Source organism: Carica papaya, chromosome 5, assembly GCF_054855325.1.
Source record: "Carica papaya isolate Zhongbai chromosome 5, ASM5485532v1, whole genome shotgun sequence".
In the NCBI taxonomy this organism is placed as follows: Eukaryota; Viridiplantae; Streptophyta; class Magnoliopsida; order Brassicales; family Caricaceae; genus Carica; species Carica papaya.
The window spans coordinates 41,749,726-41,876,161 of NC_142313.1; the positions used below are offsets into that span (position 1 = coordinate 41,749,726).

The 126,436-nt window shown below is 36.4% G+C and overlaps 10 protein-coding genes, 1 long non-coding RNA gene and 4 pseudogenes across 17 annotated transcripts; 7 read left to right on the plus strand and 8 right to left on the minus strand.

The window, feature by feature from the left end:
• The first annotated feature begins 4,079 nt into the window (after positions 1 to 4,079).
• On the plus strand, positions 4,080 to 4,912 carry LOC110821160 (2S seed storage protein 5 pseudogene; annotated as a pseudogene).
• A 688-nt stretch (positions 4,913 to 5,600) lies between these two features.
• LOC110821192 (Putative thiol-disulfide oxidoreductase DCC) lies at positions 5,601 to 9,861 on the plus strand. Of its 4 annotated transcripts, none has more exons than XM_022050931.2 (6): positions 5,601 to 5,844; positions 5,987 to 6,044; positions 6,190 to 6,297; positions 6,586 to 6,678; positions 6,772 to 6,881; positions 9,562 to 9,861. In XM_022050931.2, exons 1-5 carry the CDS (start codon positions 5,652 to 5,654, stop codon positions 6,851 to 6,853), a joined length of 534 nt encoding a protein of 177 aa, XP_021906623.1. In that variant the 5' UTR covers positions 5,601 to 5,651; the 3' UTR covers positions 6,854 to 6,881; positions 9,562 to 9,861. The 4 variants fall into 4 exon arrangements, with proteins under 4 accessions (XP_021906623.1, XP_021906624.1, XP_021906621.1 ...); XM_022050932.2 differs by having other exon boundaries at positions 9,600 to 9,861; XM_022050929.2 differs by lacking the exon at positions 9,562 to 9,861 and adding an exon at positions 6,951 to 7,119.
• Positions 6,996 to 9,273, minus strand: RBL5 (RHOMBOID-like protein 5). 3 transcript variants are annotated; one of them, XR_002541013.2, is made up of 6 exons: positions 8,860 to 9,273; positions 8,260 to 8,420; positions 8,001 to 8,173; positions 7,659 to 7,918; positions 7,449 to 7,572; positions 6,996 to 7,292 (listed from the first exon to the last, which is right to left on the minus strand). XR_002541013.2 is itself a non-coding variant. In XM_022050928.2 (5 exons), the coding sequence occupies exons 1-5, from the start codon at positions 9,135 to 9,137 to the stop codon at positions 7,506 to 7,508; spliced, it is 939 nt and encodes a 312-aa protein (XP_021906620.1). In that variant the 5' UTR covers positions 9,138 to 9,273; the 3' UTR covers positions 6,996 to 7,505. The 3 variants fall into 3 exon arrangements, 1 of the variants encoding a protein (XP_021906620.1); XR_015819476.1 differs by having other exon boundaries at positions 7,417 to 7,572; XM_022050928.2 differs by having other exon boundaries at positions 6,996 to 7,572.
• On the minus strand, positions 9,207 to 12,010 carry LOC110821161 (putative polygalacturonase At3g15720). Its single transcript, XM_088220552.1, has 9 exons — positions 11,858 to 12,010; positions 11,477 to 11,617; positions 10,990 to 11,157; positions 10,629 to 10,836; positions 10,421 to 10,502; positions 10,228 to 10,336; positions 9,977 to 10,096; positions 9,570 to 9,871; positions 9,207 to 9,219 (listed from the first exon to the last, which is right to left on the minus strand). The coding sequence occupies exons 1-9, from the start codon at positions 12,008 to 12,010 to the stop codon at positions 9,207 to 9,209; spliced, it is 1,296 nt and encodes a 431-aa protein (XP_088076678.1).
• Positions 12,011 to 15,277: 3,267 nt separating this feature from the next.
• On the minus strand, positions 15,278 to 16,080 carry LOC110821185 (2S seed storage protein 2 pseudogene; annotated as a pseudogene).
• Positions 16,081 to 17,561: 1,481 nt separating this feature from the next.
• Positions 17,562 to 18,341, minus strand: LOC110821163 (sweet protein mabinlin-4-like). Its single transcript, XM_022050892.2, has one exon. It carries the CDS (start codon positions 18,286 to 18,288, stop codon positions 17,800 to 17,802), a length of 489 nt encoding a protein of 162 aa, XP_021906584.2. The 5' UTR covers positions 18,289 to 18,341; the 3' UTR covers positions 17,562 to 17,799.
• Positions 18,342 to 19,621: 1,280 nt separating this feature from the next.
• LOC148266115 (uncharacterized) lies at positions 19,622 to 19,963 on the plus strand. The gene has a single exon (XM_088220553.1). It carries the CDS (start codon positions 19,622 to 19,624, stop codon positions 19,961 to 19,963), a length of 342 nt encoding a protein of 113 aa, XP_088076679.1.
• A 13,795-nt stretch (positions 19,964 to 33,758) lies between these two features.
• On the minus strand, positions 33,759 to 34,556 carry LOC110821164 (2S seed storage protein 5-like). Its single transcript, XM_022050893.2, has one exon. It carries the CDS (start codon positions 34,495 to 34,497, stop codon positions 34,006 to 34,008), a length of 492 nt encoding a protein of 163 aa, XP_021906585.1. The 5' UTR covers positions 34,498 to 34,556; the 3' UTR covers positions 33,759 to 34,005.
• A 6,715-nt stretch (positions 34,557 to 41,271) lies between these two features.
• LOC110821165 (putative polygalacturonase At3g15720) lies at positions 41,272 to 52,235 on the plus strand. Its single transcript, XM_088220554.1, has 10 exons — positions 41,272 to 41,429; positions 41,642 to 41,909; positions 48,050 to 48,166; positions 48,750 to 48,884; positions 50,255 to 50,407; positions 50,654 to 50,861; positions 50,961 to 51,042; positions 51,262 to 51,370; positions 51,570 to 51,683; positions 51,830 to 52,235. Exons 1-10 carry the CDS (start codon positions 41,272 to 41,274, stop codon positions 52,052 to 52,054), a joined length of 1,569 nt encoding a protein of 522 aa, XP_088076680.1. The 3' UTR covers positions 52,055 to 52,235.
• Positions 52,236 to 53,964: 1,729 nt separating this feature from the next.
• On the minus strand, positions 53,965 to 54,787 carry LOC110821166 (2S seed storage protein 5 pseudogene; annotated as a pseudogene).
• Positions 54,788 to 54,904: 117 nt separating this feature from the next.
• LOC110821167 (putative polygalacturonase At3g15720) lies at positions 54,905 to 61,020 on the plus strand. Its single transcript, XM_088220555.1, has 10 exons — positions 54,905 to 54,949; positions 56,206 to 56,322; positions 57,426 to 57,560; positions 59,253 to 59,405; positions 59,495 to 59,518; positions 59,635 to 59,842; positions 59,976 to 60,057; positions 60,215 to 60,323; positions 60,522 to 60,635; positions 60,796 to 61,020. The coding sequence occupies exons 1-10, from the start codon at positions 54,905 to 54,907 to the stop codon at positions 61,018 to 61,020; spliced, it is 1,212 nt and encodes a 403-aa protein (XP_088076681.1).
• Positions 61,021 to 67,102: 6,082 nt separating this feature from the next.
• LOC148266116 (secreted RxLR effector protein 161 pseudogene) lies at positions 67,103 to 67,768 on the plus strand (annotated as a pseudogene).
• A 4,556-nt stretch (positions 67,769 to 72,324) lies between these two features.
• Positions 72,325 to 77,200, minus strand: LOC110821078 (SPX domain-containing protein 1-like). Of its 2 annotated transcripts, XM_022050796.2 has the most exons (5): positions 76,860 to 77,200; positions 75,969 to 76,749; positions 75,348 to 75,633; positions 72,775 to 72,898; positions 72,325 to 72,642 (listed from the first exon to the last, which is right to left on the minus strand). In XM_022050796.2, exons 3-5 carry the CDS (start codon positions 75,621 to 75,623, stop codon positions 72,473 to 72,475), a joined length of 570 nt encoding a protein of 189 aa, XP_021906488.1. In that variant the 5' UTR covers positions 75,624 to 75,633; positions 75,969 to 76,749; positions 76,860 to 77,200; the 3' UTR covers positions 72,325 to 72,472. The 2 variants fall into 2 exon arrangements, with proteins under 2 accessions (XP_021906488.1, XP_021906489.1); XM_022050797.2 differs by lacking the exons at positions 75,969 to 76,749; positions 76,860 to 77,200 and adding an exon at positions 75,846 to 75,951.
• Positions 76,984 to 77,343, plus strand: LOC148266117 (uncharacterized). Its single transcript, XR_015819477.1, has 2 exons — positions 76,984 to 77,124; positions 77,195 to 77,343. It is a non-coding gene; the product is annotated as an uncharacterized LOC148266117 (long non-coding RNA).
• A 1,921-nt stretch (positions 77,344 to 79,264) lies between these two features.
• Positions 79,265 to 80,512, minus strand: LOC110821116 (ethylene-responsive transcription factor WIN1-like). Its single transcript, XM_022050845.2, has 2 exons — positions 80,168 to 80,512; positions 79,265 to 80,044 (listed from the first exon to the last, which is right to left on the minus strand). Exons 1-2 carry the CDS (start codon positions 80,245 to 80,247, stop codon positions 79,534 to 79,536), a joined length of 591 nt encoding a protein of 196 aa, XP_021906537.1. The 5' UTR covers positions 80,248 to 80,512; the 3' UTR covers positions 79,265 to 79,533.
• Positions 80,513 to 126,436: the final 45,924 nt, after the last annotated feature.

The window sequence follows — 126,436 nt, forward strand, 5'->3', positions numbered from 1 at the left end:
TCAGTAGGTTTGACAATGGGAAAAAATTAAATCCCCAGTTTATTAGGTCATTCGAAATCTTAGACGAAATTGGCACCGTCACTTACAAACTGGCATTGCCTCCAGAACTATCAAGGTCCATAATGTGTTCTATGTGTCCATGCTACGCAGTACAACCGGGACCCCTTTCACATCCTGACCCACGAGCCCTTTTTGCTCAAGTAGGATCTGTCCTACGAGAAGATACCGGTGGGTATTGTGGACCGAAAGAATTAGAGTACTTCACAACTGGAAATTTTTTTTCGTTAAGGTCCTATGACAGAATCACACATAAGGAGAGGCCACATGGGAGCTAGAAGCAGATTTCAGAGCCTGGTATCCCCAACTATTTGATTGAATGGGAGAGAGACAAATTTGAGGGATCAAATTTCTTTTAAGGGGAGAAGAGTTGTAATACCCGAAATTAATTTGTAAAATTCAAAATTTATGTACAAAATTTAATTTTTTATTTTATAAATTATTATTTAATGTAAAATTAGGAAAAAAATAGGTGGAAGATGAAATTGAAAATAATTTTGAGAGAAAGGGGGTCAAAATTAGGGTTCTGGGAGTATTTTTGAAAGAAAAATCGAAAACAGAAGTCAAAACACAATTTAAGAAAAATGTATCACGCAGGACGCCCATTCAGCAACCACGACGAATCGGAGCGCACCGCGTGGCAAGGCACGCTGACGCGGTACCACGCAGGAGGCTACGTTGGCGATCCGCGTGCCCGCGATCGGATGGTCCAGATTTGTTCCTGCACGCGAGGATGGTCTGGATCTATTCCCTCCTCAGATGCGATCGGACAATCGCGATTAAACGCGATGAACGGTCCGAATACACTTCCTATTTAAACGCAATCAGACGGCCTATATCAAATTGCGATGAACGGTTCAGATTCACTTCCTACTTAAACGCGATCGAACAGTTCAGATAAAATGCGGTAGACGATCCAGATTAAAAAGAGATAAATATAAATACCCCTTTCCACACTAAATCCTAACTGTAGCCGCTAGACCCCCATGTTGGAGAAGAAGAGCTAGTCATCGGGAAGGGAATCGATCGCCGTTCGCCGCCGCACCGGAGCCACTTCCGACCACCAAAAGAGGTAAAAAAAATTTAATTCGCTTAAAATTTAATTTTGAACACCCCCATGGCCAAATCAGAACAAAAAGATTGGTGGATGAGACGAAAACTGCCGGTAAAGCCCGGTGGTGCCGCCGTAGGAAAAAGCAAAAACCACCTCCGATGAGGCCCTTCCTGATTCCCGTTTCGTATAATTCTTTCACCATTGTAATTATCATTCCTTTTTCTACAAGTTGACCGAAGCAAATACCCAACAGTGAAGGTGAGTCGGCGGAGCCACTGCACTGGAAAATTTTGCCACCGGTAAGCTTTGGTTTTTTGACTTTTTTCGGCCAACTGAGACCCCTTAACTTGTTTTTTCGCATGGATGGGTACAAAATCAGCCAAAACTAATCGAAAACGGCCAACCCAAGGCAAACTGCCACCGGGGGCAGTGATGTCGTCGCCGGAGCACGGCAGAGTCGCCGTGTCGGAATTTTAAAATTGGCCAAAAGAGGTTTCTAACACTAATTTTGGGTTTTTTGGGGATATTTTTAAGTACTTAAGATGTGTTTTAATGCTCGAAGAAAAATTTAGGAAACTCGGGGATAGTAGTAGACGTAGCTGAAAGTTTAGCATTTCAGACATTAATTTGAGTAAGAATGCACCACTTTATTCCCTGTTATGAAATTGAAGTTTTATTATAAATAATATGGTAATTTGCGTAATTCAGAAATATCGATAATTAAATGGTACTAATGGAGCCGGAACCGGTTATTTATTACTGTTTGCCATGTTTCATTGATTGATTGATTTTACAATTTTGAATGCATGATAATACATTAGAATTGGTATGATAATTCGATTGTATTTCCTTGATGCATGAATTGTTTGTTTTATATGATTTATAGTTAATTGGAAAACTGAATATTAAAGGTAAAGGAGAAATTATTTGATTAAGTGAATGGATGAATGGTAGCCTTACTAGATATATTGGGAGATGGTGGACGGACCGAATAAATAGAAAATTCTGCCATGAACGTTGCCTTATACCAGATAAGGTATTGAGGATTGGTAATTTGACGCTCATACTGGACGGGATTTGGAGACGGTACGTTTCACCCTCATACCGGACGGGGTATTGAGGGATAGTATTTTTTGGCGCTCATACCGGACGGGGTATAGGAACGACTCGTTTCATCCTCATACCGAACGGGGTATTGAAGGATGATATTTCTTGACGCTTATACCGGACGGGGTATGGGGACGACTCGTTAGTTGAAAATGTTGAAAAAAGGTTAACGCGTAATAAGAATATCCCTATGAACCCTTATGGATACCAGTGGGCTGATAAATGAGAAAGTGGTTGTTCCGACTAATTGAATATAAAATTATGATATTCTTTATGTTATTGACTTTATAGGTCGGTTTTGGAAATCTCATTACGGTAAGCATGCGGTAAATGATTTTATTTATGATAAATGAATTTTACTTAAATTGAGAGCTCCATTAGTTGTTTTTATGATTTCTACCAACCTTAATTTCTGTGTCGGTGAGTAGCGTGATATTCTTACTGAACTAGTGTAGCTCACTCTTTTATTAACCATTTCAGATCAAGAGTACCAATATCTAGAGATCGATCCACAAGAAGTTGCGAGTAGAACGTTCAGTTTATTTACTTTTCATTTATTTGTTTAATTATTAGTTGTTCCTCTAGAAATGTCATTCTCGTAGTCTTATTGGGTATCCCGAATTATTGTGTAAGGAATATAAACCTTAATTTATTATTTTAATTCCGCATTCAATTCATAATTTATTTCTTTTCAAGTTCACGGATCGTTTCAGTATTTTTTGATGTCTTTAGATCCATTGAGGTGATCCCCACGCTATTTTGTAACGTAGTGGATCACTGCCCTTATTCGTTTTTCATCCATATCTCATCTCAAATCCTTCATTTTTCACCTTCACAACCCAATCCATGCTAATTTCTTTAGCTAAACTCTTAACTTGATGAGTTGAATTGGTCAAAATTTGATAACTAAGTTGTTGGCAAGTGATGAAGGCGTCTTATATTTAAATTTGTAAAGGGTTGAGATAACGAGTAAATAAATAAATAAATAAATAAATTCTATTAATTTAACATAATACCTCAACTATATCGTATTCTGTTTTTAATTTAATTTTAATAATATAGAATATATTTGAGTAATAATTTTATATATGTATAAGGATAGAAAAATGAAATCAACAAATATTGATAATAAAAGAATTATTTATTGAATTTAAATCGAATTTAAAGCATAAATTAATTTATTCTGGGAAAGTTTAATATTCAAAGTTGAACTTGAATAAGTTAAAAATATATAAGATTTTAGCTCGATAAATTCAATAAATAATTTCTTTTTTTAACATAGTATTTATTTAATTTTACTTAATTTTTTTTTTTTATAAATATATCTAATAAACATTAATTAAAACTAACTACATGTTTAAAGAGATTATACATTTTAATAAAATCTAAAAATTTAATTTATTAATAAGTAAGAACACTTTTTGAGCTTTCAAATTAATATTAATTTAGCATTAAAAAAGTAGGCAAGAACGGTAGAAATTAACATGCTAATGAAGGAATTAATCATGGCCGTATCTGACAGGAACTAGTTTTAGTTCATTTTACGGCAATTATTAACTCATTAAATATATATATGTATATATTTTTATTAAAGTTAAATAATATTTTTAATAAATAATGTTTTATTTAACGTGAATAAGTTGGAATTTTCCCTCACTTCGCAGCGTGCAGACAACTCCATGCACAGATCTCCAAGGTGGAACCAGTAAAGAAAAGAAGCAGAAGCTGAAAGCCATTTTTGGGTTGGAGTATTTGCATGGTGTAAAGCTACGTGTGAGTTTATGTCACCAAGCATCACCACCTCATCTAACACGTTCTCGCCATGCAAACCCTCCAAACCTTCTTTAAATACCCATCCATTCCCCCACTTCATTTCCATCCATCCATCAATTATATACAAATCAATCATCATCATCATCATCACCACCATCATCAATGGCGTCGAAACTCACTCTCCTCTTCGCCACCTTCGCTCTCTTCATGCTCCTCGCCAAAGCCTCCTCATTCGACCTCCAATACGAGTTTGAGGAGGATGAGGAGAACCAACGACGACCGCAACAACAGAGATGCCAACAGGAGTTCGTGAGGCACCAACGACTCAGAGCTTGCCAGCGTTTCATCAGGAGACAAACCTCGAGAGGACCTCGCCTGGAAGATGAATTAGTAGTCGATGATGAAGATGAGGAGAATCAGCAGCAGCAGCGTGGTCAGCAAGACTTCCAGATATGCTGCCAACAGCTGAGAAACATTGACCCACAATGCAGGTGCCCGGTGCTGAGACGCGCAGTGAGGATTCAACAACAGAGAACACAGGGACAACAGGGACGACCGGGACAACAGGTACAGCAGCAGGTGAGGAGGATGCACCGTATCGCCAGCAACATACCCAACATGTGCCAGTTGCAGCCTAGCGTCACTTGTCCCTTTGGCCAGCAATTGGTGTAAACCTCTCCGTCTCTCTCTCTCTATATATATATGTATATGTATATATATGCAGAGGACGGCCATGTATGCAGAGGATCCATGTATGTATAAGCACGAAAGAAATAAAGAAGTTGAGTCCTTGTTCTTGCGGTTTAGCCGCAGAGATTAGGGGGGAGAGAAGATAGTGGGTGTAAAAGCACATTATCGTGTGTGTATGGTTTGCTGCATGCATTTATATAATAAAAGCCCCCTGCATTTATCTTCTTATTACATTATAACCTTAAAATGACCTGATCATTTGCAGAGTTACCATTGGCAAAAAAACATATGCTTAATTGTAAAAATGGTTTTCTGATTTTTTACTTTCCTAATTTGGTATTTTGAATTTTATTTCTTGTAATTAATTAGTAGGATTTTTTAGAATTAACAACAATTTATATTATTATTTTATAATTATCACGAGACTGGTATTTTTAATTTAAAAATATTAAAATGCTTTAAAAATTAAAAGAGGACCTATTGAAGGTCATCATTTCTAGCTATGCTTTTTCTACATTTCGACTCAAATAATGTAAATATATATTTTATTTAATTATTATAAATTTAATTCATATGATCGTTATTTTTTTTTGAAAATATGTATTTTATAAAATTTTAGAAAATTTATAGTAAAGATATATTTCTAGAAGAAAATAGTATTAATAAAAAAAAATAATAAAAGAAATGAGAGCCACCCCGATATTTTCAGATCAAGGGCGGGGCTAGTGATATATTTAGTAACCACGTGGCGATTTTCTACTAGAGCCACGTAAGCAGGAAAAAGCAACTGCCCTTGACCGAGAGTTATCTTTTATTACCAAAACACCACACTCGTCTTCATGAAATTAATCAACTAACAGATGGACATTTCTGTAATTTCATATACCAAACTCGTTTACCATTTTGAACGATTGGCGCTTATGCTTCCTCACTTCTCAGTTGTCATCGTTCCGGTGGCGGGTTGAAATTCATGGCGGTGGCGCCGCTTCTCGCTCCACCTGTGCGCGCGCGATTAGTAGTATCGAAACCGCCCACAGCACGAGTTAGAAAGAGAATTTCGACGTTAGCTACTCTTTCCCCTCCTCAACGCAGTACGGTGGATTGGGTGAAAGAAACTGCAAGCTTTTTCGAGAAAGATTCCAGGCCTATCATGCTATTCGATGGTAAAATTTACTTCACAAATAATTTATTTGACAATTGAATATATATGTAGAGAAAAGTTTTATGAATTTGTGGATTGATTATACTTAGTGCTAAATGCTTCCTTGGAACTTTGATGAATTTGTGGGAGTATTGATTTGACAGGCGTTTGCAACTTATGTAATGGAGGTGTGACGTTCGTGCGTGATAATGATCGTAATAGGTCTGTGATTTCTCGGTTTCTCTCTTTCTGTTCTCTCTCTTTTATTTTTTGTTTTTAACTTTTGAATCTTTTGGTGGGTCATCATGGATCTGTGATGTTGGACATTAAATATTGTGAAAAATCCTCATTGTGTAACTGTTCACAGGAGAATAAGGTTTGAAGCTCTCCAGAGTGAAGCAGGCAAGAAATTATTGAGGAGATCAGGTAGAGCTCCTGATGATATTTCCAGTGTTGTACTTGTTGAAAAGGATAGGTGTGTTTCTTCTGATTTCTTTGCCCTACTGGTCTTGGCTTTAGCTACTGCTCCAGCTTGATTTCAAAGTGATGTTGAAAGAACATGAATACTGAATTAATCATCTGAAATTTATTGCCTTCTTTCTCTGTTTCCCGAAGAGTTAAAATTGATCTCTACAATTTTTATAAGAACAATAAAGGTTTTATTCTATTGTATATATCTCTCTCTATGTGTTCATCATATGATATTTCCCATGTAAGTGAATGAGCTTGCAAAAAGAAACTAATACTACCTGGTGGATTTCAGATCTTATATCAAGTCAGAGGCTGTCCTGAAAATAATGGAATACATCAACTTACCATTTCCCCAACTTGCATTCTTTCTACAGTTCGTTCCTCTGTAAGTTGTTTCTGTACCTTCTCCTTTTTAACCAACGTCCACAGCCCATTAACATGGGTTTGACATAGTGATTCTTCTTTCAATTTGATGCAGGTTTATGAGAGATTTTGTATATGACAATGTTGCAAATAATCGTTATGCTATGTTTGGTCGATCAGACTCTTGCGAGCTATGAATCTCTTACACATTATAAAATACTCAAGGTAAACCTTCTGTAATTTATTGATATGAGAGGATATAGAAACTGAATTCACCATCTTCACTGTGGTCAGTTACCCAGATATCTTGACAGAAGTATGCTGTAATACATATAAAACAGAGCAAACACAAATCAATTTCCGTATCTTCTGCAAACAATCCTGTGATGATGCAACTTTACAACTCTTGCCTTTTGTAAAAGATGGGAGGAGAAGTTTAAATAAAATAACAGCTGTAGTTTAACACCGTTTTCTATGTTTCTTTAGATAGTGCTACTAGAGGATAAATATTAATCTTAGCAAGTTAAAACATATTCCTGTCTATAGATGCTTTTGCCATTCAGGTTTCTGTTTCTGTATTCCCGCACTAGAGCAGCAGTTACATGACTTGGAAGGGAGAATAGACCAGAAAAATTTCTGAAATAAAGAATATATCCATTAGCTTACATCTAGCATCTAGTTATTTGCAAAATTAAAAACCTGCATCCATATCGAATTAGCACATATAACTGATTAGATATAAGTATAATGAGATGCATACTATGGATTATGATGATCTGGTGTTACCCTTACTTTTCATGAAGATGAGGGCAGTCAAACGGATATGAACAGTCTTCTAATTGAAGTTCTTTAAAAGTATGATACAATTTTTACAGTTTCATGGGAATGGAGTGCGCGCTGTAATCCAAGTGCAAACCTGCCAAATTGCAGAAGTTGGGTAAACTTGTAAGAATTAGTATTACCACGAAGTTTTTGCAGGTGGTAAAAGAGCAAGAATAGTACCCTATAATTAAGATTACGAGAGCGGTAACACACAATATGTGCTGATAACACTTGTACTTGGATTTCTTGCGCTTGACTTCATACCCAGCGGGAATCTGCTTGCGGCTTACATACCCATATTGAGGACGGACTAGAAGGACAAATCCAAGAAGAAATCCTGTGAGGAATCCGCCAATATGTGCCGAATTATCAACATGTGGGACGAAACCAACAGCCAAATTTAGGCCGATAATCAAAATAAGGGTGGTAAGTGCTGCACACTGAATAGACTATAACAATTAGGAAGCCTCTTATACCAGAAAGAGAATAGATATTTATTTTAACATTTATGGAATTAGATACCTTGTTTTCGTAGATAGTCCAGTTTGTGATGAGCTCAGATAGCATAGCTCCTAGCAGACCAAATAGTGCACCAGATGCTCCAACTGATATGGTTGTTCTTTCCCTTTTTTGGTTAAGACAAGACATCAAACTTCCACCAAAGCCAGAAATCACATACAAAAGTCCAATTCTCACTGTCAAAATTGAGATACAAAGGAGTTTGAGGATCAGCCCGTACTAATGTTGATTTTTTACTTACATAACTAGAAGAAGTTCTTACAAAATCCGAATTCTTGCTCAAGCCGGATTCCGATGAATAGGAGGCTCAACATATTTGCAAGCAAATGAATAAGTCCGGCATGGAGCCAAATGCAAGACAAAAGACGCCATGCTTGACCTGATTGTACAAGTCCCTGGTCAAGTGCTCCTAGATCTCTCAGCCTGACAAACATCAACATATACCACCAACTTACTGACTACTACAATATTTGCAGCATATTTTTGTTTAATTTAGGTTGAGGCTTTTATTATTTTCTACTCTGTTCTTTCTGGCTCTTCCTACCTACCATTTGGATTGTTCTTGCAAATTCGAAACGGATAATCAAGAATTCCAAAAGCCCATTCACTTTTGATGGAATGCATAGAGAATAAGTAAAACTTCAGGAAACGTACATCTAACATTTTTCAGCTACGAGTTAAATAGATTTTATACAATTTGAACCCATAAGAAATTATAAATTTCCCCATTTTAAGACTAACATGAAAACATTGGTTATTATGTTAGATTTAATTTAATTTTTGAGAGAATGGAATTATTAAAAGAAAAGGGCGTCGTTTAGATCCTCAAGAAACAGAAAATATGAAGAAGAAGAAATCATACGTAGACATTGAAGGTCCAAAAAGAGGATTTTCCTTGAAGGGTTGGAAGGAAAACCTGCCGAGAAAATCGTAGAGAAGGCATTTGTGAGGTACGTGCACAGAAGGACAATTGTCTATGTACAATGAATAAGCAAAGACGACGAGATTAGCGAGGAAGATGAGGGGGACAAGCCACGGCATCCAGGGCTCCGGAGCCGGAGGCAACGGTGGCGGAGGTGGTCGTGGCGGTCGCGACTTTTGGGGACCCGCCTCCACGTCGAACGGCGGTCTCTTCCCCATGCAGAGGAAGAGTAGTGGGTGGTCTGGCCGACGCAGACGGTTTTTCCGATGGCGTGAAATAAGAGACAATTACCGAGAAAATCTGAGAATTGTCGGGTGGCAAAAGACAAACAGTGTGTGTTTTTGGAAAGGTAAGGTCAGGTCACGCTGATTTGATAAATTTAGCTTATTTTTCAGCTAACTAATTATTATTTAATAATTAAAATATATAATTTTTTAATTAAAAACTATATAATTTTATATGTTAATAATAGTATAAATTATGTAAAGAATAAATAAAATTTATAATATTAACAAATTAATTTACGACAAAATAATTTTTTTAAAATAAACTAGTAGCAACAAATATAATAAAAAATATAAGTTACAATTAAATAAGATAGGATCGGAAGTGAAAAATTGACGCCTGAATAATTGTAATCAGGTTGAAACCCAATCATCGGCGGTGGTTGGGCTGTGCAGGCTGTGGTCTGCGAACGAGCGTTGTTAGTGGTAGCATCGAGCGGCGTAAGACATGCGACCAGCGGGGTAGAGAGGGCGGTGGTGGTGCCATGGGCGTTGAAGCAGGAAGCAGTAGTGGGTGTGGCAGAGTCAAGTGAGGCTAAATTGATGTTAATGAGTTGAATGTTGGAACAGCCTATACTTTGGCTGCATCTTAATACAATTGCCTCCTTTGTGCTCGATGTACCATGTATGCCGTTGTATAATATATCACTCACTTTCACTGCTGATTTCTATATATATGTATATATATATATATATACGTATCATATTTGATCAATTAATAATTTCTTTAAAAATTAATGAAAATATTTAATAAAAATTTGAAATGAATTGACCTGATTTTTGCATGGAACTGGTTGATTAGGGCAATAATATTGATCAATGAGGATTGGGTTGGCAACTCCATCCATTTGGATGTCTTCAAAAGAAATCTTCCTTGCATATCCAGACCCTCCCTATTTGAATACATACATATATATATATATATATAAATATATAGATCATTAAGATATGGGTTTCTTATATATGTGTGTGGGTGTGTTTATGTGTATATTATGAGGTAAAAAGTGAATATATATGTATGGACCTGCCATGTTTTGATCCTTGCTCCATTTGAAGTTCCTTGAAGCGTACAATTACAGACGTGTACTTCTTCCACCTTGTCATTCTCGCCGTTTACTCCTAAGCTTCCAATACTGTACTTATTTGAATGTTTACTTGATAAAAATTCATATATTGTTTACTAATAACAGTGAAAGTAATTGAGAAGAACTAGTTACCTTATACCATGGCCTGGTCCACAAGTAATGCCAGAAATGGTGATGAAGGAAGAGCCATCACCAATGGCAATACAATCGTCGCCTGTAAAACCATTTTAGTAAATGAATTAGTATTTAATTAAAACTACTGGTAATAAGATTTTCATCATTACTATTATTATTATTGCGTAATGAATACAAATTTTATAAAAAGATTGAATGAAATTACCAGTTTGAATGAGAGAATTAGCGATATAAACGTGAGTGGAGAAGCCGATGTCAATGCCGTCGGTGTTAGGGCTTGAGCCAGGAGCTGAGATGTGTGTATCAGAGATGATGACACCGTTGCAGCCACCTATGTGCATGTGGCTGGATGCACTGTTCACATTTTTTAATCCTCTTATTTCCACATTGTTGCAACTTTTTATCGCCAATGCCTGCAATTTATTTTATACTATAGTTTCATTGATTATATAAATTTTTTTATATAAAATTATAGTTTCATTTAATTAAAACTATATCATTAACTAATGTTCAAATTTTAATTGCTAATAACTGCCGTGTAAAGAGTGGGGGAAAGAAAAGCATACAATAGGTCTGGTTCTCTGAGGATTGAGCCACCAATGAGAACCCTGGCCATCAATGACTCCACTTCCACTGAGAAGAAGTCCATTCACATCTGAGAATTCCAGCCAGTGCTGAACATCTCTCCCCTCCCATTCTCCAGGGTTTCTGGGAGCAACTATATTCCCTTCTATCTGTTTATAATATTATCAATATATATAACTTATACACATATATATACATACCTCATTCAACAATTATTCATGCTTTTTGCTAACTAATTCAAGAAATTGATCATCCCCACAATTACTCTGGCTTGATCAATCAAATTTACCAATCAGTTTTTAACAATTGTATATTTAAATTAAAATTATTTGAAAGAATATGAACGATTAATGTAATTAAATTCGAAAAAAAATGAATTAAGCCCATTTAGATTTTCGACCAATTCAAATAAACAGGTTTAGTATAAAGTACTGAAATCCTTGGATTAAGTAGTTTAGTATAAAGTACCTGAACATTAATGGAGGGTGGTTTGCATGGACCTTGAAAATCCACTGGTTTCAACAAGAATGTTCTGCCTGCTGGTACTACCATGATTGGAGCTTCGCCGTTTCGACAGTGACAAATAGCTGTCCAGGCCCTGAGAAAAGCCTTTACATATATTTCACGTCAATACTTCAGATATATACATATTCACACATATATATATATATATATATATATACACGCACGAGTTCATTCACTCCATCTACACACACATACATATATCTAGAATAATGTCAAAGTGTGTCAAAAGCAAAACTAAAACTTCATGCTTGCATGACCCAAAATAGAAAAGGTTAAATACATACATATATGCATATGGTAGTAATATATACGTATATTACTTACTTGGGAATCATCTGTATCTCCATCTCCTACAGCTCCGTATTGAGTGACATCTACAGAAGCAGGGCAGGAAGGTAAACGATGACTTGCTGCTTTAATTGTTGCCAAGCTTAAAATCAACACTAATATTATATTTACATGAACTTGCTGAAACATTGTTTCTACTCTTAATATTTTTTGGTAAAATTCAACAAAGTAAATCATTTGAGCATTTATATAAAGTTACACTAGGTATATACATAATACAGAAAAAGAAAATAATTCAAAAGAGAAATACTAAGTATAACGTTATAGAGGAAAGTTAAGTATAGTGGAAATTAACTGTATGTATAGGAAAATATTTTCTTGACAAATAGATTTCCTTTCCCTATTTTTTCCTGTTTCCTTACGTGTCTTTCTTCTGCCTAAGTCAATAACTTTTTATATATATATATATATATATATGTGTGTGTGTGTGTTATATTGAACGTGGGAGGAAGACAAAAAATTATATTCCCTCCTCTTCTCTGTCGCGGTTGATGCCCGGAGAAGACAAAGAGTATCTTCCCTAAAACGGTGTCGTTTGAGGGAAGAAAACTGAGCTATTGGGTCACGGAGTGGGCTCAGGTTATGGGTTCTATTCTCTGGATGGGTTGGGTTCATTGATTTGGGCCAAATGGGCTCATTTGAATAAATTTGGACTTGTAGACTGATCTGGTTTGGGTCTTTGAGTTTACGTTTAGGCTAGACTAATCTATTTTCTTTTCATACAAATAGATTTAGTGATGCCAGTAAATTTGAGTTTCTAATGTTGCCTTCTCTCACATTGTAGCTATGTCATTTTTTAAGGTTTCCCCTCACGGCAGCCTATGTTTGTAGCACCCGGAAAGGAGGAGGAAAAAAAAAAAAAAAAAAAAAAAGAGAGAGAGAGCCACGTCAGTAGGCCCGGTCAGCAGTCCCGGCCAACCGGGGCCTGCCACGTGGCAAGACCACGTCGCTCCGAAAAGGAGCCACGTTGGCGATCCGCGTGGGTGCGATCCAACGGCCCAGATCAATCGCGCGATCGGACGGCCCAGATTCAATCGCACGGACGGCCCAGATTCAATCAAAAACGAACGGCCCAGATTAAAACGAAATGGACGGCTGAGATCAAAAGGCAAGGGGTTATAAATAGAACCCCCACACCAGACCACAAACCCTAGCCGCCTGCCGCTCGCCGGAGAAGACGAACCAGAAGCCGGCCGCCGCCACCCGCCGCCGTACCGGAGGAACTTCCGACCGCCGATCGAGGTAAATTTCGTACCCCCGACTCGTTTTTCTACGCTGATTCCTCCTGTGGCCAAATCGGAGCCAAAATCCCGGCCAAACGGCCGGAATACGCGGCCGAAGCCCAGTGGCGCCGCCGTGCTCCTTCTCGGTTTTTGCCTCCGATGAGGCCCTTCCCGGCCTCCGTTTGATGCAATTTTTATATCACCGTGATCACCATTTTTTTCTCTACAGGTTGACCGGAGCCGAATCACCAAAACATGAACCTCGTCGGAGAGCCGCCGCACCCGAGAGCGCCGCCGCCGGTAAGCTCCGTTTTTCTGTGATTTTTTGGCCCCCCGAGGGCCCTAGGGTTGTTTTCTCACAGGGACTGATGGGAGTGTGGCCGAATTCGGCCGAAAACAGCCAACCCGAGGCGACTCGCCGCCGCCAGCGGCGGCGCCGTCGCCGGAGCACGGCGGAGCCGCCGTGCCGGAGTTACGATTTGGGCCGAAAGAGGCCCTGGGCCTAATTTGGGTTTTTTTGGAACACGTGCAGGTACCAGTAGTGCGTTTCAGTTCCCCGAGGAAAATTCAGGGAAAATTAGGGACAGTCTGCAAGCGCACTGTGAAGCCGTGTTCGGACCCCGAAACGAGTAAGGACCCCTCACCCTATTTCCTATCACGGTATTAAAGTTCAAAATGATAAAACGGTATTCCTTGAATTAACGAATGTGTGAAATTGTTTAACGTGGCTAATGGAGCCCGAGTCTAGTGTGATTGGTGATTTACTGTTATTTGGCATGTTTACAGCTTTAAATACAAAATGAGGTTTGATGTGTTCATTTTACAGATTTGTGTGCATATACTACGTTTTTATTAATCATGGGTTGAATGACTGAAAAACTGATACTGTATGTTGTCTGTTTGGCATGAATTACGATTTGCTTGTTTAAATGTGAATTGATGGTGCTGACTGAGGAAAAGGAAAATGAAAGATTGTGTAGACTGATAATTGTATTATGGGGGTCAGCCTGACTAGATATTCTGGGAGATGGTGGACGGACCGGGTCCGTAGGGAACTCTACCGGGATTGTGGTCTCATATGCCGGACGGGGTATGGAGATCTTATGGTTTTGGTGCCCATACCGGACGGGGTATGGGGACGGCCCGTTTCACCCTCATACCGGACGAGGTATTGAGGTTTATGGTTTTGGCGCCCATACCAGACGGGGTATGGGGACGGCCCTGGAAACTGATTATGAATGTTAAAGGTTAACGGGTAGCGGAACCCCTATGGACCCCCACGGATACTAGTAGGCTGGTAAATGAGAAAAAGATATGTTGTACAATGATTGAATTACAAGAGGCGTGATAAGTGTTATGTTTTACAACTTATATTATTCCATGATTATGATAATATTATTGTTTTCTTATATTGTTTTCATAAATTCCACCGAGGTAAGTGGATGGAAAAGGTTTTTATGTTAATAAGCGAGTTTGTTGTAAATTATGCTCCATTGATCTTTTTGTGTTTTCTACCCACCTTTACCTCCGTGACGGTGAGATATCGTGATGTTCTTACTGGATTAGTGTAGCTCACTCCTTATTTAACCATTTCAGATTAGGAAGACATGGTTCCCGAGCCCGTTCCGCAGGAGGACGACGAAGGGGATGCCTAGAGACTCTGTAGTCATGCTCATAGCTTTGTTTTTCAAGTTTCTTTTTTAGTTAGTTTAACCTTTTATAATTTAAGTACGTTTTTAGTTTTCGTATAAGGGATGTTAACTGAAATTTTGACCTCGCTTCCGCATTTGATATATTTAAATACTCATTTCATTTTAATATTTCTGAAGCCGTTACAATGTTCATCTTGTTAACAATATAACGAGAGTGGTAACTCTACTTCTTTCATCCTCAAGACGCATACGAGCTTATCACTGGAATAAGAAATGGTTCAAGTGTTGACCCACTGTAACTTTTAGAATCATGGAGAAGAGGAGAGTTGCGCCAATTGAACAGGTGAAGCTTGTCAATTTTTAGATGTTACTGCTGAAAACTTTTAATGATTATTAGTAGTCAACATACATGTTAAGAGAAACATTATTGAACTATTATCTGCTTCTGTCGGTTTCCCATTTTACCATTTTGATATATATATATATATATGGGAGTATCTGCGTATTTGTGGAGTTCAAAGTTAGAAAAGGGTGGCTTTTATTATAGACAAAGTACAGTGGGAAAAAAACACACACACACAAACACACACGATAATGTGCTAAGCCTTTGCATCTGGCCACTAGCTTGTCTCCCGCCTAATCTCTGCGGCTAAACCGCAAGAACAAGGACTCTTAACTTTTTTTATTTCTTTCATTCTTATACATAGATGGATCGTCTGCATACATGGCCGCCCTCTACATGTATATACATATATATATATATAGAGAGAGTGGTCTACTCCCAAATTTGCTGGCCAAAGGGACAAGTGACGCTAGGCTGCAACTGGCACATGTTCGGAATGTTGCTGGCGACGCGGTACATCCTCCTCACCTGCTTCTGTCCCTGTTGTCCCTGTTGTCCCTGCGTTCTCTGTTGCTGAATTCTCACTGCGCGTCTCAGCACCGGGCACCTGCATTGTGGGTCAATGTTTCTCAGCTGTTGGCAGCATATCTGGAAGTCTTGTTGACCACGCTGCTGCTGCTGATTCTCCTCATCTTCATCATCGAGTAGCAATTCATCGTCCAGGCGAGGTCCCCTCGTGGTTTGTCTCCTGATGAATCGCTGGCAAGCTCTGAGTTGTTGGTGCCTCGCGAACTCCCGTTGGCATCTCTGTTGTTGTTGCTGTTGTTGATTCTCCTCATCCTCCTCGAAGTCGTATTGCAGGTCGAATCTCGATGCTTTGGCGAGGAGCAAGAAGAGAGCGAAGGTGGCGAAGAGAAGAGTGAGCTTCGACGCCATTGATGATGATTGATTTGTATTATAACTGATGGAGGGGTGAACTGGAGCGAGGGGAGTTGATGGGTATTTAAAGAAGATTGGGAGGGTTTGCATGGCGAGAACGTGTTAGATGAGGTGGTGATATTTGGTGAGATAAACTCACACGTAGCTTTACGCCATGCAAATACGCCAACTCAAAAATGGCTTTTGTCTTCTGCTTCTTTTTTCTACTGGTTTCACCTTGGAGATCCGTGCACACACCATTTTTTTTTTTGGGTGGAATATTAATATTATTTAACTTCTATAAAATATATACATATATATATATATATTTAGTGAGTTAATAATATAGCAATTGTTAATTCTTTCATTTGCATGTTAATTTTCTTGGGTTTTGCCTGCTTTTTAAATGCTAAATCAACATTACATAAGAAAAACTTTGATTTATTTTAATAAATCAAATTTTTAGATTTTATTAAAATATATAATCTGTTCAACTATGTATATTAGATATACTTATAAAATTTTACTTCAAAATTTTTATATCTCTTGAGCTTACTTTTGAATATTCAAATTTTATCTGGACAAATTTATTTGGGCTTTAAATTTAATTTTTAAATTTAGATATTTAAATATTCAACTCATTCTTCTCCTTGTCAGCAAACTTACTTGTTATCTTCACCTCCTATAAATCCTAATACAAACGAAACAACCAAACCACCATTGTCATCGCCCTCATCACATTTTTTATAATGGCATCAGGACATGCCCTCCCAAGCCTTGTCCACAAGATTCACCATTCATGTCTTCTCAATTCAGTAGATTCAAATTCACATGTCGGATACCTTCTTCGATTGCCAACAACTTAGTTATCGATTTTCGACCAATTCAAATAAATAGGTTAAGGGTTGAATCCAAAAATTAACACGAATTAGTTTGTGGAAGCAGTAAAAGAAAGATTTGAGATGAAGTATGGATGAAAAAGGAAAGAGGATACCGATCCACGAAGTTATCGAAAGTGTGTGTGGGGATCGTCTCAATGAATTTAAAAACATCAATGTTTAATTATTTTTTTATTTTAAATTTATTCTCGGTAGATTATCTTATACTTATTTTCGTTAGCAGTAAATAATTCGAAATTTAACATTTGGCCTAAAATTCTTTTTTTTTTTTATTTTACAGCTATTTTTCTACTATTGTTTTAGTTGTTTGTGCGTTAATTAACTTGATATTATTAATATTACTTTACGTAAATAAATTTTACAATTATTAATTATATTTCTTGTTCGAGATCCAACAATTTTTTTAGGGTTCATCTTAGTACGGAGATTTTGTATTTTGGCTACATTTGAGTGATGCTTAACTTGAATTCGGGTTTCATAGATGCCTTTGTTGGTATTCTACGTTTAAATACTGGGTAGTTTCTTGGTGTTATATTTGTTTTTGTCATATTATTTGCTTAATCACAGCGTAAAATTAGCAATTTAGCAAGGCCTCATTTTATCTAAAAAATTTAAAGGTTTGTTTTCAGAGGAACACAACATGGATTATCACGGCAAAAACATTAGTTGGGATTAATTTTATTCAAGTGAAAATCACACAGTGAGAAAGAACCACTAATGTGCTTTTACACCCACTATCTTCTCTCCCGCCTAATCTCTGAGGTTAAACCGCAAGAACAAGGACTGAACTTCTTTATTTCATTCATGCTTATACATACATGGCCGCCCTCTACATACATATCCATATATATATATAGAGAGAGAGAGAGAGAGACGGAGAGGTTTACACCAATTGCTGGCCAAAGGGACAAGTGAAGCTAGGCTGCAACTGGCACATGTTGGGAATGTTGCTGGCGATACGGTGCATCCTCCTCACCTGCTGCTGTCCCTGTTGTCCCTGTACTCTCTGTTGCTGAATTCTCACCGCGCGTCTCAGCACCGGGCACCTGCATTGTGGGTCAATGTTCCTCAGCTGTTGGCAGCATATCCGGAAGTCTTGTCGACCACGCTGCTGCTGATTCTCCTCATCTTCATCATCGAGTGCTAATTCATCTTCGAGGCGAGGTCCCTGCGAGGTTTGTCTCCTGATGAATCGCTGGCAAGCTCTGAGTTGTTGGTGCCTCATGAACTCTCGCTGGCATCTCTGCGGTCGTGGTTGTTGTTGGTTCTCGTCATCCTCCTCAAAGTCGTATTGGAGGTCGAATGTGGAGGCTTTGGCGAGAAGCAGGAAGAGAGCGAAGGTGGCAAAGAGGAGAGTGTGCTTCGGCGCCATTGAAGATGGTGACGATGATGATTGATTTGTATATTAACTGATGGATGGGCGGAAATGGAGTGGTGGGGGGGGTACTGATGGGTATATAAAGAAGATTTGAAGGGCTTGCATGGCGAGAGCGTGCTAGATGAGGTGGCGATGTTTGATGAGATGAACTCACACGTAGCTTTAAGCCATGGAAATACTCGAAGCCAGGAATGGCTTTTTGCCTTCTGCTTCTTTTCTCTACTGAGATCCGTGCATGGAATCGTCTGTTAGCTGCAAAATGAGGGAAAATTCCAACTTATTCACGTTAGATAAGACATTATTTATTAAAAATGCTTCTGAAATTAATTAGGTTAATTAATGGTCGATGAAAATGAAAACAATTTTTTCTTTCTTTCGTGAGGGATTTAGAAGAAGAACGAGTTTTAACCAATATACATACATCCATACATACATACATATATATATATATATTAATTAACTTTGATATATATATATATATATACATATACACAAACACACATATATTCAGTTCCACTTCTAAGAATTCAAATTTTATTTTCTGAACAAACTAAGTTGTGCTTTAAATTCGATTTAAAATTTAATTTGAATTCTTCTCTGATACAAATGGAGAACTTAAATTTAAATATTCAACTCAAACTTGAATTATTGAATGCATATTTTCTTTTGTCATAATAAATAGTTATTTTCTTTTTAATTTTATTTAAAATTAGTTTTTATAATATTTTTAGTATTTAAATTGAATGAAAATTTTCAACAACTGTTCAAGTCCCTTCATTCACTTTTCTTAAATGCCACTTATCTCAAATTTATAAACATAGTACAAGATAGTTGAAGTATTCTATTGAATTGTTAGGGCTTTATATATGTATATATATACTCGAGATCCTAATCCCGTACAAACTCCACTAAAAGCAATCAAACCACACCATTATCATCCTCCTCATCACATTTTTGATAGTGACATCAGGACATGCCCTCCCAAGCCTGGCCCACCATTGTCGATTTAATACATCAGAATTCAAATATGGGATACCTTCATCACTTGCATATTAAGATTAATTAGAAGATATTAAGATTAGTTTGTGTTAAGCTGAAATTAGTTTGTTATTTGTAATGTAACCGTTTTTGTTTTCTTCTGCCATTTGTTGTACAATGGTAGTATATATTCCATTAGGCTGTAAAAGTGAACTCAGAGAGTATTTTTTTCTTCATCATGCTGCTCTCTCTTTTGCCCTCTCTTCTCTTTTTCTAACATGGTATCAGAGCGGATTAATTAATCAAACATCCTTAGCTCAGTGATTGAGCTTCAAACATTTAATCTTCAATGGCTAGAGAGCAATCAGATGACCCCCAAAACCCGTTCTTCCTTCACAGTGTCGACCATCCCAGTTTAGTCTTGGTATCCAATCTTCTCAATGGCAACAATTACAACACATGGGAGAGAGCAGTCAGAATAGCACTGAACGCCAAAAATAAATTGGGTTTCATAGATGGAACCTACGATCAACCGAGCAACACCGACTCCACTGCTGCAGCTTGGTCACGTTGTAATAGCATGGTAACTTCTTGGCTGCTGAATGCTGTAACAAAGGAGATAGCCGATAGCTTGTTATACCATGAAAGTGCACGATCCATCTGGACCGATTTGCGACTTCGTTATCAGTAGAGCAATGCGCCGCTTATCTACCAACTGAAACAGAGCATGAACAACCTTGCTCAAGAGTCACTCAGCATCAACGCATATTATACGCAGATGAAAACAATCTGGGACGAAATCAAAACTTATCAACCAGCTCCAACCTATCATTGTGGAAACATGAAGGCGTGGAATGATTATCAGGAGCAAGAGTTTGTCATGACCTTTTTAATGGGATTGAATCCTTCCTATGCTGCTGTTAAGGCCCAAATTCTGATGATGGAATGTTCCCCATCCATTTTGAAGGCCTTCTCGCTGGTGGTGCAAGAAGAGCGGCACCGTGCAATCGACTTCGACGCATACACAGAAACGGCTCAAGGGTCTGGTTCTTCCATTGCCCTAACTCAAGATAGGAGAAGACCCACTTGTTCACATTGTGGACTTGTGGGCCACACTGTGGACAGGTGTTACCGTCTGCATGGCTACCCACCGGGCCTCAAACCCAAGCCTAAAATACACTCACCTATTTTTAATGATGGATATGTCCAAACACAAGCCCAAGCCCGCAACGCCTCAGCTCAGTCTCGGCCCACTCCTGGAACCAGATCATTTAATTCAACTGGCCCTCAATCCAGGCCCAGTTTTTTTTTTGCCCACCAAGCCTTGGCCCACGAAGAGTTTTTTCCAGAACACAGGTCTTCTTCCTCCTCGGGCACACACCCGATTGCGTGACCAGCGCAGAATTTCATTGCCTCCGTCGATGCCTGCTTACCGGCACTTAATTCCGCTGCACTTCTCGATGATTTAAGCACATCGCAAATTCAGAACATTATTTCCCACCTAAGTGCACGTCTCCACCACTCGAGCTCCACCATCTCACCGAACAGCCTCTCTAACCCCACCAATCACACTACTTCTGATCTTCATGCGGCAGGTATATCCTCCACACCCTTCTGCCTTTCAAATTTCACACACACTTACCTCTAAATATTGGATCATTGACTCTGGAGCCACACATCACATATGTTGTACACCCACCCTTTTCACAAATCTTAAACATGTTGCACCCATCCCAGTCACTTTACCAAATAGTAGTTTAGTGCTAGTCAATCAACTTGGAAATGTACTCCTCACCGACAACTGTACGGTTAATTTTTCTCTTAATTCTTGTGTCATCCAGGACCGCACTCGGGACTTGTTGATTGGGAAGGGTAGACGCATTGGCAACCTCTACTACTTAATTACTATATATTTTCCTTTTCTCGCTGTTAATTATATTTTCACTAACTCTAAAAGTAGCCTATGACACTTTAGAATGTGTCATCCTTCCTATGTAAAACTTCAGTATATTAATAAAGATTTACAGATTTCGAATATTTCTCATTGCTAAATTTGTCATTTGGCTAAACAACGTAAATTGTCTTTTATTTCTAAAAATAAATTATCTGACCATCCATCTGATTTAATCCACGTCGACATTCGGGGTCCCTTTTCTACACCCACTATCGAGGGATATAAATATTTTCTTACAATTATTGATGATTGCACTCAAACTACTTAGGTGTATCTCCTTCGTCAAAAGTCCGAAATTCTTACCGTTTTTCCTGACTTTTATACTCTCATCCTTACACAATATAAAACTCCCATTAAATATGTGAGATCTGACAATGTGCATGAGTTGAATTTTCATTTATTTTTCGTGTCAAAAGGCATTGTTTCTTATCATTCATGTGTTGAGGCTCCCCAACAAAACTCTGTTGTCGAACGCAAATATCAACACATTTTAAATGTGGCACGTGCCTTACTGTTTCAATCCATGTTCCCATTGTCTATTGAGGCGATTGCATCTTGACTGCTGCTTACATAATCAACCGTACACCTTTCCCCTTGTTGTCTAATAAAACTCCATTTGAACTATTAACTCACAAAAAACCATCTTATAATCATTTGCGTACCTTTGGTTGTCTATGCTACTGCTCTACTCTCGATAGTCATCGTCATAAATTTTCACATCGTTCTAAGGCTTGTATCTTCCTCGGTTATCCTTCGGGTTACAAAGGATACAAACTTCTCGACATCGAGAGCAATCAAATCATCATCTCTTGTAACATCATTTTTCATGAATATATCTTTCCGTTTCTTTCATCCCACTCACCTAGTCCTATTCACAATGACCTTTTTCAAGACCGTGTTTTATCTCTTCCTCTCCATACACCTACACAATCATCAGTTTCTCTTCATACACTGCATGAGTCTTCCCAAACACTATCATCTCGCCCTCTGCGTGGAACACGACCACCTTCTTATTTGTCTGACTATCACTGCTACCATACAGATACATATGCACTTTATCCCATTTCCTCATTCCTTACTTATACAAAACTTACACCTCAATATCAAAACTTTATTTGTGCCATTTCCTCCCACACTGAGCTTACCAATTTTTCTGAGGCTATCTAGTCTGATGTTTGGATGAATGCTATGAATGTGGAGCTATGTGCCTTAGAGAACAATAACACTTGGTCTATTGTTTCACTCTCACTTGAGAAGAAAACTGTTGATTGTAAGTGAGTTTATAAAATTAAATAACAAGCCGATGGGACTGTAGAAAGATACAAAGCCTATCGGGTTACTAAGGGCTACACACAACAATTTGGCATTGATTTCATTGACACTTTCTCTCCTGTTGTAAAATTGGTTACTATCAAAATTTTACTTTCACTGGCTGTTATTCATGGTTGGAGTCTGACTCAGTTGGACGTCACCAATGCTTTCCTTCATGGTGACCTTCACGAAAAAATTTATATGACTATTCCTCTAGGCTATTCTCCTCGAAAGGGGGAGACTCTTCCACATCAACCCATTTGCCGACTACACAAGTCAATCTATGGGTTGAGACAGGCTTCCCGACAGTGGTTTCATAAGTTCTCACAAGTATTACTTCAAGAAGGTTTCTATCAGTCACAATGTGACCACTCCTTATTTGTCAAGCAGCAGGGTAATGTTTTTCTAGCATTGTTGGTGTATGTTGATGATATTGTTATTGCTGGTAATGATGATCAGGCTGTCGAAGAACTCAAAGTTACACTCAAACAAAAATTTAAAATGAAAGATCTGGGGACTCTCCAATATTTTCTTGGACTTGAAATTACAAGAAATGACACATGAATCACCTTATACCAAAAAAAATATGCGTTGGATTTGTTAACTGAAACTGGATATCTTGGTTGTAAACCCTCATCTACTCCCATGGAACCCAATATTAAGATGTCTAAAGATGACAGAGAACTTCTGAGTGATATCACAAGTTATCGGCGACTGATTGGAAAATTGTTGTACTTAACCATCTCTCGCCCTGACATATGCTATTATGTCAATAGACTTAGTCAGTTTCTTGCTGCTCCCAGGACCAGTCACCTTCAAGCTGCTTTGCGGATTCTCCAGTATATCAAGAGGACACCTGTACAAGGTCTCTTCTTTCCTTCATCATCTGCCATTCAGATTAAGGCCTTTTTTGATGTTGATTGGGGCACATGTCCTAATACTAAAAGATCTCTAACTGGTTATTGTGTTTTTCTTGGGTCTTCATTAGTCTCATGGAAATCAAAGAAACAGCAAATTGTATCTCGATCATCTGCAAAAGCCGAGTATCGTTCCATAGCCAACACTACTTGCGAAATAGTATGGATTCTGAAATTGTTACGAGATTTAAGGGTGTAACATCAAGGTCCTGCATTACTTTACTGTGATAATCAGACAGCTCTACACATTGTTTCAAATTCAGTATATCATGAGAGAACAAAACATATTGAACTTGACTGCCATTTTGTTTGTGAAAGGATTCAAGATGGTACCTTGAAGACGATGCATATATCCACTCAGAATCAACTGGCAGATTTAATGACAAAGGCACTTCATCCTACGCAGTTCGAAAATTTATTGAACAAGATGAGAACAATAAATTTGTACTCTCCATCTTGAGGGGGAGTATTAAGATTAATTAGAAAATATTAAGATTAGTTTGTGTTAAGGTGAAATTAGTTTGTTGTTTGTAATGTAACCGTTTTTGTTTTCTTCTATCATTTGTTGTACAATGGCAGTGTATATTCCATTAGGCTGTAAAAGTGAACTCAGAGAGTATTTTTTTCTTCATCATGCTGCTCTCTCTTTTGCCCTCTCATCTCTTTTTCTAATATGCCAACAACCTAATTATGAACTTTCGACCAGTTAAACTCAACTGATTAAGAGTTAAGCCCAAAAATTAGCATAGATTGAAAAAGGAACAAGGGTAATGATCCACTAAGTTCTGGAAGCATGTCAGGATCGTGTCAAGAGATCTAAATACATCAAAGGATAAATGGAGATAAATGGAGTCTCAACAGGTTAGTGATGTTTGAATCTGTCAACATAATTAGCTATAATTTTGGTGATGTTAATTCCATGATTTTAGCCTATTATGTTCCTTAATAAGCTTCTATAATCATGTATTTGTATATTTCCTACTTAGTCTCTTTTTCCTCCTTATATATAAAGAGATTTTGTATCAGTAAAGTTGTTCAATTTGTTTTTTTTATTATCATTGTAAAGTTGTGATAATCAGAAATTTTTTTTTGTCATAAATATTTTTTTGGTTTGGCTTCTTGGCTATTGCATGCAATCATATAGTGTTCTTCGGTGCTTGTCTTTTACTTCCAACTATTTTTCATATGCACTTTATACTTTATCTCTTGTCATCTCCTACATTTTAAAGAATATGATATTATTTCTATTAAGTTTAATGAAAAAAACTATTCTTTTTAGAAGTTTCGTTTTCGAATGATCATAGAAGGAAAAGAATTATTTAGAATTTTAGAGGGATCATTGACAGAACCTTTTGACAATAAAGAAAAAGCAAAATAGAAGGCAAATAATACTAGAATTATTAATTGGATTTTGAATTATGTTGAGAAAGATATTGCTTCAAGTTTAAGATCTTTTTGTATTGCTAGTTCAATATGGGATCGCCTTAAGAAAGTGTACTCCCAAAGAAACAAAGCTAGACAATTTAAAATTGAATATGCTATTGCTAAACTTAATCAAAATGATCAGGATATAAGAAATTTTTATGCTGAATTGTTGGAATTATGGACTGAGTTAGTTATAACTTTGTTGAAAAGTCAGCCTACTAAGAGCTAAAAAAAGAAAGAGATAAGAGTAGAGTACTACAGTTTCTCTAGGAGTTCTACACTTTTGTTGATAAATTAATTGTCATGTCAGCATGTATTTGCATCACCGTGTTGATATGTTGCAAAAACATGCAAAAAAAGGATTAGTCTTTTAGCTGCAGCATATTGACAAGGATATGTTGGAGACTCTATTAATTTTTGAAAAAATTATCTAGATTACCTTACGAGTAGCCTCAAGGAGACTTCTATTAGATCTGGTGCGTCTGATAGACTCTTCGAAAGCTTCTTTTTTTGGATTTCATAGCCTCCTCCATAGCTTGCTCGAGTTCGTAGAAATGATCGTCACCACCTCCTTCCTGCAAAATTTTGGACACCATGCAGGACATAGACAAAATATTTAAATTTCTTAAGAAAATAAAAGATCCAGAAAAAAGCCACAGCAAGAAATTTTGAAAAACGGCTTTCTCGGTACTCTGAATAATTTTAAAATTTATGACATGTATCGACTGAATATATACCAGAGTACTAGATGAATGTAAAAGATGATATTCGGATATAGGCAGAATATTCATTCACTCCTGTGAGAAAAACAGAGCCCAACTAAAGATCAAGAAATAGAATATCTTAAGTTAGAAAAATAACATGAAGACACGAGACAGAAAAAGGAAATTAAGAAACAAAAAATTCTTTCTGAAAAGCACTCCAGCTACAATCAGCAGCCTATAAATCTCTCAACCATCAAATACACAGGCAAAAACATATTTACCATGTATGGATAAGATGCCCTCTACAGATAAACCAAAATTGACAAAATGGATGCCCATTTTGGAGTCTGATGTTGTCAAATTTCACTGATCCATTGACCTGAACAAGATCCGCACTCCAATATCCTCTCCACATCATGCAAATACTTTATTGTTGAGATCCATGGTATGGAATAGAAATAAAACAAGTAAATAAATGCAATGATTTTCAAGTTAAATGAAAATCATTTCCTAATTCATTTGTACACTGAATAGTGCTTATTGGCTGCTGCTCCCATCACAAACTTCTTCGCACTATGCTGATAAATAAGTTCCACAATCCCCTCTCCAACAACATCCATCTCAATAAGAAGTTTTTTCGCATTCACCTGAAGAAGAAGACATGAATGCCAGATTAAGCGAAAGTACAAGCAGACCGCCTATTTTTAAAGACCGCTATTCTTTGTTGATTTCACGACCACTTACAGATCAAACTGAAGTTGACCTGAAAAGATTAACACTTCAGTTGTAGTTTACCTAGCAGGAAAATTAACCATTGGAAACAAAAAGTGCAGATTTAAAAAAGTACCCTTCAGAGAGCAAATACACTGAAAATGACTTAGGCATTGGAAAATACTCACAGACCAACCAGTGCTATTTTGCAAGTTGAGGGCCAAGAAACTTGTTAAACGTGTTATTTTAGAGGTTTTTCTGAAGTCACTATATATATATACATATTTGCTCCCGGAACCGCATTATTTAGAATTTTGTGAGAATTGGAACATTGAGGACTAGGTTTGAGAAAGAGAAGGCATATTCTTGTCAAGTTCAATTTTCTAGCTCACTAACTGTTCAATGATTTACCTATTTGCATAACAAAACTCCAACACAACAACAAATTGAAAACAAAGTCTTCTTAAAAAAAATATGCACTGCTGTCTTCAGAATTCACTTGTTGAAATAAGGTTCATGACAAGCCACCTTTTAGAAATAACATTGTAAATCTTCACAATTAGGGGGAAAGAGGGAGGCAGGAGAACAAATCAATACATATAGTTCATAGATTGGGAAAAGAAAAGTACCCCTGCTTGGCGACAAATGTCAAGGTAATCGTCCAGGATCCTATACATGATTTTTCTCTCCACTTCTTTGATTGTCCTGAGTTCATATTCTCCAAGTTCGTCCACCAGAAAATTCTCATTAACTACCACAATCGCAAGAGCTACCCGATTCCTGGTTACAAAGTTGTTGCAACTAGCCATTGTGAGGAATTCAATTCTTACAGGTAAATGCTCAATACCCAAGTCAGCTTACAAAGTTGATCATGATTTCGTGCTTTCTGGGTCGTCTCAGACCTTGCGATTCACTCTTAATTTCCAAAATAAAAATATATTGAGATTTTTCACATACAAAGGGTTTACTTGTTACTAATATAGTTTAGCCTCGACTTTTTTTTAGATCCCGTGTTTCACTCTGATAGTATTATAAATCGGGTCGATGCAGAGGAAATGAACGCATTTACAACTATTAATTATTCTATTAAATAAGTAAAACATAGCTAAAAACATAATCTGAATTATGATTATGCCACATCACTTATTCTATTGGATCTTACGGAGCCTGCTCATGCACGACATGACATCGTCGAGTCTGATCATAGAAAAGATTCTCTTCAAGTAAACCAGCCTATCCTCTGTACGGGGCTTACACGGCGGTTGGAACAAAGACACATTTGATTGTGAATTCCAATGTAGCAGATAAAAACATATTTCTGCACGGCCCAATCAATAATTGTAGGAGTGAAATCTTGATATAATTCAAAAAAGCAAGGAGCAAGTCCCAGTCCATAAAATAAGAAAAAAAAAAACGTAATTTTCAAATTTATAGGATTAAACAAAAGGATTCGCAGATAAAAGCGCTAATGCTACAACCAGCCCATAAATTGTTAAAGCTTCCATAAAAGCTAGACTTAACAATAAAGTACCTCGTATTTTTCCTTCCGCCTCAGGTTGTCTCGCGATACCTTCGACAGCTTGGCCCGCAGCAGTACCTTGACCAACTCTAGGTCCAATAGAAGCAAGACCAACGGCCAACCCAACAGCAATAACAGAAGCGGCAAAAATCAGTGGATTCATGATAAGTTCCTCACACCAAAATAAAGAAATGGTTAATGATATAATCATCCAATGAATTATGACTTCATTATTTCATGGCTAATATTTATCTAGCCAAAGTAACTTGTTCCGACCTAGGATAATAAGTTCATGGGCGCAGTGTCAAACCAAAATACCCAACAAGCATTAGCTCTCCCTGAAAAGGAGGTGATCCAGCCGCATCTTCTCTGTAGTCTCAATAGGATCAATTATAACAAGTCACACACTCATATTCCGGAAATACAATACAGAAGAAAGAAATTTCACAGTCGAACTACCAAAACAGAATAGGCTAAAAATCCGAGATCTAAATGCTTCACTTCACTTTTTGTATTGAAAAGGCTAGGACTTCGTGGTTCTTGTGAGTATAATTCATTGAAATTCCGTCAAGTAAAACGGAAGAATTATAAATCTCCAAAATAAGAAGTCTTCGTATCTTAATGCATGTATTTAATTTATTCGGGGCTATTAGAGCGGGATCTACTTTTTTGAGAATATGAGTCGAAGCAATAACAAGAATATTTCTAGTGGAATATCTTTCACAATCCCTGTAGAGAGAGTTCACTAATAGACCGAGGGATAAGTAATTCGACTCATTCACATCCAGATCATGAATGCTTGGAATCCATATTATGCAAGGAGACATTGCTTTTGTTAATTCGAATTGAAGGGTGATATAAAATCGGTCTATTTCCGACATCATATCCATAGTTAGCGCATTCATCATAGTTAGAAGCTCTAGTTCCGTATCAAGTTCACGATCAATATCGTCACTATCATCAATATCGTTCCTAACATCAATATCGTCACTAGCATAAATATCGTCACTAGCATCAATATCGATATCATCAATAAAAAAACCTTTAGGCTTGTTATCCAGGAAGTTGTTCAGAAATACTATAATGAAAGGAACATAGGAGTTTGTCGCTAGATATTTGACCAAATAGGAACCTATAGAACCTATCACTAAAATACCCCTAGAGGGGGATAGGGCTAAGCGGAGCGAAAAGGGTTTTCTATGAGACGGAAAATGAAAACTATTAGCACCACACGAAGTTTGTGAATAAGTGATTGTCTGATAATGAGCAAGGAATATCTGTCTTTCTACTAAACAGGATGTATTGAACTCATAATTCATTAGATACTTTTTACGAATATCAACCAAGTATCGTAAGAGGAAAAGCAAATCAAATTAACAGCATTTTATAGAATTTCTCTTTCTCATTACTCTAAAAAAAAAGCGGATTACAATATCAAATGTTGACGCAACTCATGAAATCTCTGTAAAACTTCTCATTCAAATAAAAAATACAGGGAAATAAAAATCTACACTGACATCGAGATTACCCACTTATATATTTGCATATAAACCCTGGAAGTATTATTTGTAGAGAAACTTACAGATCATCTGAGCAGGCTAATGAACATGAAGAATACAAATATTCTTAGTTTGGAGACTCTCCAGTGCCCATAACAGAGTCAACTTGCTTTCTTCGACATCTTTCCCTACAGCAACGCACAATGTACCATCATGAACCATACGTGCCATTTTTCCCTGCACCTGTTCAAATTACCGAGAGTTGTCTATATGGAAGAGAAGTGGAAACAAGGATATAAGCTATAAGAATCGGAGTGCTCAAGTACCTGCTAATTTCCTTGTTTACGGGAAGGAGTTTCCAAGTCAAGTCAAGCCAAGTCAATAATGGCGATAGCCGGTAGGAACTATAGGAGGAAGAAAAAAGGTTTTATGTCGAAAATGGTACACTTCATTATTTTGAATTCATAGAGATGGGCGTAAAATAGTTTCTGAAAATGCCGTAATTAATGTAGTAAGATGAGCCTAAGTCTGGGCCTGGGTCTGGGCTTGAGTTTGGGCCTAGACTTGGGCCAGATATTGGGCATGGTCTGGTCATGGTCCTGGGTCTGGGCCTGAGTCTGGGCCTAGATCTGGTAATGGGCCTTGGTAGGGTATGTGTATGGGCCTGAGAAGGTCTAGGCCTGATTTGGGAATGAGTATAGACCTATTTGGGCCTTTGGTATGGGCTCACGCCTTGGTATGGGCCTGGGTCATAGGCTTGGATCGGGGTATGGGACTGGGTCTTGTTCTGGACTTGGGTCATGGGTCTGGGCCTGGATTTGGGTTTGGGCTTGGGTCTGGGATATGGGCCTGGGCCTGTGACTGGGTCTGGTCCTGGGTCTGATAATTGTTGAAACCCAACATTAAAAAAAAAACTATTTTAGTTAAATTTTGTATAACATTATAAATCTTTTAACTCCCGAGTCAAAATCCGTTTTCTTTTAAATAAATTAATAAATCTTTCAAGCCATGTTCATATAGAATTTCTCTACCTCTATTTTGTGTGTTGTACATTACGTTATTTCTATACATGTTTCTTTATTGTGTATTTTCGTAGTTATTTATTTTTTACCCTTCAAAAATAATAAACTAAATTCTTATAACTATAGGACGTAGTATATGTATATAGAAACCGAATTATTGTTTATTAAGTTTTAATTTTTTTAGTCACTAATTTTATTTTTATTATTTTATTATATTAAATTATTTTTTAATTGTTGTTTATTTGGTTATCAGAGTGAGAGAGTAAAATAATTATTTTGTTTTCAAAAATTGTTATTTTATACGTAAATTATCTTTCTTTTTAAATTAGACAATAAATATTTTATTTTTATAAACCATTATACATTTTGTTCTCTCATTGTTTACTCTATTTAAACACTTTTTTTTTTAAAAAAAAAAAACTTTCTTTTCAATTCGAATTACGTGCACATATTTTTTGAAATAAAATTAAAAAGACTATATGTTAAATTATTTATTTTTTAAGGAAAAAGAAAAAAAAAACAAGAAAATTAAGAGAAAAAATGTAGCGGGGCGGTGCCTGACGATGCCAAGACACAGCGTTGGTTTCCATTGGTTGTGTCTTGGTAGAACTTTATGTTGCCTGAGTTGACGCAAGAACTTCCTTCTCGCACTAAAGTGGTTGTTGAAGCATGCCTATCTATACAAAGACTGGTACAAGTATTGAACTCTCTCTTCTGTCTCTCAACTATCCTTTCACCAATCCTTTTTTATCTACAAATTAAAGATGATGTTTAAAAGAAAAAAGTTCTGAACATTTTTACATCATTACTTAAAATGGAATCTCCATATTTCTCAGCAACAGTGAAATCATCTTATTTGTTTATTACGCCCCAGGAATAGAGTACTATAGTTTCTCATGAAATTCAAACATGAATATGAGAATATTCGAGCCAACATAATAAATTACGAAATAACAGATATTGATTCAATTTTAGGTGATCTTCTTCATGAGGAAACCAGGCTATGCACTCAAGCTGTTTTGGATACTAAAACTAATTTTGTTGATATTATTTTTTTAGTTTCTTGTGGCATGCATCAAATAAAGCAATCAAGTGGAGATTATAGCAAAGTTCAATGTTGATTTTGTAATAGCATTGGACATATACAATGTCATCGTAAAAAGAGGAATGAATATAACTATTGTAAGAAGAAGCGACATGTGATTTTTGATTGTTGATTCTCGCAAAAGAACAAACAAAATCAATCTGCATTTTTCACCAACAGTTTGAGTGAAGAACATGATAAGGCTGGTGGTTCCTCTAGTAGCAACTTGAACATCAATGAAGAACTCATACAACAGATGATTCAAACTACCTTACAAACAGCTTTACCAAGTGTTATTTCCTCTGCCCTTTCTGCTTGCTGTTTTATCAGGTAAAATCAATCATTCATCTCCTTGGTTCCTTGGTTCTGCAGACTTTAACCAAATATCCAACCATAAACACAATATTTCAAAAATTCAATCTTATCCACCAAATTAATTTATTATTGCTGCTAATGGAGAAAAATTACCTATCAAGTCCATAGGAACACTTTCACTAAATAAATCCATTCCACTTTCTAATTCTCTTTATGTCCCAAATTTAACTGCAAACTTAATTTCTATTAGTCAATTAGTTGATAAAAAATATTCAGTTAATTTTTCTACTATTAGTTATTCTATATAGGACCTTTAAAATGGGAAGGTGATCAGGAAAGGGCATAAACAAGGACAATTATTTCACTTGAACATGGATAATCAATCTTCTCGAGATCATGCATCTTCTTCTTTTTGTTGTTATGTTTCTGCTTCAAATAATGGTAATAAAAAGTAGTATCATGCAAGTAGATTTAAATATATGTTTGATTCTGATGTTCTTTATATTCTTTTAAAAATTGACAGTAATTTTTTAAATTTAATTGTGACAGTTGTTCTCATGCTAAAGCTACAAAGTTATTTTTTGCTCCTAGTTTTTCTAATGTTGATGTACCATTTGATCTTTGTCCATATTGATTTATGGGAACCATCATCATCTTTGTCTAGGTTGGATTATAAATATTTTTTTAATTATTTATTGACCATTACACACGTTTTACTTGAATATTTTTCTTACGTGCTAAATTTGATTTTACAATTATAGCAAAAACTTTTGTCAATATAATTGAAACACAATTTGATAAGCTTATTAAGTCTTTTTATGTTTGACTTTGGAAGAAAATTTTGTTATTCACAATTTATTATTTTTTTTAAAAAATAAATTTTTACGTCAACTATATTGTCCCCAAACTTTAGAATATAACAAAATAGTTAAATGAAAATACCAACATGTTGAAATTGTTTGTACTCTCTTACTCTAATTCTCATGTCCTATAGAATTTTTAGGTGGAAACTGTTCATATAATTGTTTTTCTTATTAATCGACAACTTACACCTGTACTTAAAAATAAAATATTTTAATTTTATTTTTAAAATAAAGTACTTAAGTACTCATATTTTAGAATCTTTGATTATATTTACTTTGTCTTAATGCCTCAATGCCTCATGCATGAACGAATAATTTCTCCAAGTCTGTTAAATGTATGTTTCTTGATTATAGTGACAAATATAAATGCTATCTATATAAATACTAAACCTTATTCCATGTATTTACATGAGATTTCTCTTTCTTATTCTTAAACAATTCTTTGAGAAGACTTAGTTGATCCATGATTTATATTTCATGTTTCTATATAAATGCTATCTTTGTTATGATTTTATAGCAATAAATAGGATGTTATGATTTTATAGCAAAAAAAAAAAAAGAGTATATATGGTATCTTTTTTGAAAATATGTATTATTTTTCTTCTCTTCTTCTACAACTTCTGATAATAAATCAGAGCAATTTAGAAACTAATTCATCCGAGACAAATGAAAATTCTTTAATGCCTCTGACTTGATCATCCTCAATCTCCAGCATCACCTTCTCCTACTTCACCTCATCAACCACGTCGGTCATCTCGTTCTAATTTTGGGAAACCTCCAAATCGATAAGGTTATTCTCCATAAAGGTATGATCCTTTCATTGCCTATCTTATTACTCTTTATTCAATTTTCATACCTTCTACTTATAAGCACTGCTGCAAAAACTGCATGTTGGAAAATTGTCATGGATGAGGAAATGTGTATAAACTTGTGATAAATTTTTCAGGACCGAATTTGGAAAAGGAGAAACTAAAAATCCTGCTAATTAATTACAACAATTAAAATTCAAAAGACCAAATTTGAAAAGAAAATAAAAATCAGATCAGAAACAATTTTTACAATTAAGCATACATTTTTGCCTCTGCTAAATCTTGGAATGATCAGGTCATTTGAAGGTTATAATTTAATGAGAAAGTTAGCAAGTTATTATAAAACAAATAAATTAAGAAGAACAATGCAGGGGGCTTTTATTATATAAATGCATGCAGCAAACCATACACACACGATAATGTGCTTTTACACCCACTATCTTCTCTCCCCCCCAATCTCTGCGGCTAAACCGCAAGAACAAGGACTCAACTTCTTTATTTCTTTCGTGCTTACACATACATGGATCCTCTGCATACATGGCCGTCCTCTGCATATATATACATATACATATATATAGAGAGAGAGAGAGACGGAGAGGTTTACACCAATTGCTGGCCAAAGGGACAAGTGACGCTAGGCTGCAACTGGCACATGTTGGGTATGTTGCTGGCGATACGGTGCATCCTCCTCACCTGCTGCTGTCCCTGTTGTCCCTGTGTTCTCTGTTGCTGAATCCTCACTGCGCGTCTCAGCACCGGGCACCTGCATTGTGGGTCAATGTTTCTCAGCTGTTGGCAGCATATCTGGAAGTCTTGCTGACCACGCTGCTGCTGCTGATTCTCCTCATCTTCATCATCGACTTCTAGTTCATCTTCCAGGCGAGGTCCTCTCGAGGTTTGTCTCCTGATGAAACGCTGGCAAGCTCTGAGTCGTTGGTGCCTCACGAACTCCTGTTGGCATCTCTGTTGTTGCGGTCGTTGTTGGTTCTCCTCATCCTCCTCAAACTCGTATTGGAGGTCGAATGTGGAGGCTTTGGCGAGGAGCATGAAGAGAGCGAAGGTGGCGAAGAGGAGAGTGAGTTTCGACGCCATTGATGATGATGATGATGGGGATGATTGATTTGTATATAATTGATGGATGGATGGAAATAAAGTGGGGGAATTGATGTGCATTTAAAGAAGCTTTGGAGGGTTTGCATGGCGAGAACGTGTTAGATGAGGTGGTGAAGTTTGGTGACATAAACTCACACGTAGCTTTACTCCATGCAAATACTCCAACCCAAAAATGGCTTTTGGCTTCTGCTTCTCCTTCTTCTCTACTGAGATCCGTGCATGGAGTTGTCTGTATTCTACGAAATGAGGGAAAATTCCACCTTATTCACGTTACATAAAACATTATTTATTAAAATATATTATTTAACTTCAATAAAATATATATTTAATTTATTTCATTAGTTTTTAATTAAATAACCACTTTTAATGAGTTAATAACTGTCGTAAAAATTAACTTTTAGTTAAGATAAATTTTTTTAAAAATTGAAAGATAATAATATATACACTAAAAATAAAAAGTAATATATATGTAACGAACTCGGAAATTCAAAGTAAATAGATAATAATTTAAGTGCGGAAGCGAAATAAAATGGTTAAGATTTATATTTCTTACACAATAACTTAAAAATATTAAACAGCGTTATAAAATTCACCATTTTGAAAGAAACAAAAGAAATAAGGAAATAAATGGAAAAGATAAAATATCTAGTATCTACTCGCAATCTTCTTGCGGATCGGGCTCTGAAACCTAGTTCTCTTGATCTGAAATGGTTAAATAAGGAATGAACTACACTAGCTGAGTAAGGATATTACACTATATCACCAACACAGAAATAAAAGTGGGTATAAAAATAAAAATAACAGATGGAGCACTAAATTTAATAAATCTATTTATCAATTATAAAATTATTTACCGTTCACTTACCACAGTGGAATTTATGAAAACAACTTATGCAGACAATAATATCATACAGATAATAATTTTATGTAAGAGCAGCAACATAACACATATCATAAACATATACACATCGTCAAATAACCAAACAATAACTGTCATCTTTTCACCAGTCTACTAAGTATCCATAGGGATTCATAGGGATGTTCTCGCTATACGTGATCCCTTTCCTTTAACAATCTCAATTACGGGCTATCTCCATACCCCGTCCGTTATAAGCACTAAATTACCAAGTCTCCATACCCTGTCCAGTATGAGACAACATTCACAGTATCCGGTCCGTCCACCATCTCCCAAGATATCTAGTAGGCCTGTCGTTTTATCTGTTTATTTAATCACACAACTTTTTCATTTTTTTAGTCTCTATTTTCTAAATCAACCATGATCACATAAGCAAACAAACATGCATCAGGGAATGCAATCACATCTCAATTTTTCAATCAAACATTAGTCATGTAAGACAACAATTCATGCATTCAAACCATAAAATTGATAAACTAGATATCATCATACTTTTAAACTGTAAAATAAATCAATAGAAATTAACAAAGAATAATTTTCGGTTCGGGCTCCATTAGTAATTCGTAATTAATTATGTATATTTATTTAAATTCGCACAAAATGCTATATTATTATTTATTTAAACTTCAATTCTATGATGAGGAATAAGGTGAAGGATCCTTACTTGATTTGACGCCCGAAAAGCTAAACTGTTTACTGCGCCTATGGGCGGTTATTGGATTCCCTGAATTTTTTTTTTTCGGGAATCAAAACATACTAATAGTACCTACAAATATTTCAAACAAACCCAAAATCAGTCCCAGGGCCCACTTGGCCAATTTCAAAATTCTAACACAGCGGCTCCGCTGTGCTCCAACGACAGTGTCGTTGCAGCCGGCGGTGGTCTGCCTTAGATCGGATGTTTTCGATTGAGTTCGGCCGATTTTGCATCGATCCCTATGAGAAAATATGTTAAAGGACCTCGGTTGGCCGAAAAAATATGAAAAACCGAAACTCATCGGTGGCGGGGCTCTCCAATCCGACGGCTCCTCGGCTCATGTTGCGGTTGGGTATTTTACTATGGCAAACCTGTAGAAAAGGACACGGTGATCACAATAGTGAAAAAATTACACAGAACGAGAATCGAAAAGGGCCTCATTGGAGGCATTTTATGAAATTTTTTGCGGCGGCAGCGCTAGGCTTCGCCGACATTTTTCGGCCAATTAGCCGGTCTTTTTGCTCCAATTTGACTACGGGTGACCTTAAAATTGAATTTCGTGCAAAAAAATTTTTTTTACCTTTATTGGCGGTCGGAAAGGGTTCCGGTGCGGCAGCAGGTGGCAGCAGTCTGCTCCCCGGCGGCTAGTTCGTCTTCTCCGGTGAGGGGGTCTGGTGCTAGGGTTAGGGTTTGGTGTGGATGTGAGTTATTTATATCCGTTCGCTTTTGATCAGGACAATCTATCGTGTTTGATCTGGACCGTCCGATCGCGATAAAATAGGGAATAAATCTGGACCGTTCATCAAGATCCAGTCTAGACTGTCCATTGTGATTTACTATGGACTGTTCAATCATTTTTGGGAGGGAGCGTATCTAGACTGTCTGTGTGTGCGGGAACAGACTTGTGTCATTCGATCACAGGCACGCGGATCGCCCCTGTGGCACTGCGTCAGCGCCCGTTGCCACGTGGCACATCCTAATTTATCGGGACTGCTGACTTGGAATCCCACGTGACAGAACTTCTCTAAATTGCACTTTGACCCTTTATTTTTAATTTTTATTTCAAAAATACCCCCAGAACCTAAATTTTTATCCATTTTCTCCAAAATTGTTTACAATTTCATCCTCATTCAATTTTTACTTCATTTTTATCCCAAATAAAATAAAATAAAATAAATTAATAAAAAAGTATATTTGTTAATTATTTAATTATACACAAATTTTTATTTTTTTATTTTCTTTTTGTGGGCGTTACAACTCTTCCCCCCTTAAAAAAAATTTGGTCCATCAAATTTGTCTCTCACTCTCAATCAAACAGATAGGGATATTGGACTCTAAAGTCTGATTCTAACTCTCATGTGGCCTCTCTCGATGTGTGGTTCTACCATATGATCTTTACAAAGAGAATTTCTCAATTGCAGAGTAATCTACTTTTTCAATCCACAATGTCGACCGGTACTTCCTCGTAGGACAGATCCTCCTGAAGTGGAAGAGCTTCGTGGGCCAAGACATGATAGGGGTCCGGGTTGTACTCACATAGCATGGACATATGAATCACATTATAGACCCTGTAAAGTTCTAGAGGCAATGTCAATCTATAGTTGGCGGTACCAATTCTGTCTAATATTTCAAATGGTTTAATAAATTGGGAATTCAGTTTCTCCATCTTGTCGAACTTACTGATTTCTTTGAAGAGAGTGACTTTGAGGAAAACCCGATCGCCTTTCTTAAATTCCAAACCTTCCTCTAGGTGTCCGCATAGCTCTTCTGCCTACTCTGAGCCATTTGAATGTTTTTCCTAATTTTAACTATTTGGGATGTAGTCTCCTCTACCTGATTTGGCCCGAATAGTATTCTATCGCCCACTTCTTCTCAACAAATTGGTGATATACATGGGTGCCCATATAACGTCTCATATGAAACCATGCCAATACTCACTTGGTAGCTGTTGTTGTAAGCGAACTCTATAAGGGGTAGATGGTCATCCCAATGGCCCTCGGAATCAAGGACACAAGCTCGGAGCATATCCTCAAGTGTGAGGATTGTCCTTTCTTACTGTTCATCGGTCTGAGGGTGGAATACAGTACTAAGGGACAGGTTCGTTCACATGGTTTGCTGAAAGCTATACTAAAACCGAGAAGTGAATCTATGGTCCTGTCGGACACTACAGTTACTGGTACTCCATGTAATCTGACTATTTTTTGGATATACATTCTTGTTAACTTATCCAAGGGATCGGTCATCTTGATGGCCAAGAAGTGAGAAGACTTGGTAAGCCGGTCAACAATTATTCAGATGACATCTTGTCTTGAACAAGCCTTAGGTAATCCTGTTATGAAGTCCATGGTGATATGTTCCCACTTCTATTACAGGATCGGTAATGGCTGAAGTAGCTCGCTTAGACGTTGATGCTCTGTTTTGACCTGCTGACATACTAAACACTTAGAAACAAAGTCAGCTATATCTCTTTTCATCCCGTTCCACCAAAATCGGAGTTGCATACTTTGGTAAATTATAGTACTTTCGGGATGCATGATAAACTTTGAGTTATGGGTCTCTATTATTATGTCCCTCTTTAACTCACTGTCATCTGGAACACACACCCTGTCCTGGAATCTGAGCAATCCATCAGCGGAGACTCAAAATTTTAAGCTAACTCCCTATTTTGCATCTCTCTTGAGGGCTATTAGGGTAAAATCGGCGGACTGAGCTTCCCTTATTCTCTTGATTAACTCAGGCTGAATGGTCAGATAATCCAAACATGTGATTCTCCTCAAGTCCTGAAGCCGTACCTGTTGTGTGGTCCCAATCTATCTACATTATGAGACCATCAAATGGGATAATGTACCTGCACTTTTTCTGCTTAGTGCATCAACTACCACGTTATCCTTACCGAGGTGATACAAAATGTCGCAATCATAGTCCTTAAGAAGTTCTATCCACCTTCTCTAACGCATGTTGAGATCGTTTTGAGTGAATATGTATTTCAAACTCTTATGATCAGTATAGATCTGAAAGGTCTCCCTATACAAATAATGATGACAAGTCTTCAAGGCATTTATGATTGCGGCAAACTCTAAATCATGGGTGGGATAGTTTTCTTATAACTCTTCAACTGTCTGGACCCATAGGCTATGACATTCCCATGCTGCATCAAAACACAACTTAGGCCTAGGTAGGAGGCATCACTGTAAACTGTATATCCCCCCGATCCACTTGGCAATGCCAACACAAGTGCAGTAGTCACCCGCTTCTTTAGCTCTAAAAAACTTCTTTCACAATACTCATTCCACTCAAACTTGATATTCTTCTTTGTGAGCCGAGTCAAGGAAGCAGCTAGACTAGAAAATCCTTCCACAAACCTACGGTAATAACCTGCCATCCCCATAAAGCTACGGATCTCCTAAATTGATGTCAATTTTTTCCAGCCGAGCACTGCTTCAACCTTTTTTGGGTCCATTGAAGACTTAATTGACGTCTCCTTAATTGACGTGTCCTAGGAAGGTGGTATGCTCAAGCCAGAATCCACACTTACTCAGTTTTGCATACAGGTTCTTCTCTCTGAGAACTTGCAAAACTTGAGTAAGATGATAAGTATGTTCCTCTCTACTTTTTGAATAAACTAGAATGTTGTCGATGAACATAATAACAAACTAATATAGGAATTGTCTGAAAATCTTATTCATCAAGTTCATGAAGATGACTGGGGCATTGGTTAGTCCAAATGGCATGACCAGGAACTCATAATGTCCGTACCTAGTTCAAAAAGCTGTTTTGGGGATGTCTTCTGCCCTTATTTTTACTTGATGGTAACCTGAACGTATATCTATTTGAGAGAAGACCTGTGCACGCTATAACTAATCGAAGAGGTCATCAATCCTGGGGAGGGAATACTTGTTCTTGATTGTGACTCTGTTCAGACCTCTGTAATCAATACATAACATCAACGTTCCATCTCCCTTTCTAGCAAATGTGACTCTGGTGCCCCAAAGGGACACACTATGTCAGATAAATCCACTGTCATGCAATTCAATGATCTGTTTTCTCAGTTCTTCCATCTCAACACAGCTCATGCGGTAAGGAGCGACTGAAATGAGTTGGGTGTCTGGCTGAAGGTCTATGGTGAATTCGGTTTCTCTATCCACTGCCAGTCCGGGTAATTCATTCGAAAATACATCTGAAAAGTCTCGGACAACCGGAATTCCTTGAATACAAATCTCTTTCTTGAGTTTGCCTACTTAAAGAAAACAGCAGGATTAAAATACTTGATAATAAAAAAATTTTCCATGAGGGAAAGATGCCAAACGATTTTATTAATTTATAAATGACTCATCATTAAGAGGATTGAATACAACCTTCTTACTAAAACAATCTACAGTGGTATGATACGCTGATAGCTAATTCATTTCTAAAATTATATCAAAGTCTCATGTGTCTAATTCTATTAGGTCCACACTCAATTTCCTATCTGTTATATCTATGACACAGGCTCTATATACAGCTTCTTCCAATAGTGTCATACTCTCAACAGTAGACACAAACAGTACGGAATCAAGTTTATCAGGTAATATATTAAATTTTGATGTAAAAATAGGTCAAACAAATGAATTTGATACACTAGTATCAATCAAAATATGAGCAAGATAGTTACAGATAGTGTACATACTTTGTACCACATCCGGGTTGGCTTCTGCATCCTACTGGGTGAGATTGTAAGCTCTGCCATCGATAGGAGGTTTGCCTTGAGTCTGGTTCCTTAGGCACTCCCTCGCATAATGTTGGGTACTACCACATATGCGACATGTATTGTTGAGGCGATAGCAGAGTTGGTCCCTATGATCCCTGCCACAATGCTGACAGATCTTACCGCATCCTGCCACTGGAGCCTGAGGGGGAGCTTGGATCACTGGCCTGAGCCTCTTATTCTGTTGAACAAGCATAGAAGGTGATGGTCTGCGGGGTGTAGCTGAGGGTCTGAGGTTCCCTACTGCTTGAGAGAAGGTGCAGAAGCTCCTCTCCACTAGTTGTGCCTTGGCCAGAACGGCCGAATAAGTCCTGAGCTCCAGCACAAACAAATGTTGTCTGATCTCTAGCCGGAGACCCCACTCGAACCTTCTAGTCTTCCTGCCTTCATCCAATAATGTCTCAGGGGCATATCGATCCAACTCTAGAAACTTGCGAGCATATTTTGACACAGTCATGTTCCCTTAGACCAACTGTACAAACTCCATCTCCTTTAGATGTCAGAGATGCTCTGAAAGGTATTCTATACGAAAAGCCACCAGGAACTGTTCCTAAGTAACTGGAACAGACAGGGTGGTCTGTTTGAGTTCCTACCAGCAGTCTGCTTCTCCCACTAGCATGTAGGTAGCAAGGGTGACTTTCTGTTCAGGAGTCCCCCAAGGGTCTTGAAGGCCTTTTCAGTCTCTGCTAACTAGTACTTGACATCTTCAAAAGAGGATCTACCTGCAAAAGTAGATAAGTTTAATCTTTTATACCTTTCTATGTAGCCTGGGTCCATCATGGGAGGAGCTGGATCCCGCAGAAGAGGGACTGAGTCATGCTGAGGATGGACTGGATGGCCCTACGGTGTTACTTGCTGATACGACAGGGGTACCAGATTGTACTGGGGTGGTGCCGGGTGGTACTGTGGCTGAAGTATCGGATCATACTGGGGTGGTGCTGGGTGGTACTGTGGAAGAGCATAGTCATACTGAGGTGGCTCGGGATCCTCTTGCTGTAGGGGTGGCTAAACCTGTGGCAGCGGGGGAGGGTCAGGTAGCTCCCTCATTTTCCCTCGGGCCTGTTGGGTAGTAATGAGTCTCTCTAGCATATCAAATATCCGGTCAACATCTTCTCTGAGTGAACCATCCCGGGCTGCTCGGTTTAGTGGGGGTCTTCCTCTCCTCATCTCTCTGTACCTACATTTCATAAGGAATGGTTGAGTGATAATTCATTGTTTTGGTGTTCCTTAAGATTATTGTGTAAGGAATGGGTTCGAGGAACGCGGCTCTGATACCAACTATAACGACCCTGAAAATCTAAAAGAAATAGATGATAACTTAAGTGCGGAAGCAAAATAAAAGTACTAAACAGCGTTATGGAATTCACTCTTTTGAAATAAACATAAGAAATAAGGAAATAAATGGAAAAGAGAAAATATCTAGCATCTACTCGCAATCTTCTTGCGGATCGGACTCTGGAACCTGGTTTTCTTGATATGAAATGGTTAAATAAGGAATGAACTACACTAGCCCAATAAAGATATCACACGATATCACCGACACAGAAATAAAGATGGGTATAAAAACAAAAATAAAAATAACTAAAAGCACACTAAATTTAGCAAATCCATTTATCAATCATACAATCATTTACCGTTCACTTACCACAGTAGAATTTTTGAAAACAACCTATGCAGACAATAATATCATACGGATTATAATTTTATATAAGATCAGTAACATAGCACATATCATAAATCTATATACATCATCAACTAACCAAACAATAACTGTCACCTTTTCACCAGCCTACTAGTATCCATGGGGGTTCATAGGGATGTCCCTGCTACACGTGACCCCTTTCCTTTAACAATCTCAATTATGGGCTGTCCCCATACCTCGTCCAGTATGAGCACCAAATTATTAAATCTCAATACCCCGTCCAGTAGGAAGATGAAGTGGGCCGTCCCCATACCCCGTCCGGTATGAGCACTAAATTACCAAGTCTCTATACCCCGTCCGGTATGAGACAACGTTCACGATAGGGTTCCCTATGTACCTAGTCTGTCCACCATCTCTCAGGATATTTAGTAAGGTTGCCATTTCATCTGCTTATTTAATCACACAACTTTTTCGTTTTTCTTTAGTCTCTATTTTCCAAATCAACCATGATCACATAAGCAAACAAACATACATCAGGGAATACAATCACATCTCAATTTTTCAATCAAACAGTAGTCACGTAAGGCAACAATTCATGCATTCAAACCATAAAATTGATAAACCAGATACCATCATACTTTTAGACTATAAAATAAATTAACAGAAATTAACAGAGAATAATTTTCGGTTCGAGCTCCATTAGTAATTCATAATTAATTATGTACATTTATTTAAATTCGTACAAAATAATATATTATTATTTATTTAAACTTCAATTTTATAATAGGAAATAGGGTGAGAGATCCCCTGTAACACCCTGGTTTTTTTTTTCTCCTTCTTTTCACTTTTAGGGCGTAATCAACCAAACAACCAATTCCATAATCAATCGGTCATGCACAAGGAAACACTATCACGATCCCTTATTCAATGATCCAGATAAACCTACTATCATGCACAAGGTATCTCATACAATACAACCGTACTCAATATCTATGCTACCATCAATTGTTACACATTCTATTATGTCAAAAGAACAAAAATCTTTATCCTGTTATACTACACACTAGGTTCGGACGCCAGCAACTTCGATCCGGACTCCGTTCCTACATCATCTGTAAAGAATAAAGAGTGAGTCCATCTAACTCAGTACAGTAAATATTAAAACACAGGTGTGAGATGCAACAATATAAGACCCCATGCCTCTACCACCGGTTCACTACTTAACCCAAGTACCCCCCCTGTATCCCACAGTCCTACATACCCAGGGTTTCCGTCCCCCAACGCCACCCCAGGTGTACTAGCGATGCCCCCCACCACCAAGATCAGCGACCATTAACCACTTATCGACCCCCACTGGGCCACGCACGCACACTATTTTCATTCACTTTCGTCACCAATATCGGCAACCATCATTCACCTACCGATCCCTATTGGGCCACACACACACACCCCGATCATTCTCCCCCGTCATCAACATCGGTGACCATTAACCACCTCTCGACCCCCATTGGGCCACGCACGCACACTATTTTCATTCGCTTTTGTCACCAGCATCGGCGACCATTATCCACCTACCGACCCCTATCGAGCCACACACACACACTCCGATCATCCTCTCCCGTCACCAACATCGGCGACCATTAACCACCTCTCGACCCCTACCAGGCCACACACACACACACTTTGATCATTCTCTCCCGTCACCAACATCGACGACTATCAGCTACCTCTTGACCTCTACCAGGCCACACACACACACCATTTTCATTCACTTTTGTCACCAACCTCGGTGACCATTATCCCCATACCGACCCCTAACGGGCCACACACACACACGCTGATCATTCTCTCCCACTGCTCCTCTTTGCCCCCTACCTGCGACATACTCTAGGAGTGCCCACTCACACCGTCTTTTCCCTACCGCCACGGACTCTACTTATGCTGCCTACACCCCAAGGCTCCAGCAATCCCACTCCACTCCCTCATGTACCTCACTCACGCTGCGGATCCTTCCCTCCCCTAGCTTTCGCTCACTTTACCTCCCTACCTCTCTCTTGGACTTCATCCTCACAGCCACTACATATTTCTCTCTCCTTCCACGTTGCTCACACAATCCAGCTCCCTCTCACATAACTCACTAACATCAAACATCTTCTCTCTCCGGGCCTCCACTCACTCCACACCCCTACTTCTCTCTCGGCCTCCACTCGCACCGCCAACCTTTCTCTCTATCCCGGCCTCCACTCACTCCACATCCTTACCTCACTCTTGGACTCCACTCACACCTCCAACCTCTCTCTCTCTCTCGGCCTCCACTCACTCCACATCCTTACCTCACTCTCGGACTGTACTCACACCACCAACCTCTCTCTATCTCTTGGCCTCCACTCACTCCCCACCCTTACCTCTCTCTCGGACTCCACTCACACCGCCAACCTCTCTCCCCCAGCCTCCTCTCACTCCACACTCCTACATCTCTCTCGGACCTCCCCCGCACCGTCACCTTCTTTCTCTCTCCTCCCACGGTTCTCATGTGGCCAACTTCCTTCCACATGTCTTATCGCCCACACTCACCCTACACGGCCTCTTCCGTACACTGCCACCTCTGTAAGCATTCACAAACACACACTACACCTCCAAATTTCTCATCCATATTTCAAATCTCAAATCAACACACGTATTTGAAATATATTACCGTACCTCCCATTTCCGTCTTCCTTTTTCCTGCCGATCGCGCTATCACCTTCTGCGGTCTCCTCTTTTCTTCGCTCCCTTCCCTTCTCTCTCATTCTGGAACCTTCCTTACTCTCCTCTTTATCTTTCCTGCTCCCTTCTTCTTCTGTTCTTTCTTTTTTTCTCTTTTTCTTTCCTTTTTTTCCTTCATTCCTCGCCCCCTATTTATATCCCACCAGTTTCCTCAAAATGGCGTCGTTTTTTCCCTTGTATAACGACGTCGTTTTTTTCTTTTTCAAAACGACGTCGTTTTCTTCTCTCTGCAAAATGATATCGTTTTTTTCTCTTTAAAACGATGTCGTTTGCCTTCCCTTTTCCTCTTTTTTTTCAGTTATTACATTCTCACTCGATTTGACGCCTGAAAAGCTAAACTGGTTACTGCGCCTATGGGCGGTCCCTAGGTTCCTTGAATTTTTATTCGAGAATCGAAACGTGCTAATAGTACCTAAAAATATTCCAAACGAACCCAAAATCAGTCCCATATCCCCAATTTTGAAATTCCGGCACGGCAGCTCCGCCGTGTTCCAACGACGGCACCACCGTGCTCCGACGACGGCGCAGCCGCTCGCGACGGTGGTCCGCCTCGGGTTGGCCACTTTCGACCAAATTTGACCGATTTTGCATTGATCCATAAGAAAAAAAATACGTTAAAGGATCTCGGTTGGCCAAAAAAATAAGAAAAATTGAAACTCACCAGGGGCTGGGCTCTCCGGTGCGGCGGCTCCTCCGGCTCACGTTGTAGTTGGGTGTTTTGCTCCGGTCAACCTATAGAGAAGGACACGGTGATCACAACGGTAGAAAAATTATACAAAACAGGAATCGAAAAGGGTCTCATCGGAGGTGTTTTGTAAAATTTTTCGCGGCGGCGCCGCCAAACTTCATCGGCACTTTTCAGCCAATTGGCCAGTCTTTTTGCTCTGGTTTTGCCATGGATGAGCTTAAAATTGAATTTCGTGCAAAATGAGAAGTTTTTACCTTTTTTGGTGGTCAGAGAGGATTCCGGTGCAGCGGCGGGTGGCGGTGGTCTGCCCCTAGCGGTTGGGTTGTCTGCTCTGGCGAGGGGATTTGATGGCTAGGGTTAGGGTTTAGTGCGGATGGGGGTTATTTATATCTGTCCGCTTTTGATCTGAGTCATCCATCGCGTTTGATCTGGACTGTCCGATCATAATTAAATAAGGAGTGAATTTAGACCATTCATCATGATAAAATATGGACCGTCCATTGCGATCCACTCTGGACCATCCGATCGCATTTGAATCTGGCCGTTCGATCACGTTTGGGAGGGAGCGCATCCAGGCCGTCCGTACGCGCAGGAACGGACCTGGGTCGTTCAATCGCGGGTACGCGGATCGCCCACGTGGCGTGTCCTAGTTCGTTGGGGCTGCTGACCGGACGTTCCACGTGTTAGAACTTCTCCAAATTGCAGTTTGATCATTGGTTTCCGATTTTTCTTTTAAAAATACTCTTAAAATCCAAATTTTTACCAATTTTTTCAAAAATTATTTGTAATTTCATACTCATTCAATTTTTACTTCATTTTTACCTCAAATTACATAAAATAAAATACAACAAAATAAAATAAAATAATAAAAAATTTTATTAATTACTTAATTATACACAAATTTTTATTTATTTTATTTTATTATTTTCTTTTTTTGTGTGGGTGTTACAATATAAACATTAATTGTAATACACTAAAAATAAAAATAATTTTTAAATAAATTCAAAAAATACAATTCGAATTTTTATTTTTTTATTAAATAAATTGATGTAATAATTATTGTGATATGTCATATATATATATATATATATACGCATATAAAATTTTTATAAATAATTATTTAATTTGACATTTTTGGTAATTTTGATCCATTGATTATAGTAATCAAAATCTCGCAATAAGAAACCAAAACACTACAAAATTGGTTAATATTGATCGCAAATTACCCAATTCACTAGCAATTAATTAATTATTTCCAAAATATTTTAGAGTAGAAATGTTTGGAAAATTGCAATTATCTTTTTCAAAATTTTAAGTTTAACGAAAGGAAAGTTATCTCCTTTGTAATTATAATTATCTATTTTAATTATAAAAAAAAATCTAATCATCATAAAATATTTTTTTATATAAAAAAATCACGTAAATTCTATTTTAATTTGATTATATAATTTCACAATTAGACTAATAAACTAATTACTTAAACGTCAAATTTTAATATTTATTTCAAAGCTAGAGCTTATCTTGACAATTATCTTACATATTAATTAAATTGGTTTTTCATATTAATTAACAAAAGAACTCACGATCTTATGATGAAATTTAATCACCTCATTTATCTTTTTGCCATGTCTATATAATATTTTAATATTTATAATTAATTAATATATCGTTAGATTTATAAAATAAAAAAACAAAAAACCAAAATAGATCAAATTTTAGAAACTCATCAAATATATATCGCGTCAAAAAAGGAAAGATCACGAGGTTATTGACCCTATCAATTATTGCCAAGATAAGAAGATATATAATTTGGGTTAATTATAAAATTTAATATTTTGAATTAGTTATAATTTGGGATTATGCAATTAATCCATGTTTTATAACTTTCGAAATAAGAATATAAATAGATCACTGTCTGCCAACTTCCATGGATCGATCATTATCAAGATATTACACAAAAAAAAAAGAAAAATGAAAATGGCAAGAATTTTTTCTTACTTTCCTCCTGTTAGTTTTAATTTCTATGGCTACGTCCCAAATTTTCTAGTCATCTAATCTTTTGAAGTTTGAGTTTACAGGAGCTTGTCAGTCTCTGTTCAGTAATCATGTTTGTAGTAGTTTCAACGAGTCATGCTCAGACTTTTAACGTAATGGATTTTGGAGCTAAAGGAGACGGAAAGACAGATGATTCTCGAGTATGTATTCACGTATATAAACATTCTCATGTATGTATTTACTCTTATTTCTAACGAAGCTTTTACTTAAACAAAAGAAAAAAAAGGAAGAATCAAAATTTTCTCCATACTGATTCCTTATGTGTACGCATTTACATACATGGATACATACGGATTCCTTCTCGATATTGATACACGTACACATATATGTATATATATACACATCCCATCCTTCTAATTAGTCCTTTACTTATATTTCCTTAAAAACTTATATCCATATATATATATATTAAATTTGGAAGCAACATTATTGGTAAGATCAAGTTATTCAGTAATTAATATTCAAATATTTTACTACGTATACAAATAAAAGTTATACGTCAATAAATAATTTAATAAAGTTTATTTGTACCTTTCTATATATATATAAATGTATATATACGACACGCATATAAATGTAGATTTATAGACATAATAAGCTGATTACTTGTGCGAAAAAAATGTCTTTTAATTATTTTAATTGTTTTTTTTTCAGCAATTAAGAAGAATATCTTATTTAATTATCGTTAATTAATATTTGATTTGAATTTATTAAAATGTAAAGGCTTTTAGCAAGGCATGGGCAGCAACATGTGGAGCATCGTCAAGTCTAAAAAAACTCGTCATTCCCCCAGGAAAAGCATTCTTGTTGAAGCCAATGAAATTCAGTGGCCCCTGCAAATCCAGAATTCTGGTTTATGTAAGTCTTTTCCCTTTTAAAAATTTAAGTTTCATATATATAAATAGAATAATAACAAACAAATTAAAACACATCAAATCTTCCTAATTATCCTTTTCACTCAATCTAATACGCCTTTGTACAATTGTACTTCCCAAATTACAATTTCTATTTCATCATATCCATCCATCGAGGTTAAACTAGTGTCGCTCGTAATATTGGCAAAGACATTCGGAATTGCTTTGATGGTCAAGTTATTAGGTTTCTGTCAAATAAAGACGTACTGCAAATCTTGTAAATATATAAAGATTTTTTGTAGATTTTATAGTAGGGTTTTACGGTACTTTCGTTTTTGAACATGAACTGAACTATATTTTAAAATTTGGTGGTTGTTTCGCAATGATATTCAAAATTAGAAATTGAATAAGTGTGTATGGTTGAATTGAAGTAAAAAAAATAAGAAATTTAAGGTTTTGAAATAATTTTAGAAATAAAACTTCTGCCATACAATAAGTTTACTGATTGTTTTATAATTTAGGGTTTTGAGATGGTTTTTATAGGGAAGAAGGTAAATAATTGAAAGATTAAGATTTTTTCACTTTTTCTTAGTTAGTTATTTTATCAAATAATTTCGTTATTTTTCTAATATAGTTTTTTTTAATTTAAAATAGTCATTCAAGTATTTGGAGATTACTCAAGGCCAACTCCTTGTTACTATTTTTCAGTATGGTGATTTTTTACCACCTAAAAAAATTCTTTGTTGCAAACTTTCTTCTCTCACGCACTAAACGGAAAGTTCGATAGCACTTCTCTTTCAAGTATATGTCTTGAATATTTACTTTATTAGTTTACTATCATATATTTAGATAATTTTTCATCTATTTATCTGCTCCTTTAGTATGAATTGTTGTTATATCATTTTCTCTACAGAGGATCTTGGGTTAGGGTGGATTATACTCATGTATATGTTATCATGATATATCTACAAAGAATCGTGAATTAGAAGTGGATCTGTTTCTGCATCTGTTATGATACGAGAATTATTTTTTTTACATTAGAATTGGTATATGTATATTACTTAATTTATTAATACATAAATTTACAGATATATATATATATATATATAATATGGAACATTTTTATTTTTTATTATGCAAATAAAAAGTGTGTTTATATTTTCACCTTCTATCATCTGTGTACAGCAAGCACACGAGGAAAGAGGAAAGATTAAAAAGCATAAATTCTTGTGTTTGTTTTGTTATTTTTTTTCATAACCTCTAACTTAAGAGAAAGTATAAAAAAAGTTTCATATAAAAGTATTTTCTTCTTATGGAAGTTTCTTAAAACAAAAAAGGAAATTGTTTTTACATAATCTTTTTTCATCATCGCAGATTGAAAGTTATTTGATGCCACCATTTAAAGGGCCAGAATGGGGAGAAGAGAAAGATAAATGGCTTGTTTTTCGAGGAATTCGTGACCTAATTATCAAAGGCTCTAACCAAATCGATGGTCGTGGTTCTAATTGGTGGAAATCTTGCAACAATGTGAGTTAATCAGTAACAAGTTTTAATTAATCTATTCTTACTTTCCTAAACTATTATTTTCTAATTATTTCCATTTATACAACACAGACGAACACTTGCATGAGACCCACTGTAAGTAAACATCATACTCACATACATATATACACATATTTACATATGTGTATATATATATATATATATATATTTACCGTTCCTATCAACACCTCTCTTTATTTGTTTCATGCATGATTGGTTAATCATGGCTAGGCATTGTCATTTGAAGACTGTAGCAAGCTTCGTGTGGGTGGTATAACACACATCAACAGCGCAAGAAATCACATATCTATATATAATTGTGTAGACGTACTCCTCGAAGATCTTCGTTTGTATGCTCCCAATGATAGCCCTAATACTGACGGCATTAACATTGGTCAATCTAGGAACATTCAAATTGTTGACACCTTTATTGGCACAGGTATACATATATATATATATATATAAATATTTTTCTTTTGTTTAGTTATGTATATAAAAATCTTAAGTTCTTTTTTTACTAAAAGTTAATAAATTGTAGGTGATGATTGTGTTGCAATCAATTCTGGAAGTTATAATATTACTATTACACGTATGACATGTGGGCCGGGTCATGGTATAAGGTCAGTTTAGAATTTAATAAAAAACATATATTACCATTATAATTACCTATATATATATATATATATATATAGACATACATATACATGAATGAATACTTGCCTTTAAGTGGATTTATCATATAATATACATCAACAAAAACTAACGTTTGGTTAATCATAACTTGAATAGATAATATACATCAACAAAAACTAACGTTTGGTTAATCATAACTTGAATAGTATTGGAAGTTTAGGAAAGAATGGAGATGAGGCAAAAGTGGAGGACATACATGTTAAAAATTCTATTTTAAATGCATCTGACAATGGAGTAAGGATCAAAACATGGCAGGTAATTCAATTATAAACTTCAACATTTTAGATCTATATGTTCGAAAAATAATTATTAAGTATTAGATAATATTGAGTACTATAAGTTCTCGAAACTAATTATTATGAAAGTGTTAAATATTTATTTCATATAATTTAAAATTGTTGATTCTTGAAACAAACTTATTCAAAAAATTATTGAAAGAGAATTTCTTCTACAGGGAGGAAAAGGATATGTTAGAAAAATCTCATTTGAAGATATTACATTCATAGGAGTGGCAAACCCTATTGTCATTGATCAATATTACTGTCCTTATCAGATATGCAATGAACAAGTATGTATATAGTCAAAAGGTTTTGCTTCTTGATTTTGTGAATCATTTATTTAATAATAATTGAGGTATTAAATATAATAATTCATTTGTATTATTGTAATTCTCGAATTATTTATTATCTTTTGTATTTTTGAACGATGATATAGAGTAATGCAGTTCAAATAAGTGATGTTTCTTACATTAGAGCACGAGGAACAACTAGAACCAGTAAAGCGATCATCTTAAATTGTAGCAAAACTGTTGGGTGCAATAACATTATGCTCGATGGAATAAACATATCAGCAGTTGATAATAAAGCAGTCTCAGCTACCTGCATTAATGCTCATGGAAGTTGGCGTAATTCAAATCCTCCTGTGAACTGTCTTAATTAGAGATCTATCTGTCTCATGTTAATATAATAATGTAGTGAAATATCTCTTGTTTTCTTAAGTTTGTAATTCTGTTGATTTTATACATTAAATAATGGAAATTAAGTGCATTATGCACTTGTTTTCTTGAATTTGTAAAAATGGTGCTTTTATATCTTAAGTGATGGAAGTTTGCTTTAATTGTATTCTGAATTTATTTAAGTATATCTATATTTTTATATCATTTTTTTTAAATTTTGAATCTAATCGAGATGTTGGACTAAGAAACCCCACAACAAATGCAAGCAGCACAACCTTATTGCAAAATACTGCATAAATCAAGTTCGTGATCATGCAAATTTCATAGAATGAAAGAATAATCTAAAAAATATTTTTTTTACATATCACACTGTAATTGAAAAAAATGATAATATTTGGTACCTAAATAATGACTTCAAAAACCACTTGGCAGGTAACCAAAAATTGTTCCAAGTTATATATGCATCACACAAGACCCAAGAAAACATGAGAGGCAAAGTCAAGTTGTGGAAACTAAGATGAGACCTAAATTTTTTCGAGATGTACTATTAGTGCTAAATTTAAAATAGGATTTGTTGAGTATCGAACAACTTCTACAAAATGGTTATGTAATTTATTTTGAAGATGAAGGTTACAAAATTTTCAATTGGAGAAATAACAATCATTTGCTAGCCTAAGTTGATATGAAGAGGTCTAAAAATTTTCTTCTACAAATAAACTGTATTCCAGAAGTGATATTACGGACTGAGATAACAAACTACTCATATTTATAACACAAAAGATACTGTCATCTCAATTATAATACTTTAAAACTTCTAAAAGTTAAAAATATAATTCAAGGTCTACCATTTATCAACACAAGTTCGAGCAAATGTGAATGATGCAACGATGCATCTTTAACAAGTAGCATTAAACATCTTTTCCATTTAGAGGATCTTGGTGAACACGTGCACCTCTTGAACTAGTTCATACCAACATATACGGAAAGGTGCAGACACCATCACAAGATCAAAGTTTGTATTTTTTAAGTTTTATTGATAATTATTTAAAAAGGACATTGATATTTTTTTAAAAAAAAATTAGAAATCTTTGAAGTGTTAAAATCATAAAAAATCAAAGTGATCATAAAATTAATGATTTATTAAGTGATTAAGGCAGTGAGTTTACCTTAAGAGACCATGATCGTTTTTTTGTAAAGAACATGATATTAAGAGATAGTTGACGGCAGCATATATTACTCAACAAAATAGTATCACTGAAAAAAAGAATCAGCCGATTGTCAAAATTATAAGATTGATGCTCAAAGAAAAAAATATGTCAAACACTTGTTGGGTAGAAGCATTAAAAACAGCAATTTATATTTTGAATATGGGTTCAATGAAATCAGTTCCAAATCAAACTCCAATTGAAGCTTGGAGCAGCATCAAGCCAGTCATTAGCTACATGAATATTTTTAATTGTTTATGTTATGCTCATGTACCGATCAAGAATAGATCAAAGTTTGATAACAAATATAAAATATATATTTTTGTTGATTATGCTGATGGTGCAAAAGAGTACATAATGTATAATTTAAAAAAAATGATTAACGATATCTTGTTCGATGATGAAAATGCTTACTGAAATTAAGAAGAAGAGGAAGTTTAAGAAAAGCAATTATCACCAACTATTATCTCATGGGGAAAAGCAATCATCACCATCTATTATCTCATTGGATCAATCAACCTCTCAGATCATCGAGTTGCATGTTCAAGATAGCACTTCAAGACAAGGTGAGTCTAGTTCAAGCTATAATTTCTATTTTAAGTTCAAATCCGAATTCCATTAGAAATGATCACGTTATTTCAAGGTTATAATTTAATGAGAAAATAGCAAGTTATCATAAAACAAATAAATTAAGAAGAAAAATGCAGGGGGCTTTTATTATATAAATGCATGCAGCAAACCATACACACACGATAATGTGCTTTTACACCCACTATCTTCTCTCCCCCCCCCCCCCAATCTCTGCGGCTAAACCGCAAGAACAAGGACTCAACTTCTTTATTTCTTTCGTGCTTATACATATATGGATCCTCTGCATACATGGCCGTCCTCTGCATATATATACATATACATATATATAGAGAGAGAGAGAGACGGAGAGGTTTACACCAATTGCTGGCCAAAGGGACAAGTGACGCGAGGCTGCAACTGGCACATGTTGGGTATGTTGCTGGCGATACGGTGCATCCTCCTCACCTGCTGCTGTACCTGTTGTCCCGGTCGTCCCTGTTGTCCCTGTGTTCTCTGTTGTTGAATCCTCACTGCGCGTCTCAGCACCGGGCACCTGCATTGTGGGTCAATGTTTCTCAGCTGTTGGCAGCATATCTGGAAGTCTTGCTGACCACGCTGCTGCTGCTGATTCTCCTCATCTTCATCATCGACTACTAATTCATCTTCCAGGCGAGGTCCTCTCGAGGTTTGTCTCCTGATGAAACGCTGGCAAGCTCTGAGTCGTTGGTGCCTCACGAACTCCTGTTGGCATCTCTGTTGTTGCGGTCGTTGTTGGTTCTCCTCATCCTCCTCAAACTCGTATTGGAGGTCGAATGTGGAGGCTTTGGCGAGGAGCATGAAGAGAGCGAAGGTGGCGAAGAGGAGAGTGAGTTTCGACGCCATTGATGATGGTGGTGATGATGATGATGATGATTGATTTGTATATAATTGATGGATGGGTGGAATTGAAGTGGGGGAATGGATGGGTATTTAAAGAAGGCTTGGAGGGTTTGCATGGCGAGAACGTGTAAGATGAGGTGGTGATGCTTGGTGACATAAACTCACACGTAGCTTTACACCATGCAAATACTCCAACCCAAAAATGGCTTTCGGCTTCTGCTTCTGGTTCTTCTCCTTCTCTACTGAGATCCGTGCATGGAGTTGTCTGTACGCTGCGAAGTGAGCGAAAATTCCAACTTATTCACGTTAAATAAAATTTGGTCGTACTTAAAAATATTTCTGAAATTAATTATGTCGATTTTTATCGCCAATCAAAATGAAAATAATTTTTTTCTTTTGAAGAACAAAGAGTTTTAACCAATAAACTGAAACAAAATCTTGTACTAACACGTACCAATTTTTTTTTTTTAATATAAAATATATTATTTAACTTTAGTAAATAGTGATTTATGAATGATATATTATATAACTTTAGTAAATAGTAAATAGTGATTTAATTTTACACTTTTAGTAATTTTTCATTCGTTGATCATAGAAATCAAAATCTCCCAGCAGGCAACAAAAGCATTACAAAATTGATAGATATTGATTGCAAATTATCCAATTCACTAGCAATTAATTTACTCATTTGCAAAATTCAAACAAATTTCTTGGCAAACATGGACACAGAGGAGGATACGCATTGACCCAGAAGGAGATTATTCCTAAATTTAGAAATTTGGATATATCTATATAAATACATATTCATAATAATGTGTGTAGTAATCGGTTGTAGCTATCTAATTAAGTAAATTTAATTATTTTTTAAAAATTTAACTTAATTTAATTTTCGTATCTTCATTTATACATTAATGAATTAACTATTTGACTTAATTAAATTAATTTTTTTTTATAAATGTACTAATTATTAACTCAAACATCAAATTTTAATATTTATTTTCATGCTAGAACCTGTCTGGATAATTATCTTCTTTTACATACATATTAATCAATAAAAGAAGAATTGAAGAAATGTAATCACCCCGTTTAAGTTTTTTCCATGTCTTTATAATATTTTGATATTTATAATTAATTAATATATAGTTTTACTTTTACCAGAAAATATTTATCAATTTTTATATTTATTAAAAAAAAATCAGCTACTCTGAACAAATTTTAGAAACCCATTAAATTATTTATTATAATTAATTATAATGTAGGATTATGCAATCAACTTAAGTTTTTAAACTTTCAAAATAATAATATAAATAGAACACGACAGATTATTTTCTGCCAACTTCATTATCAAGAAAGAAAGAAAAAAAAAGAAAAGAAAATGGCATGAACTCTTTCTCATTTTTCTCTGGTTAATTTGATTTGTTTTTTTGTTTTTAATTTCTAAACTTTTTAGTCATATAATCTTTTGAAGTTTAATTTTACAGGAGTTTGTCAGTCTTTTTTCAGTAATCATTCATGTGCTAGTTTCAGTGAGTTATGCTCAAAATTTTAATGTAATGAATTTTGGAGCTAAAGGAGACGGAAAGACAGATGATTCTCAAGTATGTGTACACCCTTATAATATATGTACATATATATATGTATATATACATATGCACATATTTTCAAGTATGTATATACCCTTATTTGTAACGAAGCTTTTACTTAAAAAATTATATTCAAATTTCATGTTGTAAGTTTTCTTGTAAAAATAATTTTGCTCCAAGTGTATTAAGTCGAAATTATATAACGTTGACGATTTAAATTTGAGTCGTATTCTTAATCTATTTAAAAGATAAATTTTTGTGTGTGTAATTTGTAAGAAACTAACGTTTAAAATAGGGTATTTATATCTCGTTAATATATTTTTGCAATTAAATTAAAACATATGATCTACACTAGGATTAGAGGTTTAGTCCTAAAATGATATAATTATGTCTTAATTAAAAAACTTATAAAGTAATTTTATTAGAAAGTGGAAAATTCAAATGAAAATATTACTCTCAAACTACATATATACGTGTATATGTATATATATATATATATATATATGAAATGTTCTAATTTTCATTTCTTCTGTTTAACAATTTTAAACTCTACTATGAATCCACAATTATGTGTACGAATTTATATACATATATACATATCCATTCCTTTTCGATATTGATACATATACACATATATGTACACATGTATGTGATATTATATTGATACCAAGTGAATTCTACTTTATCGTATATAAAATAACTTATTTATGATTAGGGGATTGATTTTTTGTACCCAATTATTATTAATCCGTAATTTATATTTCCTTAAAAAACTTATGACCATATATATATATATATATATAATATTTGGATGCAAATCGTTGGTAAGATCAAGTTATTTAGTAATTCATTACCAAATATTTTACTATGGATCAAATAAAAGTTATGTGTCATATAAATAATTTATATAGAATACACTTTAACAAAGTTTGTTTTTACCTCTCAATATATACAAACACAGACACGTAAATGTAGATTTATATACATAATAAGCTAGTTATTTATGCAAAAAAAATGTCTTTTAATTAGTTTAATTGTTTTTTTTTCAGCAATTAAGAAGAATATCTTATTTAATTATCATTAATTAATATTTGATTTGAATTTATTAAAATGTAAAGGCTTTTAGCAAGGCATGGGCAGCAACATGTGGAGCATCGTCAAGTCTAAAAGAACTCGTCATTCCCCCAGGAAAAGCATTCTTGTTGAAGCCAATGAAATTCAGTGGCCCCTGCAAATCCAGAATTCTGATTTCTGTAAGTCTTTTTCCTTTCTTCTTTGCTCTAAAAAATTTATATTAGAGCTCTTAAATCCATCTAATATACCCTTGTACAACCGTGCTTGCCAAGTTACAATCTCTGCTTCATTATATCCATCGAAGTTAAAGTAGTGTCACTCATAACATTAGTAAAGAGCTCTGAAATTATTTTGACGGTTAAGTTAATAAGTTTATGTTGAATAAGAATTTATTGTAAATCTTTTAAACACATAAAAACTTTTTGCAAATTTTATAACGAGGTTTGATAGAACCTCGTATTTGAACATGAATTGAACTATCTTTTGAAATTTAGTGGTTGTTTCGTACTAATAGTCAAAAGTGAATAAATGTATATGGTTAAATTGAAGTAAAGAATAAGAATTTTAGGGTTTTAAAATAATTTTAGAAGTGAAATTTTTATCGTACAATAAATTTAGTGATTGTTTTGTAATTTAGAGTTTTGAAATAATTTTTATAGAGAAGAAGATGAATGATTGAGAGACTAAGATTTTTCTAATTTTTCTTAGAATCTTACCGAATAGTTTCATTGTTCTTCTATTCTTTTTTATTTAAAACAGTTATTCAAATGTTTGAAGAGTATTCAAACTTTAAATATTTGATATATTATAATCATTTAAAACAAATAAAAAATTCAAATGGTTCTTTTCATCTTTCTAAATATTTAGAGTTGTTTTATTTTTTAATTATAAGTTTACTAACTAGATAGTACTTCTAATACAAGAAAGTTAATTGAGTTATATTAGTCAACTGGATAACTTTGAGTTGCCATAATGGTATCTTTCTTAAAGGGTTAACTTTTTATTACTACTTTTCAGTATGGTAATTTTTTACTATCTAAAAATTTTGTTGTTGCAAAGTTTCTTCTCTCACTCACTAGGCGGAAAGTTCGACAGCACTTCTCTTTCAAGTCATTCGTATCAAATTGATAAATAAAAGAATTAGAGAAGTACGAGTGATTGACAACTAATTAATAGGTTATGGCAGAAATTCATTAATTCTTCAATAAGTCTGAGGGCAAAAATATTGATTTTTTATAATATAAAAGTTTGAGCACTGCTTTCTGAGTAAAAAATATTTATAATTAACATGTAATATTATCATTATAATTTGAGATAAAATTAAGTATATGTCTTCACATTTTTATTTTATTAGTTTACTATCATATCTTTCATTTATAAATTATTACTTAATTGAATTGTTGTTATATTATTTCCTCTACAAGAGATCGTGAGCTAAGGTTGGATTGTACTCATGTATCTGTCATAATATATTTATAAATATATTTATAAAGAATCGTGAATTAAGGTTGGATTGTGCTCCTAAATCTGTCATGATATGAAAATTATTTTTATTGTATTATAATTAATATATGTATATTACGTAATTCAACAATACATAAATTTACTCAAAAAGAAAATACATATGGAAAATTTCTATATTTTTTATTATACAAATCAAAAGTGTGTATTTATATTTTCACTTTCTATCATGTGTGTAGAGCAAGCACATGAGAAAAGAGGGAAGACAAAAAAGTATAATTTCTTTGTGTTTGTTTTGTTATCTTTTCATAACCTCTAACTTAAGAGAGTGTATAAAAATGTTTTCTAAGAAAACTACTTTCTTTTTATGGAAGTTTCCTAAAACAAAAAAAGGAAATTGTTTTTTGCAGATTGAAGGTTATTTGATGGCACCATTCAAAGGCCCAGAGTGGGGAGAAGAGAAAAAGAAATGGCTTGTTTTTCAAGGAATTCATGACCTAATTATCAAAGGCTCTAACAAAATCGATGGTCGTGGTTCTGATTGGTGGAAATCTTGTAACAATGTGAGTTAATTAGTAATAAGTTTTAGTTAATCTATTTTTAGTTTCATAAACTATTATTTCTTAATTATTATTTTCTTTATACAATACAGACGGACAACTGCATGAGACCCACTGTAAGTAAACATCATAATCATACCCACATACATACGTACATATATATACATATATTTACTATTCCTTTACGTGAAAATTTAGTGCATTTCATGCGTGGTTGGTTAATTATTGTTAGGCATTGTCATTTGAAGACTCCAGCAAGCTTCATGTGAGTGGTTTAACACACATCAACAGCGCGAAAAACCATATATCTATACATAATTGTGTAGACGTACACCTGGAAGACCTCCATATATATGCTCCCCATGATAGCCCTAATACTGATGGAATTGACATTAGTGAATCTAGGAACATTGAAATTGTTGACACATTTATTGGCACAGGTATATATAGATATATATATAAATATTCCTATCTTTTCTTATTTAGTTATGTATGTGAACATGCTTCAATGTTTTAATCCAATGATTCATCATCTTGAGTTCTTCTTTTTCATGATAAGTTAATAAATTGTAGGTGACGATTGTGTTGCACTCAATTCTGGATGTTATAATATTACTATTACACATATGACATGTGGTCCGGGTCATGGCATAAGGTTAGTTTAAAATATAATAAGAAATATATATTATTATCGTAGTTACCCATATAGATATATAGACATACATATACATGAATGAATACTTGTCTTTAACTGGATTTATCATATACATACATCAAGAGAACTAATGTCTAGCTAATGATGACTTCAATAGTATTGGAAGTTTAGGAAAGAATGGAGAAGATGCAAAAGTGGAGGGAATACATGTTAAAAGTTCGACTCTAAATGCATCCGATAATGGATTAAGGATCAAAACATGGCAGGTAATTAAATTATAAACTTCTACACTTTGAATCTATTTATTGAAAAATAATTGTTAAGTATTATATAGTATTGGCTACTTGACTTCTCGAAACTAAAGATTACGAAATTGTTAAATTTTTATTTGATATCATTTGAAACTTGTCAATTCTTATAACAATATTTTTCAAAAAATTATTGAAAGAAAATTTTTTCTGCAGGGAGGAAAGGGATATGCTAGAAATATCTCATTTGAAGATGTTACGTTCATAAAAGTTGCAAACCCTATTGTCATTGACCAATATTACTGTCCTCATAAGAGATGCAATGAACAAGTATGTATATAATTAAAAAGTTTTGCTTCTTGATTTCATGAATCATTTATTTAATAACAATAACCTTATACTAATTGAAGTATTAAACACAATAATTCATTTGCATTATTGTAATTCTTTAAATATTTATTATCTTTTGTGTTTTTGAATGATGAATTAGAGTAGTGCAGTTCAAATAAGTGATGTTTCTTATATTGGAGCACGAGGAACAACGAGAACCAGTGAAGCAATCATCTTAAATTGTAGCAAAACCGTTGGGTGCAATAACATTACGCTCGATGGAATAAACATATCAGCGGTTGATAATAAGGCAGTCTCAGCTACCTGCATTAATGCTCAAGGAAGCTGGCTTAACTCGAAGCCTCCTATAAATTGTCTTAAGTAGAGATTTTTCTATGTCATGTTAAAATAATAATGTAGTGAAATATCACTTGTTTCCTTGATTATGTAAATATGTTGCCTTTTGTACCTTAAATAATGGAAATTTGCAATAATTTGATGTTAAATTCTTTTCAGTACTTCTATATATTTATATTTTCTGGTTATGTTTTGTTCTTTTTATTTTGAATCAAGTATAGGTGCAGTTCTATGAATAGAGGAGGAAGTAGAGAATGACTCTGCCACTGGACAAGAAATAGAGTCGGAGACAGAGCAAACGTCTGCTGCTGCACACACTCCCCTCTTATTACCCGCCATGTGGGCTTATCTCTACAGTTTGTCCACCAATATCTTGATTGATAGAACTAAATTACTCACGAAAACCATTACAAAAAGCATAACAATCAAATTGAAATTTTAACCCGATGGTTTTTAACAAAATCATAGACAAAATAGTGAAGAAAGTTGAGGAAGTTATCCACCAAAATTTTCCGCCATTTTTTTGATAAATTTTCATCAATGACTAGCATCTATTTGTTGATAACTCGCGAAAATGGTAGCTCCATGGAAGTTCTCTTAATAAATTATCTATTAACAATAATCATCAAGAAACACCCACTAGTAAGGAGGATTCATCTTGTAGCAAATTTATCAAATACTCTAGGCCATTTCTCAAATCATGTGATTAGAGAATGTGTAAACTTTCTACAAGTTGCAGTAGATAACACAAGCCTTTAAACTATATTAATTTGACAAACATCTTATGTTTAATAACACAACACGAACAAAACCATATATTTAAATTAGTTCATATCTTTATCTTGTAAAGGCACTTCAATCATTTAATATTTCCAAGCAGATGTTAATTAAGGTTCGTCTCTGACAGAGAGGAAACTAAGCATTGCCTCACACTCCTTCATGAGTTTGTAGAGTAAGTCCGTTGAGAAGAATGGTTATTGAAAAACCCTGGTGCGTAACCCCAGCCAATAGACTCACCTGCACGTTTCTTGTGCTTCTTCACAATCTTCACCAGTCTTGTTTCATGTAATCACCCATGTTAAACCTTGCAAATTTCATAACTTTTCAAAGTTTCTTTTCAAAAAATTTGAGTCACCGTCGCCGAAGCACGACAGTAACACCGTACCGGAATTCTGAAATTGGTCAGAAAAAGTTTTTAACACCAATTTTAAATTTTTTAGGGTATTTTTAAGTACGTCAAGAGTATTTTAATCTCCGCATGAAAATTTAGGAAATCTAGGGATTGCTAATAAACGCAATAGAAAGTTTGGTATTTCAGACATTGATTCGGGTAAGAATATCTTATCTTATTCTCTGTTATGGAATTAAAGCTTAATAATCGGTAATATAGTATTTTGTGTAATTTAAAAAATTTGAGAATAATTACAGGTTACCAATAGAGCTGCAGCTCTAATTGTAGGATCAATTTCTCTTAGAATGCCTACGGGCAAAGTACTTTTATTGGAGGATTATTATTTCGTTCCAAAATTTATTTCGAACATAATTTCAATATCTTTTTTGGACCAATATAGTTTTCGTATTATTTTAAATGATGAAGTTTATTCTATTTATTATGATGATGATTTATATATAAATGGTTATCTCCAACATGGTATTTATGTCTTATTTGATATGAATGAAAACTCAGTCTTGCATGTTTCTAGTCTTAAGAGAAAAAGAGATGATCAAATAAATTATATATATCTTTGGTATTGTAGGCTTGGTCATATTGGAGAGAAAAAAATAAGTAAGTTGTACAAAAAAGGTTACCTTAACAAATATGATTATGAATCATATCCAACTTGTGAATCTTGTCTTAAAGAAAAATTGACCAAATCTCCATTTGTTGGAAGTGAAGAAAAAGCTTTTGAATTATTGGGACTAATTCATACTGATGTTTGTACCCCCATGAAAACTCAAGTCATATGAGGATATTCTTACTTTATCACATTCATTGATTATATGTCAATATATGGATTTGTGTATCACATGAAACATAATTTTGAGTCTTTTGAAATGTTCAAAAGATTCTATAATGAAGTTGAGAAATAGACTTATAAAAGCATTGAAGTGCTAAGGTCTGATGGAGGAAGAGAATATCTTAGTGATAATTTTACTAGATATCTCAAAGAGAATGGGATTCTCTCACAATGGACCCATCTTGGAACACTACAACACAATGGTGTATCTGAAAGAAGAAATCGAATCTTATTAGATATGATGAGATCAATGATGGAGTTTCTAGATTTTCTAATTAATTTATGGGGGATATGCTTTAGAAATTGCAGCATATTTGTTAAATAAATTACCCACTAAGTTAGTCTCTATAATACCATATGAGATATGAAAATGACATAAACTGACCCTTAAGCATGTTAAAGTTTGGAGTTATCCAGCTTATGTTAAGAGATTACAAACTGATAAACTTGACTCAATATCTGATAAGTGCAGATTCATTGGGTATCTTAAAGAAACAATGGGATGTTATTTCTATCACCCATCTAACCATAAAGTGTTTGTGGCTAGGGGAACAACCTTTTTGAAAAGGGAATTTCTTTTTGAAGGAAATTATGGTGAAAGAATTGAACTTGATGAAGTTCAAAAAACTAATGAATCAATATAAGAAGATGATCATGAGAACCAAGTTGGGCAACCTTTATTAGATATTTTAAAGATGATAAAGAAGTTCTCATCTCCAATGGTTGAGGTTCAAGAAACAAGTGTTATTCAAGGACCAGTTAATGAATTGGTTCAAAATCAGAGTGAACAACAATCTAATCTAGTACAAAATGAGCAAGTTGTACACGAACCACTTAGAAGGTCTAGTAGACAACGTCGTGCACTAGATAGGTTAAATTTTTAGTGCAAGATGATGTAATAAATGAGGTTAATCATGATAATAATGACGCCAATAACTATGAAGAGGCTATCCAAGATTCTAATTCTGAGAAATGGATAAAGGCCATGGAATCTGAAATGGAATCCATGAAAGTCAACAAAGTTAGGACTTTAGTTGAAACTTCAAAGGATATAAAACCTATTGGTTGTAAATGGATTTTTAAGAAAAAGATTAAAGCAGACGGAAAGGTGGAGACCTATAAAACCCGTTTTATTCCTAATGGGTATCGTCAAAAGGAGAGAATCAATTATGACGAAACATTTTCTCATGTAGTAATGCTTAAATCAATTCGGATTCTACTTGTTGTAGCTGCATACTATGATTATGAGATATAGCAAATGGATGTGAAAACAACTTTCCTAAATGGTGAGTTAGAAGAGGATGTGTATATGACACAACCTGAAGATTTCATATCCCTATCTAATCATGATAAAGTCTGTAAGCTAAAAAGATCCATTTATGGATTAAAGCAAGCATCTCGAAGTTGGAATATTCATTTTAACAAAATAATTAAAAAGTTCAATTTTGTAAGATGCGAAAAGGAACCTTGTGTGTACAAAAAGGCTAGTGGGAGTACAATTATTTTTTTAGTATTGTATATAGATGATATATTATTCATCGGAAATGACATACCAGCATTACAAAATATAAAGATTTGGCTATCTGAACAGTTCTCCATGAAAGACTTAGGAGAAGCAGCTTATATATTAGGAATAAAGATCTATAGAGATAGATATAAGAAGTTGTTTGGACTTTTCCAGTCTATGTACATTGACACCATTTTGAAGAGGTTTAATATGAAAAATTTTTAAAGAGGCTATCTACCAATAGGCACTGGAATCACTCTAAGTAGAGAGAATTGTCTTAAGACCTCTGAAGAGAGAGAAAGAATGTAACGCCCGGAAAATTGGAAAATTTTGTTATTTTATTATTAATTATTTTTATTAAGTTAAAAAAAAAAAAGTGCCACGTCAGCAGCCACGTCAGAAGACCCAGTCAGCAGTCCTGGCCAACCAGGACTGCCACGTGGCAAGACCACGTCGACCGGGGACGGGCCACGTTGGCGATCCGCGTACGCGCGATCGAACTGCCCAGATCTAGCGTGCGCACGGACGGCCCAGATGCAATCGCACGGACGGCCCAAATTCAATCAAAAACGGACGGTCCAGATTAAATCAAAATGGACGGCTGAGATCAAAAGGCAAAAGGGTATAAATAGAACCCCCACACCTGACCACAAAAACCCTAGCCGCTTGCCCTCGCCAGAGAAGACGAACCAGACGCCGGAGAAGCCGGCCGCCGCCGCCACCCGCCGCCGCACTGGGGAGATTTCCGACCGCCGATCGAGGTAAATTTCATACCTCCGACTCGTTTTTCCACGCTGATTTCCCCTGTGGCCAAATCAGAGCCAAAATACCGGCCAAACGGCCGAAAAACACGACCGAAACCCAGCGGCGCCGCCGCCTCCCTCCTCAGTTTTTGCCTCCGATGAGGCCCTTCCCGGCCTCCGTTTGATGCAATTTTTATATCACTGTGATCACCATTCTTTTCTCTACAGGTTGATCGGAGTCGAATCACCAAAACACGAACCTCACCGGAGAGCCGCCGCACCCGAGAGCACCGCCGCCGGTAAGCTTCGGTTTTTCGTAATTTTTTGGCCCCCCGAGGGCCCTAGGGTTGTTTTATCGCAGGGACCGATGCAATTGTGGCCGAATTCGACCGAAAACGGTCAACCCGAGGCGAATCGCTGCCGCAAGCGGCGACGCCGTCGCCGGAGCACGGCGGAGCCGCCGTGCCGGAATTGCGATATTGGCCAAAAAGGGGCTCTGGGCCTAATTTGGGATTTTTTGGAACACGTGCAGGTACCGGTAGTGCATTTCAGTTTCCCGGGAAAAATTCAGGAAAAATTAGGGACAGGCTGTAGGCGCACTGTGAAGCCGTGTTCGGACCCCGAAACGAGTAAGGACCCCTCACCCTATTTCCTATCACGGTATTAAAGTTCAATAATGATAAAACGGTAATTTTTGAATCAACGAATGTGTGAAATTGCTTAAGGTCGCTATTAGAGCCCGAGTCTAGTGTGTTTGTCGGTTAACTGTTATTTGACATATTTTACAGTTTTAAATGCAGTATGAGGTCTGATGTTTTCATTTCATTATTTTGCGTGCATATTTTACTGTTTTATTGATTATGGGTTGAATGACTGAGAAACCGATGCTGTATGTTGTCTTGTTTGGCATAAATTACTGTTTGCTTGTTTGTATGTAAATTGATGATGCTGACTGAGGAAAAGAAGAATGAAAGATTATGTAAATTGATAATTGTATAATGAGGTCAGCCTGACTAGATATCCTGGGAGATGGTGGACGGACCGGGTCCGTAGGGAACCCTACCGGGATTGTGGTCTCTCATACCGGACGGGGTATGGAGACCTTATGTGTTTTGGCGCCCATACTGGATGGGGTATGGAGACGGCCCGTTTCACCCTCATACCAGACGGGGTAATGAGGTTTATAGTTTTGGCGCCCATACCGGACGGGGTATGGGGACGGCCCTGGAATCTGATTTCAAGTGTAAAGGGTTAACGGGTAGCGGGACCTCTATGGATCCCCATGGATACTAGTAGGCTGATAAATGAAAAAAAATATGTTGTGTAATGATTGAATTACAAAAGGCGTGATAAGTATTATGTTATACAGTTTATATGATTTCATGATGATGATAATGTTATTGCTTTCGTATATTGTTTTATGAATTTCGCCGAGGTAAATGAATGGTAAAGGTTTTATTATTAATAAAAGGATTTGTTGTAAATCATGCTCCATTGGTCTTTTTGTGTTTTCTACCCACTTTTACCTCCGTGACGGTGAGATATCGTGATGTCTTTACTGGGCTAGTGTAGCTCATCCCTTATTTAATCATTTCAGATCAGGAAAACATTGTTCCCGAGCCCGTCGCGCAGGAAGACGACGAAGGGGACGCCTAAAGACTCCATAGTCATATTCAAAGCTTTTACTTTCGAGTCTCTCTTTTAGTTAGTTTGATCTTTTATATTTTGAACACGTTTTTTGTTTTAGTGTAAGGGATGTTAATCGAAATTTTGACTTCGCTTCCGCATTTGACATTTTTAATACACATATTTCATTTTAAATTTCCGGGGCCGTTACAAAGAATGGGTAAAGTCACGTATGTTAATGCAATAGGAGCTATCATGTATACTATGACATGTACACGTCCTGATGTGGCTTATGCACTAGAAATGACTAGCCAATCTCAGGCAAATCCTGATGAGGAACATTGAAAAATGGTAAAGATCATTCTTAAGTACCTAAGAAGAACTAAAGAACAATTTTTCATCTACGGAGAATCTGAGTTAAAACTGGAAGGTTATACCAATGCAAATTTTGCTTCAGATAAAAATGATAGCAAATTGATATCTTGTTATATGTTCACCTTAAATGGTGGTGCAATGCATTAAAAAAATTCCAAACAAGCTACGGTAGCTAACTTAGTAACCGAAGTAGAATATATAGCGGCAAGTGAAGCTGCTAAAGAAGCTATTTGGATGAAGAAGTTCTTAACTAAACTTGGTGTGGTTCCTTCAATAGAAGGTTTAGTTCCATTATTGTGTGACAATACTAGAGCGATCGCTCAAGCAAAAGAGTCGAGATCGCATCAAAAGTCCAAACACATTCTGCGTAAGTACCACTTGATTAGAGAAATCATTAAACGTGGGGAGGTTAAAATTCAAAAGGTTGATGGAAAAGATAATGCAGCTGACCCGTTCACTAAGGCTCTTGGTGCAAAGGAGTTTGATAAGCATAAGTGGAAGTTATAAATGATGTACATGATAAATTGGATCTAGTGCAAGTGGGAGATTGTTAGTGATATAAGTGTTATGTCCACGATCCAATTATTTGTATAATATATTGAATACATAATTATTTGACAATTTATTTTAATATATGGCAATAGTATTTTATTATCATATTTATTATCTTATCCTTTAATTTATGTGATAAAGTTCTTAATTAAATTTATAAGTTTTACATCAAGATGGGGATCTTGATAATGAGAGTAAAATCTTTTATGATTTAATTTAAAATGTTCTTAGTCGTTGGATCATCAAAATGAGACATTAATGATCCAACAAGATTAATATATATGTGATAGTCTCTATAAGATAAAGATTAATTGATCTCATTAACTAAATCACATATATAGACGATGCATATAGAGATATGATCATTAAACCGACCCAATTGAGAATTTCTAATGGTTAATATTATCTTAAACTGTCAATGGAGTATTCTCTTATTTTGATGAGATGTAAAAATTTATTTAGACTTGAGATTATCATAGTAATTGATAAGTCATTTATTATATTTTGATTCTTGACACTTATAGTCATAAAACTATAATTGAAAAGATATTAAGTGTGATTAAATAGTTATAGAATTAATGATTGATCAAGATGGAATTTGTCAACCTAGATAATAAGTTTAAACTCTATGTTGTTATTTATTATAATGATTAAATTAAGACCTTTGTCAGGGCAATTGAATGAAAAAAGAAAAGAGTTTCTTATATCATTCATTAGTCAATTATAATTAATATAAAACATAGTTGGTTACCTATTGAGATTTGACGGTTAAACCATATTCTAAAGTTAACTTAGAGCAATAATGATAGAACGAAGTATTATATATTTCTTTAACAAGTTTTTGAGAGTAATTGTGCATTTCATACTATCCGATCGTTGATGAGTGTTGCTATATGCAAACCTTAATTAGTAAATTAATTTGACTAATTTGCTACCGGTTTAGTATTGAACCTATGGGGGATACACTAACGAGTGTTTTAACTTTTACTGAATAGATTAATTATTTTAATTATTTGAGAATTAAATTAGAGAATTTAATTTAATCAACTAAATAAAATTTTTGGTCTGAATGGAATATTATTATATTCTTTGCTAGCATTGAGAATATATGTAATACTCGAGCCCAAAATTTAACCCGGAATTAATTTTAAATTTTTAAATATATATAAAAATATAATTTTGAAATTAATAAATTTTTATTTAATGTGAAAATTAAGAAAAAAATAGTATGATGAAATTGAAAACAACTTTGGGAAAAAGTGGTGAAAATTTATGTTTAAATGGTATTTTTTGAAAGAAAAATCAGAAATTAAGGGTCAAAATATAATTAAAAAAAATTGTGCTACATAGGACCGCTCAGGCAGCAGTCCCGATGAATCGGAGCGCACCGCATGGCAAGGCACATTGACTCGGTGCCATGCAGGAGGCCACGCTGGCAATCTGCATGCTCGGGATCGAACAGTCCGAATGCGTTCCTGCGCACGTGGACGATTCAGATTTGTTCCCTCCTCAAGTGCGATCGGACAGTCACGATTAAGTGCGATGAACGATTCAGATTCGTTCTCTCTTTAAACGCAATCGTACAGTCAAGATCAAATTGCGATGAATGGTCCATATTCATTTTCTCTTTAAATGCGATCGAACGGTCGAGATCAAACAAGATAAACGATCCAAATTTAAGGGAGACGGGTATAAATATCTCGCATCACACCGAACTCAAACTCTAACCAGCCTCCCGCCGGAGAAGAAGAATCAGTCGCCAGAGAAGGAAGTCGACTGCCCCACCTCACCGGAGCCACCTCCAACCGTCAAAAAAGGTAAAAATTCTCCTATCCGCTCAAAATTTGATTCTAAACACCCCCATAGCCAAATTGAAGCAAAAAGAACGGCGGATGAGCTGAAAACTACGAGCAAAATCCGGTAGCGCTGCTGTGGACAAACCCAAAACTGCCTCCGATAAGCTCTTTCCCGTTTTTTATTTCATGCGATTTTTCTATCATTATATTCAACATTCTATTTTCTGCAAGTTGATCGAAGAAAAACACTCAGCCGCGAGCCGCCGCACCGAAAAATTTTGCCGCCGATAAATTTTTGTTTTTTGATTTTTTTCGACCAACCGAGATCTCCTAACGTGTTTTCTCGCATTGATGAGTATAAAACTGGTCGAAACCGACCAAAATTGGCCAAAAACGACCAATCCAAAGCAAACCACCGTCGCCGAAGCACGGCAGTACCGCCGTACCGGAATTTTGAAATTGGTCAGAAAAAGTTTTTAACACCAATTTTGGATTTTTTAGGGTATTTTTAGGTACGTGAAGAGTATTTTAATCTCTGCATGAAAATTCAGAAAATTTAGGGACCGCCAATAGACGCAATAGAAAGTTTGGTATTTCGGACATTTATTCGGGTAAGAATCTCTTATCTTATTCTCTGTTATGGAATTGAAACTCAATAATCGGTAATATGGTATTTTGTATAATTTAAAAAATTTGAGAATAATTACAGGTTACTAATAGAGTCGAAAACTGGTTAATCATTTATTTATTGTCCTGTTTAATTGATTGTTGAATTTACAACTTTAAATATATGATGATATACTATGATGGTTAAATGATTCAATTGTGCTTCATTGATATATATATATATATATATATATACATTACTTGTCTTACATGATTTACGATTGATTTGTGAAATTGGTAATTAATATGCAAACGAAAAATTGTTTGATCATATGAATTAATGAATTGTAGCCTTACTGGATATCCTAGGGGATGGTGGATGGACCGGGTACATAGGAAACTCTACTATGAATATTGTCTCATACCGGACGTGGTATCGAGGATTGATGTTTTTTGCGCTCATACCAGACGGGGTATGGGGACGACCCGATTCACCCTCATACCGAACGGGGTATTAAAGGATAGTATTTTTAGTGCTCATACCGAACGGGATATAGGGATGACCGGTTAATTGATAATGTTGAATATTGGTTCATGTATAGTGGGATATCCTTATGGGGCCCCAATGATACTAGTAGACAAATAAAAATGAAAAGTAGTTACTATTTTTCACTTGAAAATGAGATTGGAATGTTATTTAAATTATTATATCTCTATAGGTCGATTTTAGAAATCTCGCAATATTAAATATATGTAATAAATGGTTTTTCCTTATAATTAATAAATTTACTTAAATCAAGAGTTTCATTGGTTATTTTTATAATTTTTACTATTTTCAATTTTTGTATCAGTGAGTAGTGTGATATTCTTATTATGCTAGTGTAGCTCAACTTTCATTAACTATTTCAAATTAAGAGGATCAAGATTAAGATCCCAATCAACAAGAGGGTTATAAATAAGTTCATCACTCTGACTCCCTTCAGAAGCTAGTAAAGGTCGTCCTAATATACTCAGTTATTGATTTTTTTGTTTATTTTCTTGTCTTTCGTAATTTCTTTTAGAAAAGACATTCTGGTAATCCTCTTGTACATTTTAAATTATTGTGTAAGGAATGCAAACCCTAAATTCTATTATTTCGCTTCCGTATTTAATTCATGTCTTTATTTTCTTTTAAGTTCTGGATCTTTACAATATAATTAATATTTGAGATAAATTAAATTTTTTTATTTTTAAAATAGAAAATTAATATTTATATTTTAGTTATTGTATTATTAGTGTAATAATATAATATTTGTGATTATTATAATAATTAAAATTATTGTAAAATTTAATTTAAAATTAAATTAGTTTATAAAATTATTTTATTAAATAATAATAATTAAAAAGGATAAATATATATATATATATACGAGATATATATGTAAATATTTTGGTGTTAAAAAAAAATGGATAAACCCAAATAAATTTAGATGTCTACAGAGAGTCCAAAAGGAGCTCCTCTACTCATGTTACCTATATATATGTAATATGATATATTTATTGAAAAAGTGTGTAGAAGATAATTAGAAAAGGTAGCCGCACACCAAAAGGAAAAATTGGAGAATTTTTCTGTTAAACTTTTGTGAAAAAATTTTAAACATCAATTTATTCGTGCGTTGAGTTAATCAAAAAGTTGAACAGCAAAAGTTAATTTCAACGTAGATAGCATAGAGTGTTCGTGTTTTCAAACAATTTTAATTTGAGAATTCACTGACATGTATGTTTTAAATTTAATATTTAACCTGTAATATAATTTTCAAGTACAAATAGATCAAATTGAATTATTTTCATCTTCCACTCCGTGTTATGCACATATTACAATCCAACAATCTACCAAAATTTTCCACCATTTTTTTTATAAATTTTCATCAATGACTAGCATCCATTTGTTGATGACTCATGAAAATGATAACTCCATGGAAGTTCTCTTAATAAATTATCTATTAACAATAATCATCAAGAAACACCCACTAGTAAGGAGGATTCATCTTGTAGCAAATTTATCAAATACTCTAGGCCATTTCTCAAATCATGTGATTAGAGAATGTGTAAACTTTCTACAAGTTGCAGTAGATAATACAAGCTTTTAAACTATATTAATTTGATAAACATCTTATGTTTAATAACACAACACAAACAAAACCATATATTTAAATTAGTTCATATCTTTATCTTGTAAAGGCACTTCAATCATTTAATATTTCCAAGCAGATGTTAATTAAGGTTCGTCTCTGACAGAGAGGAAACTAAGCATTGCCTCACACTCCTTCATGAGTTTGTAGAGTAATTCCGTTGAGAAGAATGGTTGTTGAAAAACCCTTGGTGCGTAACCCCAGCCAATCGACTCACCTGCACGTTTCTTGTGCTTCTTCACAATCTTCACCAGTCCTGTTTCATGTAATCACCCATGTTAAACCTTGCAAAGTTTATAACTTTTCAAAGTTTCTTTTCAAAAAATTTGAGTCAACTATTGTTTCATTCATTATATTACTTGGAATTATTTAATATGAAAAATTTTACCTGTGTAGTTTACGACACTGTAATGCAATAACAAAACCATCTCTGCATGGAAATCTAAAATATCCTTCTGCACTATTAACTTCTCTTCATTACTGACCAGGTTGGTTACCTTAATCTGTATCTCCTGAAAAAATCAACATAATTGATATTCTTTGGGAACATATATTCAAGTTTGACATTTAAGTTTATGAATAAAGTATTATTTTGCAATGTCTTTGTTGACTAATTGTATGTACGAAAAGAAACTAGTAGTATGAAGAAAAGTGAAAGAAATTGAGTGTAAAAAAGTTATATTGTAGGTGAAACATATGGTATGTAAGACAAGTCATGTACTTTGGTTGCTATAAGTAGCTCCAAAGTTCATTGGATGCATATGAATAAGTAAACTTCAAGTATTTACTTATAAATAAGTCCTCAGGATGGGTGATTCGAAAGTTTTAAATAAGTACATAAATAAGGTATGGAAAGTTGTAGATCAGATCACAGTGTTAAGTAAAGAATTAACAGATAAAAGGTTTGCAGAAAAGGTTATTCCTTTTTGGCCTTCCGAAAGAGGTCTGAAGCAAAAAATATATTTCCGCCTTAATTCTAACAGAACTTGTGAATGCACTTTAGGCCAGTGAACAAAGAAGATACTTAAGGATGGATCAATGAAACTCATAAAAAATTCTGTGTGGTAAGGGATAGAAATGAAACTTCAAAAAGGCCAAGGTTGAAGAAAATTCTTTGACAAATAGGAAAAGCAAGAAGCTAGAAGAACCAAGGTAAATGACAAAAGAGAAATTTTTCTTCCATGTCCATACTACAAAAAGTATAATCATGCAAAGGAGTATTGTTGGTTTAGGCAAAAGGTTTAAGGCAGATTATGAAAGGAGTTTAGATACATTGAAAAATATGTCATTCTGAAGAAACACAAGAAAAAACCAAAGGTCAAGTTGTTGAGAACTGGGAGCAGAAAGAGGAGAATCTGTTTGTGGCACTTATTAGTCAACTAGTTCTCTAAGTGAAGCTAGGCTTATTGACAGTGTCTGTAGTTATCATATGACTCAGATGCAACCACATTCAAGACCCTTCACTCCTCATATTGCTCAAGAGTGAGGATAGACGGTGGAAAATAACTATATGTGAAAAGTAAGACAATATAGTTTTGTGCACTCTAAAACATACCGAAATCATTTCCAATTTCTTGTATATTCTCAAATTTGGCAAAAATCAGATAAGTGTGGATCAAATGCTAGACAAAATCATTCCTTGTAGTTTAACGATATGTATTGTACTATGAATGACCATAGTAGCAGTGGAGTTACTCAAGGTTACAACAAACAACAGAAATTTTTCTTTGCATGAGTCAAGTTCAGGTATGGTTGTCATTTGGAGGAAATAGTAGACTTGCATAAGAGGTTTGGGCATTTCCATTCACAATCCCTTAAAAGTTGAAGTGCCAAGGGTTTGGTGCAAAATTATACCTACTTACAGGAGAAAATTGTGGAGTATTTGGAACCTGTGAAGTTGAGGGAAAAAAAAGGGCAAGTTTCCTTTTCCAAAACATAAAAGCACGGAGAGCTACAAGCTGCAGTTCACTGACGCAGAATTATATAACTCCCGAGTATTTGTTCCTTAAGTGAAAGAAAATATTATATTACCTTACAAGAATGTGTTGGGTGTATTTCTTGAACCAAAAACAAGAGGTCTTTGAAGTCTCTAAAGCCTTCAACGTCTCAGTTGAAGACCATAATGTATACGAGAAGGCATAAGTCAGTATTCTACTGGGTTATAGCAATAATGTAAAGGAGGTTAGAATTTTCAACATCCAAACTAAAAAGTTGATTGTATATAGGAATGTAAAGATTGATGAAGTTGTCCACCTGAATAGGGAAAATGTAGATATCAAGAATTTGATGTAACAATTTCATCTTGAGTGATGTTATTCAAGAAGAAGATACATCAGTTGAGGACGAGATATTAAATTCAGAAATTAGTGATGATGACTGTCCAACGAGAGACACTAGGTACTTAGAAGACATGAAAAAAGGTTCAACCTTGTTCAGCCGAAGTCTACCAAACTTGAAAATACCTCAAAGTTATCTGAATCGAAGATTGTCAAATACCATATTTGAAACACTTAGAGCATGCTTGGTGTTTCTAACAAGAATACCAAGGATCAGGGATGTTAAAGTTTGACATTTTTGCTTTATGCTTAAGCTTTTCAAACAAAGTATTATTTTGTAATATGTAGGTATACTAATTCCTTGTAGGAAACAAATTAGGCCATGTGAGGAAAAGTAAAATAAATTGAGGGTAAAAGAAGTTAGATTCTAAGTGAAAAATGAGTTATGTCCATCTGGTTGCTATATATAAATGGCATCAAAATTTATTGAATGCATATGAATATAATAGAGGGCTTTCTCTTTTGTTCTTTGCTAAAAGCCCAACACTTAAGGCAAAAAAATATACGAATCCCTGTTCTTTTTTTTTTTCTTTTAATTCTTTGATTAACAAAATGTTAATCAAAGCGATTTCATGAGATTTTAGAGCTGTTGAGAAAATCAAGGATTATGAAAGGAAATAAATACCTTCAATCTGATAATATAATCTTCCTCTTTATCAGCATAAAACTTGTTAACCTTTTCAAGTTCACTATCTAACAATTGACTGAACCCAATACCCAGATCATCGGTTCCTCCATTTGAACGATCTCCATTGCCAATTCCTGAGGTATTGTTTCCACTCTGAAGCTGATAATGAATCAACTTCACTTGTTTCTTCAATGCCTTGTAACTCATGAACTCTCGTTCCCATTCTGGCAAACTGTTTGCTACCTCTGCCCGGTGTCTCTTCCCGTTCTTCATTTCTTTTTTCCTATATAACATAATTGTCAAGCTATACTAAACATGTTTATGACACAATATAAACAGTATATATAACAGCAATTGAAGCAGCATATTCCAGAATATAATTCTAAATATTCTCTTTGTTATTCAGATGGTTCAATGGTTGCTCTAAGACAAAACCATTTACCAAATTTCACTCAATCTTCAGAAAATACAAATAGTAATAAACAAAATTGGGACCTTGAATTAGGGCTTCTGCAGCATATTCCATGGTATTAGAAATATATATTCTTACATCAGAGTTATTTTACTCATTAAAGTCAACTTTCTGTCTTCCTCAAATAAATCGGAGAAAAATATTACCTTGTCTGTATTGATGACAAGACCCGCTCGGATCCGTAAGACTCATCCGGACTCGCATTATCCGTTCGATCCGAAACTGACCCAGTGCGCTTTTCAAAAAAAATCGGATCTGGGGCGGGCGGTATTCGGATTGGGGTTCCAAACCCGTCCGAACGTGACTTCCCACAAAGTAAACCCTAGCCGGCAGCCCCCTTCATTTCTCCACTTCGCTTCTTGTTCTTCTTTCTTTATTCTTCAATTTAGGGTTCAATAGTTCACAGCTTCCGATGCTTATCTTGCAAACAAAAAAAAAGAAAGAAAGAAACAGAGCGACAAGACCAACAAAAAAGGAAAAGAAAAAAAAAAAAGAAAAAGGGAGACGACGTTCTGGTTCATGTGTGGGAATGAGAAGCACAGGAGAGGAGAAAGGAGAAGACAGAGGTGATTAGGAGACGTCCATGAAGGAGGAGATAGCATGCAGCTATAGAAGGCCACTCACTTTTACAAGAAGAGCAGGAAGGAAACCATTTCACCAGATTTGGCGCGGGTTGGGTGAGGGCGGGTAATCCGGCCCGATATAAATTCAAACAACAAACCCGCACCGGTTCAGAGCGGATCCGGGTTCAGAACTTGGTTCTATCAACCCGGAATCCGATCCATTGTCATCCCTCCTTGTCTGTGGTTCTAGCTTTGTCTCATATCATTACACCAGCTATGCACAGCCGTGAAATCCAAGAAAGATACTGAAATTTCGTCTCAGACGATATATCGCTTATTTGTTTCATTATCGTGTCTTCTTCCTCTGGTCAAGATAGGCATGCGAAACAATTCACATTAATTAACGGATGATTGGCATTACCAGACCTAGATTCTAAAACAGGATTAGAAGAGGTACTCAAACAGGATACCGACCTAGCTGCCGCAAGCCTCTTCCTCCGAATGCACTATGGAGCATAATCTTGTTGAGGAAATCATGTAGCTGATCAAACGTCGGGATCTGAGTCTGCGATGAGTTGAAAGCGACTTGTGTTTGCTATTTCTAGCGATGATTCTTCGTCGCCGGTGATGAGGAAATGCCCGTCGTTTTCTCTGTTTCAGAGAGAAAATGTACGGGAGAAAAGAGAGATCAGCTAGGTTTAACAATTTGAGGGACGGGATTGAAGGAGTGAAAATGAAGGTAAGTAGAAGCTCTTTTGCCCAATTTTTTAATACAAAATAGTTAAATTGTTGATCTTCTTCTTCACTAGATGGAAGCTTAGAGAGAAAGAGCAAGTGGAGAATCTGGAGTCGCCGGAAACCACCCAACTTCCTCTCCGCCTCACCGCCTTCTCATCCCCCAGCGTCGTCCGAGTCCCAAAGTCAATAAAAGAAAATAAAAAATAATTATTTATTTAGACCCTTTTCATTTCAAATTAACTTTCAGTAATTAAACAAATAAAATTCAAATTAATCATCTACTTTCAACATATTTAAACACAAATTTTGTAACCACAAAAAAAAAAAAAAAAAAAAAATTGTTTAATACTAAAATTTAGCTTTAACCAAATTTCCAAAACTAAATTAATTATTTAGTTATTTTTCCAACAAAATATTCAACCACCTAGATACATAAATATACAATTCAATACATATAAACCAACTATAACATATAAAAATATACAATTTTACTCAAATTCGTAATCTTTTATAAAAAAAAAAATGAAAGTACTAATTATTCAATAAATATAAAAAAATTAATTAATTATCTAGAATGAATTATAACTGATATTTATTCAAAAGATATTGAAATAGAAATAAAAAAAAAAGAGAATTATATAATAATTTAAAATTTTCAAATAACATATAGAAACATATAATTGCGTAATCTTTTATAAAAATAAAAAAAATAAAATACCAACTATTCAGTAAAAAAAAAAAATTAATTAATCATCTAAAACGAATTGTAACTAATATTTATTCGAAATATATTACAGTAAATTTTAAAATATATATTTATATTGATATTGAAATTAAAATAGAGAAAGTGGGAATTGTATAATAATTTGGAAAATCCAAATTGGTGCCGGCATATGAATCAATGGGAGTTAGTATGGTATTGAAAGGTTAACTAAATACAAAAGAAGAGCAACCTAAAAAGGAAATACGAAAGGTTAACTTACCAAACTCATATTAAAATGCATTTCCCTATTTTCTTCCAACTAACTCTTTTAACTTAATTACTAAAATAATTGATTCTTACCACTTTAATTATTATATATTACATTAAAAAATTATATCTATTTGAATATATGTATATATATACACACGAACAAAATATTTTTCAAAAAAAAAAAAAAAAAACAAGAGAATTAAATTTATTATTGTGATAAATCTTTTTAAAAAAAAAACATTTAAATTGATGAACAAGAACTCAACTTTTGTATTAACTTCATCCCAAAATTCATTACTAGTTTAGAACATTATGAAATAGTTTAATTTATATATTTTCTTATGTAGAAATTCATCAAATTAAATTAAATGTATGATTAAATTAATTAATTCGTAGAGCAAAAAGTATACGGAAGAATGAGATTGATAATTCTTTTTCATAGTTTGATTATGGTAACCTATGAACTACCGAAATTAAGGCAGTGCATTGGGATTATCAATTAATAGCAGCAAATTTCTACTTCATTTTTTGTTAGTCATTAACAGAATGTTTCACACGCTAATCATAATCGACTCCCTTATTTGTCAGCTGTCACAATATCTATATCTATATATACACACGCATACCCACTTAGATATACATATATATACACACACACAAACTCACGTAGATATACATATATATACACATACACACACACACGTAGATACATATAGCTAATAATTTGAGGTTAGAATCAATTTAATTTAATTAAGGAAATATTTATTGGGTGCGTAATTAATTTTCCTTTCAATTAATGTTTGCAAAACTCATGTTCAAGATTAGGGTAATGAGCACGTGCAAATAGGAAAAAAGAACGTGACCAAATACCAAAAGACTCCAATAAACACGTGGAATAATTATTCACTTGGGCGTTACTCATTTTGCTCTTTCTTTTTTTTTTTTTTTTAAAAAAAAAAAGAAATTGAAATACAATTATCAATAAGTTATATATAGCACATAAATATTAGTTAAATTATAAGTATTTTTTTTATAAAAAATTATTTATAATTATTATTTATATATTATTTAATAAACAAAATGTATAAATTTATACTTAATCACCAACATTTAAAATGTATTAATCACCATTGCTAGTCTTGAGGTAAGATATAGGAAGAGAGGTGGATTCAAAATAAACCTATTTATTTATACTTACTTTCCCCGGAAAACATATACACTTTGATTTCTTATATGTAAAGATAACATCAATCTTTATGGTAATTAAAATAGATTACACATTTTAATACACGATTGGTTTATATATATATATATATGTAAATTGACGATTAGGGAAGCTTCCCCCTGATTATGAACTCATTGCAACAAATTAAACGCACAAATCTTGAAGAATTCAAACATGATCAACTCCTCCTCATCTGATCTGATCTGATCTGATCAGTTCCCATTAAGCAATTCTTCGATCATCTGCAACGCAATTCTCTCTTCTTCCCCTAATCCACTACCGCCACCATTAGTCCCTTCTTCCCCACCAGCCGACTGTGAAACTTCCACCGTATTACTATTATTATTATTATTATTATTATTACCCTCCATTGATGATCTGTTTACATTAAGCTCAACTGTCATCACCCAGTTCGAGTCAGCGCGAGACCCGGCCTTCTTCTGCCAAACTCCTATATGGGAGCTCGTAGTGTCCAGCCTCAGACACGTCAGAGACGGCGATGAGGATTTCCGGCATTTGCTAAGTTTCTGGCTTACGGTTGCAGACAACGCCGACGGCGGAGGAGGTATGTTCCAATTTTCGCTCGCCGATGATGGGTTTCCGGCAGTCGAAACAGGGAAGTTTGTTTTTGCGCTGCGACCATTCATCAGAATAGCTGCCTCGTCGTATGCTCTCGCTGCTTCCTCGGCTGTCTCGAATGTCCCAAGCCATACTCTCCGTTTCCTAATTTACATTCGAAACAAATTAGGAAACCAATTCAAACAAATCAGGAAACCAGATTGGTTGATATATAATTATACAGTGAGTGAGCGGGATATATATATATATATATGTACGTATATTTACAGTAGAGGGTGACGAATCTCAGACACCCAGGAGCCCCAGTGACGCTGTCTAACCCCTCTGAACTTCTTGGATTGTACCATGTTTGCCAGAAGCTTCTCTTCTTTATAATTTATGGGTTATATACGTATACACATACATATATATGTTTAAAGGAGATGGAGAGAGATAGAGAAACACAGAGAGAAAAGTTGACTTAAAATGCTGAAGCTGATACCAGCAGCATGAAATTAATATAGAAGGTGAAGAATACACTGTACATCACGGTAACATTTATAACACTTGTTGGTCTGAACTAGCAGTTCATCATCATCTTATAATGCTAATTTTTAATCAGTCCATCAAGGAATTAGTCTTAAGAAAAGTATTTCATGGATCAAAAATACACAAAACAGTATTATAATTACTGTATATATATTATTTAGATAATCAAATAAATCTATCTATACGTCAAAATAAAAAGATTAAGGAGAGGTCTAATTAAATTGGTGGTCCAGGAGAGTGGTCTTATAGATCCATGCAAATGGGTAATTTACCCCACCATGGGAGGACATGGGGTCAACTCAGTTTCCCATTTCATCTCTTATTGAAGCAATTTTTGTCAACCAGTTCTTATACAGTGCTTCATTATTATAGCCAGGGATTGTGCCTTGACAAAAATAGGGCATTGCTCTTTTTACAATAGCCAAGAAAGAAAAAGGATCATAAATCTTTTCTCTATGGAGAATTCCCTAACAGTCCAAAATCACCCCTACCTATTTACATCTCTTGTATATAACAAGCCCCAAGTAGGGTGATCCACATTCTATGGTTTGCTGTGGACCCTCAAGGATCAACCCTAAATTTGCAATTTGTTATCGTTCATTCTTAAATTCTGTAGAGAAGGAAGAAGAGAAATAAGATTAAAAATCCATGGTATACACTCTGTGGCAACAACTATAAGTATGGTGCACATGTGACCCTCAAGTGCATATATCTTGCTTCTTTTCCATATTAAGTACTTATTGCCAAACACCTCCTTGAGCCTTTGGCACAATGGCATAACATCCTTTATGCGTACTTGGGTTGGAGCTAATAATTACGTACGCCCGTATTGGCAACAAATAAAAATTACTTACTCGTGTAAATTTTACGCTAAATACACTTTGTTTATATAGTTATTAATACCAAAAATTGGTATTGATGTCTTAGTAAAAACTAAACTATATCATATATATATATATATATAATTGATGTGTGCTCAACTATTTATCATGATTATTTACTACTTAATAATAATGATCTAATTAGATACTTAACTAAATAGTATCTCGTGATAACGAGTCATTTGATAACACATAGTATTATATAGTTATCCAGACATTATAGTGAATTATATTTAATATTATGTGACAATTCAAATACTTTAGTAAAATAGTTGCTTAATTACCAAGTGCTTATAATTAAGTACGTAAACATGCTACGTAGACACCTAGCCATCTTACTAGGTAGCACATAAGTCTGTATGACTATTCAAGCACTATACTTAGGTAGGTACATGCTACTCATGTAATAAATTGCATCATCTTATGTAGTGAAAGTGTTCCAATTAACTATTAAACTAAACTTATAAATAATAACAATATTCTTAAGTTGTAAATTTTATAACAATGCAGATAACTAAATCTTCATACCACTTTTATAATATACAACGACTACAACATTCTAAAAGTTTCTATATTTTTTATTTTTTATTTTTTTTCTCTCAAAAACTCTTAACAAATTTAAATGTCAATGACTCTCCCTTAGAAAAATTTCAAGGTCATTTGTTTTTTTTTCTTTTTTAGACAGACATGATATACATATCATAAAGTAACAAATCTAATATCAATATTTTGGAGGCTTTTATAGAAATGTATTAAAATAAATTGTGGTTTGAATAAATAAAAAGATTATGAAATTATGAAAGAGAGGAATACCTGTCACATTAGTGCTAGAAGAAGAGATATCATAACAATAAAAAATACCAAATGATCCCTAAAGAAGAATATAATATACGACTATAGTGGTGTATTAAAATACTCTAATATGAAATCTTGATACTACTAATTAAAACAATAAAAAGACTATTAAGTCTCTAGTTGAGTTTGACTAAATAGATCGGAATGAAATGATGAATTAATTCATGATTCAATAGAAAGATGGAGATAGGAACAAACACTAAAGTAACTGAAAGAAAAATAATCTCTAGATAGGTTAGAAGGAACGAAACTTTAAGGAGTAGCTTTGAGTAACTACGGAAGATTTTGTGACATTATTTTAAAGATTTGAAAACAAGTTACCATCATAAGGATGCAACATTATCGCATCAAAGATGAAGAAAATATAGTGCATGTAATGGAAAAACCACACACTAACACACACTAATACTATTTTTAATTTTACTATTTTCTATATATATTCTGTAACACCCAAAAAAAATTTCTTTTATTATTTTATATTTTATTTTATTTTAGAATTTTGTTTATTTTAATAATTAATTTATAGGGTTTTAATTTAATTTAATTTAATTTAATAGAAATAAAAATAATAATAATAATAAAATGAGATAAAATTATTTTTGGAATTTAATTGAAATTGATTTTAGGAAAAATGGGTGAAATTTTGGATTATTGGGGTGTTTTTGAAAAGAAAATCGAAAACCAGGGGTCAAAACGTAATTTAAAAAAATAGTGCAACGTCAGCAGCCCGGTCAGCAGTCCCGGCCAACCAGGACAAGCCGCGTGGCAGGGACACTGACGCGGAAAGCCACGCGGGACGGATACACGTGGGCGATCCGCGTGCATGCGATCGGACAACCCAGATCCATTCCCGCACGCACGGACAGCCCAGATCAAAAGCGCGCATGGACGGCCCAGATCTCACGCGTGCGGACAGTCCAGATTTGATCACGCACGGACGGTCCAGTTTGTATCGCGATGGACGGTACAGATTCATTTCTAATTTAATCGCGATCGGACGGTTCAGATTAAATCATGATGAATGACTCAGATTAAAAGGGGAATGTTATAAATAATCGCATCTACACCCAACCCCAAACCCTAGCTGCTAGAACCCTCGCCGGAGAAGACGACCCAGCCACCGGAGGAACCGGCCGCAGTCACTCGCCGCCGCACCGGAGGATTTTTCGGCCGCCAAACGAGGTAAAATTTCTCCCATTGGCTCATTTTTTGATGCTGAACCTCCAGGTGGCCAAATCGAAGCTAAACCACCAGCCGATTGGCTGGAAAACACAGCCGAAGTCCAGCGGCGCCGCCGCGGGTTTCTTCGATTTTTGCCTCCGATGAGGCCCTTCCCGGTTTCCGTTCGATGTAATTTTTATACCATTGTGACCACCGTCCTTTTCTCTAGAGGTTGACCAGAGCAAAACACCAAATTGCAATTCGTGCCGGAGGAGCCGTCGTACCCAAGAGCTTCACCGCCGGTAAGTCTCGATTTTTTAGAATTTTTTGGCCCACCGAGGGCCCTATAGGTGTTTTATCACAGGAAACAATGTAAGTTTTGCCGAATTCGGCCAAAAACGGCCAACCCAAGGTGGATCGCCATCGTGGGCGGCGGCACCGTCGCTGGAGCACGGCAGAGCCACCGTGCCGGAATCCCAAAATTGGTCGAAATGGCCCTAGGTCTGATTTGGGGTTTTTTTGGGGACATGTACAAGTACTGGAAGTGTGTTTCAATTTCCAGAAAAAAATTCAAGGAATCTAAGGACGGGCTAGGCGCAGTGAGAACCCGATTTCAGACTCCGAAACAAGTAAGGATCTCTCACCCTATTTTCTATCACGGCATTAAAGCTTAATAAATGATAAAACGGTATTCTATGAATTAATGGATATGTATAATTAATTAAGATTGCTAATGGGGCCCGAACCTGATGTATTTGTCGGTCTGTTTTTGTTTAATTTATTTTACAGTTGTAAATATATTATGGTATGTGATCTATTTATTTTATAGTTTTGAATGCATAAATCACGGTTTCATTTATTATGGTTTGAATTATTGTGAACCCGATGTTGTGTTGCCTTGTTTGGTGTCCAGTCCTAGTTTACGTATTTATATTTGATTAGATAATTGAAATTAAGAAAAATGAAAAAAGATATGTGAATTAATAGATAGATAATGTTGACAGCCTGACTAGATATCCTGGGAAATGATGGACAGACCGGGTCCATAGGGAACCTTATCGGGAATGTGGTCTCTCATATCGAACGGGGTATGGAGACTTTATGTGTTTTGGTGCCCATACCGGACGAGGTATAGGGACAGCCCGTTTCACCTTCATACCGGATGATGTATTGAGGTTTATGGTTTTGGCGCTCATACCGGACGGGGTATAGGGGCAACCCTGGAATTAAGTTATTAATGTGAATGGTTCACGTATAACGGGGACCCCTATGAATCCCTATGGATACTAATAGGCTGATAAAAGAGAAAATTTGTTGCTTGATGATTGAAATATAAAAGTATGATATGTGTTATGTTACAGAGTGTGCATGATCTTATGATATTTATGATGTTATTATTTCTCATAAGTTGTTTTTATGAATCTCACTGAAGGAAGTGGACAGTAAAGGTTTTTATTATTGATAAATGAGTTTGTTATAAATTATGCTCCATTGGTCGTTTTTATTTTCTACCAACCTTTACTTCTGTGACAGTGAGATAGTGTGATGTTTTTACTGGGTTAGTGTAACTCATTCCTTACTTAACCATTTTACATCAGGAGGACTTGGTTCCCGAACTCGTTCTGCAAGAAGACGGCGAGTAGAAGCCAAAGAATTTATTAGTTTTCCTTATAGCATTCATTTATAGTATTTCCTTTAAATTAATTTATTCTTTCATACGTTTAATTCGTTTTGATTATTGTGTAATGGATGTTAATTATAATTTATTTTATTTCGCTTCCGCATTTAGAATAAATATATACATTTTCTTTTAATTTCTGGGGCCGTTACATATACACACAGACACACACATACACACTTCTATAAAGACAACATATATGGTAGATAAAAATAATTATACTATATAAATGCATATAGTAAAATTTAAAATATATATTTATGTCGTAAAAGAATTATTTCTCTGCTTTTTGTTGGAAAAATAGCAATCTTTTAAACATGTTATTACTTAGAAAAATTATATATGACAAGGCATGTTCTACTTTAAAATAACAATCTATGTTTGTTGATCACCCAAATGTTGATTAAATTTTAATTATTTTATAGCGTCTAAATAAAGAAATAAATAAAATTATTAAAAAAACCAACATATATATATATGCACTTTTGAAATAATATTTAGTAGATGGTTTAGGATGCAATATCATGTGACATTTACATTGCAATACATACACATACATTATTTATTAATTCCATATAGGATAGGACCACTCTCTAATTCTTATGTACTCGTATATGCATTTAGATTATTGGTTGCACTAGTAAATGAACTACGTACTCTTATTTCCATACAATATTTAGTTCATAAAATGGTTAATTAGATTATTTTTTTATAATTTATTTTAATTAATATTTTAATCTTTTTTGTTTATAAGCTTGACGGGGATAAAATTAACAAGATATATAATATACTAAGTAAGAAAAATTGTTAGATATTCTTAAAATATATGATTCGATTCACCTTCGAAATTTAATCCGAATCGGTAATTTCTTACCGAGATGTATATATTTTTTATTATCTTGTGCTTCAAAATATAATATATTTTGAGTGGATAATCTCGATAATAATGATATAAATGTTATTTCTTGAATTCGTAAAGTTTATTTGTTTTAAAAAAAAAATTCAATGTTGAATTAGCTCATAATGATCTTAGAATATACAATAATTTCTTTTAATTTGTAGTCAATCCCTATTTATCTCTCATATTAGTCTAAATATTATATAATTAGAACGTAGTTTATGGTATTTGAGTTACCATCACCTCATTTAGAATTTCTTGATATTAAGAATTTAATTCTTACACTTTAAGGTGTGAATTAATAAAAAAAAAAATCAAGATGAGAATGATAGTAATTCCAACACAAGAAAGTATGTTATAATTATATATTAAAACTAACATGTAAAAGTAAAACTATGTTAATTATATATCAAAAATTGATCGTAACAAATTACGTAATTAATTTTTTAATAAATTATTCATACATTCATCAATAAAGTTATATACGAAACACTAAATCAAAATACTACACAAAATAATCTCTAAAAAAAATAACATATGCGGGAGAACAATCTGATTCAAATCTAGAATATCTTGTAGATGAAAGAATGTACTAATTATTAAATTAAAAAATAATAAATTTAAGATTACGACCATTTTATCATATATATACACATATTGTGCATCATTTATTATTAATTAAGGTTAAAAATATTTTATTTAGTGCAATTAACACATTAATTAGTCATACTAAAAATAATTATCACCAACCAAATTAATCAGGCTCACTTCATCTATCAAATGGGCCTCTCATTAATTTGCTTGTTAATTAATATAATAAAACTAAAATGATTTTAAATTTTTTTTTTGAATTACTGCAAATAAAATTATATAGTTAAATTTGTAAACAGTAATTTCTAATTACAAGATGATAAAAATTCTTTTAGAATGATATAAAAAAAAATTAACTTCATATGAAAATAATTGTAGAATTAAAATAATGTATTTAAATTTCATTAACTTTATTGAAATTTGAGAATTTTACATGAAATTTTATTTAAGGTCAATTGTTTTATTTTCTAATAAAAATTAATGAATTAACGTCATATTCATAAGCAGTCAGTCCATATTTTAATATTATGATTGTCTATATAGTTCTTAATAAAATATAAATTACATAATCTAATACAATTTTATTTACGTTTAAAATAACAATTTAGTTTGCTTTAAAAAAATCATAAATTCTCAATTAAATGGTAGTCCACAAATTCTTACAATATGTTCATGGATGTAAATTTATATTGTAATTTTTTTTCATTTAATTTTGTCTTTTTTAAGAAATAAAATGCTAGGGTCGGGTTTTAAATCATTATGCTAACTTGATTATAAAAAAAAAAATCTAACGACTCCAAAATATTTTTTTCATCTAAAAAACGTAATAATTTCAATAAAACTAAAGTAATATGGTCGTCGCATTTCACCAATGAATTAGTGAATTTAGTTATCGGTTTTATTAAATTAAATATTATAAATCAGTTAATACCATATCATAATACTTAAAAAAATAATAAATTTTACATATTTTATGAGATTTTAAATTCATAATTTTTAAATAAAATATTAAAATTTTAATCACACAATATTGTTGATCATTTATATTTTATCTTATTTATTCTTTTAATTAAAAATGAACAACTAATTAATGAAACCAAACTAAACTTGTAACATAATAAAAAACACTATAGTTTTGGATTAAAAACTAAACCAAACCAATTTAACCATATAACATAAACGTATTTTTCCGGCTCTGACCTAACTTGGTCGGAAAGAACTTTTGAAGAATCTTTAGGATAAAAAAAATTTAGCTCTAATCCTCGTCTACATGCTTTATTGTTGACCAAAAGTTTACAATTTTAATGCAAATATGAAAATCTTAAGTCCCTTAATCTTAATAAAAATCTTATTAACACATTATATGAAAAAACTAATTGGCAAGCACTTGAATTTTAACCTTGTAGTTTGAAAATTCAACTTCACAAATAATATTGGTTCTATAATATTTATATACAATAATGAAATATTTTCTAGACTAGTAGATATTTCCATAGATTTTTAAAACGTGGGTGGTTGGGCAGCGACCGAATGATTAAGTAGAAAGACGTGTGTGAGTCCCTGCAGACTTTAAGATGTGGGCCCATCCTTATCCTCATTACATTATAATTTATACGGCCAAGATGGGACTCTTCCCCTCGTCATAGCCGTCGGATTCTCTCATCATAGCCGTTGGACTGCCATTTATTTTGATTTAGTTAAAATTAAATTTAATAAAATATTTTAGATAATTTTTAATATTTACACAATTTATAATATTTTTCTTTTATAATATTGTTTTTATTTTCCCTATATATTCAATTTTGTCTTTATTTTCTAATAAATTGAAAATCTAATTCCAATGTTTTTCCCATTTTTTTCCTTTTCCATTTTCAATTTTTCCTTCTCAATTTCATTATTATTTCCTTTTTTTTAACTTTCCTATTTCATTCCATTTTTAAAATTTTTTTTTGATAAATTAAAATTTCAATTTAAATGTTTTTATTCACATTTCAATTCTTACTCACTTTTTTATGACATTTTTTTCAAATTGAATCATGGCTAGCTTTGATAGGGAAATATTATTAATGAAAAAATATTTTATTTTTTAATTTTTTAATTTTTTATTTTCAATATATCAAATTTTTAATCTCATCAAATTATTTTAATTAAAACAATAAATTATTATAATTTTTTTTATTTAAAATATAATACGTTCGATTCAAACGTAATTTAATTTAATTATTATAATTTTATCAATAAATTGAATGTTTTATCAAATTAAATTAATTATTATAAATCAATTACTAAATATTTTTATGAAGGTGACAAACAAAATATTTTATTTACCATTTATGATCCTTCCTTCAAATTCGATCATGGCTAGCTTTGATTTCTTCAAAAGAAGAACTAATACACTCTTTTAGGAATAATATTACTATATATTGTATCTTCTAATTAAAGTTCCTTTAAAATGGATTAATACATTGAACTTACAAAAAAAAATATTTGTATTTAAAGATTAGCTTTAATTAACAAAAACTTTTCAAATTATGTTGTATTCCTTTGCCTTTTCTTTTTCATCCTTACCAAGAGCATGGCCATTGAATTTATGTGATTACAATAATATTTTAATGTATGTATATATATATATATATGTTACATGTGATCTTCTAATCAATCTATTATATATGAGTAAATATTTAAATTTAGAGTTAGTGATAAATACAATGCATATGACTATGTCAAGTCATAAAGAGTTTTAACAATGATTAAAATAGATTTTTGCAACTTACCATTTTTTATTTATATGAAACGTTTACTCAAGAGAATATATATTTAAATTTATGTTCTTTAATATATGCATTATACATATATAATAATGTTTGATTATCAAATTTTAGTAATAATAAAATGAATTAAATATAATATCTTATTCACTATTTATTTATATCGAAATATAATTAATGTTCTTTTTTTTTTTCTTTTACTTTGAGAACTTCCTTTAGATGAGGAAGATATGAGTGATGGAAGCAAGTAGGATCACACTAATTTGAATTTATTTATTTATTTATTATTATTATTAATTTCATTAATCTGCATTAGTATTATTACTTATTATTATTATTATTATTTATATATTATTATAATTATCAATTATTATTATTAATAATTAGTATTGTTATTACTACTTATCTTTTACTTATTTTATTTTATTTTTTCCACCTTTTTCTTCTATTTCTTCTTTTCTTAATTTCTTTTGCCTCCCCCCTCCCTTGCATCAAAAATTAAATTTGTAAAACATACGCTCAAATTATGACAAATATAATAAATTTATATTACATAATAAGTATCTAACACATTTTTATTTTATATTATTTTACCCTAAAATCTTGATAATAGATTAGTATAGTACTTACTATCTGATCACACTTCTAACAAGATAAGTGAAAACTTTTTATTTTTAAAATTGATTTAAATGTAGAATTTTTTTTTTCTTTTATAAAACTTATTCTGCTTCACAATAATAGTGTGGAGTCATATTCTAATGAAAAAAATATTTTAGACCGCATTATATACTTGTATGGAAGATGAAGAGCTTATGATTATTTTTATTCTTTTTCCTCTTGCAATGTATGATGTCATATTAGTGCTTGAAATAGAGGAAAGTAGAAAGTTATGAGAATTTTCGTAAAATGAAAGAAAGAGAAAATGAAAATAGTTAGATTTTAAATTTTTATTTTGTTAAACATTACTCTATAAAAATATATAATATATAATATATATTACATGTCCTATTGTGGTTAACATGACATCTATGTGACAAACATATAAATAAAATCGTCTTTATGACCATGTCAGAAATCACATGAATACAAAGTTAATGATCACTTTTGGATGACAATGAATGGGGTTCATAACAACTATTACGAAATTTGAAATCCAAATTGAAATGTTTCATAAAAAAATCAGATTTGTTGTGTAAAACTTTTGGGTCAAAACTGATTTGTCATACCTTAGAAAACATAGTAAATATTAAGTAGAGAAAGAAAGGAGAAGGTGAAAGAGATACATGAAGAAATCGTGCGTACTGTGATCACTACTCTATTGGCATCGAACTCTTTTAACCATCTCTCTTCCTATTTATTCTTATTTGTTAGTATGTTCTCTTTTTCATTTTTGTGTCAACAAACTTCCATAATAAGCTCTAAAAAAACTTGTTTGTAAGTGTTGAATGTAAAGGCCCAAGATAAAGGTAATGAAAATATTTAATTATGTCAACTATAAGCGAAAATAATTTAAAATTTAAGATTTACATTTTTTACACAGTAAATAAGGATTGCGGGAATGTCCCTTCATAGCGGTTCATAGTAATGAAATAAATGGTTAAAATAAAACCAATTAAAAATCCTATGAAAATAACCTCCGTTGCGCAACTCTGAGGGAGTCCGGGAGATAACCTCTATTCATAACCCTCATGCTGTTCAGGATGGACTTCTTGATATGAAATGGTTAAATAAGGGAATGACATACACTACTCCAGTAAGAATATCACACTTATCACCGATATAGAAAACTAAAGATTAATAAAAAATCATAAAACAACCAATGGAGCAATTTCCTTTCTTAAATAAATTCATCTAACATAAAAATTGTCACGCCATACTTACCTTTATGAGTTTTCAAAACCGATTTATGAAAATAATAATCTAAATATTATTTTTGTTACACATTTATATGAACAATAAACAATAAACTCACCTCCTTACCTACTTACTGGTACCTTTGGTGGTCAATAGGGATGTCCCTTTATTCGTGGACCCAATATCTAATTTGTCAATTAGCTGGCTGTCTCCATACTCTGTTCGATAATGAGCGTCAAACATACTACTGCCTTGATACCCTGTTCGGTATGAGGGTGACTTATACCTCCCAACACCTTCTGGTATGGGACTTCTCAACCCTGTTCGATTGAGATAATATCTACGGTAGAATTTTTTTTATGTACCAGATCCGTCCACTCTTTCCTAGGGTATTTGGTAAGCCTTTCATACACGGGTTCGCATCATCAACTAATTACCAATAGCATACTAACATCTCATTTTATAATTACATATTAATTGAACAACATTTAAGCAGATAATACAAATTTATACTTTAACAATTAAGAAATGTAATTAGAGCATTTATTCCAAATTAGTCAACATATAAAAATAACGGTTAGACAATCAATAAAAGAGAAGACAGTTAAATCTATGAATTAAAATGCATGCGGTAAGCAACAAAACAATCTAGCAACAAATGAATAGTACAGATAAAATAAACAATTTTGTATTGACCAGTTTTAGCTATATTAGTGACCTATAATTAATTTTAGAATTTTTTAACTTTCACAAAACAAAATATTATTGATTATTAAGCTTCAATGTACCATAATAGGGAAAACGGTGAGAGATTCTTACCCTGGATTGGTGTTTGAAATACTGTCCAATTCACTGCGCTTACTGGTGGTCTTTAGATTTCCTGAATTTTTCCTATAAAAATTAAAAATACTTGTCATGTATATAAAAATACCTCAAAATGTCAAAATATGTGTTTTTAAACTTTTCCTACTAATTTGGGGTTCCAGCACGACGATGCAGTCGTGCTCCAGCATCGACTATGCAGCCCACAATGGCAGTTCCTCTCGGCCTAGCTGTTTTCAGCCGATTTAGTATGGTTTTGGCAATTTTGCATAGGAACCAACAAAAAACCAAATTAGGGGGCCTCTGTTTGCCGAAAAAAGGTGAAAATCAAAACTCTACCGGCGGAAGGGTCTTCGGGTGTGGTGGTTCCGCCATTCCTCCATCACTGCTGGGGTTCTCTTTCGGCTAACTTGCACTAAAAAGGGATGAGGAACACAATGGTTAGAAAACTGAGAGAAACGATAAACGGGAAGGGGCTCATCGAAAGAGGTTTTGAATTTCGACCATGGTGGCTCAATCAAGCTTCGCTCGTATTTTTTGGCTTACCCGTCGGCCTTTCGGCTTCAATATGGGTGTGCGTAGGTTTAGAATTGAATTTCAAACGAGAAGGGAGAAAAAGAAATACCTTTTCGCATTTGGTGTGGCAGCAATGACGGTCGATTTCTTTCCGACCACCCTTCTTCTTCTTCTCCGACGAGGACTAGTGCGGCTAAGGTTAGGGTTTCCTGGTATGTGAAAGTTTAAATACCCTCCCTGAGTCTATTTGGGTCGTTTGTGCTGGGACATGTGGTCTTCTCTCATTCGTTGGATCTCTCTTATTCGGGAATGAACCTTGGCCATACAATCGAATTGAATCTGAACGTTTGATCGCACCTGAAGAAAAAACGCATATGGGTTGTCTACGTGTGCAGGATGTGATCTGGGTCATTGGATTTGCTAGCACGCGAATTGCCCGCGTGGCCTCCTGCATGAAATCGATGTCAGCGTGTCCACCACACGACACGTTCTGACTCGCCGTTGCTGCAGATGTGGTTGTCCCACGTGGCCGTATTTCTCTTTTTTGCAATTTTACCCATGTTTTAAATTTTTTCTTTCAAATATACCCCTTTTATTTACAGTTTCACCCCTTTTTTCAAAATTATTTTTAATTTCATCAAAAAATCCATTTTTCTAAAAAATTTCACAAAAATAAAATAAATAAAATAAATAAAATATTAAATTATTTTATTAATTGAAAAATTATTTCTGGCCAAATTTTTGGATTCGGGTGTTACAACTCTCAAATAGTTGGGGGTACTGGGCTCTGAAGTTCGATTCTAGCTCCCAAGTGGCCTCATCCTTCTCGTGATTATGCCATAAGACCTTGACGAAGAAAATTTCTCTGTTGCAAAGCACTCCGCTCTTCCGGTCTAAAATACTTATCGGTACCTCCTCATAAGATAGATCATCCTGAAGTGAAAGTGGCTCATGAGATAGGATATGCGAGGTGTCTAGGTTGTACTTGAGTAGCATAGACATATAGAATACGTTATGTATTCTGAATAGCTCTAGAGGTAGTGCTAGTCTGTAGGTAGACGTACCAACCTTGTCCAAGATCTCAAAAGGCTAAAGAACCAGGAATTTAATTTTTTCCTCTCTCCAAAGCTATTGATACCCTTAAAGGAGGTGATATTAAGAAATACCCGATCGCCTTTCTCAAATTCTAAATCTCTCATCCGGATATCTGCATAACTCTTCTACTTGTTCTGAGTTGTCTGACTGTTCTTTCTTATTCAAACTATCTTAGTTGTGGTCTTCTCTACAAGATCTGAATCAAATAATTTTCTATCACCAACCCCTTCCCAACAGATCAGTAATCTATAGGGTCGACCATACAATACATCATACGGGGGTCATCCCGATACTTATTAGGTAATTGTTTGTAACGCCCCATTTTTTTTTCCTTTTTCCTCTTTTCACATCTAGGGCGTAATTAAAAATAACTAATTCCATAATCAAATCAGTCATGCACATAGAAACTCTATCACGATCTCATATTCAATTGTCAAGATAAACCTTCAATCATGCACGAGACATCGCATACAATACAACCGTACTCACTATCTATACTACCATCAACTTTTACACAATTCTGTCAAAAGAAAAGAAAATCTTTATCCTGTTGCTCTATACACTAGGTTCGGACGCCAGCAACTTCAATAAGGACTCCGTTCCTACATCATCTGTAAAGAGTAAAGAGTGAGTCCATATAACTCAGTACAGTAAAAATCAAATTACAAGTGTGAGATGCAACAATATAAAACCCTATACTTCTACCAATATTTCATTACTTAACCCAAGGTCCCCACTTACTATCACTATGAGGCTACTCAGGGCTAAAGCTCACCCCGGTATCCCAACGATCATACCTATCCAGGGTTACCGTCCCCCAATGCCACCCCAGGCGTGCCAGCATTGTCACCCACCACCAAAATCGACGACCACCGTCCGCCTCTCGACCCCTATTAGGCCACGCACGCACACTATTATCATTCACTCTCGTCACCAACATCGGCGACCATCATCCACCTACCGACCCTTATTGGGCCACACACACACACACTGATCATTCTCTCCCGTCACCAACATCGGCGACCATTAACCACCTCTCGACCACTAATGGGCCATACACGCACACAATCATCATTCTCTCCCGTCACCAACATCGGCAACCATTAGCCACCTCTCGACCACTAATGGGCCACACACGCACACAGTTACCATTCTCTCCCATCACCAATATCGGCGACCTAGCCCCCTGTCCATCGGAATCTCCCTACTAACACCACCATCAGTGGCCAACCTACTCTCTCTACTCATAACCACCAAGGTCGGCGTTTTCCTCTATAGTGTATTCGGTAATACTTAACCTGCGCACAACCGTAAATTTCCCTTACTGACCACCAAGGCACGGCCACCTATGTGTAATTTTCCAGCATGCACGCTCCACAAGTCTCCCTTTCCTACTCTCAAATGTCCCAGCATAACTCTACTCCCAACCCCATTTTCCTTTCCCATGCTTGCATTAATCCCAACCTCCCACTGCTCCTCGTTTCCCCCTCTACCTGCGGCATACTCTAAGTGTTCCCACTCACACCGCCTTCCCCCCTCCATCACAAACTCCACTCACACTGCCTACTCCTCCTATTTTTCCCCCTTGCTGCTCACCCAGTCCTAATCTCTCCCACGGCTTCAGAAATCACACTCCACTCCCTCATAGACCTCACTCACGCCGCAAATCCTTCTCTCTCCCGGCCTTCACTCACTCCGCCTCCCTACCTCCCTTTCGGACTTCACTCTCACCGCCATCAAATCTTTCTCTCTCCTCCCGCGATGCTCACGTAGGCCAGCTCCCTCTCACACCTCACTCACACCACTACTCTTTCTCTTTCCTCCCGCGATGCTCACATAGGCCAGCTCTGTAACGCCCGAAAAATTTGGAAAATTTGTTATTTTATTATTATTAAATATTTTTATTAAGTTTTTTTTTTTTAAAAAAAGAAGAGCGCCACGTCAGCAGTCACGTCAGTAGACCCAGTCAGCAGTCCTGGCCAACCAGGACCTGCCACATGGCAAGACCACGTCGACCGGGGACGGGACACGTTGGCGATCCGCGTATGCGCAATCGGACGGCCCAGATCAAGCGTGCGCACGGACGGCCCAGATGCAATCGCACGGACGGCCCAGATTCAATAAAAAACGGACGGCCCAGATTAAAACAAAATGGACGTCTGAGATTAAAAGGCAAAAGGGTATAAATAGAACCCCCACACCTGACCACAAAAACCCTAGCCGCCTGCCCTCGTCGGAGAAGACGAACCAGACACCGGAGAAGCCGGCCGCCGCCACCCGCCGCCGCACCGGGGAGATTTCTGACCGCTGATCGAGGTAAATTTCATACCCCCGACTCGTTTTTCCACGCTGATTTCCCCTGTGGCCAAATCGGAGCTAAAATCCCGGCCAAACGGCCGAAAAACACGGCCGAAACCCAGCGGCGCCGCCGCGTCCCTCCTCGGTTTTTGCCTCCGATGAGGCCCTTCCCGGCCTCCGTTTGATGCAATTTTTAGATCACCGTGATCACCATTCTTTTCTCTACAGGTTGATCGGAGCCGAATCACCAAAACACGAACCTCACCAGAGAGCCGCCGCACCCGAGAGCACCGCCGCCAGTAAGCTTCGGTTTTCCGTAATTTTTTGGCCCCCCGAGGGCCCTAGGGTTGTTTTATCGCAAGGACCGATGCAAGTGTGGCCGAATTCGGCTGGAAACGGCCGAAAACGAGCAACCCGAGGCGAATCGCCGCCGCTTGCGGCGGCGCCGTCGCCGGAGCACGGCGGAGCCGCCGTGCCGGAATTGCGATATTGGCCAAAAAGGGGCCCTGGGCCTAATTTGGGATTTTTTGGAACACGTGCAGGTACCAGTAGTGCGTTTCAGTTCCCCGGAAAAAATTCAGGAAAAATTAGGGACAGCCTGTAGGCGCACTGTGAAGCCGTGTTCGGACCCCAAAACGAGTAAGGACCCCTCACCCTATTTTCTATCACGGTATTAAAGTTCAATAATGATAAAACGGTATTTCTTGAATCAACGAATGTGTGAAATTGCTTAAGGTCGCTAATGGAGCTCGAGTCTAGTGTGTTTGTCGGTTAACTGTTATTTGGCATATTTTACAGTTTTAAATGCAGTATGAGGTCTGATGTTTTCATTTCATTGTTTCGCGTGCATATTTTACTGTTTTATTGATTATGGGTTGAATGACTGAGAAACTGATGCTGTATGTTGTCTTGTTTGACATAAATTACTGTTTGCTTGTTTGTATGTAAATTGACAATGCTGACTGAGGAAAAGGAGAATGAAAGATTATGTAAATTGATAATTGTATAATGTGGTCAGCCTGACTAGATATCCTGGGAGATGGTGGACGGACCGGGTCCGTAGGGAACCCTACCGGGATTGTGGTCTCTCATACCGGACGGGGTATGGAAACCTTATGTGTTTTGGCGCCCATACCGGATGGGGTATGGGGACGGCCCGTTTCACCCTCATACCGGACGGGGTAATGAGGTTTATAGTTTTGGCGCCCATACCGGACGGGGTATGGGGAAGGTCCTGGAATCTGATTTCAAGTGTTAAGGGTTAACGGGTAGCGGGACCCCTATGGATCCCCATGGATACTAGTGGGCTGGTAAATGAGGAAAATATGTTGTGTAATGATTGAATTACAAAAGGCGTGATAAGTATTATGTTATACAGTTTATATGATTTCATGATGATGATAATGTTATTGCTTTCGTATATTGTTTTATGAATTTCACCGAGGTAAGTGGATGGTAAAGGATTTATTATGGATAAAAGGATTTGTTGTAAATTATGCTCCATTGGTCTTTTTGTGTTTTCTACCCACCTTTACCTCCGTGACGGTGAGATATCGTGATGTCTTTACTGGGCTAGTATAGCTCATTCCTTATTTAATCATTTCAGATCAGGAAGACATTGTTCCCGAGCCCGTTCCGCAGGAGGACAACGAAGGGGACGCCTAAAGACTCCATAGTCATATTCATAGCTTTTACTTTCGAGTTTCTCCTTTAGTTAGTTTGATCTTTTGTATTTTGTGAGCACATTTTTTGTTTTAGTATAAGGGATGTTAATCGAAATTTTGACTTCGCTTCCGCATTTGATATTTTTAATACACATTTCATTTTAAATTTCCGGGGCCGTTACAAGCTCCCTCCCACACACCTCACTCACACCACAACTCTTTCTCTCTCTTCCCGCAATGCTCACACCGACCAGCTCCCTTTCACACATCTCACTAACACCACAAATCCTTCTCTCTCCCGGCCTCCACTCACTCCGTACCCCTACCTCTCTCTTGGACCTCACTCGCACCACCATCCTCCTTCTCTCTCCTCCCGCGGTACTCATGCGGCCAACTTCCTTCCACCTACCTCACTCACCGTACACACACACCCTACATGGCCTCCTCCATACACCGCCACCTCCATAAGCATACACCAATCCACACCGCACCTCCAAATTTCTCATCCGCATTTCAAATCCTAAATCTACACGTGGAATTGAATTTTTTACCGTACCTCCCATTTCCATCTTCTTTCCTGCTACCAATCGCGCTATCACCATTCGCGGTCTCCTTTTCTCTCCTGTTTCGCTCCTCTCCGCTCTGCTTCCCTTCTCTCTCTTTCTGGAACCTTCATTCCTCTCTTCTTTCTCCTTCCCGCTCTCTTCTTTCTCTGTTTTTTCTCTTTTTTTTGTTTTCTTTCCTTTTTCTTTCCTTCCCCGTCCCCTATTTATATCCCACCAGTTTTCTCAAAATGACGTCGTTTTCCCCTCTTCAAAACGACGTCGTTTCCCCCCTCTTTTTTTTTTTTTTTTTTCAGTTATTACATATACTCCCCCTTAAAAAAAGATTTGATCCCTCAAATTTTGTTATCTTACCTCCGAACAATCTTGGATAATTTCATCTCATCTCGTCCTTCCGTTCCGTTGTTGCCTCCTTCGTCGCATGATGCTTCCATTGTATCTTCACCATAAGTATCACCCTACTTCTCAACTTCCTTTCTTGTCGTTCGAGAACTCAGATTGGCTCCTCTTCATAAGACCAGTCACTCTCCAATGGTAACGATTCCCACCTCAAAATATGATTCAGATTCGGGTGATATTTTCGTAGTAGGGATATGTGAAACACATTGTGAACCCCACTATACTGAGGAGCGAGCGCTACCCTATATGCAACCACCCCCACCTTCTCCAAAATCTCAAACAGCCCTATGAAACGGGGACTTAACTTCCCTTTCTTCCCAAACCTCAATAAACCCTTCATGGGAGATACCTTCAGGAATACATGATCCCCTACTTCAAAGTTCAAATCTCTCCTGCGATTGTCTGCGTACCCCTTCTGTCTACTTTGAGCCGCTTGTAAATTCTGCTGTATCACCAGCACCTTAGCCGTAGTTTCCTCTACCATTTCCAGTCCCAACAACTGTCTCTCTCCCACTTCACTCCAACACACCGGTGACCTACAGGGTTGACCATACAGAGCTTCATAAGGAGTCATTCTAATGCTAGCGTGATAACTATTATTGTATGTAAATTCTATTAAGGGCAACATGTCCTCCCAGTCTCCCCCCATATCAATAACACAGGCTCTCAACATATCTTCCAATACTTGTATCATTCTCTCCATCTGCCCATCCGTTTGTGGGTGAAAAACTATGCTAAAACTCAATTTAGTACCCAAAGTCTGTTGCAACCCTCTCAAAACTCTAGAGGCGAATTGAGAATACCGATCGGAAACAATCGATATGGGAATGCCGTGTAACCTTACCACCTCCTTAACATACAGTCTGGCCAATTACTCCACTGAATCCGTCACTTTCATTGCTAAGAAATGAGAAGATTTAGTTAGACGATCAACCACCACCTAAATATTATCATGTTTCTTGCGGTTACCTAGCAACCCGGTCACAAAATCCATAGATATATGTTCCCACTTCCACTCGGGTATGGGTAATGGCTATAACAAACCCCCAGGCCTCTGATGCTCTGCCTTCACTTGCTAGCATATCAAGCACTTTGACGCATACTCGGCCACATCTCTCTTCATGCCCCTCCATCGGAAACTTTTCTGTAGGTTTTTATACATCTTAGTACTTCCCGGGTGTATGGCAAACTTGGTGTCATGTGCCTCACTGAGTATCTCTTCTCGTATCGCACGATCCCTGGGAACGCATATTCTGGTTTGAAATCTGAGTATTCCATCATCCTTCACTCCAAAATCTCTTACTGTCCCCTGTTCTACCCCCTTCTGGATCCTCTATATCTCGGTGTCCACCAACTGTCCCTCTCTTATTTTCTGAACCAAGGTAGGTTGTGCTCTCAAACTAGCCACATACCTTCCATTGTCCCCATCTTGAATACATAGGTGTTGCATGGCTTCCCGCAAACACCATTCAAACACCATCAAATGGGCTAGCACCCCGGTACTCTTACGATTGAGAGCATCCGCCACCACATTTCCCCATCCGGGGTGATATCTGATCCTATAGTCGAAATCTTTCAACAAATCCATCCATCTCCTCTGTCGTATATTCAATTCCCGCTGTGTGAACAAATACTGTAAACTTTTATGATATGTATAAATTTCAAATAATGTCGCCATAGTTTTAAAGTATAGACTACTGCAGCCAACTCTAAATCATGTGTTGGATAATTCCTTTCGTGTGTCCTTAACTGTCGGGACCCATATGCTATAACCTTCTCCTGTTGCATTAATACACAACCCAACCCCACAAGAGATGAGTCGCTATACACTGCAAAATCACCTTCTCCCGACAGAATGGCCAATATCGGGGTAGTAGTCAATCTGCATTTCAACTCTTGAAAACTACTCTCACACTTCTCATCCCATTCAAACTTCACATTCTTTTTTTGTTAACTTGGTAAGAGGTGCCACAATACTCGAGAACCCTCGCACAAATCGACGGTAATATCCCGCCAACCCCAAAAAACTTCTGATTTCTATCACAGTCTTTGGCCTTTCCCACTTCATCACTGCTTCTATTTTCGTTAGGTCCACTGATACCCCATCTCTCGACAAGATATGGCCCAAGAATGCTATCTGATCCAACCAGAGCTCACATTTATTGAACTTTGCATACAGTTTAGCTTTCTGGAGCATCCCTAGCACAGTTGTTAGATGTTCTGCATGTTCCCCCAAATCCTTTGAATAAATCAATGTGATCTATAAAGACAATGACATAGCGATCCAGTAGGGGTCTGAACACCCGATTCATCAGATCTATAAACATTGCAAGAGCATTCGTTAATCCAAAAGGCATCACCAGAAATTCATAATGTCAATACCTGGTGCGGAACGCCGTCTTAGCAATGTCTTCGGCTCTTACCCGTAGCTGATGATACCCCGAACGCAGATATATTTTTGAAAATACTTGTGCCCCTTGCAACTGATCAAATAAATCATCGATCTTGGGTAACAGAAACTTATTCGTTATTGTCACTTGGTTCAGTTCTCTATAATCAATGCACATTCTCATAGTCTCGTCCTTTTTCTTAACAAATAATACCGGGACTCCCCACGGTGACACACTAGCCCGAATAAATTTCTTATCCAGTAACTCTTGTAATTATTTACTTAACTCCATTAGTTCTAACCTCACCATCCTGTAGGGAACCTTGGAGATGGGCTGGGTATCGGGCTGAAGTTCTATCGTGAATTCGACCTTTCTATTGGGTGGCAATTCCAGAAGGTTGTCCGGAAATACGTTTGGGAAATGCCTTACCACTGGTATCTCCTAGAGTGTAAGTCTCTTACGCTCGTTCCCTATCAGGGACATAGATAAACTGTAATTCATGCATATATTCATGTTAACACATTATTTCAACGAAAAACTCATTTATTTATTGATTTTTCCCATACAGAAAAAGGTTTTTCGTTAGGCAATTTAAACACTACCCTCTTATGGAAATAGTCTACATTGGCGTGTTGGGCAGCAAGCCAATCCATTCCCAGTATTACATCAAAATCTTTTATGTCTAGTAAAATTAAATTTACCTTTAACTTTCTCCCCTCTATCTCTACCCTACAAGAGTCAAACACTACATCAGTACATAAAGCGCCATTAGTTGGCGTAGATATTACTAATACCCGATCTAACACCCGAGGTTCTATCCCTATTCTAGATGCAAACCTAGGCGATACAAATGAATGTGTGGCACCAGGGTCAATTAGTACTTTAGCAGGAATATTTGAAATGTAAAGTATACCTTGTATTACTTCTGAAGTAGTGGCCGCCTCCGGAACGGTCATGGTAAACACCTGTCCTTGAACCAATGGTCGACCAGACTCTCTCGGCAGTGGGCAATCCCGTACGAAGTGTTGTGTGCTCCCACACCGATAGCAGCCTCGACTGCCACTCATACATGGCCGATCTCCATGGTTTTTACCACACCGCGGGCACATCGAGTTACTCAGGGCCATCTGATGACCTGGGGCTGCCTCTTGAACCATTCTCTGCCTCTTCTCTGTTTGACCGGATGATGGTGGTGGTCGTCTATAACTGGAAGGTCCTTTATTATTGTCAGCATGTTCCTTATACAGTGCCTCTATTAACTGTGCCTTTTCCAATACCATCTGATATGTAGGTAATGTAAACATAGCCACCTGATGATACAATTCCGACCGCAACCCTTCTCGAACCTTCTGGCTTTCTTGGTTTCATTCATCATGACCTCGGACGCAAACTGGCCCAAATCTATATATTTCTTGGCGTATTCCACCAAAGAAAATCTTCATTGTCTAAGTTCGGTAAACTATGTTTCCTTTCGCTGTCTCAGAAAATATGGAAAGTACTCTGCATTAAAAGCTTCTAGGAACACCTCTCAAGTGATTGGGGAGACCAGAGCTCCTCTTTTCAATTTCCACCAGCGCTCGGCGGACCCTCTTAATATGAATGTAGCCAGCTGTACCCTCTGTTCCGTGGTCACAGTCATCACTTCGAATAATTTTTCTGTTTCTTTTATCTAATCCTCCGCCACCAATGGGTCAGAACCCCCATTAAAGGCAGAAGGGTTCAGCCTTCGGTGTTTCTCAATATTGCTTGCATCCACTACCCCTATGTGAACCCCTTGTTGTGGCACCGATGCTGCCTCCGACTGCAATTCTCTATCCCTGATCATGGTAGCTAGGCTCTCAACCACTCTGCACAGCCGATTAAAGTCCTCTTGTTGCACACTGGACTGCTCTGCATGGGTTGTCGATGGGCCGGTAGAGTATCTTGGCTGTGCGGGAGGGGGCACAGTGTGGCACGGGGGCGGCCCTTGAAATGCAGCGAGTGGTACATGGTGAAACCTTGGTGCTCGTCGTGAGGCCCTTGGAGTAGACTCACGACGGGGTCGACCCCTTCACTTCTTCGTCACCTCCCTCGACTCACCTGCAAGATAGTGCCACCCATTAGTAGTATTCTTAATTTGCTCTGATACCAACTGTAATGCCCTGTATTTTTTTTCCATTTTCCTCTTTTCACGTCTAGGGCGTAATTAAAAACAATCAATTCCATAATCAAATCAGTCATGCACATAAAAACGCTATCACGATCTCATATTCAATGGTCAAGATAAACCTACAATCATGCACGAAACGTCGCATACAATACAACCGTACTCACTATCTACACTACCATCAACTTTTACACACTCAATTCTGTCAAAAGAAAAGAAAATTTTTATCCTGTTGCTCTATACACTAGGTTCAGACGCCAGCAACTTCGATCCGAACTCCGTTCCTACATCATCTGTAAAGAGTAAAGAGTGAGCCCATATAACTCAGTACATTAAAAATTAAATTACAGGTGTGAGATGCAATAATATAAAACCCTATACTTCTACCAATATTTCATTACTTAACCCAAGCCCCCCCCCTCCCCCCCCCCCCCCTTACTATCACTATGAGGCTACTCAGGGCTAAAGTTCACCCTGGTATCCCAACGATCATACCTATCCAGGGTTACCGTCCCCCAACGCCAGCCCAAGCGTGCCAGCATTGTCACCCACCACCAAAATCAGCGACCACCATCCGCCTCTCGACCCCTACTAGGCCACGCACGCACACCATTATCATTCACTCTCGTCACCAACATTGGCGATCATCATCCACCTACCGACCCCTATCGGGCCACACACACACTGATTATTCTCTCCCGTCACCAATATCGGCGACCATCAACCACTTCTCGACCACTAATGGGACACACACGCACACAGTTATCATTCTCTCCCATCACCAACATCGACGATCATTAGCCACCTCTCGACCACTAATGGGCCACACACGCACATAGTTACCATTCTCTCCCGTCACCAATATCGGCAACCTAGCCCCATGTCCGTCGGAATCTCCTGACTAAAACCACCATCGGTGCCCAACCTAATCTCTCTACTCGTAACCACCAAGGTCGGCGTTTTCCTCTATAGTATATCCAGTAATACTTAACCTGCACACAACCGCAAATTCCCCTTGCCGACCACCAAGGCACGACCACCTATGTGTAATTTTCCACCATGCACGCTCCACAAGTCTCTCTTTCCTACTCTCAAATGTCCCAGCTTAACTCTACTACCAACCCTGTTTTCCTTTCCCATGCTTGCATTATTTCCCCCTCTAACTGCGGCATACACTAAGTGTTCCCACTCACACCGCCTTCCCCCCTCCGTCACAGACTCCACTCACGCTGCCTACTCTTCCTCTCCTTCCCCCTTGCTGCTCACCCGGTCCTACTCTCTCCCAAGACTCCAGCAATCACACTCCACTCCCTCATAGACCTCACTCACGCCGCGAATCCTTCTCTCTCCCGGTCTTCACTCACTCTGCCTCCCTACCTCTCTCTCGGACTTCACTCTCAACGCCATCAAATCTTTCTCTCTCCTCCAGTGATGCTCACGCAGGCCAGCTCCCTCTCACACCTCACTCACACCACTACTCTTTCTCTCTCCTCCCGCGAGTCTCACGCAGGCCAGCTCCGTCCCACACACCTCACTCACACCACAACTCTTTCTCTCTCCTCCTGCGATGCTCACACTGACCAGCTCTCTCTCACACATCTCACTAACACCACAAATCCTTCTCTCTCCCAGCCTCCACTCACTCTGCACCCCTACCTCTCTCTCGGACCTCACTCGCACCGCCATCCTCCTTCTCTTTCCTCCCGCGGTACTCACGCGGCTAACTTCCTTCCACCTACCTCACTCACCGCACACACATACCCTATACAGCCTCCTCCGTAAAACGCCACCTCCATAAGCATACACCAATCTACACCACACCTCCAAATTTATCATCCGCATTTCAAATCCTAAATCTACACATGAAATTGAATTTTTTTACCGTACCTCCCATTTCCATCTTCCTTCATCCTGTCGATCGCGCTATCACCGTCCGCGGTCTCCTTTTCTCTCCCGTCTCGCTCCTCTCTGCTCCGCTTCCATTTTCTCTCTTTCTGGAACCTTCATTCTTCTCTTCTTTCTCTTCCCGCTCTCTTCTTTCTCTGTTTTTTCTCTTTTCTTTCTTTTTTTTTCTTTTCTTTCCTTTTTCTTTCCTTCTCCGTTCCCTATTTATATCCCACCAGTTTCTTAAAAATGATGTCGTTTTTCCCCTTTCAAAATGATGTATTTTTCCCCCTTTCAAAACGACGTCGTTTTTCTCATTTCAAAACTACGTCGTTTTTCCCCTCTTCAAAACGACGTCGTTTTCCCCCCTCCAAAACAGCGTCGTTCCCCCCCCCCCCCTTTTTTTTTTTTTTTTCAGTTATTACACTATTATTGTAGGTGAACTCTATTAGGGGCAGGTGATCGTCCCAGTGTCCTCAGAAGTCCAAAATATAAGCTCTGAGAATATCCTCTAGTGTACAAATTGTTCGTTCGGTCTGTCCATCTATTTAAGGGTGGAATACGGTGCTGAAGAACAGTTTTATTCCCATTGCTTGCTGAAAACTAGACCAAAATTGAGAGGTGAACCTAAGGTCTCTATTAGATACCACTGTCACCGAAACTCCATGTAGCTTAACTATTTTTCGGATGACATCATGTCCCGAGCGTGCCTTAGGCAACCCTGTTACAAAATCCATAGTGATATCTTCTCATTTCCACTCCAGGATTCGTAATGGTTGAAGTAACTTGTTTGAGCGTTGATGTTCTACCTTAACCTGCTGATATATAAGGTAATTGGAAATGAAATCAACAATTTTTCTTTTTATCCCGCTCCACCAAAATCAGGGTCACATACTTTGATTCATCTTAGTACTTCCGGAATGCATGGTGAACCTTGAGGTATGGGCCTCTGTTATAATATTCCTTTTTAATTCACTATCATCTAGGACACACACCCTGTCTTGGAACCTGAGCAACTCATCGACAGAGACTTTGAATTCTAGATTTTTCCATTGTTCTATATCATTCCTAAGAGTTGTTAGGGTGGAATCAGTCAATTGGGCTTCCTTTATTCTCTGAATCAGTTCAAGTTAGATAATTAGATGGGACAGGCATGGAACCCTCTTCAAGTTCTAAAGTCGTATCTATTGTACATCCCTTATTACTCTGCATTTAAAAATAATTAAGGCAACATATTTGCACTTTTTCTGCTGAGCGCGTCGGCTATCACATTGCTCTTGTCTGGGTGATACAAAATTTTACAATCGTACTTCTTCAAGAGCTCTATCCAATATCTCTTAAGCATGTTGAGATCCTTTTGAGTGAATATATACTTCAATCTCTTGTGGTCTGTATAAATCTCAAAAGTCTTCCTATACAAGTAGTGGTGTTAGGTCTTTAATGCATGGATAATGACAGTAAGTTCTAAATTGTGGGTGAGGTAATTCTTTTGATGACTTTTCAACTGCTAGGACCCATAAACATATGAAATTTTCATGTTGCATTAGAACACAGCCCAACCCTAGTAAAAAACATTACTGTACATTGTGTATCCACTTATCTTATTCGTCAAAACCAAAACTGGCCCGATAGTCAACCACTTCTTGAGTTCTATAAAGTTTCTTTCACAATCCTCATTCCACTCAAACTTGATATTTTTCTTTGTAAGTGGGGTCAAGGGAGCGACTAGCCTAGAAAATGCTTCCACAAACCTGCGGTAATAACCTATCATTCCCAAAAAACTATGAATCTCCTCAAACAAAGTTAATTTTTTCCAACTGAGTACCCTCTCAACCTTCTCGGGATTCACTAATACATCGTCCTTAGATATTATGCGCCTTAAGAAGGTAGTCTGCTCGAGTCAAAACCCACACTTATTCAATTTTGCACACAATTTCTTTTTCTTGATAACTTGTAAAACCTATGTCAGGTATTGAGCGTATTCTACTGTATTCTTCAAATATACCAGGATATTATCCATAAACACTATAACAAACTGATCCAAGAAATACTTGAAAACTCTGTTCATCAAGTCCATAAAAATGGTTGGTGGATTGGCTAGCCCAAATGACATGATCAGAAACTCATAGTGTCCATACCTAGTCCTGAAGGCTATCTTAGGAATGTCCTCTTTCCTGATCTTCACCTAATGGTAACCCAAATGCAAGTCTATTTTGGAGAAAACTTGAGCACCCTGTAACTGGTCGAAAAGATCATTGATCCTAGGGATAGGGTACTTGTTCTTGATTGTGACTCTGTTCAATCCCCTATAGTCAATACACAACCTTAGGGACCCATCTCCTTTCCTTATAAATGTGAATCTAGCACCCCAAGGAGATACACTATGTCGGATGAACCCACTATTCTGCAATTCTTCAATCTGTTTTCTCAGTTCTTCCATCTCTACATAACTCATATGGTAAGAAACAACCGAAATAGGTTGGGTGTCAGGCTAAATTTCTAAAATAAACTCAACTTTTTATCCACTGGCAGTCCGAATAGTTCATCAGGAATACATATGAAAATTCTCGGACAACAAGGATCTCTTGAATGCAAATTTCTTTCTTAGGCTTGCCTAATATAGAAAAGAACAATTAAATTAAGACATCATATAAACAATGCAGTTATCATAAAGGAATAATATCTTAAACTTTTATTAATTGGTGAATGTCTCTTTATTAGGAAGATTAAATACAAACTTCTTATAAAAGTAATCTACGGTGGTGTGATACGCTGCTAACCAATTCATCTCCAGAATTACATCAAAATTCCCTGTGTCTATTGCTATTAGATTGACACTCAAATTTTTACTTGCTATTTTTACGATGCAAGTTTTGTATATGACCTCCCCTAGTAGTGTCTCATTTCTAAGAGTAGACACAAACAATATAGAATCAAGATTTTTAGGTAGCACATTCAAATTTTGTGCAAAAGTATGTGAAACAAAAGAATGAAAAATACCAGTATCAATAAAAATATGTGCAAGGTGATTACAGATAGTATACGCATCATGTATTACGTCTGGGTTGGCTTTAACATCTTGCTAGGTGAAGGTATAAGCTCTGCCATGGAAGGGAGGCCTGATCTGATTCTGATTTCGTGGGCACTCTCTCGCGTAGTGCTGGACACTTCTACATATGCAACAAGTATTGTTGAAGCGATAGTAGGGTCGGTCCCCACAATCTTTACCACAGTGCTGGCAAGCCCTGCCGCGTCTTTTTACCGGAGCTTGAGTAGGAGCTTAAGTCACAGACCTAGGTCTCTTGTTCTGTTGAGTCGGTGCAGTAGGTACTGGCCTGCGGTATGGAACCAAAGGTTTAAAATTTTTCACAATTGGAGGAAAAATACGAAAGTTCCTCTTTATTAGTTGTGCCTTAACCAGAACTGCTGAGTAGATGCTGAACTCGAATACATACAGCTATTGCCTGATTTCAGGATAGAGGCCCTATTCAAACTTTCTTGCATTTTTACCTTCATCCATCATACTCTCAGGAGAATTTTGGCCCAACTCTAAGAACTTTTGGGCATACTCAAACATTGTCATCTTACCCTAGACCATGTGTACAAACTCCATTTCCTTTAAATACTGAAGATACTATGGGAGGTACTATGCATTGAAGGCTATCAAGAACTGTTCCCAAGTGATTAGAATGAGCAGGGTGGCCTGCTTTAGCTACCACCAGTGTCCTGCTTCACCCACGAGCATGTAGGTGGCAAGTACAACCTTTTGTTCAGAAACTACCCCAAGAGTTGCGAAGGTCTTCTCTGTCTCTACTAGCCAATACTCGACCTCTTCAAATGAGGAGGCTCCTATAAAAATATATGAGTTTAGTCTCTTATACCTCTAAATATAGGTTGGGTCTATCATGAGTGAAACTGAGTCCTGTTGAAAAGGGATTTGATTATGTTGGAGAGGGGTCGGGTGGCCTTGTGGCAACACTTAATTGTATGGTGAAGGCATCAGATTGTACTGTAGTAGTATCGGATGATATGATAGAGGAGCAGGATTGTATCAGGGTGGCACTGGATCTTCTCATTATTGCGATGGCTCGTACTGTGACAATGGCAGAGGGTCAAACAACTCCTTCCTCACTTTCCATGCCTGCTGGGCGGAGATAAGTCTCTTTGGCATCTCGAAGAGTCAATCGACATCCTCTCGACTTAACTCATCTCGGGTTGCTCAGTTTAGTGAGGTCTTCATCTCCTCATATCTTTATACTTACATTTCACAAGAAAGGGTTGAGTGTTGGTTTGTATTTTAGTATTTTAAATCTCTATGTAAGGAATGATTCTGAGGAACGCAGCTCTGATACCAATTCTAAAGGCCTAAGCTAAAGGTAATAGAAATATTTAATTATGTTAACTATAAGCGAAAGCAATTTAGAGTTTATAGTTTATATTTCTTACGCAGTAAATCAAGAGACCCAATAGGGCTATGAGAATATCCCATTATTGCAGTTCATAATAATGGAATAAATGCTTAAAACAAAACAAATAAAAATCATATAGAGTTAGCCTATGTTGGGCAACTCTAAGGGGGTCCGGGAGGTAAATCTTTATTCACAACCCTCATGTTGTTCAAGATCTAGATCTTGGGATTCTTGATATGAAATGGTTGAATAGGAGAATGAACTATATTATCCCAGTAAGAATATCACACTTATCATCGATATAGAAAACAAAAGATTGGTAAAAAATTATAAAATAACCAATGGAACCATTTGCTTTCTTAAATAAATTCATTTAACATAAAAATCGTTACTCCATAATCACCCTTATGAGTTTTTAAAATCAACCTATGAAGACAATAATCTGAATATCATTTTTGTTACACATTTACATGAACAATAAATAGAAAACTTACCGTTTTACCTGCTTATCGGTACCTCTGGGGTTAATAGGGATGTCTCTCTATGTGTGGACCCAATATTCAATTTGTCAATTAACCGATCGTCCTCATACCCCGTCTGATAATGAGCGTCAAACATACTATTGCCTTGATATCTCGTTCGGTATGAGAGTAATCTATCCCTCCCAACATCTTCCGATATGAGATTTTTCAGCCTCGTTCGATTGAGGTAATATCCACAGTAGAATTTTTCTTATGTACCGAATCTGTCCACTCTTTCTTAAGGTACTTGGTAAGCCTTTTACATACGAGTTCACATCATTAACCAATTACCAATCACATACCAACATTTCATTTCATAATTACATATCAATTGAACGACATTTAAACAAACAATACAAATTTATACTTTAACAATTAAGAAACATAATTAGGGCATTTATTCCAAATTAGTCAACAGATAAAAATAACGGTTAGACAATAATGAAAGAGAAGACAATTAAACCTATGAACTAAAGTGCATGCGGTAAGCAACACAACAGTTTAGCAATAAATAAACAATATAGATAAAATAAATAATTTCGTACTAACCAGTTCTGGCTTCACTGGTGACTTGTAATTAATTTTAAGATTTTTTTTTTAATTTTTACAAAACACAATGTTATTGATTATTAAGCTTCAATCTATGATAATGGAAAAAAGGGTGAGGGATTCTTACCTCAGGTCGGTGTCCAAAACATTGTACTTTTTATTGTGCTTCCTGGCAGTCCCTGAGTTTTTTGGATTTTTCTTGCGAAAATTAAAAATACATGTCACATATACAAAAATACCCCAAAAGTCCAAAATATATGTTTCTAAACTTTTCCAACGTATTTAGGGTTCCTGCACGGCGGCACTGCCGTACTCCAGCGCCAGCTCCATCGCCCACGGTGGTAGTTCCTCTCGGCCTAGCTGTTTTCGACTGATTTTTACCGGTTTTGTATGAGAACCTACGAAAAACCAAGTTAGGGGGCCTCTGCAGGTCGAAAAATGCGAAAATCAAAACTCTATTGGCGGAAGGATTTCTCGGTGCAGCGGATACGCTATTTCTCCTTTACGGTCGAAGTTCTCCTTCGACTAACTTGCACCAAAAAGGGACGAGAAACACAAATGTCACGCCACGATGCTTGATATGAGGCGCAATTCTTACTCACGTTATTTTCATGCAATGGGCCCACAAAATACACATCAAAATATTTTCATACAACCTAGCATTCTAAGTGATATATATAGTAATTATATATATAGAACATGAGGTTTGAATTTAGAGTTTAACAAAACAAAACGGAAATTTTTTGAATATGCATAAAATATAGAAAATAGGAACTCTTTTGACAGGTTCTACTCGTCTGGCAGCGGTTCTGGCTCTTCTTTCTCATTTGAAAAATATCATGGTGAAATTTAACGAGTTTCACCAATTCAATAAGTATTTTCATTCTCTCAACCCAGATAAGATTTCATACAAAACACACAGTATGAGACAAATGCAATAGTGATGTTTCAATACAAAATTCATTTATTATTTTCACCACGTCACATGTTTCTGATCGAATTTCTGAATTCTCTCGAATATCATATACAATCCTCAAATGTATATCCACATACTCTTGAAAGAACATAGATACACTCGAATATCAATTATTATCTTGAAACATAATCATATACACACGAAAGATCACATATACACTCGAAAAAGTCATTTCTAAGGTTTCATCGTGCGATGCAATTTATGTCGTCATCGAGGAGAGGCAAAATGGATCCCCCCATCGCATGGATAACACACACACAAAAATGTTACAATGGCAACAACATGTACATTTAATAGGTGACCCACACTTACAAATACCTATCCATGTCTGGATTAGGTTACATACTCTATCCATATGCAGGTTCACTATGTTTGCTGAACTTCAGCCAAACACACACACACTCCTCCTCGATTCAGACTAAATGAAAGGGCATTCAGGGTCCATACTCTAATTATTCACAACTTCTCATTTCTGATTTCTTATTTATTTTACTTTTATTTTAATTTATCTAAAATTTTATTTAATTGATCCTTTCACAACCTTAATTATTTCTTTTTCTTTTTATTTTTACCTTTTGATTTTACTTCCTTTTTTTTTCAATTTTTCACTTAATTAAGAATTTTTTTAATTTTCCAAATTTATATCTCATCACTGTCCAAATAAATCTTCAGTATTTTGGGTCTGTTTTCTAGTTTTGTCTCTTTATAAATTTCCAATTACTTAGGTTCTCTAATCATAAGTTTAGGTTCTGTTTTTCATCGAAAATCGGTTCAATGTCCTTTCAAATTTCAAAATTTATAATTTAATGAAATGCATGCATTTTTTAAAATTCAAACCCAGTTGAGGTTTAGAAATACTTATACTCCTACGCATTTTTTCGGATCCACCTAAATGTTTTAATTCCCTGTACACATGACATAAATTAATTAAAATACTTTGAAATATTAAAAGTTAATTTAATCAAATTACGAATTTCAACGACCATGCAACGGAATACCTGAAATTATCGGGATTCATACCCAAAAATTCTTTTGGCTCCCCGTTCGACAAATCAGATTCTGTTTTTGAGGAAGACTTTTTAACTTTCTGAACGGTGAATCAGAATTCCCAAAGGCGATTATGGCCTCCATTCCTGCAGAAGACCTTTTGGCTTCCATTGTGGGTGGGCTTTTCCCATTCTTGAGGTGGGTGGCTCGGCCGAGCTCGCGCGGCTAGCCCAAGACCGGTCCTGCTCCATCGTCGCACAAACCACCACCAAAACATGAAAACAGAACGATTTTACCTTCAGTGCGAGCTATTCGGCCTCGGCTCGGCTCCTGATCATCTTCTCTCGATCACCCCGCGGCTCTCTAGCTTCCAAACCTGCACACACACACACACACACACACACACACATGAATACCCGTTTGGTAAAAATCACACACTAAAAAAAGGAAAAAGAATGCACTTGGCTAGGGTGCGATGCTAAAAAAACCCGAACAACCTCGATTTTGGATTCTTCTATCACATAGTGCTCTTTGATCGCGATTTTCTTTCCTTCCCTTCCCTTCAGTTTTCACCTTCGTGATTCTCTCTCTTCTCCTCTCCCCTTGCGGCCGTTTTTGACTTTCTTCCTCTTCCCACTCGGCCACACTATTTTTCTTCCCTTCCTCTCTTTTCTTCTTCCTTCCCCTCTTCCTTTCCGACCTCTCTCTTCTTTCCTCTCTTTTTTCTCTCTCTCTTGACTTCCCCGCGCGAAACCCTTTCTTCCTTCTCTCCCCAATCGCCCCTCTCTCATTATTCCTCTCTCTTTTTTGGCTTCTCTCCCAAATGAAGAAAATCCTAATCACTTTTTCTTTTATACCTGTTCCCCCAGCTGCTGGATCTCACAAGCTCGATTTGGGTCGTCCGTTTTTTTTTAATAATTCTCCATCCGATCTCCTCCAATAGTCTGATCTGGGTTGTCCATTTTTATGATTTCCTTTACCCCTTCCACTTCTCCTTATTTATGTTTTTATCCCTTTTTTTCATTTAGTTTCATTTAAGTCCTTCAATTTAAATAAACCCCCAAAATTCTTAAAACTCTTTCATTTAAATCTAATTTCTAATTTCTAATTTTTATTTATTTTTCTTATTTTATTTATTTATTTAGGGGTGGATGTTACAACAATGGTCAAAAAATCGAGGAAAACAGAAAACGAGAAAGGGCTCATCGGATGAGGTTTTGGATTTCAGCTGCGGCGGTTTGACCGAGTTTCGCTCGTGTTTTCTAGCTCACCCATCGGCCTTTCGGGTTCGATATGGGTGTGGGTAGGTTTAGAATTGAATTTTGAATGAGAATGGACAAAAAAAAACCTTCTCAGCGTCGGCAGTGACTTCGGTGCGGCGGCAACGTGGTCGATTTCTTTCCGGCTGTCCTTATTCTTCTTCTCCAGCGAGGACTGGTGTGGCTAGGGTTAAGGTTTCTTGGAACTTGAAGTTTAAATACCCTCCCGAATCGATTTTGGCCGTCCATGCAGGGATATCTGGCCATCTCCCGTCCGTTGGATCTCTCTTATTCGGGAAATAAATCTAGACAGCACAAGCAGGTTGAATTTAACCGTTTGATTGCACCTGAAGAAAAAATGCATCTGAGTCGTCCGTGCGTGTGGGAAGTGATCTAGACCGTTGGATTCGCCGGCACGTGGATTGCCTGCATGGATTCTCGCGTGGAATCGATGTCAACGTGTCCGCCACGTGGTATGTTTTGACTCACTGTTGCCGTTGACATGCCCGTCCCATGTGGTCACATTTCTCTTTTTTGCAATTTTACTCATATTTTAAATTTTTCTTTCAAAAACACCCTCTCTTATTCACAGTTTCATCTATTTTTTTAAAACTGTTTTCAATTTTATCTTTAAATCCATTTTTCTCAAAAATTTTGCAAAAATAAAATAAAATAAAAATTAAATTATTTTAATATATTATTTTATTAATTAAAATATTATTCTGAACTAAATTTTCGAGCTCGGATGTTACATTGAACACCTTTCATCACCTCTTTTCGTGAAATTTCTATAGCAAGCTTGTGAAAAGTTTTTTTTTTCATGGAAGAATAAAAGCAAAGATAGTTAGCTAAAAGTTATAGAAGATTAGGTTACAATTGTTCGAACTTTATGTGTATATATATGTACTATTTTTAATTAAACTAAAATATATAATATTTTTTATATATAAAAGGGGTCAAGTTCAAACATGTTTTTTAATCTTTAAATTGAAACTCATCCCACTTTGGCACTTTTTTATCTTTAAATCGAAACTCATCCCGCTTTAGCATGTAACCAACAAAAACATGTTTGAATCTATTCATATTAGTTCATTTTTAGTTAAGATTCAATATTAACTTAAATGGGATAGCTTGGATTTGGTGAGTTGTAAACTTTTTTACCACTTCTATCATTACTAGATGAGTGTTCGTATTAAGCTTTAAAAAATTTTCAATTTAGACAAAAAATTACTAGAGTTTATTCGGAAAAAAAAAATTGTACTCTAGCTTTGTTTAGATTTAGCCTTTCTAATAATGTTAATGCTAAAATATAATATTATATTATTAGTTACTATTTGAAAATTTCTTTATAAGATGAAGAAAGTTATGTTTAAAAATGTAATTTTTTTAGAAGTCTTTGTAATTTACTTTTAATAAGATTATTGAACTAACTTTATATAAATAATGTGAATATTTTTTAGAATATATGTACCATATATATTTTAACATTTGATGCCGATATTTTTTATTTTTAATATATTTCTTAATTGTTTTTTATCCTATAAAACATACCAAAAATTCAATTTCAATATAATGCCCGAAACTGAAAAGGAGATAAAGACATGAATTGAATACGGAAGCGAAACAATAGAGTTTATGGTTTACATTTCTTACATAATAATTTTGAATGCCCAATAAGGATATAGGAATGTCCCTTCTAAAAGAACAAACGAAAATCAAATAAATAAACGAAAAATAAATAACTAAGCATCTTAAGATGACATTCACTAGCTTTTGAAGGAGTTCGGGTGGTGAACTATTCACAACTCTCTTGTTGATTGGGATTTGGGTCTTGATCCTCTTGATCTGAAATAGTTAATGAATGGGTGAGCTACACTAGCTCAGTAAAAATATCACACTACTCACTGATACAGAAAATAAAGATTGGTAAAAATCATTAAAAAAACCAATGGAGCTTTTAATTTAAGTAAATTTATTTATCATAAGTAAAACTATTTATTGTATACTTACCGTTGCGAGATTTTCAAAACCGATTTATAAAGATAATAGCTCAACAACATCATAATATCATATTCAAGTAAGCAATAATGAGAACTTTACCTTTTTATTTGCCTACTAGTATGCATGAGGGTCCATAGGGATGTCCCACTATGCATGAACCAACATCAAACCTTGTCAACTAACCAGCCGTCCGATATGAACGCCAAAAATATAATCCTTCAATACGCCGTTCGATATGAGGGTGAAATAAGTCACCCCTATACCCTATTCGGTATGAGCACCAAAAATACCAATCATCGATATCGCATCCGGTATGAGGCAACGTTCACGGTAGAGTTCCCTATGTACCCGATCCGTCCACCATATCTCAAGATATCCAGTACGGCTACCATTAATTCATTCACTTAACCAATCAATTTTCTGTTTATCTTTAATTTTTAATTTCACAATTTAACCGTAAATCAACGCAAGAACAACAATACATGCATCAAGAAAATACAACTGAATCATTTTACCAATTCCAATATATTATCATGTATTTAAAGCTGTAAAATCAAACAATCAGTTAAACAGGACAACAATAATAAATAATCAGTTCTGTCTCCATTAGTAACCTGTAATTAATTATCGAAGTTTTCTAAATTATGCAAAATACTGTACTATTGATAATTAGACTTCAATTCCATAACAGGAAATAAGGTGAGGGATTTTTACCCGAATCGGTATTTGAAATACCAAACTTTCTACTACACCTACTGGCAGTGTAACACCCAAAATTTTCCTTTATTTTATTTTATTTTTATTTTTATTTTATTTTAATTTTTATTGAAATTTTGTTTAATTTTATTCTATTTTAATATTTAATTTATAAGGTTTTAATTTAATTTAATATAAATAAAAATAATAATAATAATAATATAGGGTAAAATTATTTTTGGAATTTAATTAAAATTGATTTTGGGAAAAAGGGGTGAAAATTTGAATTCTTGGGGTGTTTTTGAAAAAAAAAATCGAAAACTAGGGTCAAAATATAATTTAGAAAAATAGTGCCACGTCAGCAGCCCCGGCTAACTAGGACACGCCGCGTGGCAGGGACGCTGACGCGGGAAGCCACGCAGAACAGAGACACGTGGGCGATCCGCGTGCGGGCGATCGAACGGCCCAGATTCGTTCCTGCGCGCACGGACGGCCCAGATCGCATCACGATGGACAGTCCAGATTCATTTCTAATTTAATTGCGATCGGACGGTCCAGATTAAATCATGATGGACGGGTCAGATTAAAAGGGGAAGGTTATAAATAATCGCATCCACACCCAACTCCAAACCCTAGCCACCAGAACCCTCGCCGGAGAAGACAACAAAGCCACCGGAGGAACCCGCCGCTGCACCGGAGGATTTTTTGGCCGCCAAACGAGGTAAAATTTCTCTCGTTGGCTTGTTTTTCGATGTTGAACCTCCCTGTGGCCAAATCGGAGCCAAACCACTGGCCAATTGGCCAGAAAACACCGCCGAAGTCCAGCGGTGCCGCCGCAGATTTCTTCAATTTTTGCCTCCGACGAGGCCCTTCCCGGTTCCCGTTTGATGTAATTTTTATACCACTGTGACCACCGTCCTTTTCTCTACAGGTTGACTGGAGCAAAACACCAAATTACAACTAGCGTCAGAGGAGCCGCCGCACCCGAGAGCTTCGCAGCCAGGAAGTCCCGATTTTCTGGAATTTTTTAGCCCACCGAGGGCCCTATGGGTGTTTTATCATAGGAACCAATACAAGTTTGGCCAAATTCAGTCGGAAATGGCCAACCTGAGGCAGATCGCCGCCGTGGGCGACAACGTCGTCGCCGGAGCACGGCGGAGCCGCCGTGCCAGAATTTCGAAATTGGCCGAAAGGGCCTTGGGTCTGATTTGGAGTTTTTTGGGGACATGTGCAGATACCGGAAGTGTGTTTCAGTTTTCGAAAAAAAATTCAAGAAATCTAGGGATTCCTCGTAGGCGCAGTGGGAACCCAATTTCAGACTCCGAAAAAAGTAAGGATCTCTCACCTTATTTTCTATTACCGCATTAAAGCTTAATAAATGATAAAACGATATTTATGAATTAATAGATATGTATAATTAATTAAGGTTGCTAATAGAGCCCGAATTTGATGTATTTTTCGGTCAGTTGTTGTTTAATTTATTTTACAGTTTTAAAAATAGTATGGTGCCTGATGTGTTTATTCTATTGTTTCGTATACATGAATCACGGTTTCATTTATTATGGTTTGAATTATTGTGAACCCGATGTTGTGTTGCCTTGTTTGGTGTCCATTACTGATTTACGTGTTTATGTTTGATTGGATAATTGAGATTAAGAAAAGAATGAAAAAAAGTATGCGAATTGATAAATGGATAATGTTGACAGCCTAACTAGATATCTTGGGAGATGGTGGACGGATCGGGTCCATAGGGAACCCTACCGGGAACGTGGTCTCTCATATCGGATGAGGTATGTAGACTTTATGTGTTTTGGCGCCCATACCAGATGGGGTATTGAGGTTTATGGTTTTGGCGCACATACCAGACGGGGTATGGGGACGGCTCAGGAATTAAGTTATTAATTTGAATGGTTCACGTGTAGCGGGGACCCCTTATGGATCCTAATGGATACTAGTAGACTGATAAAAGAGGAAATTTATTGTCTGATGATTGAAATACAAAAGTATGATATGTGTTATATTGCAAAGTGTGCATGATCTTATGATCTTTATGATATTATTGTTTCTCATAAGTTGTTTTCATGAATCTCATTGAGGTAAGTAGACAGTAAAGGTTTTTATTATTGATAAATGAGTTTGTTATAAATTATGCTCCATTAGTCATTTTTATTTTCTACCAACCTTTACTTCTGTGACAGTGAGATACTGTGATGTCTTTACTGGGCTAGTGTAGCTCATTCCTTACTTAACCATTTTATATTAGGAGGACTTGGTTGCCGAGCTCGTTCTGCAGGAAGACGGCGAGTAGAAGCCAAAGAATTTATTAGTTTTCCTTATAGCATTCATTAATAGTATTCCCTTTAAGTTAGTTTATTCTTTCATACATTTAATTTTTTTGGTTATTGTGTAAGGGATGTTAATCATAATCTATTTTATTTCGCTTCCACACTTAGAATAAATATATACATTTCCTTTTAATTTTTGGGGCCGTTACAGTTGGTATCAAAGCTGCGTTCCTCGGACCCGTCCCTTACACAATAATACTTACAGGATTACCAAACTGAGAATTATTACTCAACCCTTCCTTGTGAAATGCAGATGCAGAGAGATGAGGAGAGGGAGACCCCCACTAAACCGAGCAGCCCGGGATGATTCGCTTCGGGAGGATATTGACAGAATATTTGAGATGCTCGAAAGGATCATTGCTGCTCAACAAGGTCGAGAGGAGAGAAGGGAATTACCCGACCCTCCCCCACTACCACAGTTTGAGCCACCGCTGCAGCGAGCGGATCCCGAGCCACCCCGGCAAGAGTCTGCTCCTCCACAGTACCACCCGGCACCACTGCCGCAGTATAATCCGGTGCCTCAGCCACAGTATTGCTCGGCACCGCCACAGTATGATCTGGTGCCCCCACTATATCAGCAGGTGCCACCACAGGGCCCCCCAGTCTATCCTCAACCCGGCCTAGTCCCTCTTCCACGGGACCCAGCTCCTTCCCTGATTGACCCGGGCTATGTAGAGAGGTACAGCAGACTAAAACCTTCTACTTTTGTAGGGGGAGTCCTCTTTCGAAGATGCCCAGTACTGGTTGGCAGAGACAGAGAAGGCTTTCAAGACCTTATGAGTGGTTCCTGAGCAGAGGGTTACTTTTGCTTCCTACATGCTGGTGGGGGAAGCAGATCATTGGTGAGAGCTCAAGCAGACCACCCTGCCTACGCTAGTCACTTGGGAGCAGTTCTTAGCAGCCTTTCATGCGGAGTACCTCTCCGAGCACATCCGACATTTAAAGGAGACGGAGTTTATTCAGCTGGTCCAGGGAAACATGACGGTGTTGGAATATGCTCATAAGTTCCTAGAGTTGGGCCGATACTCCCCTGAGACATTCATGGATGATGGCAGAAAGGCTAGGAGGTTCCAGTGGGGCCTCCGCCCAAAGATCAAGTGGCACTTATTGGTACTAGAGCTCAAAACATATTCAGTCGTTCTGGCAAAGGCGCAGATCGTGGAGAGGAGTTTCAACACCCTTTCCCAGTCAGTAGGGAGTCACAGACTCTCAGCTCCACCCTGCAGACCAGCACCTACTGTGCCTGTCCAACAAAATAAGAGGCCCAGACCGGTGATCCAGGCCCCCCTTCAGGCTCCAGGGGCAGCACGTGGCAAGATCTGTCAACACTGCGACAGGGATCACGGGGACTGACCATGCTATCGCCTCAACAACACTTGTCGTATATGTGGTAGTGCCCAACATTATGCGAGAGAGTGTCCGAGAAACCAGAACCAAGGAAGACCTCCTTTTCAGGACAGGGTTTACAACCTCACACAGCAGGATGTTGATGCCGACCCGGATGTGGTACAGGGTATGTACACTATCTGTGACCATATTGCTCACATTTTATTTGACACTGGTGCATCGCATTCATTTGTTTCACATGTTTTTGCATCCAAACTTAATGTATTACCTGACAAACTTGATTCATTGTTGTTTGTGTCTATTGCTGGGGGTGAAACACTATTAGAGGAAGTTGTCTACAGGGCTTGTGCCGTGGAGATAGCAAATAGGAAACTGAGTTTAGACTAAATAGGGTTAGACACAGGGGATTTTGATGTAATTTTAGGGATGGATTGGCTAGCGGCGTATCACACCACCATAGATTACTTTAACAAGAAGGTTGTATTTAATCCTCCTAATGAGGAGCCATTTATAAATTAATAAAATTATTTGATACTTATTCCTTGATGGCAAGTTTCCTTAATTTTCAAGTACTATAACCTTGCTATTTTCTCTAACTAGGCAAACCCAAGAAGGAAATTTATATCCAAGAGATTCCGATAGTCCGAGACTTTCCAGATATGTTTCCGAACGAACTACCCGGACTACTAGTGGACAGGGAAGTTGAGTTCACTATAGACCTACAACCAGGCACCCAGCCCATTTCGGTTGCTCCTTACCGCATGAGCCGCGTTGAGATGGAAGAGCTGAGAAAATAGATTACTGAATTGCAAGACAATGGTTTTATTAGACACAGTGTGTCTCATTGGGGTGCCGGAGTCACGTTTGCCAGAAAGGGGGATGGAACGTTGAGACTGTGTATTGATTATAGAGGATTGAACAAGGTCACAATCAAGAACAAATATCCCCTTCCCAGAATTGACGACCTCTTCGATCAGCTGCAGGGTGCGCATGTCTTCTCCAAAATGGACCTGCGATCAGGTTACCATCAGGTGAAAATAAGAACAGAAGACATCTTCAAAACGGCCTTTCGAACCAGGTACGGATACTATGAGTTCCTGGTCATGCCATTTGGGCTAACCAACGCCCCGGCCATCTTTATGGACCTGATGAACAGGGTCTTCAGAGAATTCTTGGATCAATTTATTATTGTGTTCATCGATGACATCTTGGTATACTCAAAAAGCAGAGAAGAATATGGTCACCATCTAGCCCAAGTTTTGCAGGTCCTTAGAAAGATGAAGCTATATGCAAAGTTGAGTAAGTGTGGATTCTGGCTTGAGCAGACTGCCTTCCTAGGACACATCATATCAAAGGAAGGAGTATCAGTGAATCCCAAAAAGATTGAAGCAGTACTTGGCTAGGAAAAGTTGACATCAGTTAAGGAGATCCGTAGCTTCCTGGGAATGACAGGTTATTACCGCAGGTTCGTCGAAGGATTCTCTAGTCTAGCAGCTCCCCTAACCCGGCTCACAAAGATGAATGCCAAGTTTGAGTGGAATGAGGACTGTGAGAGAAGTTTTTCAGAATTAAAGGAGCGGCTGACCACTGCACTCGTATTGGCTTTAGTGAGTAGATCGGGGGGATATACAGTTTATATTGATGCCTCCTATCTAGGCCTGGGTTGTGTCCTGATGCAGCATGGGAATGTCATAGCCTATGGGTCTAGACAGTTAAAGAATCATGAGAAGAATTACCCCACCCATGACTTGGAACTTGTCGTAATCATACACGCCTTAAAAACTTGACGCCATTATTTATACGGAGAGACCTTTCAGATTTATACCGATCATAAGAGTCTAAAGCACATATTCACTCAAAATGATCTCAACATGTGTCAGAGAAGGTAGATGGAACTCCTTAAAGACTATGATTGTGATATCTTGTATCATCCGGGTAAGGGCAACGTGGTGGCAGATGCCCTCAGTAGGAAAAGTACAAGTATCTTACCCCATTTAATAGTTTTAGAACGCATGCAAATTGGGGCCACACAACAGGTTCGGCTTCAGGACCTGAAGAAAGTCGCATGTTTGGGTCGTCTGACCGTCCAGCCAGAGTTAATACAGAGAATAAGGGAAGCCCAGTCAGTCGACCCCGTCCTAGTAGCCCGCAAGAATGATGCAGAACAAAGAGCGAGCTCAGAATTCTGAGTCTCTGCCGATGGGTTACTCCAGTTTCAGGACAGGGTGAGTATCCCATACGACAGTGAGTTAAAGAGAGATATTATGACAGAGTCCCATAGCTCCAAGTTTGCCATGTATCCTGGAAGCAACCAAATGTACCAAAGCATGCGATTCCGGTTTTGGTGGAATGGGATAAAAAGGGACATAGCTGACTTTGTATCTAAATGTTTGGTATGTCAGCAGGTCAAGGCAGAGCATCAATGCCCAAGCGGGTTACTCTAGCCCTTACTGATCCCGGAGTGGAAGTGGGAATATATCGCCATGGACTTCATAACGGGATTACCCAAGGCACATTCAGGACATTACACCATCTGGGTAATTGTTGACCGGCTTTCCAAGTCTTTCCACTTCCTAGCCATCAGGATGACCGATCCCTTGGACAAGTTGGCAAGAATGTATATTCAGAAAATAGTCAGATTGCATGGAGTTCCAGTGACAGTGGTATCCAACAGGGACCCCAGGTTCACCTCTCGGTTTTGGAGTAGCTTTCAGCAGGCCATGGGAACAAGGCTGTCTCTCAGTACTGTTTTCCATCCTCAGACTGATGGACAGTCAGAAAGAACAATCCGTACACTTGAGGATATACTTGAGCTTGCGTCCTTGACTTTGGGGACTATTGGGACGACCATCTACCCCTAATAGAATTTGCCTACAACAACAGCTACCAAGCGAGCATTGGCATGGCTCTGTATGAGGCGTTATATGGGTGCCCATGCAGATCACCGATTTGTTGGGAAGAAGTGGGCGACAGAAAATTGTTCGGTCCGGAGTTGGTGGAAGAGACCACGTCTAAAATAGTTAAAATCAGAAAGAACATTCAGACAGCTCAGAGCAGGCAGAAGAGTTATGCGGACACCCGGAGGAGAGATTTAGCGTTTGAACAAGGCGACCGGGTGTTCCTTAAAGTCACTCATTTCAAAGGAATTAGTAGGTTCGGCAGGAGGGGAAAACTAAACCCTTGATTTATTGGACCATATGAAGTCTTAGACAGGATTGGTACTGTCGCCTACAGACTAGCACTGCCTCCAGAGCTCTCCAAGGTCCACAATGTAATCCATGTATCCATGCTACGTAAGTACAACCCAGACCCCTCTCATATCTTGGCTCATGAACCGCTTCCACTCTAAGAGGACTTATCTTATGAGGAAGTACCAGTCGGTATCACGGATCGAAAGAGCAGAATACTCTGCAACCGAAAAAAATCTTTTGTAAAGGTAGTGTGGCAAAACCACTCACCAAGGGAGGTTACCTGGGAGCTAGAATAAGACTTTAGAGCCCAATATCCCTATTTGTTCGACCAAGAGTAAGAGATAAATTTGGGGGACCAAATTTCTTTAAGGGTGGAGAGTTGTAACACCCAAAATTTTCCTTTATTTCATTTTATTTTTATTTTTATTTTATTTTAATTTTTATTGGAATTTTTTTTAATTTTATTCTATTTTAATATTTAATTTAATTTAATTTAATTTAATAGAAATAAAAAAAATAATAATAATAAAATAGGGTAAAATTATTTTTGGGATTTAATTGAAATTGATTTTAGGAAAAAGGGGTGAAAATTTGAATTCTGTGGGGTGTTTTTGAAAAGAAAATCGAAAACCGGGGGGTCAAAATGCAATTTAAAAAAATAGTGCCACGTTAGCAGTCCCGGCCAACCAGGACACGCCGCGTGGCAGGGACGCTGACGCGGGAAGCCACGCGGGACGGAGACACGTGGGCGATCCGCGTGCGCGCGATCGGACAGTCCAGATCTCATATGTGCGGTCGGTCCAGATTTGATCATGCACGGACGGTCCAGATTCATTTCTAATTTAATCACGATCAGATGGCCCAGATTAAATCATGATGGACGGCTCAAATTAAAAGGAGAAGGTTATAAATAATCGTATCCACACCCAACCCCAAACCCTAGCCTCCATAACCCTCGCCGGAGAAGATGACCCAGTCACCGGAAGAACCGGCCGCCACCATCCGCCGCCGCACTGGAGGATTTTTCGGCCGCCAAACGAAGTAAACTTTCTCTCCTTGGCTCGTTTTTCGATGCTGAATCTCCCTGTGGCCAAATCAGAGCCAAACCACCGGCCAATTAGCCGGAAAACACCGCCGAAGTCTAGCAGCGCCGCCGTGGGTTTCCTCAGTTTTTACCTCCGATGAGGCCCTTCCCAGTTCCCGTTCGATGTAATTTTTATACCACTGTCCTTTTCTCTATAGGTTGACAAGAGCAAAACATCAAATCGCAACGCGCGCCAAAGGAGCTGCCGCACCCGAGAGTTTCGCCGCCGGTAAGTCTCAGTTTTCTAAAATTTTTTGGCCCACCGAGGGCCCTAGGGGTGTTTTATCACAGGAACCAATGCAAGTTTGGCCGAATTCAGCCGAAAACGGCCAACCCGAGGTGGATTTCGGCCGTGGGCGGCGACACCGACGCCAGAGCACAGCGGAGCAGCTGTGCAGGAATTTCAAAATTGGTCGAAAGGGCCCTGGGTCTGATTTGGGATTTTTTGGGGACATGTACAGGTACCGAAAGTGTGTTTCAGTTTCTAGAAAAAAATTCAGAGAATCTAGGGACTGTCCGTAGGTGCAGTGAGAACCCAATTTCAGATTCCAAAACAAGTAAGGATCTCTCACCCTATTTCCTATTACGGCATTAAAGCTTAATAAATGATAAAACGGTATTTATGAATTAATAAATATGTATAATTAATTAAGGTTGCTAATGGAGCCCGAATTTGATGTATTTTTCGGTCAGTTGTTGTTTGATTTATTATACAGTTTTAAATGCAGTATGGTGCCTAATGTATTTATTCTATGGTTTTGTATGCATGAATCACGGTTTCATTTATTATAGTTTGAATTATTATGAACCCGATGTTGTGTTTTCTTGTTTGGTGTCCATTACTGGTTTACGTATTTATATTTGATTGGATAATTGAGATTAAGAAAATAATGGAAAAAGTTATGTGAATTGATAAATGGATAATGTCGACAGCCTGACTAGATATTCTAGGAGATGGTGGACGGACCAGGTCTATAGAGAACCCTACCGGGAATGTGGCCTCTCATATCGGACGGGGTATGAAGACTTTATGTGTTTTAGCGCCCATACCGGACATGGTATGGGGACGGCCCGTTTCACCCTCATACCGGACGGGGTATTGAGGTTTATGATTTTGGCGCCCATACCGGGCGAGGTATGGGGACAGCCCTAGAATTAAGTTATTAATGTGAATGGTTCACGTGTAGCGGGGACCCCATCTGGATCCCCATGGATACTAGTAGGCTGATAAAAGAAGAAATTTGTTGTCTGATGATTGAAATACAAAAGTATGATATGTGTTATATTACAGAGTGTGCATGATCTTATGATGTTTATGATGTTATTGTTTCTCATAAGTTGTTTTCATGAATCTCACTGAGATAAGTGGACAGTAAAGGTTTTTATTATTGATAAATGAGTTTGTTCTAAATTATGCTCCATTAGTCTTTTTTGTTTTCTACCAACCTTTACTTCTGTGACAGTGAGATAGTGTGATGTCTTTACTGGGCTAGTGTAGCTCATTCCTTACTTAACTATTTCAGATCAGGAGGACTTGGTTCCTGAGCCTGTTCTGCAGGAAGACAGCGAGTAGAGGCCAAAGAATTTATTAGTTTTCCTTATAGCCTTCACACTTAGAATAAATATATACATTTTCTTTTAATTTCTGGGGCTGTTACAGGCAGTCTCCGGATTTTCTAAATTTTAATGTGGAGATTAAAACACGCTTAACATAACTAAAAATACTCCAAAAAATCTAAAATAGGTGTTAAAAACCTTTTTCTGCCAATTTTAGAATTTCGACACGGCGGCACCGCTGTGCTTCGGCAACGGCACTGCCGTCCACGGTGGTAGTTTGCCTTAGCCTGATTGTTTTCAGTCAAATATTATCGGTTTTGGCTAGCTTTATACCCATCCCTACGAGAAAACACATTAGGGGGTCTCGGTTGGTCGAAAAAAGTCAATAAATAAAAACTTACCGGCAGTGGAATTTTTCAGTGTGGCGGCTCCGCCGGCTCACCTTCGCGGCTGGGCATTTTTCTTCGATCAACTTGTAGAAAACAAAACGGTGAATATAATTGTGGAAAAATCACACGAAACGAAAAACGAGAAGGGGTTCATTAGAGGCAATTTCAAATTTTTTTCGTGGCAGCACCATCGGACTTTGTCCACAGTTTTCGGCTCATCTGCCATTCATTTTG

What these genes read in the sequence shown, in the direction of transcription:
- RBL5 (XM_022050928.2), bottom strand. Translation starts at nt 9,137, where the DNA reads ATGGGGAAGAGACCGCCGTTCGACGTGGAGGCGGGTCCCCAAAAGTCG. An exon ending in TTTGGACCTTCAATGTCTAC is followed by an intron (nt 8,421 to 8,859) that starts GTATGATTTCTT and finishes GATGTTTGTCAG; the next exon opens with GCTGAGAGATCTAGGAGCAC. An exon ending in TGAGCAAGAATTCGGATTTT is followed by an intron (nt 8,174 to 8,259) that starts GTAAGAACTTCT and finishes CAATTTTGACAG; the next exon opens with TGAGAATTGGACTTTTGTAT.
- LOC110821161 (XM_088220552.1), bottom strand. Translation starts at nt 12,010, where the DNA reads ATGTTTCAGCAAGTTCATGTAAATATAATATTAGTGTTGATTTTAAGC. An exon ending in TAATTCTCTCATTCAAACTG is followed by an intron (nt 10,503 to 10,628) that starts GTAATTTCATTC and finishes ATGGTTTTACAG; the next exon opens with GCGACGATTGTATTGCCATT. An exon ending in GGACCAGGCCATGGTATAAG is followed by an intron (nt 10,337 to 10,420) that starts GTAACTAGTTCT and finishes AAATAAGTACAG; the next exon opens with TATTGGAAGCTTAGGAGTAA.
- LOC110821116 (XM_022050845.2), bottom strand. Translation starts at nt 80,247, where the DNA reads ATGGTACAATCCAAGAAGTTCAGAGGGGTTAGACAGCGTCACTGGGGC. An exon ending in GAGATTCGTCACCCTCTACT is followed by an intron (nt 80,045 to 80,167) that starts GTAAATATACGT and finishes AATGTAAATTAG; the next exon opens with GAAACGGAGAGTATGGCTTG.
- LOC110821163 (XM_022050892.2), bottom strand. Translation starts at nt 18,288, where the DNA reads ATGGCGCCGAAGCACACTCTCCTCTTTGCCACCTTCGCTCTCTTCCTG.
- LOC110821167 (XM_088220555.1), top strand. Translation starts at nt 54,905, where the DNA reads ATGCAAATACTCCAACCCAAAAATGGCTTTCGGCTTCTGCTTCTG. An exon ending in GGTGGAAATCTTGTAACAAT is followed by an intron (nt 59,406 to 59,494) that starts GTGAGTTAATTA and finishes TATACAATACAG; the next exon opens with ACGGACAACTGCATGAGACC. An exon ending in TGACACATTTATTGGCACAG is followed by an intron (nt 59,843 to 59,975) that starts GTATATATAGAT and finishes AATAAATTGTAG; the next exon opens with GTGACGATTGTGTTGCACTC.
- LOC110821164 (XM_022050893.2), bottom strand. Translation starts at nt 34,497, where the DNA reads ATGGCGTCGAAACTCACTCTCCTCTTCGCCACCTTCGCTCTCTTCATG.
- LOC110821165 (XM_088220554.1), top strand. Translation starts at nt 41,272, where the DNA reads ATGTCTCAGGGGCATATCGATCCAACTCTAGAAACTTGCGAGCATATT. An exon ending in GGGCCGGGTCATGGTATAAG is followed by an intron (nt 51,043 to 51,261) that starts GTCAGTTTAGAA and finishes TAACTTGAATAG; the next exon opens with TATTGGAAGTTTAGGAAAGA. An exon ending in TAAGGATCAAAACATGGCAG is followed by an intron (nt 51,371 to 51,569) that starts GTAATTCAATTA and finishes TTTCTTCTACAG; the next exon opens with GGAGGAAAAGGATATGTTAG.
- LOC148266115 (XM_088220553.1), top strand. Translation starts at nt 19,622, where the DNA reads ATGGCTAGAGAGCAATCAGATGACCCCCAAAACCCGTTCTTCCTTCAC.
- LOC110821078 (XM_022050796.2), bottom strand. Translation starts at nt 75,623, where the DNA reads ATGAAGAACGGGAAGAGACACCGGGCAGAGGTAGCAAACAGTTTGCCA. An exon ending in ATTATATTATCAGATTGAAG is followed by an intron (nt 72,899 to 75,347) that starts GTATTTATTTCC and finishes TGATTTTTTCAG; the next exon opens with GAGATACAGATTAAGGTAAC. An exon ending in CAGTGTCGTAAACTACACAG is followed by an intron (nt 72,643 to 72,774) that starts GTAAAATTTTTC and finishes TACATGAAACAG; the next exon opens with GACTGGTGAAGATTGTGAAG.
- LOC110821192 (XM_022050931.2), top strand. Translation starts at nt 5,652, where the DNA reads ATGGCGGTGGCGCCGCTTCTCGCTCCACCTGTGCGCGCGCGATTAGTA. An exon ending in CGTGATAATGATCGTAATAG is followed by an intron (nt 6,045 to 6,189) that starts GTCTGTGATTTC and finishes AACTGTTCACAG; the next exon opens with GAGAATAAGGTTTGAAGCTC. An exon ending in GTACTTGTTGAAAAGGATAG is followed by an intron (nt 6,298 to 6,585) that starts GTGTGTTTCTTC and finishes GGTGGATTTCAG; the next exon opens with ATCTTATATCAAGTCAGAGG.